Source organism: Pinus tabuliformis, chromosome J (genome assembly GCF_031772625.1).
Source record: "Pinus tabuliformis cultivar Carrire ecotype Pingquan chromosome J, CPIR1, whole genome shotgun sequence".
NCBI classification, from domain to species: Eukaryota; Viridiplantae; Streptophyta; class Pinopsida; order Pinales; family Pinaceae; genus Pinus; species Pinus tabuliformis.
Genome location: NC_142295.1, coordinates 1,090,614,898 through 1,090,759,076, shown reverse-complemented (window position 1 = coordinate 1,090,759,076; position 144,179 = coordinate 1,090,614,898).

Below are 144,179 nucleotides of genomic sequence, written 5' to 3'. Positions count from 1 at the left end.
ACCATCATGCAGGACCATCATCTAGTTGATGTTGCTCCAAAAAATCGCAGATTTACTTGGAATAATCGCAGACTAGGCAAAGGCAATATCATGGAGAGGCTCTACAGGATTTTGGTGAATGTCTTGCTCCTCTCATCTTACTCCACTGCTTATGCTGTTGTACTCCCCTACTCAGCGTCTGACCATTATCCCACAACTCTTGTTTTCGAAGCCCACTATCCCTTAGGGCCCATTCCATTTAAATATAGTCCACTGTGGAGCAGCATCCCTATTGTCGATCAGATTGTCAAACTCACATGGAGTCAGCACATAGAAGGGTCACCGGGATACATATGGGAAAATAAGCTGAAAAGGACCAAAAGCGCCTTGAAGGAATGGGCAAAAAATCACTACAAGGAACCTAAGAAGGATAAAATTGAAATAAAAAGAAAATTGGAGAAAGTACACAGCATGATAGAGGAACGAGGGCTCTCCCAGGAATATAAAGCTCTCGAAGGCGATCTCTACTTCCAGCTATATCGTGCCAATAGAGCGGAGGAGCAAAAATGGAGGATAAAATCAAGACAGCTATGGCTGCAAGGAGGTGACAAAAACTCTGCCTTCTTTCATAAGTAGGCCACTGTCAGGAAAATCAGAAACAATGTTACTTCCATCATCGATGTTGAAGGCAACCTCCAAACCACACAAGATGCTATTAGAAAGGCTGCCTCAGATCATTACAGTGTCCTCTTAACTGAAACAAAAGAAGTTGAAGATTACTCAGATCTTCTGCAACACCTTCCCACTGAGATCAGCGAGGAAATCAATGAAAATCTAATCAAGGAAATCGAAGAAGAAGAAATATGAAGAGTTATCTAGACACTTCAGCCAGACAAGGCTCCTGGCCCAGATGGTTTCCCAATTTGCTTCTACAGAGCTTATTGGGGAATAATAAAAAAAGACCTTGTTAAGATGATAAAATGGGCTCAATGTAAGGGCAAAATCAGAGGTTTCACTAACGCCACCCATCTTGCCCTCCTCCCTAAAGAGAATCGACCTTCTTCTTTCTCCCGATTTCGACCCATTTCTCTCTGCAATTCCTCATACAAAATTTTGACCAAAATCCTCGCTTCTCGTCTTAAACCTCTTCTCCCCTCACTCATCTCTGAGAATCAGGGAGGCTTCCTGGCCAATAGACAAATTTCTGACTCCATTCTCCTTGTCTAAGAGGCTATACACTCCAGCCAATCTAGAAAAGAAAAAGGTTTCATCTTAAAACTGGACTTAGCTTCCTCCTTGTGGTTCTAAAGAAAATGGGATTTGCTACGCCCTTCCTTAACCTTGTCAAAGCTTGCATTTCAGGTCCTTGGATCTCCCCTCTCATCAATGGTAGACCAGGGCCTTCCTTTCAATCTTCTCGAGGTTTAAGACAAGGCTGTCCCCTTTCTCCTTACCTGTTCATTTTGATGGCTGAGTCCTTCAGTAAGGCCTTGGATTATAATCGGCGCATCAGTCTTATTACAGGTATTAAATTTGGGAATGGAGTAAAAAACATAAATCACTCTCAATTTGCTGACGATACACTGTTAATGGGAGGAGCCTCCAATATCATAGCTCATCGTTTCAAAACCCTCTTAGACAAATATATGAGCTACTCAGGAGGTATGGTCAACTATCTCAAGAGCTGCATCTATGGTTGGAACACATCTGCTCAAGCTCTTCATAACATTGCCAGCACATTTGGGGTTCCTTGCAAGGTAGATTGGGGGCATTTCTCTTATCTGGGCATGCCAGTGAGCGCTGGTCCTCTGAAAGCTGAAGTATGGGACACTATCATAGATAAAATGAAAAGGAAAGTGTAGCAATGGGGCTCCTCTTGGCTTAATCTAGCAGGCCACCTAATACTTCTAAAAATAGGTCTTTCTTCTTTGCCCTTATATCAATTTACACTTCTGCAAGCTCCTGCCAGTTTTCATCACAAAATGGAAGCCGGGGGAGAAATGAAAGAAAGAAATACAACCTTATAAATTGGAAACAGGTCATTCAATCCCAAGAACATGGAGGTTTAGGAATCAGATCATCCAAGCTCTTAAATCTGGCATTTGGTGGCAAGATTGTATGGAGACTCATTAGTGGCCAATCCACTTGGTGGAAAAATGTGCTGGAAGCCAAATATCTCAAATCTCCAAGGCAACACCTCTTGGATCATGATATCCCTAACAGAGCTTGCTCTAAAATCTGGAAGCTGTGTAAGAAAGCAATTCCCTTTCTTGCCCAAAATATTTCCAAAATCCCCAAGGGTGGCAACAATATTAGAATTGGGGCAGATAGAATAAAGGGCCAGCAGCCCATTGGTAGCAAAACTGAAACTCATCAGATTCTATCCTTTTTTGACAACATGGGGCTCCATTATTTGAATCAGATATCTCAGTGGGACACTCAATCACAGCTTTGGACAGGATGGAACTTCCTAGAAATACCCACTGATCTTGAAGCAAGTCTTGCTAATCTCCAAACCCATCTCCATAGCATTGCCCCGACAAAAAAAAACAGCGATGATGGCTTCCGTTGGGACCCTTCAGGCTCAAATTACACAGTCAAAGCTGCCTATCAGCATATTTGTAACAATGAATATCCCATGCCCACTTGGGCGCATTGGAAAATTGCTTGGAAATCAGAGACCCTTCCAAAAATAAAATTCTTCATTTGGGTCCTCCTAAAAGGGAAAGTCCTCACTTCAGATAATCTGCAAAAACGTGGTATAATTGGCCCATCCCACTGCCCAAATTGCCAAGCAGCTGAAGAAACCATCCAGCACCTATTCATCATTTGCCCCTTTGCTACTGCCTGTTGGAAAGAACTTTTTCTAAACACTCAACTCCCCTGGGGCTCCCACAACTCCATTGTTTAAATTTTGCATCTTTGGAAGAAGAACTATCCGTGGCAACAAATGAAGAAGAACAATATTGCTAGAAGAGTTTGGAATGCTCTCCCCTGCTCTCTTTTGTGGAATATATGGCTAGCACGAAACCGTATGGTCTTCAAAGACAAAGAAACCAACATTAGGAAATTATGTAGCAAGGCAAGGAGCCTTACATTGGAAGCAATATCTGTCAAAAGTAAAATGAAAATCGACATCATCGATCTCTGTGTCGAAGAAAGGAATTTCATAGGGTACTTGTTGGATAAAAGTAACAGGGGCCAAAGCGGGAGTGACATTAGCAGTCAACACAACAACTCTAATCATAGTTGGAAAATAAGAATGAAAGATGAGGAGTTTTCTATCTGGCTCAGAAACTGTAGCACTCACTATCTTTTCTTTGATGGGGCCTCCAATTCTAATCCAGGAATGGCAGGGGTTAGCAGAATCATTTGCAATGCCAATGGAGATATCAAATCTGCTTATGAATGGGGATTAGGCCCCCTCTCTAATAACAGGGCTGAAGCTCTCGCACTATACCAAGGGCTCATTCAGCTTCAAAAACTCGGCATAAGCACTGCAACGATCATTGGAGACTCGACCATCATCATTAGTTTGATGGTATATAATCGGAACGCCACCAATGTGCTCCTACAACAAACAATAAGTCGCTGTCAAGCACTTACCCAGAAAATGAAAGAAGTCTGTTTTTTCCATGTACTTCGCTCCCTCAACAAGGAGGCCGACACTCGTGCAAACAGAGCTTGCTCCAAACCCATAGGCAATCTCCGATGTAATGCCATCGAATCTCAATGTTACTTGCCATGACCAGATGCGAATCAATCTTCAGATCGCCTGTAGAGGTATCTAGTAATATCGGGTACCTCCCCATTGTCGCTTGCAATATATTTAGGCTGAATTTGATTCTTGCTGCAGCAGAATTATTCATTGAATCTCATAATGATGATAACGCTGCCACAATATCACTGAATTCAATCTGAAAATCTCACTTCAGTCCCTTCCCCCAAGGAACTCTGACTCCTCCATACTTATCACTCAAATTCCCCGTGACTCCCTCTTCGCTCGACCTTATCCCCCTGTCTAATCTTTCCTTCTTATTTGCATTCCCCTTCATCCAGAATCACACCTCTCTCTCCCCCTTGCTGTGTTCGATCTACCCTCTGTTTGCTTCTGGCCGATCTCATGCTGCCTTGAGCGTTCAATCTACCCCCTGCTCTTTGGAACATCACTTTAACAACCACCTGCATTTGCTGTGCACTGGTAATTCAGTTCGGCCAAACTCAATGGTGATAAGTGAGGAATGTTTGCACTGTGCTGATCTCCAGGCAGAACTGGAGCAAATTCGAGCTCACCAGAAGATCTTGGACACCAAAATCGAAACCCATGCTTAGATCACCAAGGAGAAACATGAGGCCGATGTCAACCTCTTTCTTCATAGAGTTACATCCCTTCAGGAGCATTTCAATGACCTCTCAAACAGATCCAGTCACACCCAAGAGTCCATTGACATCCTGAAGTACATCATGGAAAAAAGTAACGCTCCTAGCACCAGCACAACAAATTTAAGGAATGCAGGCGCTAAAGGCGATCCTGAAGAATCCGCAGCCCGCCAAATTAGTCATATAAACATCGATTAAGCATGACTTGCAAATTTTGCCTTCTATTGTTTCAGTTTGTTAGAATCTATATTAGTTCGGGCTTTCAAAAAGTTAAGAATGACAGAAGCAAAGGGGAATTTTGTCCCTCCTGTTATATTTCCTTACTTTGCTTCTCAGGCACACCGCCTTGTAACAATGGAGCTTAGCCTCTCCAATCTTTTTTGAATACAAACAACAACCGATTATGTAAAATAATAATAATAAATTATCATTATAAAAATTTGATTATTATAATAATTATGAATCAATTAATTAATTTATTAGACTTAAGATAAAATAAATAACTAAAAATTTTAAAAATCTATCTCACTAATTAATCTAATAAAACATTACAAAATTGTCACATTATGATAACATAACATTATACATAATCTATTATTAATAATAAAAAACTAATTATTAAAATATCTTTAATAAGAAAAATGAAAATAATAAAATACAATTTATTATAAAATTATAATAAAACTTTAAAGCATGGTTAATAATTATTATAAAATAATAAATAAAAATAAAAATAAAAACATTTAAGCCGACCTCATCTCCTTGAAATCAAATATCTTAATACTGTTTATACTCTCACTAAGCTCTTCTTCTATCATCATTCAGTAATTGTCTTGATGATGGATCCCAGTTGGGATTTGAAATATTGACAAATATAATTATTACTGTGGGTACTCCGAGATTCAACTAAAAGAAAATGAACCACAGATGTTTGAAATCCAAAATGCTATATACCTTGATGGTTCCAACCTCCTTAATGGCCTTAATAATATTCAACTGATCCATCTTCCATGGTCCCTTTACAACCGAGATAACGGGATAATTATGTCAACTTTATGACAGATTTTTCGGCGCCAATGACATGATATTTCATTTGTCGACGCGTTTTGAACTAACCAGTGTGGTTCATCGTCAGAACAAGTTGAAGAATCAGATCTAGCTTTGCATGTTAAATAGTTAGAGCATAACCTCCAACGACTATAATTCTTGACCAGGCAACGGCTATAATTCTTGACTAGGCAACAACTATATTGACTAATGGCTAAATTTGACTGAGAAACGGTTAGTTGGACTGGACCTGGGGCATAAAAATAAGTTAATTTAATTGATTATTAAATTGATAGTTAGTTATATTATTATTAAATTAAAAGTCAAAGGGACATATGAATTTACATAGAGGTTTTAACTATTATATATATATATATATATATATATTAAAATAAATTAATTTAAATGATTATTAAATTAATAGTTAGTTATAAAAGGTATTAGCCATTTAATAAATATATATATAAATATAAATATTAGAATAATTCAAGTGTTAGAAAGAATAAAACTATAATATTTTAAATATTCAGATTTAATTAATTGTTTATCTAATAGTTAAATTAACATATTATCATAGATCGATTTCAATATTAAAGTAATTATTTTTCTTTTATTAGTATATAACTAAAAGCATAAACTAAATGTTATTAAAAAACCTCATACTATATCAACAACTCAACAAAGAACAAAGGCCAAAGGATACGAGATAACAAGAACAAGCTATAAACGAGGGAGGGGAGGAAGGGAAGAAAATGACTAGGAAGAGAGTGCTGGGACCCAACAACTATTGATCTTCCAGCCATCCTCTCTATTGAGATGCTCGGCCCTTTTCAATCTCAAGGGCTCCCCTAAATTTCCGATGATGGAACTACGAAACTCTAGCAATAACACTAGCTTCCTCAATACAAACATGATGTTTGGTTTTCTCCGCATGCTCTGCTAAAGCGGAAGACTTGGTTCTCCTATGTTTAAGGTCAGCTGTGTGCTCACTAATCCTTTGATTAATGGAGTGACTAGTCTCACCAATATAGGGGGTCCCACAGGAACAAGGGATAATATATACCCCTTTCATGTCCTTAGGGTTGATAGGATCCTTCATTGATTTAAGGGACTTACAAATGGTGTTAAGGGGCCTAAAGGTCGCGGTGACATTATGATTCTTAAGAATCCTCACAATCTTATTAGTGGTCCCCTGAAAAAATGGAAGATGGACACCTAGAATCCGCTCCTTCGGTTCTCTTTTAGTTAACGAATTCTTGGCAGCTTTGAGGAAAGCTTTCTGACCCATGTATCTACTATAACCATTCTCAACAAAGACATTAAGGAGATGGGATTTCTCCCTCTCGAAGCTCTTTTCATCAAAGATCCTTAGGCACGAGCAGTAAAGGTGTTGAGAACACCCATCTTCTAGGCCGGAAAATCGTGGGAACTAGCATGAAGATACTGCTCCGTATGTGTTTTCTTTCGAAACACCTGGTGGGAGAGGGAACCATCACTATTCTTAGAAATAAGAATATCAAGGAAAGGGAGGCAACCATCGACTTCTTGTTCCTTTGTGAACTTAATGGCTGAGGATTGATTGTTGAGATGATCGAAGAAGAGATCTAACTCCTCTTGGCTGTGAGACTAGATGACATTGGTGTCATCTACATACCTTTTCCAAAGCTTAGGCAGGAGGCGGGCTGAGTTTAGAGCCTTGGATTCAAAATCTTCCATAAAAATATTTGCAACGACAGGGGATAGGGGTGAGCCCATGGCAACCCCACAGGTTTGCTCAAAGAACTCTCCTTCAAAACTGAAAAAGGTGGAAGTGAGGCAGATCTCAACTAACTGAGCGGTATCAGGATCTGTTAGGCGGTTGATTACCTCCATGGCCTCATTTATAGGGATGCAAGTGTACAAGGAAACTACATCAAAACTAACAAGAATGTCCCCAGAGTCAAGCTTAATGTCCTTGAGCTCCTCAATAAAGGAAGCAGAGTCTTTTACGAAGGACTCTGTACGGCCAACTAAGGGCTTAAGCCTTAACGCAAGGAACTTTGCAAGAAGGTAGGTAGGACCTCCAATGGTGTTGACAATGGGCCTTAGGGGAGCTCCTTCCTTGTGAATTTTAGGGAGCCCATAGATCCTAGGAGTGATGGGGTTGCTCTCAATGAGTTTATGGTGCAGGGAACTCATTGAGCTACTGGATTTAATGGCAAGAGCCACATTCCTAGAAATATTTTTTAACGGGTTTTTGGGAAGCTTTTTATAGCTTCCACTATTATGAAGATGATCCAACATCTTATTGCGGTAATCTACTCTGTTAAGAATGACGACAGCTCCACCTTTGTCAGCTTTTAGAACAACGATATCTTTGTTCTGGTTTAAGGATCTGAGGGCTACAGATTCTTCCCTGCTAAGGTTGCTCTTAGGGGGCTTTGCCTTTCTCAAGACAACGACACAATCCTGCCTAATAGTGTTCTTAATCCTATCAGGTAAACCTCTAATCCCAAACTCTATGTCACAAATAATATCATCTACTGGGATCTTCTTAGGGGCTAAGGCAAAATTTAATCCTTTACCCAAAACCTTAAAAACCGAAGGGGGAAAGGAGAAACTAGATAAATTGATAACCTTGTTATTAATATGAGATGGAGGGGGAAGATTCCTAATATCATTGATACTATGATTCTTCATAAAGTTGTTTAAATTATTATTATTAATATTCTTATTATCATTAATAAATCTATTATTACTACTACTTTTTATGTTATTATTCCTAGAACTATAATTGTTTGTATTATTATTAATAAATAATGCATCCTCCTCATTATTATCTTATTATTATTATTATTAATATCGACCCTAATACTATTACTACTACTTCTATTATTATTCATACCACTATTATTATTAATACTACTCTTATTATTATTATTATTATCAACAACAACAATATTATTATAACTAATAATAATAATAATAATAATAATAATAATAATAATAATAATAATAATAATAATAATAATATTATTATTATTATTATTTACAAACGTTAAATTATTATTATTAAAAACAAAGCGCAGAGGAAGGTTTGTGCCTTCAGTGTCTACGCAGATCAGGCCAGACAAACCAGCGAATGGAACTTTCCTGATTACCTCCACCAAACTTGCCTAAAGCTCTAAAGATCTCTGCAAATAGGCGATCATAAACTAGGTCATGCATCTGGGCATATCCAAAAACAATAAGGCCCTATATGAAAACCTGTTGCAATTTTCTGTTTGAAACACAAGATTCTGGAACACAAGATGGCAAGCACATTTCATTTCTTTTATGATGAAGAATGACAAAAATCTATGATAGAACCCCTACATTGTTGAATCCAAATATAGAACACATAAATGCAGAGTGGAATCCCTCTGTTGGGAGAAAACAAACATGTTAGAATGTTTACTCATAATGAATCACAAAAAATAAAAGCCAAAATATGCATAGCAACAAGGAAAAATGTAGTAAACTATTACGTCCTTCTCAGTTATCACAAACCACTTGGATAGATGACCTATTGGGATACCCACGAGAAAAAAAAAGTAATGAATCAATAGATTAAGCTTAGTGTTCACAATCTAGTGACATGGAAAAATGAAATTGATTTCCCAATGGAAAAAATCAAAACAGATACAAAATGTGTTCATCATCTCTGATGAATATGAAATTAGCAAGCATCCACAAGACAAAACCCAAAGGAGAAAGAACTTATCTTGACCCTAGAGTAAAGATCAACTAAACATAACACTAGAATCTCTCATCAAATTTACAATACTTTGGATGGCTATTTGAATTTGAAATCTGCTATACTTCAGATTGTAGCAGACTCGTAGTGAGGTCTGAATACCCCAAATTTGGAAAAAAATATCCCTAAAAGATAGTTTCTAGAGACGTGTAAGGAATGCCTTCTATCTCAGTGTCTTTGAGAATTTGAGAATTTTCTCTTTGGTAGAAAATATGGTCTTTACAGGCTTCACCACATGGGTTTAATCAACATAATCCCTGAACTCAAATGGCAGAAAACTCTGTAAACTTCATCACTAATGATTATGAAAAAAATTGGAATTCCTATCTACTTCTAATATATATATACAAAATTCTCAAACCTCATCAACAATGCTATATACCTTGATGGTTCCAACCTCCTTAATTTCCTTAATAATATTCAACTGATCCATCTTCCATGGTCCCTTTACAGCTGGGATAACAGGATAACTATGTCAACTTTCTTGATTACCTCCACCAAACTTGCCTAAATCTCTAAGATCCCTGCAAATAGGCGATCATAAACAAGGTCATGCATCTGGGCATATCCAAAAACAATAAGGCCCTATATGAAAACCTACTGCAATTTTCTGTTTGAAATACAAGATTCTCTGGTGTTGGGTTGTGTTATATTCTTTCCACGACAAACCTACATTTGGTATCAGAGCTGTTTTGGTTTCAAGGGGATGCCTTTGTTGCTGAGGGGTTTCTCTCGGGCTTATGGTAGACTCTGTTCAGTGGGAGATCTACGGGATCGATTCTGGTGGTGAAAGAAGATGGTGAGAAGTGCAAAGATAGAGATCGATAAATTTAATGGTGAGAGTTTTGAGTTATGGAAAATCAAGATGGAGGATCTGTTGGTGGATAAAGATTAGTGGATCACGGTAGATCCATGTACTAAACCAATGGGAGTGTCCGATGAAGAATGGAAGAATTTGGATCGGAAGGCAAAGAGCACAATACGATTGTGTGTCTCAGATTCAGTATTGCTAAATGTATTAGGGGAAGCTACGATGAAGGCTTTGTGGGACAAGTTAGTGACTTTGTACAAATCTAAGTCTTTGGTGAATAAACTGTTCCTACAGAAAAAGTTGTACAACCTGAGGATGAAATATGGAGACTCGGTGACAGAGCATCTGAACGCATTTAATACTGTGGTAAGTCAGTTATTATCTATTGATATTAAAATTTCAGATGAAGATAAGTGCATCAGTTTGTTGTGTTCTCTACCAGATTCGTGGGATAGTCTGGTTATTGCAATATGTAGCAATGCAACTACCTTGTAGTTTGATGAAATAGTCTCATCCTTATTGATGGAGGAGACGAGACGAAGAAATATGGAGAGCCAGAATGGTGATGCCTTGTATGTACGAGGACGGTCCCAGAATAGAAAGAAAAATAAATCATCAAATGGGAGATCTAAATCTAGAGAGAAATCTAAATCTCCAGGAAAACCTGTAAAGGTGGTGTGTTGGAAATGTGGAAATGAAGGGCACTACAAAAGGGACTGTAAATTTAAAGCTCCTGACAAAGGAAAGGGATCTGATGATGCTTCTTCTGCAGAGGTAAAAGCCACCTCAGATGAAGGTGGGGATGTGTACTTGGCTTCTTCAAGTACACATGTAGATCATGAGACATGGTTGATTGACTCAGGTGCATCCTTTCACTTCACTCCCCATAGAGAGTTTTTCTGCGAGTATGATAAATACGATGGTGGTGATGTCTTCTTAGGGGATGATAGGAAGGCTAGAATAATTGGTCGCAGAAAATTAAAGTTGAAGTTGCAAGGTGGAAGGGTTGAACACTTCCGGGTGTTCTGTATATTCCTACATTAGCTAGAATTTTGATTTCTGTAAGCAAGCTGGATGATGCAGGTGTAAAAACAGTGTTCGAGAAGGGTACCTGCAAGATGGTTCGAGGAGCACTGGTATTGATGTGGGGAGTTCGGACTAGAACTCTGTACAAGCTGCAAGGTATCACCGTTGTTGATGGGTGCAACAATTTTGTGGTTCCTGAAAATGGAGCAGAAAATCTAGTGGTCTCTGGAGAGAAGACCATGCTGTGGCATTAAAGGCTTGGACATATTGAAGATAAGGGCCTTCGAATACTTCATGGTAAAGGTATGGTATAAGGTATGAGTGATAGATCCCTGGATTTTGATTTCTGTGAAAATTGTGTATATGGGAAGCAGAATCAGGTGAGTTTCCCCTCTGGTGGTAAGAGGGCGAAATAGATATTAGAGCTTGTGCATAGTGATGTTTTTGGACCTGTGAAGGTTCCATCACTGGGTAAGTCTGTGTACTGTGTATCATTTATAGATGAATTCTCAAGGAATACATGGATATATTTCCTTCAGAAGAAATTTGAAGTCTTTGATAGGTTTAAATAATTTAAGGCTCTGGTGGAAAACCAGATAGAGAAGAAGATAAAAGTGCTGAGGATAGAACGGTGGAGACTTTGCAGTAAGGAATTTGAAGAATTATGTAAGAAGTGTGGTATAGCATGATAGAAGACTACTCCATATACACCTCAACAAAATGGAGTTACAGAAAGAATGAACAAGACGTTGATGGAAAGGGCAAGGAGTATGCTCAGTGGTGCTGAGTTAGGATAGGAATTCTGGGCAGAGGCGGTGGAGACAACATATTACCTGGTCAACAGATCACCTTCATCAACGTTGGAGGATAAGACTCCACAAGAGGTATGGACTGGTAAGAAACCCTCTCTTTCACATTTGAGGGTATTTGGATGTGATGCATATGTGCATGTTCCAAAGGAGAAACGAATCAAGTTGGATAATAAATCTGAAAAGTGCATCTTTATTGGGTATAAGGATGGTTTAAAGGGTTATAAGATTTGGAACCCAGCAACAAGGAAGGTTGTGTACAGCCGAGACGTGGTGTTCAGAGAGGTGAAAGATGTTATTAAACATGAAGTCCAACCAAAGGAACCTGAGAAGATAGAGTTTGAGCTAAAGGAGGAAGAATCAAACTCTGCAGCAGAGGAGGAATCAGAGATGAAGAGCCACAAACTCCGAGTGTAAGAAGATCAGTTCGAGAAAGAAGGTAGCCAGAAAGGTATAGTCCATCTGCTTTCTGTTCAAATTTTGCTTTATCTATTACTGATGATGATCCCAAAACTTTGAAGGAAACAGTAGATTCAGAGGATGGAAAACTCTGGAAAGAGGCCATGGTTGATGAAATGGCATCTTTGCACAAAAATGAGGCTTGGGATTCGATGGAGTTGCCGGCTGGAAGGAAACCATTGCAGCAAATGGGTGTTCAAGAAGAAGACAAATGCAGAAGAAAAGGTGGAGAAATACAAATATCGGTTGGTAGCAAAAGGTTATTCCCAGGTGCCGGGAATTGATTTTGGTGATAATTTTTCTCCTGTTGCCAAGGTAACTTCTATTAGATTACTTTTATTTGTTGCTACTGCTTTTGATTTTGAGGTGGAATAGATGGATGTGAAGGAAACATTTCTTCACGAGGATCTGGAAGAGGAGATCTACATGAAGAAACCTGAAGGCTTTGCGGTGAAGGGCAAGAAAGAACTGGTATGCAAGTTAAAGAAGTCTCTGTATGGGTTAAAACAGTCACCAAGGATGTGGTATCAGAAATTTGATACATTTATACGCGGACTTGGATTCACCAGAAGTAAAGCAGATCACTATGTGTATTTTAAATTAATTTGTGACCGTGTTATTTATCTGGTCTTGTATGTGGATGATATGTTGCTGGTTGGAAATGACAAAGAAATTATCCAGGATTTGAAGACCCAATTGTCCTCCAAATTCGACATGAAAGATCTTGGTGCTGCAAACTATATTTTGGGCATGGAAATTAAAAGAGATTGGGAAAAGAGGAAGCTCTGGTTAAACCAGAGGAAGTATGTCGAGACAATACATTAGAGGTTTAATATGCAGGATAGTAAACCGGTGAAGGTTCCTATCCCTATAGGTGTAAATTTATCTACTGAACAGTGTCCCAAGACACAAGAAGAGGAAGAGGATATGTCCCGTGTTCCATATGCAAGTGCAGTCGGTAGCCTGATGTATGCAATGGTCTGTACTAGACCAGGCATTACACATGAAGTGAGAGTATTGAGCAGGTTTATGTCATATCCAGGGAAGGAGCATTGGACAACAGTGAAGCAGGTTTTCAGGTATTTGCATGGCACTAGTGATTATGGTTTGTGCTACCAAGGAAGACCAGGATTGGAAAAAGTTTTGGATATCCATGGATTTGTTGATGTAGATTGGGTTGGAGATTTGGATCAGAGAAAATCTACAAGTGGGTATGTGTTTAACCTATTTGGAGGTGCAGTCAATTGGATGAGTAAGAAACAATCGTAGTGGCACTATCAACTACAGAGGTAGAATACATAGCAGCCACTCATGCAAGTAAGGAAGCAGTTTGGTTGCATAGATTGTGTTCAAGTATGGGGTTAGTATAGGGAGCTATAAGGAAAGATTGTGACAGCCAAAGTGCAATTTTCTTGGCAAAGAACCTTGCTTATCATTCAAAGACAAAGCATATTGATGTTCAGTATCACTTTGTGAGGGATATGATAGAAGACAAAAAGGTGTTGCTGGTAAAGGTGGACATTTTGAAGAATACTGTAGATACCTTGAAAAAATCTATGAGCTCTGAGAAGTTATCCTAGTGTAGAGAAAAAATGGGCGTTTCATGGGTGGAAAAATGACTAAGCTCTCCTGTGGCCCCCTATGGAAAGAAAACAACAAGTGGGAGAATGTTGGGTTGTGTTATATTCTTTCCATGACAACCTACATTTGGAACACAAGATGGCAAGCACGTTTCATTTCTTTTAGGATGAAGAATGAAAAAAATCTAAGATAGAACCCCTATATTGTTGAATCCAAATATAGAACACATAAATGCATAGTGGAATCCCTCTGTTGGGAGAAAACAAACATGTTAGAATGTTTACTCATAATGAATCACAATTTTATGCATAGCAACAGGGAAAAATGTAGTAAACTATTACGTCCTTCTTAGTTATCACAAACCACTTGGACAGATGACCTATTGGGATACCCACGAGAAAAAAGAAATAATGAATCAATAGATTAAGCTTAGCGTTCACAATCTAGTGACATGGAAAAATGAAATTGATTTCCCAAAGGAAAAAATCAAAACAGATACAAAATGTGCTCATCATCTCTGATGAATATGAAATTAGCACACATCCATGGGACAAAACCCAAAGGAGCAAGAATTTATCTCGACTTTAGAGTAAAGATCAACAAAACATAACACTAGAATCTCTCATCAAATTTACAATACTTTGGATGACAATTTGAATTTGAAATCTGCTATACTTCAGATTGTAGCAGAGGCTTCTCATAGAAAAGTATATCGTCCAAGCCCTATTGGATGCATCAACGAAAATCACATTCACTAATGTCCTCATAGATGAAATCACACACAATACAATACAATAGAAACAAAGAACTATATACAATACATAGAAGTAGATTTGCTTTCAATGAACATTGAATATTCAACATGCAGAAGCAAACCAGACAGATTATAAACACTACATTGAAATTTTAGCAAAATAGTAAGAGTGCATGTCATACATTAGAAATAAGAATATCTTTGCCATTAGTTGGGTGGAATAATAATTGGAATTCTGGAAAGGGAAAATGACAGGATTTCTGAGGAATACAATTGAATTTTACCACCGGAAAAATAAAACAAACATGATGACAAAGTGCTGTAAAGAAGATTGCAATTGCATTGCAAAATGAGTTACAAAATAGAGTTCCAGAGACCAAGAGTGTACATTCATTACAAGTCAATGAATACTCTCAAGTACGATATTCAAAATACAGAAAGGAATTGAAAATTTTACAGGTGTAAAGACAACACGAGGGGAGACATGTCACAAGATTGCTATTCATAGTTCTTCAAAAATGGATGAGAAAGTAGCTGATGTGCAGTATGGCAAAGTAACACATCATTTTGAAGGCAAAATCAAATAAAAATCTGAAACTCTGACGATGCATCAGGTGGTGATGATGGAGGGTAGCCCAAATAGATGTCCACCATTAAATTAAAGTAGGCCAAATCAGGCCTCTGCCCCTCCCCTTTCGGCTTGAAACTTTACTAAAAGGAAGATCTCACTATCTCACTTAATTTTTCTTTTTACACCCTGAGTCAGGATTAGGCCTTTGTATGCCGACTTTTATGTAATCTTGAGAAGCGTTACGAAAGTACCTTACTCTGTTTGACCTGAAATTTTCTTGAAAGTTAGATTTTGGTATCTGGATCATTCTCCCTTTTTCCAGTAAGTGGTTGATCCACATCATATGTAAAAAGATATATATATATATATATATATATATATATATATATATATATATATATATATATATATATATATATATATATATATATATATATATATATATATATACACACTTCATTTCCATTACAATTTAATGTACCATTATAATTACTGTTTTGATTCTTTTGGTTAGTTTTATTTTTATATTTACAAAATGATATAAAATAATATTGCCTTTAAAACATAAAATTAATTTTTTTTTTAAATTTTAAATAATATTAATTATAATTTTACTTTTAAATTTTACCTAAAAATATAGATGATCCTTTTTTAATGAGAGTCAGTGATGGGCCTAGGTATTGCAGCAAGAACGCTGCAACTCCTAGGGCTACCAACTTTACTCATCAACCTGGGGTTCATACAAACTTGGAGGTGACAATGCTATATGCACAAGTAGAAGTGAAGGTACTGCCTGTTGTCACTTCTCGTCTGGCAAGGGATCCCAGGGGTTCCAAGCCAGACGTCTATAGGGTCAGAAGAAGCTTTATTTTGATGGAAGAAGAGCAACTATATTCTAAGGGAGAGCTACTCTATTGCAGTAATGAAGAAAACAACTTGTAATTGTTGAAATATGGCAACAAGAATATTCCAATTTAATTTGTCCTTGAATTAAATTGTGAAATAAAATTGAATTTAGTCTTAACAACTACTTGGAAATAATTAATTAATTAATTTTAAATTAATTAGTTGGAGAAATTCAAGTTATAAGTATTTCTGAAGTCATGCAAGAGTTGTCCCTTAAATTAAGGAGATAAGATTGAGTTCTATTTGATTGTAATTAGTTAACTCAGTTGACTGAGTTAAGTCCAGTTAAATTAGTTCCAAACTGTTTGAGGAACTAATAGTGAGTTAACAGTCAGTTGATGCATTAATGCACTCAACTAGTGCTACTCCAGTTAACTGAAGATTCCCTCATCAGAAAATCATGCATGTCTATTATAAGAAAGACCCAGTTGAGATTAAAGTTCAAGGACAATGTACTATCAATTGCATGTGTTTTCTCATGGAGAAAACTCATGCATGCAGTTAAGGATTTATCCTTGAGGATTGTGCAGTTTTGGAGGATGGGTTTTTCCACTTGGTTGAAGGTGAATCATCCACAAGTAACAATGCAAGGAAATAGGAGCTTGGAGGGTAGAGAGGAAGGCTGGAGAGAAGCCAAGATTACCTGTGAGCATCTGTGAGGATTGTACTGAGAGCTGGCTAGCTGTGAGAGCTAAGGCTTTGTATAATTCCTATGTATTTCCACCATGTATGATAATACAATAGTGTGGGGTTTTTCGCTAAGGCTTTCCCCAAAGTATTTTCATGTGTAATGTGCCATTAATTCTTCTTCTTCTGGTTATATTGTTAAGCTCGATCTTTAAGCTTCCACAAATTGATAGTAGAAGTAGGTTATAATATTATGCTTTGATGTATATTGCATTATCAGGTTAACCTACACCATATTTTCTATAGTAATGCTAACTCACACTAGACCCTGACTAACCATCTAAACAACTATGTGAAGAAAAATTACTAAAACAACACTAATCTAATGCTACTATCTAAGTTGTAGAAGTAAAAAGCATCAAAAGTAAACTAAGGGGTACGCAAAGGAAACTAAGCTAAGTCTGTGTTTAAGCGGAAGAGCAGTCAGAGATCAAAATTGGTCAAAAGAGGACGTAAGGGAGCGACAAAACATAAGAACCATTGGATTAGTCGGGTGAAAGGTAAACGAACGGCTGATATCAGATCGTAGGAGGGTACGTAGGTATATGGGCGAACAAGGTTAACTAATAGGATGGAAATATGAGATTATATCTCGGCGGCTAACTCAAGAGATGGATGGACAGGATTAATCGGTAGATGGATAGTGGAGATTAGATCACGGGCAAAAGAAACGTGCAGAAATAATAGCGGGTTTGCGGAGGGGGTAAGTTGTATTTCGCGTGCCCTCAAAGTTGTAAGATGTTTTCTAAAATTTTATGCGATTAGCCTCCCCAGGTGACACATAGCATGGGGAAACCACTCTTATCACGTGCCCTTGGGTGGATAATGATCAAACAGAAATCCACGCAATATCGCGCGATAATCGTTGGATCTGGCGAGGCAGATCAACGGTGGAGATTTGACCGAGCTAGTTGGCGAGCGGGTGCGTGATAGCCGTCGGATCAGACAAGGTAGATCGACGGTGGGGATTTAAAGTACATAAAGTCAGCGTTGAAAATGAATTGGGTAGTGATTGGTCGGGTTTTGCTGTGTAAGGAAATCTATGGGTAAAAACCAATTACAACATGAATTAACAGCTTCTGCTCAGGAATTTCATGTTGAAGGAGAATGGGCGTATGAGTGAGGTCTTAGACAGAGGGTGAAGGAACAGATGACCAGGAAATGAATGAATGACCATGAAATCAAACTCCATGCAAAACTGAAACTCTGTGTTTTTGGGGTTGCTGCAGGGTTTCTTCCTCACGTCATGGTCCTAGAGGGAGGAGGTGAGGCCGAGACACCTGTGGACAACCTTATGAATCTTCTCTTTGCTAACTTGCTAATTGAATGAAAGCATAAATTATCTACTCTGCACTACTGTAATGCAACTGTAACTATTTAAGCAAATGAACAGTTAAATAATAAACCTCTGTAATGGAAATGCAACTACTTAAACAAATAACCAGTTAAACCATGAATCATCTACTCTATACTATGGTGATGCAAATGCAACTACTTAAGCAAATAAACAACTAAACCATGAAGCTATGCTAGTGTTGTAATGGAAATGAACTACTTATGCAAATGAATAGGAAACCATGAATCTGTACTACTGCTGTAATGAAAATGCATCTAATTAAGAAAATGAACACAAAAAAAGAATATATGCTAGCATAACAATATAATAAAGAGGATCTTTGGCTGCTAGGGTCGGGCCCTAACCCAAGAGCTTTAGCCCTTTGAGTTAACTCAGTGCTGGTTCAAAACAAAACTATCTTCATTATAAATAAAAAACTATTACAAGACTTGCAACTTGAAAACAAAGTAGAGTTCTACAGTGAGAAGTCCAAATTCTTTCTAACTCTTCATCACTAAAAAAAATAAGGTCCTAAGCCTCTCTACTTATACATCTGAAGTCTCCAACAAATTCCTTCAAAATTAGGGAGGCACAACTTCCAATTCAATGATAAACTCGTACTTTCCCTTTCACTAGCTGGATTGCCTTCTAGTAGGGAGGCTTGGCTCCCAACTCAAGATAAACTTGTACTTTCACTTGCTTGGATGCCTTCTAGTACACATGATTTGGCTTGTTTTGCACTCTCACTTGCTTGGCTGCCTTCTAGTACTCCTGATTTGGCTGTTTGCATCTTCACTTGCTTGGCTGCCTTCCAGAAGGGGGCTATTTGTACTTTCAGCTGATGGAGGGATATTTGAATGGAGGGGCAGTAAATGAGGAATATTTACCTCCTGTAATTCCTCTCCCTTGTCCCATTCGAGTTTTTACCAAGGTCTTTACCACAGTTCCTTGCTTTTATCTTTTATCCCTACATTTTCCTTGCTTTTATCCTTTATTCCTACATTACATGCACATTAGACCATAAAGCAAAATATCCAACTCTACTCATCTCATAAACAAAATATAATCAAAAGTATGCAATGAGTTGTGAGAATAGTTGGTTTGACTAGGTTAGGAGGTGAATTAAGCTCAATTAAGGCCCATATAATTACTCAATGATGAGGCTCATCATCACCCCGTTACTGAAAGTGTTGCTCATCCTTTGAGCAACTTAGTGGCTTTGGTAGCCTCTCTCACATCTCATGCTTATGCTGTGGTCTCTACTTCTTGTTTATAGAAGCCTGCTTTCCTTTCTACTTTTTCCAATTGATATTCTCTGATCTTCAAGCTATGTGGCAGTGTTTTCCATCTCCTTATGAAGGCATGTATATTATCATTTCTTGGCAGCCTAAACATGTCCTCAAAATGTGAAATTACTTGCCCTTGAGAAACAAGGTATCAATGTGCCAGCTGAGGATTATTTACAATTAGATTATGGGTGCTGATTAGGGCCATGTGATTTGATTGTTCAACTGCTCTTTCTTGTTCTGAAATGTAGAGGAGTTTGCCTCCTTATTTTCCTTTTTTTGCTTGATTGGTGTGCTAAGAGAAATGATGGCAGTTGCTGCCTTCTACTCAAGGACCTATGGAGACACCCTAGGTGACTCCTCCTTTTGTTCTTCCCCTTCTGTTTTAATGCCTTCTTCCTCTTTTTTTTTTCTTTCTCATCTCTATCAGTTTCTTGCTTTGTCTCCTCCTCTGTTTCAATGCCTTCTTTCTCTTCTGTTTCAGCATCATCCTCTGTATTAGTTCCTTCTTCATCCATCTCATCCCCATCTAGCTCTGTATCTTCTTCTTCTTGTTTTGCCTCCTCCTTACTGACAGAAGGACTAACATCATAGATGAGGGTTTTGATGTTATCCTCTGTTGGTAAGTCTCAGAAGACTGACCATGTTATAGGGATCTTGAGGTTTTGGAGGGCATCCTCAATGAGGATTCTGGTCAACCCATGGTGAACTAACTGTTGGGAATTTCCTGTCTTTTCTTTGCTGCTGGAGTCCATGAGTGATTGCATCAGAAAATAGGGTATGCTGAGTCTTTGGTGAACTGGTGTTTCTACCCCAAATCTTAATTCTTCAAGCTCTCTAAAATGGTAGCCATAAACAACACTATATCTACCCTCACATGAGATATACTTGATGAGAATCTTGCTTGTGAGGCTTGAGGAGGAAATAAGCAAATTCTTTGAAAAAAATAGAGTTTCCTGTGTATGTAATCCACTAGATTTCTAGAGGAAACTGGCCACCTTTTTACTTACAAACCAACTACCTCTTAACCTTTACAACTTTTGATCAAATGATGCATATGAGTGAGTGAGTAGGATACTTACCTGTGGCCTTAATGCCATGCTGCAGTTTTCAAAGATTAGAGGTGTTGCTGATGGTCATTCTTCTTCCTCCTCTACTGTTTGCTGATGGTTTCTTGACTGCAGATTTGATGCTGCTGCTGCTGCTGTATGGTCATGTTTCTTCCTCTGCTATTTATTGATGGTGTCTGTGATTGCAGATCTGATGCTACTGAATGGATAGAGGGAGTAGGAGTTTGTGCAGATGCAGGGATGATGGTAATGGATGAGGGGAGGGGTTACATCATGTCTAGAATGAATTTTGGGGATCTAACCAATCTACTAGTCAGAGGATCTTGTAGAAAACACAATTTTCACCTGAATTGGAGAAATGAAGTGAAAAACAATGGAATTTATGGAGGGATGCATGGTAAGGAGTGGAGGAGATGAACATATGTGAGGCAGGGCTCCCTTTGGATCTTCTCTTTTCTCCCTGTTTGTCTTTCTCATCCTCTTGCAAATAACATTTATGTTTTTTTTCTCTTATTATATTAAAAAAAAAAAACACCTAGGCTGCCTCAGAGAGGTTTTCACCCTAGATATTTGCCCTGGGTGCCTCAAGGAAGGTTTTCACCCAGGGATCTTCTTTTTCTTTCCATTTTTCTCATCCTTGGGCCATCTCATGGAGGTTTTCAACCCAAATATGGGACTCAGGCACCTCATGGAGGTTTTCAGCCGAATCCTTATTCTGTTTTCTTTCTTTTTAGTGACCTGAAGAGGGAGGAGATGAAACTTGCTCCACCATCATCACTGTCTTATTGATACTATCAATGAACTCTTGTTTAGATAAAGTCCTCTTGTACATTTTCAATATGTGTCCATTAACTACTAATGGAATGGCTTCTTCATCTATAGTTCTGATATGCATTGAACCATTGTCATGGCATATTTCCACCACATAAGGTCCGAGCCATCTTGTCCTTAGCTTTCCCTTGAAGTCTTTATACCTAGAGTCATATTACAATGCCCGGTCTCCTTCTTGAAATTTCTTCTCCTTAATATGCTTGTCATGCCATATTTTCCTCTAAAGTTGAACTATCTCTGTATGGAGGAGGGCCTGCATTCTAAATTCATCCAAGCCATTCAAATGGAACAACCTTTCTTTCTGTGCATGAATGAGATCCAAATCTAGCTGGGTTACCATGCTCAATGTATTATATTCAAATTCAATGGACAACAAAGCCTTTTTCCCATAGACTAGCTCATAGGGTGTAAATCCAGTGGTGGTCTTCCATGTCGTATGCCTCAACTAATCTTTCTGCCCAATCCTTTCTACTGCCGTTCACTACCTTGGTTAGGATGTTCTCCAGTGCTCTGTTGGTCACCTCCACTTGCCCATTATCTTATGGATGATAAGGAGTGGAGGTCCTATGCTTGATTTTGTGATGCTTGAGTAGCTCTTCAATCATGCTGGAGGTAAATTGGCTGCCTTGGTCTATGACTAGCTCTCTAGCGTACCCAAATTTGTAGAATATATTATTCCTTAGGAACTCATCCACCTTCTATTCTGTTGCTGCCTTAATTGCCTTGGTTTCAGTCCACTTAGTCAAGTAATCAGTGCACACAATAATGTGTCGTTTTTGCTTTGAAGGAGGATTGATAGGCCCAATGAAGTCCATGCCTCACTTGTCAAATGGCTCGAAAGTCACTTGAGGTTGTAGGGGCATTTCATCTCTTGGAGTAGGCTTTCCCATCCTCTGGCACCGATCACAATGACTAATGCACTTTTTCACATCCCAATGAAGAGTAGGCCAATAATAACCTGCTTGCAGCACTTTGAATGTTGTCCTCTTTGCCGCAAAGTGACCTCCACAAGGCCCATCATGACAGGTCAGAAGGATGTCAAAAACTTCTTCTTCCTTGACACACCTTCTCAAGATCTGATCTGGGCCAAGTTTGAACAGATTTTCCCCAATCTAGGTGAAGGGGGCACTTTTCTTGATTATCTTACTCTTTTCTCTGAAGGGCAAGTTTGGTGGGAACTGTGCTGATACCAAATAGTTTGCTATATCAGCAAACCATGGGGAGAGCACTGAAATAGCAAACAAATGCTCATCTGGTAACTGATCATCCACCATTCCTTCTTCATTTGCAGGAAGATTCATCCTAGATAGAAATTCAACAACAACATTCTCCTTACCAGGCTTATCAACAATAGTTAGATCAAATTGCTATAATAAAAGTAACCATATTATGATTCTAGCATTTACATCTGGTTTGTTCATTAAATATTTAATTGTAGCATGATCAATATGCACAAATGTCTGATAGCCTGTAATGTAATGCCTAAACTTGTTCAACGAATGCACAACAGTTAGGAGTTCTTTTTCAGTCACAATATAATATAACTCAGCCTTTGACAGGTTTTTATTGGTAAAATAGATGGCGTAGGACAATTTATCCTCTACTTGACCTAAGGCTACTCCTATGGCTTTGTGTGAGGCATCAACATGAATATGAAAAGGGAGGGCCCAGTTTGGGCCTCTGAGAATTGGTGCAGTGGTTAACTTCCCCTTTAGAATGTCTAAGGCCTCTTGACAACTCTTTGACCATATAAATTCAAAATCTTTGGCCAACAACCCAAACAAAGGAGAGGCCAACTTGCTGAAGTCCTTTATGAACCTTCTGTAGTATCCAACTAACCCTAAGAAACTCCTAACATATCTCTGCTTTTGTGGAGGTGGGACCCTTTGGATGATGGCTATTTTGTTTGGGTCCACCTATAGTCCTTGCTGAGATATGGAATGACCTAGCACAGTCCCTTCAGTCATTAAGAATTCACATTTTTCTGGACTGAGAGACAGGTTCATTTCAATGCATTTGCATAATACTTTGCCTAGGTTAGTTAGGGCTTCTTGAAAATCACAGCCATAAGGTGTAAAATCATCCATATAGATCTCTACAACATCATGTACTAATTCAGCAAAAATACTCAAGACTGCTCTCTGGAAAGTGGTAGGAGCATTGCATAAGCCAAAAGGAAGGACCCTATAGGCAAAAGTACCCCAAGGATAGGTGAATGTGGTTTTATCCTGGTCTTCTGGGCAGATTTGGATTTGGTTGTACCCACTGAATCCATCTACAAAAGAAAATAACTTCTTCCCTGCTAGGCCATCTAACACTTGGTCAATGAAGGGTAAGGGAAAATGATCCCTTTTTGTGGCTTTGTTCAACTCCCTATAATTTACACAAATCCTCCACTTACCATTCTTTTTGGGAACTAACACTAAGGGAGAGACCCACTCACTATCAGAGATAGGGTAAATGAACCCTGCATCTAACAGTTTTTGCAGTTCTTCTTTGACTATGTCTTTAAGGGCTGGATTCATTCTCCTTTGTGGTTGCCTGACTGGCTTGCAACCTTCCTTGATGTATATGTGGTGAGTACACATTAAGGGGTGTACTCCCTTCATTTCCTTGTAGCTCCAAGAGAAGGCTTTTAGGTTTTCTTTCAACATATTGCATATCTTTTCTCTTCAAGAGCAGACAAAGATGGGTTGATTTTCAAAGTTTTCTCTGGGCCAAATTCTATGGTTTTGACTTGGAGTGGGTTGGAATTGGCCAAGCATAAGTCAATTTGATGATTTTTCAGTGTTTCCTTTACTTCTTCTTCTAATGGTAATGAACTAGGAGTTGGAATTTGGAGCAGGTGTTCAATTAAGTCATTCTCCTCTTGTTGTCCTCCTCCTATGATTGCTTCCAAAGCATAAAGTTGGGTAGAATAAAGCTCATCTTCTAGGGAGGGTTGAGCATGAGGGTATAAGGCTAACTGTTTAGACATATGTCCATTCTTGATGGTCATATTCCTAGCTTTGTAACTAATGTAGGCATTAGCTGTGGCCAACTATGGCCTCCCAAGGATGAGAGGGTAACCAGTAAGCTTAGCCTTAGGCTGGAGAACTAGGAAATCTGCAGGGTACTCCCAGGAGTCAATGGAGACCATCACATCCTCCACAATTCCCTCAGGGGTGACTGTGGAATAGTCTGCAAGTTGTAGAACTGTTGTGGTCTTCCTTAATGACCCTTGGAGGTTAAGCTTGAGCATGGTGTCCTTGGTCATCACATTAATGACAACCCCAAGATCAATCAGAGTGTGTGGGACAATGGTGCCATTGATGTGCACATCTACTACAGGGCTTCCAGGGTCTAAGTATTTTGGACATATTACCTGCCCCAGCATTAAGTCAGATAACTGCCCAATGACATTAATGGTAGGGGCATCCCTTTTTCTTCTTCCTGGATGCTTGAAGCACTTCTCCTTAATCAACTTATTGTAGATAGGAACATCTTTGATTGCTTGGAGAAGGGGGATATTTACACATAGATTCTTCAATTCTCCCAGAAGTTCAGTTTCTTCTGGGGTAGGCTGGAGTGGTTGGGCTAATCTTTTAGGAAAGGGTGGATTTGATTTAAGGTTGCTTTCCTCTCTTTCTTCCTCAACCTCCCTATGTGGAGAGGGAGGTTGGTTATCTAGGAGAATTCTCCTAGATATTAGGTTGATCTCCTAGATTTCTACAACATAAGTTGGGTATGATGTCTCTCCACTATATCCTTGTTGAGCCTGCCTATTGTTTGGGTTTGGATTTGGTTGGGTAGGCATTTGGGGTTGCTTAGGTGGAGCAGAGTGCAAGAGTTGTGGTTGGGTAGGTGGTGGAGGCAATAGGGTTGGAACATTGTTGAATTGGGGCCTCCACTCCTGGGGTGGGGTATTCCACTGATCTTGTGGCTAAATGTAAGGTTGAAATGACTGGCTGGCTGGCTAGGAATGATAGTGAGGTACATAATACCAAGGAGGGGGTGTAGACTAGGAAGGATGAGCATGGGGTCCCCAAGAAGGTATAACTGTGGTTTGGTTGGGTTTGTAATATGCATGGGAAGATCCTTGCATACCCTGCTGGTATCATCTAGGCCCAGGAGGTCTCCTTTGGTTGATGTAGCAAAGCTGCTCAATGACCCCTTCAACTCCTTGATATACAACTTTTAGTCCAAGTAAAGAAGGGAACTTGTCTTTGGAGTGGTTTTCTTCACAGACTGAGCAAATCTCAATACAGTTCAATGGGCATTCATTCCTAGGATGCCTCCTGGTGCATCTAGGATAAAATATGGCCAAGGCTCTCTTTACTTCCTATTGCTTCCTTTTGATATTCATGGTATCCAATTGCAAGGAAATGGTTTGCAACATCTCACTTTTGAAGTCCTCCAGCATATTTCCAATTTCACCCTTGATGGATGAGTTGGAAGATGATGTACTGGCCATAGGTTGACTACTCCTACCCTTTTTCCTAGTTTCCCTAGAATGGTTTCTAAAGACATTCTTGATATCCTCATAGGGTAGTTGGTAGATATCTCCTCCTACTAACAAATGCAAGGTATCTAGGATATCCTCCCTTACTCCTCTAAGCAGGACCAACTTCAGTGACTCAGGGTCAAGTGTGCACCTGACCCTTTTGTAACTGAGCTAGAATCTTTCTTCATAGTCTTCTAAGGATTCATCCTGGCCTATGGTCATCCTAAAAATCTCTTCTTTAGTGTCCTTTGACCTACAATAGTCCCTATATTTGTTGTTAAAGGCCTGCTGCATCTGAGCCCAAGTTATGATGCTATCTCTAGGTAAACCCATGAACCAGCGCAATGCTGCATCCTTGAGGGTAGATGGAAACAATTTTAACTTTTTCTCATCCTCTGTATAGTCATAGGTTCAGCATATAACAACAAAATCAAATAGGAAAGTGTCAGGGTCCTCTGTGGTCAAGCCATGGAAATGAGGTAGAGCAGAGGGGCTTATATTCTTCATTTTAGTGTCCCCATTGGTTTCCCTAATGGGGAAGGCACCCTCAATTCTCTCTCTATCTCCTTTGTCATCTTGGTTTTCAGCCATTGGTTCAGTAGGAATGGGTTCTTCCTCTTCTTCTTCCCCTATAGGTTCTTCAAATATGTCAGGTTGCTCACCTAAAGGTTCTTCCAATTCACAGTCACCGAAGAAGAGAGAAGGTTGATTGTTGGATGTAGTGGGGGTATTTGGCAAGAATTTTCCTGAATTATCCCTATTCCTATGAGGCATGAAAGGAAATGTTTTTGGGTTGGTTTTTGTAATATTTTATTTAAAGATGAAAAATACTCTAATTGCTAATTAAATGAAAAACTACTAACAGAATGAAATTGTTGATTGAATGGAAAGACTTCTGACAGAAGGAAAACTACTTGCAAAATGAAATTGCTGATTGAATGGAAAGATTTCTGACAGAAGGAAAACTACTTGCAAAATGAAATTGCTGATTGAATGGAAAGATTTCTGACAGAAAGAAAACTTGTAGAATGAAATTGTTGATTGAATGGAAAGACTTCTGACAGAAAGAAAACTACTTGCAGAATGAAATTTCTCAATTGAATGAAAAAACTACTAACAAAAAGGAAACTACTTGCTGAATTGAAATCACTGATTGTAGAATGGAAAGGAAAGCAGATAAATGACAAATGAAAGTAAGAAACTAGATTAATTTTGTAGAACTAAACTAATGGAAGAAAATTGAAGATTAGAAGTAGAAGAAAAGAAAGTTAGAGACTAGAAATAGAAGAAGGAGCAGTAATTCACATCCTACTCTGACACCTCCCCGACAACGGCACCAAAAAGTGATGGGCTTAGGTATTGTAGCAAGAATGCCGCAACTCCCAGGGCTACCTGCTTTACTTATCAACCCGTGGTTCGTACAAACTTTGAGGTGACAGTGCTATATGCACAAGTAGAAGTGAAGGCACTGCTTGTTGTCACTGTTCATCTGGAAAGGTACCCCAGTGGTTCCAAGCTAGACTTCTATAGGGTCATAAGAAGCTTGATTTTGATGGAAGAAGAGAAAATATATTCTAAGGGAGAGCTACTCTACTATAGTAATGAAGAAAACAACTTGTAATGCTAACTCACGCCAGACCCTAACTAACCATATAAACAGCTATGTGAAGCATAATTGCTAAAACAACACTAATATAATGCTGTTATCTAAGTTGCAGAAGTAAAAAGCATCAAAACTAGACTAAGGGGTAAGCAAAGGAAACTAATCTAAGTCTGTGTTTAAGCGGAAGAGCAGTCAGAGATAAAAATTGGTCAAAAGAGGATGTAAGGGAGCAACAACACATAAGAACCATTGGATCAGTCAGGTGAAAGGCAAACAAACAGCTGAGATCGGATCGCAGGAGGGTACATAGGTAGATGGGCGAATGGGGTTAACTAACAGGACGGACGACTGAGATTATATCGTCAGAGGCTAATTCAAGAGATGGATGGATAGGATTAATCTGTAGATGGACGATGGAGATTAGATCACAGGCAAAAGAAACGTGCGGAAATGGTAGCGAGTTTGCAGAGGTGGTAAGATGTATTTTGCGTGCCCTCAAAGTTGTAATCTATTTTCTAAAATTTTACACGATTAACCTCCCCGGGTGACACGTAGCATGGGGAAACCACTCTTATCGCATGCCCTCGGGTGGATAACAATGGGACAAAAATCCACGTGATATTACATGATAGTTGTCGGATCTGGCGAGGCAGATCAACGGTGGAGATTTGACCAAGCTAGTTGGCGAGCAGGTGTGTGATAACCGTTGGATCAGACAAGGTAGATCGATGGTGGGGATTTAAAGTGCATAAAGTCAGCATTGAAAATGAATTGGGCGGTGATTGGTCGGGTTTTGCTGTGTAAGGCAATCTACGGGTAAAAACTGATTACAATGTGAATTAACAGCTTCCGCTCAGGCGTTTCATGTTGAAGGAGAATGGGCGTATGAGTGATCTCTTAGACAGAGGGTGAAGGAATAGATGAACAAGAAATGAATGAATTGTTGGTCACTTTAATTGTTTATTAATTAAACAGTCGAGTGCCACATAAATTGTCAACCCGGGAAAGTCAGATTATTTCAAAGGTGACTACGTACTGTATGTACTTGATTTTAATAGCATTAAAAGCTGTAGTATAAAAAATTCATTCTCTGTTAAACCCTTACTCTGTGTTACAGTAGTTATAGTCTATTGCAGGAATGGAATACGAACAGATAATTAATTAAAGAGAATAAATCTGCAAAAGAAAGCGATGGCTGTCCTGTAACAAAGGATCAGGACCCTATCCCCAGAGTAGGAACATTCAGCACCTGCCTCCGTTATCCAGTTTGCCAATACACTCTGTAAATCCTAGTCACCGGTGAGGCACTCATATATAGCATCAATCGATTAAAAGAAAAACAGAGTCTTAGCAAAAGTAAAATATCATCAGAAGCAATACTCGTGAATAAGGTATGAACAGAAACCACACACAACACACAACAGAAAGAAGATGGGTGAATCTTGTGATGAAGGTGGGCCCTGTCCTTCTCACAAGATTCCCCAGGACACGGAAACTAAGACGAAATACTCATAACAGAACTTTATTCATCTGTCAATATACCATATTACAAGAAAGATTCAATCTCGTCCTTCCACTACAATTCCTGTGTTACAGCTTGTTCATCCTCTCTCTCCCCTCTAATGTAGATGTCTCCTCTTTATAGAGGAGACATCTATTACAAAAGATTTTCATTGTACATTCTAGTTCGACCCTTTGTAAAAAAATAGGGAAATCAGTTCCCGTTAACAGAATGCTGTTACAGTAATGTGGATCATGAACGTTACGACCAATGTAACCGTTTATTCAATAATCGATCGGATTCCTTTGCTGTTGTAGATCTGATACGCAAATCTCAACTGTCTCCTCGAGGTTCGCATGCTGTCCTTACTGTTTCAGGTTCGAGGTTCATGCTGTTTCCGCTGTTTCAGCAACTGCAAAATATGGTCCTGCCAGCTTTAGGCAGTTTCAAACAATTGTTCAGCAACTTAGTCAACTTCAAGGATCAATTATAAAAATAGCATGATTATGTGTTGAATAATTAAACATATAGCAATGAGGAGAGTTACTGTATAACTTTGGAATGATTAAGTCAAAACACTAGCAAAGGCTTTCAATTATGGGTTGAAGAGGGTAATATTATGACAAAATATAAGGTCAAAAATAGATAATATGGGGTCCTAACATCCTCCCAACTGAAAAGGTTGCATGTCCGCATGCAACGTCTACTCTGAATCTGAGTCGGAATACTGGGATGAACAGTGCAAATTGCTTATGCAGTAACTATAGAAGGTGCTGTCAACCATGTCTCTAAACCCATGGACACTCTGAAATTTCTGCCATGCTGCCAACTCCTCCTGTTTGGTCAATTTAAATTGAGCCTTATATTGCTGTCCAAGTAGCCATAGGAGAGGGAAATGAAAGTGGTAACCAATCCATCATTCAACACACTGTCTAATGCATTTAACATAATCAGGTATGCGTGAGATTGCTGCCTGAAGATTGAGAGGATTATAAGGATGATATTCCCGTCTTTCTTTAGGACAATGTTCCCAGAATAGATTATTTGCTTTTATAGCCAGAGCTCCTTTAGTTTTCACATAATATTGGCAGTCTTCCAAGACTGCTGCTTGCAGTTTCCTGATATGATCAATCATCCCTGGTTCTCGTAGAATTCATTGATGTCCTGCAATGAAGATAGCTGCATTCTGTGGTTCAGCACGAATCCAGAGAAGACAGTTCTCCTCATTGTGTGCTGCCGACATAAAATCATTCTGCCAAGTAAGCTGATTGGCCAAGAAGGAAATAAAGGCTCTTATTTGGATATCGCCAACAAGAGGAAGTAAACTAATCTTTCTATCTTCAGGCATAGCCTCATTGTGAAGATAGAGTTCACACAGCAAGTTCTGGTCACTATTTGGTGCTTCTGCAAAAGTCTCAATAAATTGCTGCAGTGTAGAGACCTGGTGGGGTCTTCCATCATTGATTGCTTTTATTTGGAGGAACGCTAAGCGTTCTCTCAAAAATACATAATAGTTAAAAGAGGGTTTCCTTGTAACGAGTAACCGCTGGACCAAGTCAAAGATGAGGGACAGTCTGGTTTTTAATTTCTTATTCTCCTTATGTTGTGCACGAGACTGTTCAAGCACTTCCCAATTTCTGTATGCATAGTTGAGCCATAATGACTTCTGTTGTTGAAATGTCTTTCCTTGTGAGAGCTCATACTCTGTCTTCCATGTGTCACTTAGTTTTTGAAGACTGGAAGTCTGTGTGCAAGCATTGCTGACACAGGAAGGTTCAGTTTGTGTATACATAGTTGTAAAAGACTTTGGTATTGGTTTCTGTTCTGTAACAACTTGGGTAGGCCGGGGTGGTTTTGTTTCTTCCTCTAAAATTCTTGAAGACCCTGCTGGTTCTTGTGTAACAGCAGGGTGTTCCTTTTTGACTATAACAGGAGAAGGTACTGGACTGGCTCCAGACAACGGAACTTCAACTATCTTATAACCTGCTCGAGTATAGAGATCACCACATTCACTGCACATGTATTCACTGTATTGATCCTTTTCTGCACTCTTTTCAGCTGCAGATGCTACCTGAGCTAACATGTACAGATTGAGTTCCTTTTTATAGGTTTCCCTAGCCATTGTTAACTCTTGCTGATAAGCCTTAATTTCCGATTTCAAAAACTCATTTTCTTCCTGCAGGGAGGCTAAAGTAACCGGGGCTTCTGTAGTTGCAGGTTCCAATGGAGGAGAGAATTGTTGTTCGGCATCAACTTCATCATTTGCGTCCACAACAGGTGGTTCTTGTGTATCACCTGTTGGGTCAGTGGCTGGTTCTTGTGTATCAGCCACATCTAGGTCATCTTCTTTTTGTTCTCCAACAGGTGGTTCTTGTGTGGCACCTGTTGGGTCAGTGGCTGGTTCTTGTGTATCAGCCACATCTAGGTCATCTTCTTTTTGTTCTCCAACAGGTGGTTCTTCAGTGGCTGGTTCTTGTGTAACAGCCACATACCCTATATCATCTTGGGTGTCTACTTTAGATGTATCGGCAGCTGGTTCTTGTGGAGCAGCTGCCTCTTTTGAAAAAAATGATGTCACAAAATCGTGAACGCTCTGCATTTCGGCACCCGAGGGTGAGGAAGGTGAAGGTTCAGGGCTAGGCGGAATACGGGAATTTAGAATGATAGGTGGGGAATTTGGGATAATGGCCTCAGTTGCTGCAGACGACCTTGTTCGTTGCCGTGGTAAGGAATAAGGAAAAACAATAGTTTTTCTCTTACAAGCACTTTTCCTCAGGGTAGGGGGATTATTAGAAATAGTGGCTTCCTTAACTGAGGCCCTCGTTCTTCTATTTAGTGGGGTTACAGCTTTCTGTTGCTTTTTCCTCTTAAGGAAAATGATGGGGGTATTGTCATCCGAATCATCGGTGGGGATATGGACTATGGGAGTGGATGGTTCAACTTTATTAAGGGGTGGGGTCCGCTGCAGATTTTTAGTGCTCAATTGGGGTGTTTCTGCTACTGGTTGCTAATTTTCGGTAGCTTGCTGGGAGTTTTCCTCGGATTGCTGGAAATTTTCTTCGTCTTGCTGAGGATTTTCCTCAGCTTGCTGAGGAGGGTTATTGAGGGGAGGTGGATTGTGCAGGGCAAAGCCTCTATTTATTAAGAGTTGGACCAAACGATGGTGCGTGAGGCAGAGGAGTTGGTGCCTTGCGTTCACGGTATAGTGTGCCATATTTTTTAGACAGCCAAGCAGATAATAGGGCATATTTATTAAACGACCATGCCTCAAATGATTTAATAAAACAAAGTCGTGTTGGTAGACTACTTGATAACGACCCTCGCAGATGAAATACTGCTTAACAAATTCTGCAACCTTTGGCCATGGTGGTGGTAGTGATCAAAGTGCAACACCCCTGCCTTTGGTTTCAACGTGCTCCCCTGGTAACAAAAAATCTTGCTGTGCATTGAGAATGAGGTGTTTCCTGCTGAACCAACGAGTACCATTGGTTGGTAGTCCCGAAGCTTGCGTTATGTCCTCCTCTGAACCATCTTAAATAATTCCTCCTTCCTTTCTCTTGTTCGGCAATAATCTTGGTATTTAGCCAGAAATTTCTCCTTCATCTGGTCCCATGTCGTAATCACATGAGCTCCCAAGCTCATAAACCATCTGAGTGCATTCCCTTTTAATGTAGCTGGAAACAACTTCAATTTCTAAGCAGTATTAACATAGTCATAGCTTCTACACAATATATCAAATTCAAAAAGAAACTCATCAGGATCTTCTGAGGATAAACCATGGAAATTGGGTAATGCTGAAAGTGGGATATTCTTCATAGGAGTTGCTCCTCTAGGGAGTTCCCCAATAGGGAATTCCAGGGTGGAGAGAGAATTCTCTCCCCTTCCTTCTCCTCTGCGACCTCCACCGAAAAGTCCTTCATTGTTATCCTCCATTGGTTGTTTTCCTGATGCACTTGCCCGGTCTTCGGTGTTTTCTGTTGGACTTTCAATGTCCTGCACTGGTTCCTCCACTTTAGTCTCCTCTATTGGCTCCTCAATATTTTCTACTGGTCCTTCGACTTCTTCCACCGGTTCCTCAGTATATTCTGATGGTTCTATAACCCTCTCCGATCCCACTACTTCCTCTGTCTGATAGTCTGTTTGGAAAGAGTGTTGGGTCTGTGGCCTTCGAGAGCTTAACCTCTGGGATGTCTCAGATTTTGAAATAATATCGTCAATGAAAGTTTTTCTTCCTCCTCCTTTGCCCTTGCCGCCTGTAAGGTTAGCCTTCCTGCGTCCTCTCATGCATCTTGTATCTCTAAAAGGAAATCGTTAATACTTTTAAAACCTTCGGTCGCCTTCCCCGGCAACGACGCCAAAATGTTGGTCACTTTAATTGTTTATTAATTAAACAGTCGAGTGCCACATCAATTGTCAACCCGAGAAAGTCTGAATATTTCAAAGGTGACTACGTACTGTATGTACTCGATTTTAATAGCATTAAAAGTTGTAGTATAAACAATTCATTCTCTGTTAAACCCTTACTCTGTGTTACAATAGTTATAGTCTATTGCAGGAATGGAATAAGAACAGATAATTAATTAAAGAGAATAAATCTGCAAAAGGAAGCGATGGCTGTCCTGTAACAAAGGATCAGGACCCTATCCCTAGAGTAGGAACATTCAGCACCTGCCTCTGTTATCCAGTTCGCCAATGCACTCTATAAATCCTAGTCACCGGTGAGGCACTCATATACAACATCAATCGATTAAAAGAAAAACAGAGTCTTAGCAAAAGTAAAATATCATCAGAAGCAATACTCGTGAATAAGGTATGAACAGAAATCACACACAACACACAACAGAAAGAAGATGGGTGAATCTTGTGATGAAGGTGGGCCCTGTCCTTCTCACAAGATTCCCCAGGACACGGAAACTAAGACAAAATACTCAGAACAGAACTTTATTCATCTGTCAATATACCATATTACAAGAAAGATTCAATCTCATCCTTCCACTACAATTCCTGTGTTACAGCTTGTTCATCCTCTCTGTCCCTCTAATGTAGATGTCTCCTCTTTATAGAGGAGACATCTATTACTATAGATTTTCATTGTACATTCTAGTTCGACCCTTTGTACAAAAATAGCGAAATCAGTTCCCGTTAACAGAATGCTGTTACAGTAATGTGGATCATGAACGTTACGACCAATGTAACCATTTATTCAATAATCGATCAGATTCCTTTGCTGTTGCAGATCTGATACACAAATCTCAACTGTCTCCTCGAGGTTCGCATGCTGTCCTTACTATTTCAGCTTCGAGGTTCGTGCTGTTTCCGCTGTTTCAGCAACTGCAAAATATGGTCCTGTCAGCTTTAGGCAGTTTCAAACAATTGTTCAGTAACTTAGTCAACTTCAAGGATCAATTATAAAGATAGCATGATTATGCGTTGAATAATTAAACATATAGCAATGAGGAGAGTTACTGTATACCTTTGGAATGATTAAGTCAAAACACTAGCAAAGGATTTCAATTATGGGTTGAAGAGGGTAATATTATGACAAAATATAAGGTCAAAAATAGACAATATGGGGTCCTAACATGAATGACCATGAAATGAACCATGTAACTGCATCAAACAACAAACTCCATGCAAAACTGAAACTCTGTGTTTTTGGGGTTGTTGCAGGATTTCTTCCTCATGTCATGGTCCCTGAGGGAGGAGGTGAGACCGGGACACCTGTGGACAACCTTATGAATATTCTCTTTGCTAACCTGCTAATTGAATGAAAGAATAAATGATCTACTCTACACTACTGTAATGCGACTGCAACTATTTAAGCAAATGAACAATTAAACAATAAACCTCTGTAATGGAAATGCAACTACTTAAACAAATAACTAGTTAAACCATGAATCATCTACTCTATACTATGGTGATGCAAATGCAACTACTTAAGAAAATAAACAACTAAACCATGAAGCTATGCTAGTGCTGTAATGGAAATGAACTACTTAAGCAAATGAACAAGAAACCATGAATCTGTACTACTGCTGTAATGAAAATGCATCTAATTAAGCAAATGAATAGAAAATAGGAATCTATGCTAGCATAACAATACAATAAAGAGGAGCTTTAGCTGCTAGGGTCGGGCCCTAACCTAAGAGCTTCAGCCCTTTGAGTTAACTCAGTGCTGGCTCAAAACAAAACTCATCTTCATTATAAATAAAAAACTGTTACAAGATTTGTAGCTTGAAAACAAAGTAGAGTTCTACAGTGAGAAGTCCGAATTCTTGCTAACTCTTTGTCACTAAAAAAATTTTAGGTCCTAAGCCACTCTACTTATACATCTGAAGTCTCCAACAACTTCCTTCAAAATTAGGGAGGCACAACTCCCAATGCAATGATAAACTCGTGCTTTCCCTTTCACTAGCTCGGCTGCCTTCTAGTAGGGAGGCTTGGATCCCAACTCAAGATAAACTTGTACTTTCACTTGCTTGGATGCCTTCTATTACACATGATTTGGCTTGTTTTTCACTCTCACTTGCTTGGTTTCCTTCTAGTACTCTTGATTTGGCTGTTTGCACCTTCACTTGCTTGGCTGCCTTCTAGAAGGGGGCTATTTGTCCTTTCGGTTGATGGAGGGATATTCGAATGGAGGGGCAGTAAATGAGGAGGATTTACCTCCTGTAATTCCTCTCCCTTGTCCCATTCGAGTTTTTACCAAGGTCTTTACCATAGTTCCTTGCTTTTATCTTTTATCCTTGCATTTTCCTTGCTTTTATCCTTTATACCTGCATTACATGCACATTAGACCACAAAGAAAAATATCCAACTCTACTCATCTCAAAAAAAAAATATAATCAAAAGTATGCAATAACTTGTAAGAATAGTTGGTTTGACTAAGCTAGGAGGTGAATTAAGGTCAATTAAGGCCCATATAATTACTCAATTATGAGGCTCATTAGTCACTCAAAACATTTGTTAACATTTATTTATTAATAACACAAATTCTTACTAACATGACAAATATTCTATGTTAGCCTACAATTTTTTTTAGCACCTCTTCCTCTGGAATAAAGGTATTCTGCAGAGTTTGCAAAATTTCTTCTTCCACAGAGATACAATTTCGTTAATGGAGTATGATTTGGCAGAAAGCCTCAAATACAGGATATCATAAGTCTAAAAATGCAAAGGGAAGCAGGAAAAATATTACAAATCCTTACTTGCAATTTTTTTCAACACCTCTTTCTCTGGTATATAGTTCTTCTCCAAAGTCTTGCTAATTTTCTTCTCCCATAGAGTTATATGCTTATTAGTGGAGTAGGTGTTGGCAAGAAGCCTCAAATTCAGGATGTTGTTTAGAGTTATAGGGTCATCCACTACCTTGATGATATATGTCCCATATCATCCTTCTTTACAAGAACAACTGCATATCTAATGTAGGATAGTACATTAACAAGTGATCAAAGAGTACACGTTCAAATGCTAGTCATAGAACACAAACATTTCTTGTTGGCAATTGACAACTAATTAATGTAAATTTGAGTAAAATTGTATTAGTTATTGAGAAGTTAGTTTTATACCGAAACAATAGTTATGTAACTGAGGAGGCTCATATAAAATTGATGAATGCTGGAACTATTGTAATGGAGAATCATTTATTGATTCAATAGAAATTCCAATCCCTTGCCCCGTGGATGTTTCCTTGACACCCTGTCAGGGTTTTACCACGTAAATCTTGAGTTTTTTACTTGTGTGATTGTTGTTGGTTTCATTCTCTTTCTTGTTTAGATAACCTGGTGTAACTACAAATGGTATCAGAGCAGTTGAGTTGATCTGGAGGCGAACGCTGGTTTGCATCGAGGAGAGTAGGAAGGCAACACTCCGTCGAGGAAGCCAGAGTGCCTCTGTGTACTAGTTGAGGAAGCCAGAGCCCGTGCCCTTTGTGTGCTGGTCGAGGAAGCCAGAGCCCGTCTGCGTGGACTGGCGAGGAGGCCCGTTTTCTACGTGGACTGGCGAGGAGGCCCATTTGCTGCCTGTTGCCATCCGTCGAGGAAGCCAAAGCTGCTCTCTGCGTTGACCACGTTGCTGGCCCTATCCAGAACCGGAGCGGAGCGAGGAGCTGTTGCTGGCCCAGGGCCGTCGAGCAGAACCGGAGCGAGTAGGCCATTACGTGCTGCTGCGTAGCCTGTGTGTGTTTGCTGGCTTGTCCAGAGGCAATATTTCATCGAGGAGGCCTGCGTGTTACCATTGCTGGCCCTGTCCAGAACTGGAGTCTGCGTGTAAACCAGTTTGCAAGAAGGAAGACGCTGGTGAAAGCTGCGTGAAAACTACCCGTCGAAGAGGACCCTCTGCCTGATCATCTTGGAAGGTCGGGTTTTTTTTTTTGCAAAATTTGTTGAATAAATTCAGGGTTTGTTAAAGGGTTTCTTTAAATCGAAGAACAAAGATTTTTCTTTCAGGAAACTAAAATTAAACAAAAGGAATTTTCAGAAAGATGTTGTAGGTTTTCTAAGTCAATTTGAAAAAAAAATGGGAAAGAAAAATTCTGTTTTTTTTTTTTGAGGAATTTGTGAAATTTTTCCAAAAAATTGAAGTAGGAAAAATTAAAAAAAAAAAAAAAAACTTTGGAAAACCCTTTGTTGGAAGAAGACAATCAAAATAATTTTTTGAAAGAAACCCTAGTTGAAAGACTGAAACCCTAAGAGGAAAGAAATGGCCAAGATGACGAATGCAAAGTTTGAGGTGGAGAAATTCACTAGCAAGAGAAACTTTTCTCTTTGGAAACTGAAAGTTAGGGATTTGTTGGTGCAACAAGGGTTGCACAAAGCTTTGGACGGGGCAAATAAGAAACCTGCTAGCATGAAAGATTCGGACTGGGAGGACTTGGATGCCCGAGCTCTCAGTACCATCAGGTTATGCCTGGTGGATGAAGTACAGCTTCAGGATTATGGGAAAAACTGGAAAAACTATATATGACAAAGTCGTTAACTAATAGAATTTATTTGAAAATACAATTGTACAGTCTTCAAATGAAGGAGGGTTCAAAAGTTGCATAGCATTTAAATGTTTTTAATACACTTATATGCCAATTATCAGATATGAAAGTTAAAATTCAGGAAGAAGACAAAGCTATAACCTTGCTGTGTTCTCTGCTCGGGTCATGGGACCACTTCGTAACTTTAATCAGTTTGAGCACTGCTGATTCTTTGAAATTTGAATAAGTTGTGGGAGCTCCCTTCTCTGAAGAAGTACGAAGGAAATCCAATACTAAAACAGCTGCACCAGAAGCCATGATAGCTAGAGGATGGTCAAAGGAAAGAGGAGAAAAAACAAGGGGGTCTTCCAGATCTAAATCAAAGGGAAAGAAGTGTGAGGCAAAATGTTGGCACTGCAAAAAAATTGGACACCTTAAGAAACACTGTTGGAAACGAAAAGAGTCTAACAACCCGAAGAAGGAAGCAAATAAGGTTAATTCAGGTATGACAGACAAAGTTTTATCTGCAGAATAATTATGTATGATAGATGAAACTTTACATGTATGTAATGTCTCTCAGGGTTTTGAAAGTTGGCTGTTAGACTCTGGTGCTTCTCATCACATGTGTCCACACAGAAATTGGTTTACATCATATGAAGATGTAAATGGTAGTTCTGTGTTTATGGGTAATAATGTAACATGTTAGATTGTTGGGTTGGGAAATATTAGGATTAAAATGTATGATAACACAGTTAGAACATTAACTAGTGTTAGACATGTACCTGAATTGAAGAAAAATTTGATTTCTTTGGGAGTGTTGGATTCAGATGTTATAAGTTTACAGGTCAGAATGGAGTGCTGAAAGTATCTAAAGGTGCCCTAGTTGTTATGAAAGTAGAAAAGGTCAGAAATATTTACAGACTCAAAGGAAGTACTTAGGTCAGTGAAGCAGCGATTGTGTCAGAAAAAGAATAAGAAGGTACTCACCTATGGCATCAGCGATTGGTCACAAGAGCGAGAAAGGTCTTCAGGTACTGATGAAACGTAAATCACTTCCTGATCTGAAATCTTTGAAGTTGGATTTCTGTAAACATTGTGTGTATGGAAAATAATATAAACAGAGATTTAAAACTGAAAATCATAATAGTAAAGATATTTTAGATTATATTCATTCTGATCTGTGGGGACCATCTCCTGTTGTATCATATGGAGGTGCTATATATTTTTTAATGTTTATTGATGACTTCTCCCATAAAATTTGGGTCTTCATGCTGAAAAAGAAAGTTGATGTATTCAATATCTTTAAACAATTTAAAGCAATGGTAGAGAAAAGATCAGGAAAATCAATTATATGTTTAAGAACTGATAATGGTGGTGAATTTACTTCAATAGAATTTGAACAATACTGTAAGGATGAAGGAATTGTTAGACACAAAACTGTTGTTTATACTCCTTAGCAAAATGGTGTTGCTGAACGTATGAATCAGACTCTTATGGAAAGAGCCAGAAGCATGATCAACAATGCTAACCTGCAAAAGGAGTTGTGGGCAGAAGCAGTATCCACTGCTTGCTATTTAGTTAACAGATAACCTTTAGTAGCAATTACATGTAAAATTCCTGAAGAAGTTTGGTCAGGTTAGTCTTGTGATTATTCAAATTTAAGGATATTTGGTTGTGATGCTTATGCTCTTATTCCTAAAAATTAGTGTTCAAAATTAGATCCAAAATCGAAATGTTATGTCTTTGTTGGGTATGACTATGCGGTGAAAGGATATAGGTTGTGGGATCCTACATCGCAGAAGATAGTCATTAGTAGAAACGTAACATTTGATGAATCTTCTCTTTTAAAACAAATGTTGAAAGAATTGAACAGGAATAGGTATTGCCAAATTAACAAATTCAGTTGGAGGCTAGACCTTTCAGTGATAGTCAAAAGGAAGAAGAGACTTCTGAAGAAAAAGGTGTTGAAGATACAAAGGAAGCTATTGGAGTTTTTGAACTAGTTCAACAACCAGAAGCTGTTGAAGTTTCTGAACCAGTTCAACAACCAATCACTCTAAGAGGTCTACAAGGGAAAGAAAAAACTCCCGAAAGGTATGAAAATTCTGCTTCATCTTTTGCTTTGATTACTGAAGATGAGGAACCTTCTAGTTATTAGGAAGTAGTAGATGATACATATAGCAAAAAATGGAAAATGACTATGGAAGAAGAAATGGATTCCTTAGCCAAGAACAATACCTGGGATCTTGTAGAACTTCCTGAAGGGAGAAGTGTTGTTGGATGCAAATGGGTCTTCAAACTGAAACAAAAAGTTGATGGAAGTATCGAAAGGTATAAAGTGAGACAAGTAGTAAAAGGGTATTCTCAGGTTGAAGGTATCGACTTTCATGAGATTTCAGTTGTAAAACTTGTTTCTATTCATATTGTGTTGGCACTAACTGCATTGCTTAACCTTGAGTTAGAACAATTAGATGTTAAAAAAACTTTTCTACATGGTGATTTGAATGAAGAATTATATATGGAACAACCAGAAGGTTTTGTACAAGGTCACAACAGAAGATTAGTTTGCAAGCTCAGGAAATCATTGTATGGTCTGAGGCAGTCTCCCAGACAATGGTAGATGAAGTTTGTCTCCTTCATGGTGAGCCAGAAATTTAATAGAAGTGAGTATGATCATTGTGTATACTTCAAGAGTTTCAATGGAATATTCATATCTTAGCTTTGTATGTTGACGATATGCTTATTGTAAGAAAAAGCATGGAAGAAATCAATAGGTTAAAGGCTTAGCTCTCTAGGACATTTGATATGAAGGATCTTGGAGCAACAAAACATATCTTGGGCATGGAGATAAACAGAGATAGGAAAAATGGTAAGCTTTGGTTATCACAACAGAAGTATGTGGAGAAAGTACTTGAAAAGTTCTGTATGAACAATGTGAAACCTATTAATGTTCCGTTAGCTTCCTATTTTAAGCTTTCTTCAGTTTTGAGTCCTAGCACTGATGAAGAAAAGCAGTATATGTCTCATGTACCATATGAAAATGTTGTAGGAAACTTAATGTATGCGATGGTATCTACAATACTTGACATTTCATATGTAGTTGGAGTTGTCAGCAGGTTCATGGAAAATCTAGGTGAAGAACATTGGCGAGCAGTGAAATGGGTGCTTCGATATCTAAGAGGCACAAGTAACCATTGCATCCTATTTAATGGTAGTGAAGGATTAGTCTGCAGATATGTAGATGCTGATTATGCAGGTGATTTGGACAAAAGGAGATCTACTACAGGTTATGTCTTTACTCTTGCAGGTGGAACAATTAGTTGGATGTCAGAGCTTTAAGAAATAGTTGCATTGTCCATTACCGAAGTAGAATATATAGCTGCTTCAGATGCTAGTAAAGAAGCAATTTGGTTAAAGGGTCTACTTGACGAGATTGGAAGGACACAGGAGAAAGTGAATGTACTCTGCAACAGTCAGAGTGCTATTCACTTGGCTACAAATCCAGCTTATCACAACAAGACCAAGCACATTGATGTAAGGTATCATTTCTTGAGACATGTTATCGATGGCGGAAAAGTAGCTCTCAAGAAGGTCCATACACGGGAGAATTGTGCAGACATATTCACAAAGCTAGTTACAATAGAGAAGCTACGTTGGTGTTTAGCTTCTCTTGGCTTGCAGAAGAGATGATTAGGAAAATTGTTGTCAAGGTGGAGTTTGTTGAAAATTGACAACTAATTAATGTAAATTTGGGTAAAATTGTATTAGTTATTGACAAGTTAGTTTTATACCGAAACAATAGTTATGTAACTGAGGAGGCTCATATACACTGATGAATGCCAGAACTATTGTAATGGAGAATCATTTATTGATTGAATAGAAATTCCAATCCCTTGCCCCGGGATGTTTCCTTGACACCCTGTCAGGGTTTTACCATGTAAATCTTGAGTTTTTTACTTGTGTGATTGTTGCCAGTTTCATTCTCTTTCTTGTTTAGATAACCTCCTGTAACTACATTTCTTACCAGAGAGAAGATTTTAAATGCCTTTAGCATTTCCATCTCCAGATATGGAAACTTTATCCCTTGCACTCGCAGTGAGGTCTGAATACCCCAAATTTGGAAAAAATAGCCCCAAAAGATAGTTGTTTGAGATGTGTAAGGGATGCCTTCTATCTCAGTGTCTTTGAGAATTTGAGAATTTTCGCTTTGGTAGAAAACATGGTCTTTACAGGCTCCACCACATGGGTTTAATCAACATAATCCCTGAACTCAAATGGCAAAAACCTCTGTAAACTTCATCACTAATGATTATGAAAAAATTTGGAATTCCCATCTACTTCTAATATATATACAAAATTCTCAAACCTCATCAACAATGCTATATACCTTGATGGTTCCAACCTCCTTAATGGCCTTAATAATATTCAACTGATCCATCTTCCATGGTCCCTTTACAACCGGGATAACGGGATAACTATGTCAACTTTCCTGATTACCTCCACCAAACTTGCCTAAATCTCTAAAGATCCCTGCAAATAGGCGATCATAAACTAGGTCATGCATCTGGGCATATCCAAAAACAATAAGGCCCTATATGAAAACCTACTGCAATTTTCTGTTTGAAATACAAGATTATCTGGAACACAAGATGGCAAGCACATTTTATTTCTTTTAGGATGAATAATGAAAAAAATCTATGATAGAACCCCTACATTGTTGAATCCAAATATAGAACACATAAATGCAGAGTGGAATACCTCTGTTGGGAGAAAACAAACATGTTAGAATGTTTACTCATAATGAATCACAAATAATAAAATCCAAAATATGCATAGCAACAGGGAAAAATGTAGTAAACTTTTACGTCCTTCTCAGTTATCTCAAACCACTTGGAGAGATGACCTATTGGGATACCCACGAGAAAAAAGAAGTAATGAATCAATAGATTAAGCTTAGTGTTCACAATCTAGTGACATGGAAAAATGAAATTTATTTCCCAATGGAAAAAATCAAAATAGATACAAAATGTGCTCATCATCTCTGATGAATACGAAGTTAGCAAGCATACATGGGACAAAACCCAAAGGAGAAATAATTTATCTCGACTGTAGAGTAAAGATAAACTAAACATAACACTAGAATCTCTCATCAAATTTACAATACTTTGGATGGCTATTTGAATTTGAAATCTGCTATACTTCAGATTGTAGCAGACTCGTAGTGAGGTCTGAACACCCTAAATTTGGAAAAAATAGCGCCATTGAGAATTTTTGCTTTGGTAGAAAACATGGTATTTATAGGCTCCACCACATGGGTTTAATCAACGTAATCCCTAAACACAAATGGAAAAATCCTCTGTAAACTTCATCACTAATGATTATGAAAAATTTTGGAATTCCCATCTACTTCTAATATATATACAAAATTCTCAAACCTCATCAACAATGATATATACCTTGATGGTTCCAGTCTCCTTATTGGACTTAATAATATTCAACTGATCCATCTTCCATGGTGCCTTTACAACTGGGATAATGGGATAACTATGTCAACTTTCCTGATTACCTCCACCAAACTTGCCTAAATCTCTAAAGATCCTTGCAAATAGGTGATCATAAACTAGGTCATGCATCTGGGCATATCCAAAAACAATAAGGCCCTATATGAAAACCTACTGCAATTTTCTTTCTGAAATACAAGATCCTCTGGAACACATGATGGCAAGCACATCTCATTTCTTTTCAGATGAAGAATGACAAAAATATATGATAGAAACCCTACATTGTTGAATCCAAATATAGAACACATAAATGTAGAGTGGAATTCCTCTGTTGGGAGAAAACAAACATATTAAAATGTTTACTCATAATGAATCACAAAAAATAAAACCTAAAATATGCATAGCAAGAGGGAAAAATGTAGTAAACTATTATGTCCTTCTCAGTTATCACAAACCACTTGGACATATGACCTATTGGGATACCCACGAGAACAAAAAAGGTAACTAATCAATAGATTAAGCTTAGTGTTCACGATCTAGTGACATGGAAAAATGAAATTGATTTCCCAATGGAAAAAATCAAAACAGATACAAAATGTGCTCATCATCTTTGATGAATATGAAATTAGCAAGCATCCATGGGACAAAACACAAAGGAGCAAGAATTTATCTCGACTATAGAGTAAAGATCAACTAAACATAACACTAGAATCTCTCATCAAATTTACAATACTTTGGATGACTATTTGAATTTGAAATCTTCTATACTTCAGATTGTAGCAGAGGCATCTCATAGAAAACTATATCATCCACGCCCAATTGGATGCTTCAAAAAAAACTACATTCACTAATGTCCTCATAGATGAAATCACACACAATACAATACAATAGAAGCAATTAACTAAATACAATGTAGAAACAAATTTGCTTTCAGTGAACATTGAAAGTCCAAGATGCAGAAGCAGACCAGATAGATTATAAACACTGCACTGAAATTTTAGCAAAATAGTAAGAGTGCATGCCATACATTAGAAATAAGAATAGGTTTGCCATCAGTTGGGTGGAATAATAATTGGAATACTGGAAAGGGAAAATGACTGGATTTCCAAGGAATACATTTGAATTTTACCACCGGAAAAATAAAACGAACATGATGACAAAGTGCATATATGACTGAAGTTTAACCAAGTCAGATTTTTTTTTTTTTTTTTTTTTTTTTAAATTCGTTTTTGACTTGCAAGGACTCACTATAGACATCCAAGCCTTTTTAAGTCCCACTCCAAACCTCCTCCAAGCCCCCTATGTCACAGTAACTAGCTAAAATCAAAGTCAAAGCATATAAAAATCAATCTCTCTGTTTATTGTCTGTACATTGGAAAGACAAAATCGTCTCAAATTCCAAATTTCCATAGCTTTGTCTAGAAAGTCAAAATGATCTAGAAGTGAAAATCTCTATTTTTATCAGGAGAGACTTTGTACAAAACACCATGAAATTGTTTGAATTGTATAGCTTCTCTAATGTGATCAAGGGTAATAATCAAAATCAAAATTCTCCATTTTTTTCCTAAAGAGATGCTCGAACACCAAACAACGAATTTTGTTAATGTGATTAGACATCTCCAGAATTATGCTCATCTATGGCGATGGTTTCTTTACCAAATTGTTTGGAGGTTTCATCAGATCAGGTCTCAAAATCTCAATTTTTATCAGGAGAGACTTTGTACAGAACACACTGAATTTGTTTGAATTGTATAGCTCCTCTAATGTGATCAAGGTTAATAATCAAAATCAAAATTCTCCATCTTTTTCCTGAAGAGATGCTCGAACACCAAACACCGAATTTTCTTAATGTGATTAGACATCTCTAGAATTATGCTCATCTGTGGCAATGGTTGCTTTACCAAATTGTTTGGAGGTTTCATCAGATCAGGACACCTTAAATTTAAGGTCTCGTCTAAGGAAGGAGTTTGCTATAGAGGTTCCAATTTATCACAGGGCACCAAAGACATATTTGCATTCAAATGGAGGACTAAGTTTCAAAGATTATGCAAGAATCTCTCATCAAATTTACAATACTTTGGATGACTATTTAAATTTGAAATATGCTGTACTTCAGATTGTAGCAAAGGCTTCTCATAGCAAACTATATCGTCCATGCCCAATTGGATGCCTGAAGAGATGATCAAACACCAAACACCAAATTTTCTTAATGTGATTAGACATCTCCAGAATTATGCTCATCTATGGCGATGGTTGCTTTACCAAATTGTTTGGAGGTTTCACCAGATCAGGGCGCCTTAAATTTAAGGTCTTGTCTAAGGAAGCAGTTTGCTATAGAGGTTCCAATTTATTATAGGTCACCAAAGACATATTTGCATTCAAATAGAAGACTGAGTTTCAAAGCTTATGCAAGAATCTCTCATCAAATTTACAATACTTTGGATGACTATTTGAATTTGAAATCTGTTGTACTTCAAATTGTAGCAATGGCTTCTCATAGCAAACTATATCATCCACACCCAATTGGATGCACCAACGAAAACAACATTCACTAATGTTATCATAGATGAAATCACACACAATACAATACAATAGAAGCAAATAACTAAATACAATACATAGAAGCAAATTTGCTTTCAATGAATATTGAATATCCAAGATGTAGAAGCAGACCAGATAAATTATAAACACTGCACTGAAATTTTAGCAAAATAGTAAGAGTGCATCCCATACATTAGAAATAAGAATAGCTTTGCCATTAGTTGGGTGGAATAATAATTGGAATACTGGAAAGGGAAAATGACATGATTTCTGAGGAATACATTTGAATTTTATGTTGGAAATAATACTGAGAGGGGGGGTGAATCAGTATTATCAAATTCTTTTCAATATACCTTCCAGATTTATACTTTAATTTATTCTTCAGATATTGATCATTAATTTGTATTTCAGTGCCATATAATAATGAACAAGAACAAGAAAAATAGATAGGCACACCAAAGAACACCAGATATAAGGTGGAAACCCAATGTGGGTGAAAACCACCTGCTGCAATATGTCTCTATCTTCTTTCAATTAGAAACTTCCTTTACAAGGATTTTGTACTGGTGCAGTCCTTTACCAGTACGCAGGATGCAACCTGTAGAGAGCTACAATTCTCTCTTGTTTTCCAGTCTCTCCTGGAAGGGAGCGACAACCCCCTTTGCTCTTTTACTTCTTTAAGGACCACGTTTCATTAATTTTCAAACTGGATCCAAGAAGATCGAATAATCATCAAGTAAATGCAAATCACCCAATCTCCTTATACAATCAACCAAAGAATCACCCAACTTCTCAGAATGTTGTAAACAGAAAAGTAATACCAGAAATCTAAACCCAGAAATCTGCAGCAATAGATAAAAGACAGCCAACAAATGTTTCAAGATAGGTCCGCAACTTCACCAATAGTGGCCTGCGAATACCCACAGCTCTTGTGTGTCTAAACTGTGCAGATCCGCACTTGGTTGGTCTACTGCTCTGCGTATCTCTGCACCACTTGTTCTGCTGCCCTGCGTACCTCTGCTCAGATCCGCACCTGCACTATCCGTCTGACAGCGTACCTCCGCAACTTGTTCTTCTGTTTCCCTGCGTACCTCCGCACTGTGCCTTCTTCTGCACTGCATACCTCGCATTGCGCCTTCTACAGCGCTGCGTACCCCCGCACTATGACTTCTCCTGCTCTGCGTACCCCCGTACTCACGTCGTGGATTGCCTGCGAACCTCTGATTAGGGCCAAATTAACAGTCTTCCAATGTGCCACATACAGTTAGATCCACAGATCTGATCATGCGCCCAAGAGATCACGACTTATCAATAGATTCACCTTAAGTTTTCTCCTTGATTTAGATCTAGCTTTTAAAACCTATCACCCAAAATTTCAGATCTTAAGATATTCAAATTTCACAAGTGTCTAGCCAAGTGATCTATTTTCCTTTTTATAGGCAAGCCCTTATTCAAACCATGGGACAAAACCATCAAAAACCAATACAAGGGATCCAAACAGGGGTTCAAATAATTTAGATCCTATACCATGGGCCAAAACCATAGGATCATGAACGACGGGCTAAATACCAAGGGCCAAACATAAGAAACCCCATGTGAGCGCGCTTCTCTGCATTGGAGTGAGTGAACTGGGGGACCGCACCTTATGAACGGATAACCTGTGGGTATGTCCACACTTCCTGGTCAGCGAACCTGCGGGTCCGCACCTTTTGAACGATGCACCTGCGAACCTCTTATTTTCCATCATTTTGAGAGCCTGAAACAGAGTTTTGCCACTTGAGTGAGTTGCCATCAAGTACAACACCTGTACCAGAGAGCCAAACCAGAATCATAATGCCAACAATCTCCCCCTTTGGACTTGATGGCAACCTCAAGATCCTCAACGTCATTCTCCCCCTTTGACATCAAGGGCAAAGGGTTATGCTCCCCCTGAGAACATGCTTAGGCCTTTGCTTTGCTGATCATGCTCCCCCTGACTAAAGATCAGATCTGCAAAAGAAAAATTTCTTCAAGAAGAACCATAATCCACCATACACCATAAATGACCGTGAAAGAGATAGAGACATATTGCAGCAATATTCAGATCAGCATCCATGTTCTCCTTCTGTACTTCCTCCAAGATCTTCTACCATAATGCCAACAATGCATTATTAGAAGAATATATGCTCCCCCTGAACCTGTGCCATTCGATCTTCGACCAATCCGCAACCCAGCAAATGTACGCGTATACCCCATATGAAACTTGCGTACAACCAACAATCTCTGAAACAGATGAGATTCAACAACAGGATGATGCATCAACAACCCCCAGCTTTTGCCTGAGGTATTCAAAGGTCTCCCTGGGCAATGGTTTGGTGAGTATATCAGCAACTTGTTCCTTAGAAGGAACATACTCCAACTTGACCTTTTGTTCAAGCACTTGTTCCCTGAGAAAGTGATACTTGATCGGTATGTGCTTGGTCTTTGAATGCATGACTGGGTTCTTTGAAATGCTGATTGCACTTGTATTATCACATAAGATGGAGATAGGTGGAGTACAAGTGATCTGAAAATCCTGCAAGGTCTGCATCATCCAAAGGAGTTGAGTGCAGCAAGATGCAGCAGCCACATATTCCGCTTCAGCTGTAGATAAAGCAATCGAACTCTGTTTCTTGCTGAACCAAGATACTAATCTAGAACCCATAAAGAATGCACCACCACTTGTGCTCTTCCTGTCATCCACGCTTCCGGCCCAATCTGCATCTGTATAAGCATGAAGTGTGAGATCTGTATCTCTAGGATACCATAAGCCATAGTTTTGAGTTCCTTGAAGGTACTTGAAAATTCTCTTCACTGCCTGAAGATGAGTTTCCTTTGGATTTGCCTGAAATCTTCCAACTATTCCCACTGCATGCATGATGTCTGGTCCAGTACCTGTCAAATAAAGTAGACTTCCAATCATAGATCTGTAGGTTGGTTGATGCACTGCTGCTGATTCATCATTTGCACTGAGGCTACATCCTGTGACCATGGGGGTACATACTGGTTTTGCATCTTCCATGCCATATTTCTTCAAAATCTGCTTGAGATACTTGGTTTGAGACAAGAAGATCCCGCCTTCATTTTGTTGGATTTGCAATCCAAGAAAATATGTTAGTTATCCAAGCAAAGACATTTCGAATTCTTTCTGCATCACCAAGGCAAAGCTTTGACTCATAGCTTCTTCATTGCTACCAAAGATAATATCATCTACATACACAAGTATTAGCAATTTGTCATTTTCAATTTTTATATAAAGATTGCTATCTAGTGATCCCTTTGAAAAACCTTGTTGATGAAGATATTTGTCCAAACGGTAGTACCAAGCCCTTGGAGCTTGTTTAAGGCCATAGAGAGCCTTTTTTAGTCTGCATACAAGATTTGGATCATTCCCAAGGATGAACCCATTTGGTTGCTCAATGTACACTTCTTCTTCTAAGTCTCCATTCAGAAAGGTTGATTTTACGTCCATTTGAAATACTTTGAACTTCTGAAAGCTTGAGAGAGCAAGGAACATTCGGATGGCCTCAAGTCTAGCAACGAGAACAAAAGTTTCTTCAAAGTCTATTCCTTCTTGTTGAGCATACCCTTTACAAACAAGTCTGGCTTTGTTTCTAATTACTTCCCCATTTTCATTCAACTTATTTTTGAAGATCCATTTTGTCCCTATGACATTCTTATCTTTTGGTCTAGGAACCAACTCCCAAGTGTTGTTCTTTTCGATCTGCTCAAGTTCTTCATCCATCGCCTTGATCGAGCATTCATCTTTGCATGCCTCTCTTACATATTGTGGTTCAGTGGAGGAGAGTAATGCCAAATAGCTTGAGGCTCCTGCAATTGTTCTTCTTGTTTGTACACCTGCCTCTTTCTGCCCCAAAATCTGAGATTCTGGATGATTCTTCTGAACGTACCTGGATGGAGTCTTCTCTTCTATCCTTATCTGTTCCTCTGGTGCCTCTTGAGGTTCTTCTTCATCATCAATCTGATTTGGAGAGTAGTCTTCATCCTCTTTGATATTTTTATAATTTACTTGCCTAGGGATGTATCCTTTTTCATCAACCACTACATCAATGCTGTCAACAATTCTTCCAAGTCTTTTATTGTAACACTTATATGCTTTGCTGTGGGGAGAATAACCAAGGAGAATGCCTTCATCTGCTCTAGGTTCAAGTTTGCCAAGCTGTTCATCATTATTCTTAATATAGCATTTTCTTCCAAAAATTTTGAAATGCTTTACCGAAGGAGTCTCACCATACCAGAGCTCATGAGGAGTTTGAGTGCTATTCACTCGGACATTTTTTTTGTTGAGAATAACAACCGCAGCAAAAACAGCTTCACCCCAGAAGGTTGCGGGAGTCCCATACTCATCAAGCATATCACGAGCCATTTGTTTGACCGTTCTGTTCATCCTTTCCACCACTCCATTTTGCTGAGGAGTCCTAGCTGTAGAGAATTCCCTTCTTATTCCATGTTCTTCACAGAAATCGAAAAATTCATTTGAGGTAAACTCCCCACCTCTGTCGGACCTGAGGCACTTAATTTTGTGATCTGATTCGTTTTCAGCCAAGGCTTTGAAAGATTTGAATTTTTCGAATGCTTCGTCCTTGTGTTTCATAAGTCCCAACCAAACCATCCTGGAGAAGTCGTCAATGAATAATATAAAGTATTCTTCTCCTCGAGGTGACCTTGTCCTAAATGGACCACATTCATCTATATGGACTAGTTCAAGAGGCTTGCTAGCTGATCCTTCCTTCTCAGGAAAGTTAGTTCTGGTTTGCTTACCAAATTGACATGATTTGCATATGGTGTTGTCTGGAATTTTGATATCTGGAAGACCACGAACTGCCTGGTATTTGCATGCTTTCCTTATTTGTGAAAAGCTTAGATGCCCCAACCTCCGGTGCCATAACCAATGTTCATCATCTTTGCTCAAATAGCATTGTTGTTGTCCTTCTTCAAATATGTATAGATTATTTGGAGTTCTTTTGCCTTTGATCACTGTTTTTCCTGTATCAAGATCACGAACACTACATCCATTTGATCGAAATATTACCTCTGTTCCTTGATCGCACATCTGACTGACACTTAGTAGATTATGCTTCAAGCCATCAACATACAAAACATTTCCAGCTTTGACCTTTTCTTTCAACTGAGCAGTGCCTTTTCCTTTTATGGCTGCAGGGGTATCATTTCCAAAAGAAACTTTCTTTCCCTTTTCTAAAGCAGTATATGATTCAAGTTTTTCTTTATCACTTGTCATATGCTTCGAACATTTGCTGTCGATGTACCATAGATTTTCTTGTCCTTCTGCATAAAATGCTATCCCACATCTTTCTGTTTGTGGTTCCTTTATTCTCCATGTTCTGGTGCTTGAGGCTTGTTCCTTTGTCTGCCGAAACCTGCTCCTGCATTCAGAATCTTCATGACCGAAGTTATTACAAATAGAACATTCAATTTCATTTTCAAGGGCAGAAAAGTTGTTATAGGTCCTTTTCGTAATCCCAGTCATACTTCTTTGTTTTTGAGCTTCTCTAGTCATGATTGTCTTATAAGCAACACATTGAGCTGCTTTGTGACCAAAGTTATGGCAAGAGAAACATTGGCCATTGAAGAAACTTCTGCGATTATCAAATCTCCTAGCCAAATGATTATAATTTCTATTGTCATCCATTCTTGAAGCAAATTGAGAAGTTTTTACCTGTGGCTGGTTGTAGCTTTTGTTCACCCTTAAGATGGATTGCCCTTGGTTTACCTGGTTGTCTTTGCTTGTTCTTGATGTAATTCGTCCCTGCCTTACCTGGTGATCTCCATTGGGCTTTTGCTCATTCCTCCTTGCTGCATCAAGATAACTCTTTGAGGTGGATGCTTGAGATGTTTCTCCATTATAACCTAGACCTGTCTTGATTAGTGGAGAACGTTGTACATTGATAATCTCATCCAGAGTTTCAGATCCTTTAACAAATTTAAGATTAAAAGCCTTTGTTTTCTCAATTTCTTTTCTAAGGCCAACAATTTCACATTCTAACTTCTCAAGAGATTTTTCTTTTTCATCAAGTTGGAATTGCAGAGTATCAATGATCATATCTTTTTCTTCTAAACATATTTTGAGTCAAGAAATCTCTTCATAAAAACCATCTACATCTATAGCATCCATGTAATCATCATCTTCAAAGGCCATTAAAAGTTTATAATCATTACCTCGTTCATATTCGTCACTATTTGATAGGCCATCACTGTCTTCATGAGTGTAGTAACTTTTCTTAGTTGCATTCTGTTTCTTGTTCCATCTAACAGGTTCCTTCCCTTTGTCAATCTTATCCTTGTGAGGACATTTGGCAGCATAGTGACCAACTCTTCCACAAGCAAAGCATTTGAAAGGTAACTTACCTCGAAAATGACCAGTACCCCGTTGAAGATTTCTGACAAAATTTGATTCTTCTTCTTCTTCTGACACGTGTCCTGACTCATAGTACTCTCCTTTGCCTGAAGCCTTGAAGGCAACTTCTCTCCTGTCTGATGGACCTCCTTTCCTCATTTCATAAGCAGTTAGAATTCCATGCAGCTGTGACATTTTAAGGCTTTGTAGATTCTCTTTTTCTTCTATTGCAGAAACTTTAGATTCAAACCTAGGGGACAAAGATCTTAGAACTTTTTCAACCACAACAGCCTCTTTTATTTCTTCACCCAAATTTTTCATACAATTAACAATCTCATCTACATGAAGAAAATAGTTAGCCACACTTTCATCATTATACATCCTGAGATTTTCATACTGAATCCTGAGGGTTTGAAGTTTTGCTCGTTTTACCTGATCATCTCCTTCATAGCTCAAAACAATCTTGTCCCATATCTCTTTTGCGGATTTAAACTGCATTACCTTGAAAAATTCTGATTGAGATAGGCATCCTAATAGAGTATTGACCGCCTTTGCATTTGTTTCATATTTCTTCTTCTCAGCTGGATCTATAGGAGTTGCTGATGGAAAAGTATACCCTGTATCTATGATATCCCAGACTTCTGTACCAAGAGATTGAAGATAGGAAGTAACTCTTACCTTCCAATAAACGAAGTTTGTCCCATAAAAAATCGGTGGCCTGATTGATGCTTCCCTCTCGTAGTTGCTCATGATGAAAGATCTTTCTTCAAGCGATCAAGCTTCTTCTGAAGAACCTGCTCTGATACCAATTGTTGGAAATAATACTGAGAGGGGGGGTGAATCAGTATTATCAAATTCTTTTCAATATACCTTCCAGATTTATACTTTAATTTATTCTTCAGATATTGATCATTAATTTGTATGTCAGTGCCATATAATAATGAACAAGAACAAGAAAAATAGATAGGCACACCAAAGAACACCAGATATAAGGTGGAAACCCAATGTGGGTGAAAACCACCTGCTGCAATATGTCTCTATCTTCTTTCAATTAGAAACTTCTTTTACAAGGATTTTGTACTGGTGCAGTCCTTTACTAGTACGCAGGATGAAACTTGCAGAGAGCTACAACTCTCTCTCGTTTTCCAGTCTCTCCTGGAAGGGAGCTACAACCCCCTTTGCTCTTTTACTTCTTTAAGGACCACGTTTCATTAATTTTCAAACTGGATCCAAGAAGATCAAATAATCATCAAGTACATGCAAATCACCCAATCTCCTTATACAATCAACCAATGAATCACCCAACTTCTTAGAATGCTGTAAACAGAAAAGTAATACCAGAAATCTAAACCCAGAACTCTGCAGCAATAGATAAAAGACAGCCAACAAATGTTTCAAGATAGGTCCGCAACTTCACCAATAGTGGCCTGCGAATACCCGCAGCTCTTCTGTGTCTAAACTGCGCAGATCCGCACCTGGTCGGTCTACTGCTCTGCGTATCTCCACACCACTCGTTCTGCTGCCCTGCGTACCTCTGCTCAGATCCGCACCTGCACTGTCCGTCTGACAGCGTACCTCCGCAACTTGTTCTTCTGTTTCCCTGTGTACCTCCGCACTGTGCCTTCTTCTGCACTGCGTACCTCGCACTGCGCCTTCTGTTGTGCTACGTACCCCCGCACTGTGCCTTCTCCTGCTCTGCGTACCCCTGCACTCACGCCGTGGATTGCCTACGAACCTCTGATTAGGGCCAAATTAACAATCTTCCAATGTGCCACAGACAGTCAGATCCACAGATCTGATCATGCGCCCGAGAGATCACGACTTATCAATAGATTCGCCTTAAGTTTTCTCCTTGATTTAGATCTAGCTTTTAAAACCAATCACCCAAAATTTCAGATCTTAAGATATTCAAATTTCACAAGTGTCTAGCCAAGTGATCTATTTTCCTTTTTATAGGCAAGCCCTTATTCAAACCATGGGACAAAACCATCGAAAACCAATACAAGGGATCCAAACAAGGGTTCAAATAATTTAGATCCTATACCACGGGCCAAAACCATAGGATCATGAACGACGGGCTAAATACCAAGGGCCAAACATAAGAAACCCCACGTGAGCGCGCTTCTCTGCATTGGAGTGAGTGAACTGGGGGACCGCACCTTATGAATGGATAACCTGCGGGTATGTCCGCACTTCCTGGTCGGCGAACCTGCGGGTCCGCACCTTTTGAACGATGCACCTGCGAACCTCTTATTTTCCATCATTTTGAGAGCCTGAAACAGAGTTTTTCCACTTGAGTCAGTTGCCATCAAGTACAACACCTGTACCAGAGAGCCAAACCAGAATCATAATGCCAACATTTTACCACCGGTAAAATAAAATGAACATGATGACAAAGGGCTGTAAAGAAGATTGCAGTTGCATTGCAAAATGATTTACAAAATAGAGCTCCAGAGACCAAGAGTGTACATTCATTACAAGTCAATGAATACTCTCAAGTGAAATATTCAAAATAAAGAAAGGGTTTCAAAATTCTACAGGTGTAAAGACTGCACGAGGGGAAGTAGGCCACAAGATTGCTATTCATACTTCTTCAAAAATGGATGAGAAACTAGCTGATGTGCATTATGGCAAAGTATCACATCATTTTGAAGGAAACATCAAATAAAACTTTGAAACTTTGGCGATGCATCAGGTGGCGACAATGGAGGGTAGCCCAAACAGATGGCCACCATTAAAGTAAAGTAGGCCAAATCAGTCCTCTGCCTCTCCCGTTTCAGCTTGAAACTTTACTAAAAGGAAGATCTCACTATCTCACCTAATTTTTCATTTTGCACCCTGAGTCAAGATTATGCCTTTGTATGCTGACTTTTATGTAATCTTGAGAAGCGTTACGAAAGTCCCTTACTCTGTTTGACCTGAATTTTTCTTGAGAGTTAGATTTTGGTATCTGGATCATTCTCCCTTTTTCTAGTAAGTCATTGATCCACATCATCCTTGAACAGGACCAAGATAGATTGAACCCCAGCGAGAGGGAAAGTATGTCGAAGGTGTTTAGGCAGGTCGGCATTCTGGCAGATCGGCTTGGGGGAGGGGAAGGCCGAGCCAACATCTTCGAGCTGTCTAACATCGACATCGTTGTCGGCCTATGGGCGCTTGAAGCCCCGACAAAACCTAGAAACCTCCATGACTTGTGGAATGGTGATCCTCGTCAGAGGGTTAGGGTCAAGCAGCCGGATAACCAGACGCCAGACCTTAGAGGAAAACTAGGGAAAGCATTTGAAATCCCCTTTAGATCTTATTATACATCACTATCAGATTCACATCGTGGAAAGGCAGGTAGCTTGCTAGGAGCAAGAGCACAAACAATATGACTCTGTAGGACCAGATGTCCGTGTATCCCTTCCTGGTAATAACCTCTAGTGAAAATAATGCTTCCTTCAGTTTCCCATTTTTGACAACCACATTGAAGAGCTCACTGTTGGATTTCGCAGATGGGTCTTTAACTATGCGATTCGAATACCTGCAATGAATTCGTAACTATTTTTTGTGATCAAACGATTCAACCTTTCTCAATCGTCTAACATATAATCTTAGGGTGCATAAGGATGACAGGTGGGAAAGAAGGGGAGTTGATTTCAAAGGGGAATTCCTTACGACGTAATTATAATTATGTCTAATTTTTACAATTTGGTTACTCTTTAAAATGTTGTAGCATAAATGATTTTTATAAATGGGTTGAAGGATGTGCGAACCGTAAATAGGTCTAACTAGAATGCGAGTTCAGATTTTTATATATCATTGATTATGGTATAAAATACATGCACTTTCAATATAAAAACATAGCTTATATAACATAGCTACATTATTTTAGATTTTCAAATTTTTAATTATTTTTTTTAGAAGAAAAAAATTACTTGCATATATTAATGATAAAACCAGTACATATATATTGATCATATAAGATTATCATGGTGTCTATTTATCAACATAAAAAACATAGATACAACATCTAGAATTCAAGTGTACATTTGATAATTGTATCCATGCATTTTAAAACATCATAAATATTTCTAATACCAGAAAATACTTCATGAGAAAATTCTATCAAAAAAATAAAAAAGAAAATAAAGTCTGTAGGGTCCTGTCATACATCTAAAAATAGCACACCTCCTATGTCCAATATATCATTTTTATGGAGAATTTATGGTCCCCATTTCACTTAAAGTCCCATCCAATTAGTGGCAGCAATTTATGGCACCTTCTTCATCATTAAGTCTGGCTTTGGATAGAGAATCTACAGTAGTATTAACTTCCCTATAGATATGTTGTATACTGAAAACCTGGAAAGTTCCAATGAGTAATTTAATGCGAGCCATCCAGCCACGAAGATTTGGAGGATCATATAATGTGAAGTCTAGGACTCCTTCAATACGAGTCTTGGAATCCCCATAGACATGCAAGGTCTCCAAGATTTTCTCTTTGGAAAACCAGAGAAGACCCCATGATGTGCATGTATCTGCTTTGGAATTTGTGCCTTTGCCTGCAAACCTATGTAATTTGTAGTGTTCCCTTTAAATGACCCTGAGCCATGCCCCGTGTTGTCACACAAAGTGTCTAGGAACTGTGACAACGCTCAGAGTAAGGGCTATCACTCTAATCCTTACTCACTCCGTTTAGAATCTCTCTTAGACTAGTCAAGGGGGGTAGTCCCTAAGGTGAATGGATGAGGATAGCCTGTGGAACACAAGCTCTAGGAGATTTTAAGGATGAACAACTTTATGAATTTAGAATAAGTCTTGGTCAATTGAGATAGATAGACACAATCACAAGATAAAAAATGACTACAGACCAGTGCCTTTAATTTAAATTTACCAAAGACTAAATAAATAACAAGTCACCTAGAGCAATTTATAGCATGGAAAAGCGACGATCATGAACAATTAATTGTAAAATGCCCAAAACTTTAGCATAGAAGATACTCTAGAAAAATAATCTTTCTCCAACAGTCAATATGATTTTTAAACATTTTTCACATCTTGACAATAGAAAAATCACGAAAAATTAAGAGTTTGCACTTAACACCAAAAACACCAAGGAACTTTAAATTAGTAATTTAATTATTCCTTAGGAAATTTCTTTAATGTGAAAAATGAAGAAGTAAAACAAATCAAAGGGTTAATAAAATAAAATTTTAATGGGCCATATGCCACATTAATTTTTTTTTAGTGCAAATACTTTAATTTATTTCGTTCTTAGCTTTTAGAATATATATATAGATGAAAAATAAAATAAAATGATAAAATGTAAATCTTAAATAAAAAAATAAAAATAAAATAAAAATCGAAAAAAAATAACGAAAAGAATTTTAAACTAAAATGAATTTAACTAAACTAAAGTGAAATAATAAAAATCAAACCTAAATCATAACAATACAAATGAAAATAAAATAAAAATCGAAATGTTAAAAAATTTAAAGTCTAAACCTAATGCACATAATAAAACACACAAAAGAAAAAATGTAATTCGTTTTGCAGGTTAGACTGACGGCAGCAGTGAGCAGCTCGACGACGACAAGGATGGAGGATACTACATGGATCGTTTGTAGGTTGATGGAGTATTCGCGGGTATGCATGGATGGGTTTGCAGGTATACATGGAAAGAGCTCGAGGAAGGAGATCTGAAGACAACAGAAGGAGAGGAGGGTTGCAGACAGGGTTTGCAGCTCGATGGAGGAATGATAGTCAGTGTGGATGTAAGGAGAACCCAAGCAAGGGACGGAGAGGGCTCCATGGGTAGAAGAAGAGAGGGAGTTGTAGGAGAGCAGATAGCAACAAGGAGCACGTGGGCTTTTTTTGTTGCAAGTAAGGTTTTGGACGGTAGGGAAAATGGAGTCGTTTGAAAGTATCAAGGGGTTGGGCGCATAGGAAAAGACTGCGAGAGCTATAGCTCAAGGTTTGAGGAGCAATGAAGGTAGATTTCGAAGGCCACAATTAAAGAATTAACTTGTAGATCAATGGGGCAGTGAGGAAGGCAAGAAAGTGATGGAAAAAGAAATATGAAATTTTCCCGAAAACCCCAAAATGCACAGTAAAAGGATTTTTTCAAAATTTTCGAAGGGGAAAAACACAAGACAAAATGGAGGCTCAATACGACAGCAGATAGAAAAAATATTTCAAAATTTTTTAGAGAAAAAGAAATTTCGAATGTAGCAGACAGAGAGGAAAATGGCAGCATAATGAACCCTTAAAAAAATTTCCGAGAAACTTTTGATTAAGTTGATACATTCTGCTTCAGATTTATCATTAAAACCCTTACAAATTTTTTTCCAGAATTAAAAAAATTTCAAACCCTTGGACTGTAAAATAATTCCCCTATAAAAAATGGTTTTGAGGCCAGATCTTACACTCCAGGGCCTAGAACTAGCTTCAAATCAAACTTCACTTTCAGATCTATAATATGTACCTGAAAACAAGAACACCTAGAACCAGATATACAAGAAAAATAAATAAAACCCCAGAAACCCAAGTCAGAAAACCAATTTTGTTTTTACAGATCTATGCACAATAATGGTAGATCTATCAGATCTGAGGAGTATGAGTCCAACTCCGCTCCCAAATATGATAATCTAAGGCTCTCAACAGCTAGATCTATCAATTTTCCACACAAAAATTAAATTTTTAAATTTTAAAGGAGGTGCTTAGCTCAAAACCCTTTGTATATCACACATAAAATCTTATGATAAGCCTGGAGCTAATTTAATTGGGATCTTCAGAAAACATAGATAGAGAGTTGGCTGGTCCAACTAAAAAATTCCCCTAACGCCCGAGGATCTAAAAATCAAGATTTTCCTGCAAAAATCAATCCAGCCATTAAAATAGAGCGAGAAAATGATAATAAAATTCAGACAAATAGAGATACATGCTATTACATTCAAAATTTAAATTATCATTTAAACCCCAACGACTAAGAAAGATACCTGTACTCAAATCACTCTTTAGAAGCTATCATCAATGGCTTAAAATTTTTTATGCATGAAAACAACACACCTTACAGTATTTCCATGAAGAATAACGCCAACGAAATTTAACCCCAAATTCTTTCTTTATTATCCAGAAAAAGATTACATAAGAGATTTTCACTTAGCACATGACTCAGAGATTAGATGGATCAACTAGCAAAAGACCTCCTATTTAAAGATAAATCCTCCAACAGCTAGTTCAAGTGATCCTCATCAAAGCAATCTCGACCGTTGATGAAGATTAAAATTTCTTTTAATCTCATCCGTCAAAATATTTAAAATATTTGGGGAAATTTGAAATTTTCAATTAAATGCATTTTAATTAGCTCAAAAATTAAATTTTTGAGTTAATTTCCCCAAAATTTTGACTTTGAATTAACCCTAGGGATCAAAGGTTTAAAATTTATCAAAATAATTAATTTACCTTAGTCCCTTGGCCTCTTAAAATTTATTTTTTAAGGACCAACGAATTTTGCCTTTGGAGAATTTAAATTTACCTAAGACCTAGAATTAATTAAAGTTTTGGCTTAGGTTTTTAATTAATTTTTGGCTAGAAAATTTAATTCATTAATGTATTAGGGGATAAATTATTTTTCCAACCCTCAAGACACTTTACATCATGATTTTCATATTTTTTACATCAAAAATATAACCCAATAGACCAAGCAATTTGTAACAAAATAACCTAACCAAATAATTAGGATTATTCCCAAATCACTTTTACAATTGGCTTGATCTAGAACACTAGGACTCACCTAAGATCCCAGTGACAAAATCCATTCCGGTTTTGGGGTTAGACTGAAGGAAAACTCTGCCGACCATCCGATAATGGATCGATGAGACAAAAAACCTTTCAAAATGTAGATCGTCACCAGAAAAGTAGGTTTACCTAGGCAATTACATACATGACACGGATTTACTGAGATTATTTACATCATATACGTGTAGAATGGGTTTACATTCTAACATGATGATCAGGTTGATGATGATAGTTGGATGGTATAGACACATCGTTCAAGCACTATCCCTTTTGCGAAAAAAGGGGGTGTACTGCTATGTGTTGTTGACACATAGTGGTCAACATCTGGCTCTACCTAGGGACATGTTGCTGCAGGTGAGGAATGTGGGAATCTAGAATCCGCATCCATGCAACACACAAGATAACATAATTAGCGTCTATCCAAAAATCATCATATAATATTAAGCACATGAAAGATATAAGCTCTTCATTTATTAACTAGTCTAACAACATGAAAAACATGAATCTACCTACAAAATAAAATACTGAAATAAAAGGGGTAGGGTTAGGAATACAATACAAAGGATGCCCCATGGCATCAGATACGTTCAATGTAGTGCATGCTGAGCATTTTCCTGCTTTCAGGAAAATCTATAGGTTGCTTTTTAGATGTGCCATTTTCAATCGTGCATATGGTAGGACTCTTCCTTCTCTGAAAATTAAGCCATTTGGATTCGTCTTCCATAGAATTTACCTGAAAACCCTGAAACTTATCCAAATTTAGAAATTGAATAACACATGTTTCATGCCCATGTTCAGACTTATCTGGGATAGAAGGTTTAAAAATGATATCCGTCCTAGTTTTATCTTCAATTAATTTATCAGACAATTGCATGGTATAAGAAACAACAACTAACTCATCAGTTAAGTATTTTTTCTCTCTTGGGACAGCTTCAAGGTTAATGGCATCAAAATACTCCATGGTATCCCACACAGCATTCCTATAATTTTTTAATCTCTGATTTTTACATGTAAATTTATTTTTTATTTGCATGATAACTAAGTCTGAATCACCCTTGATACTTAGCAATTTAACTTTCAAAGCTTTTGCCAATTCAATACCCAACAACAAGGCTTCATATTCAGCCACATTGTTGGTCGCTTCAAATTCTAATCGATAGGCAAATTTGAAAATATGACCAAGGGAAGATTTTAGGACAATTCCTGCACCTTTACCATGCCTAGATGCTGCACCATCAAAGTATAAATGCCAAACCTTATCTTTTAAATCACCCTTTTTTTTATCAACCTTGACCTCTACGGGAATGATCGAATTAGATAAAATAACATGATTCCTAGGGTTATGTTGCTCACATATTATCTCATTATGGGGACTTTTAGGATCTTCAACATGGAATCTCCTTTCAGGCTCTCTGTTTAATTTAAGAAATCCTTGACCATTAGGGGAAGGAATCGTAGCATATGACCAATTCATTTGAATGCTTCCTCCTAAATCAGAGGCTCATTTCCTAGACAAAAGCATACCCCAAGCATTAGGCACGTCGACCACAACTATGTCCATGATAATCATGATATCAGGGTAGACAGACAGATGGACTTGTAAGTCCTTAATCAACCCATGAACTTCAATTTTCTTCGAAGCCATGGAACATATGTTGTAGTAAGGCCTATATCTCCTTAAGTTATGGATCTCCATGACTCTCTTAGTCATCACACAAGCGGAAGCACCAGAGTCAAGAATGCAGTTATATAACCAATAATTATTAACAAGAAAAGTAATGAAAAAAGGAGAATTCCCTTTGTTATCAGATTCCATACTTTGCAAATACATGGGAGCATCCTAGTAGAAAGCCTCATGAGTTTCCTCTTGAGTTGCATTCACTTGGGTACTTCCAATAGCACTTAGTAACTTGGCCTTCTGGGAGGGGATCTTCACTATTTCGGTGATAGGAACCAAAACTTTAGAATTATTAAACCAACCTCCTAAATCAATATTCATACCAGAAGCTGATCTGGGGTTAAGACTTCAAGAATTAACTTGATTATAATTTTGACTTCTTCTCTGATAGGTTAGCCCCTTGTCCTTAGCAATTTCAAGAACTCGCTTAGGAGGAGGCTCCTCACTAAAAAGTTTAACCAAGACATCAGTTTCTTGACCAAAATTATTAATGCTATATGAAGATGTGAAAGGTCTGACGGGTTGACTATTTCCCTTGACCTCTTCCCAATTCTCTTGTGATAAATGATATTCTTTACCAACCATGTTTATCTGATTATTTGTCCCAAGCATCTGATGATGCATGATTCTCTTGATAGTAGGACAAGTGGCTTCTTCATGAAGCTCATCACAGGCTCTACAATAAGGTGGGGTCTCCTCCACAAGATTATTCATTTCAAGAGGGTGAGGAGGCCTCTACTCACTAGACTGACCTTTCTTCTACCAATTATTTCGATTATTATTATTATTATTATTATTATTCTGACCCCTAGGTTGAGCTCGTTCCATTTGAATCAGCCTAGACTGTAATGCAGTTATCTCCTTAGCATGATCAACAATCATCCTAGCTTGATTTAACTCCATATTTTATAACTTCTTGAGCAATTTTTGCATATATTCTTCTTTAGATTCCTTCTCTTTTTCTTTAGATTTAACAACAGATCTATCAAACCCAGGGATTTTAGATTTTCCAGAATCCTTCTTATCTTTTTCCATCTCTTTAGCTGTGATTTGACAAGCTTTGTAATCACCAGGATTAGACCTTCTCAGTTCATAAGAAGTGTCAAGATTGAAAGCATCAAGATAATATTCTAGAAGCATTTTTTCAATTGGTTTGTAGTCAGTAGATATCTCTTTAAGAATACCATTAAAACTTCTATTAAATTCTTCAGACATCTCATTTTCTTTCTTTTTAATGATGCTAATGGCTTTTACTAAAAATTGATCTTCTTTCTTATCACCAAATTTCTCTCTAAAAGAATTAAGGAGGGAATCATATGAATCAATGCTATGATCAGGCATATCCCTAAATCAATCCATTGCATCCTGCTCAAGGGTTAAGGTGAAGCATTTCATTTGCACATCCTCATAATTTTGAGTCTGAGAGAATTTAGCACCAAGTCTAAAAAGCATATAAATGATTTTTAACAATGATGGCATTATTTCCTTGGAAAGAGGGTAGTTTGTCTAGACTAGTATTAGGAAGGTTATGGGGATAACCCTGGATGTTAGAAAATTTAAGAGGATGATAGATATTAGTGATGTCTGGAACGGGAGGATTCAAGAAAAGTGAATGGATGTCATGGAGAGCTTCCTAGTCGAGATTGTCAAGGAGTGTACAAGAAGAGAGGTTGTGTAATCTAGCTCTGAGAGCCCTTTCAGGATCCAGAGTAGGATTAGCCAAGTTGCTTGAGTTCCTCCTAGTACATGCCCCTATAAAAGATGATGGAAGTGGATTCGCCACCCGAACAGAAATCTAACTTAGACACAGAAGATGATATGATGAAAATGAGATGAAGATGAAAGGATCAAATGATAAGAAGAGATTGAGAGGACCAAGGACAAAAAAACTCTATCCCCACAACGACACCAAAAAATGTTGTCACGTAAAGTGTCTAGGCACCACAACAATGCTCAGAGTAAGGGCTATCACTCTAATCCTTACTCACTCTGTTTAGACTCTCTCCTAGACAAGTCAAGGGGGGTAGTCCCTAAGGTGAATGGATGAGGATAGCCTGTGGAACACAGGCTCTAGGAGATTTTAAGGATGAACAACTTGATGAATTTAGAATAAGTCTCGGTCAATTGAGATAGATAGACACAATCACAAGATAAAAATGACTATAGACCAGTGCCTTTAATTTGAATTAACCAAAGACTAAATAAATAACAAGTCACCCAGAGAAATTTATAATGTGGCAAAGCGACGATCATGAACAATTAATTGTAAAATGCCCAAAACTTTAGCATACAGGATAATCTAGCAAAATAATCTTTCTCCAACAGTCAATATGATTTTTTAAACATTTATCGCACCTTGACAATAGAGAAATCACGAAAAATTAAGATTTTGCACTTAACACCAAAAACACCAAGGAACTTTAAATTAGTATTTTAATTATTCCTTAGGCAATTGCTTTAATGTGAAAAATGAAGAAGTAAAACAAATCAAAGGGTTAATAAAATAAATTTTAATGGGCCATAGGCCACATTAAATTTTTTTAGCGCAAAAGCTTTAAGTTATTTCGTTCTTAGTTTTTAGAATATATATATATATATATATATATATATATATATATATATATATATATATATATATATATATATAACTTTTATGTTTTTGAAATTAAAATAAAAATTAAAAAATAAAAAATAAAAATGGTAAAATATAAATCCTAAATAAAATCAAATCAAAAAAAAAAAAAAAATCGAAAAAAAATAATAACCAAAAGAATTTTAAACTAAAATGAATTTAACTAAACTAAAGTGAAATAATAAAAATCAAACCTATATCATAACAATACAAATGAAAAAAAAAAAATTCATAATGTTAAAAAATTTAAAGTCTAAAACTAACGCACATAATGAAAGACACAAAAGGAAAAATGTAATTCGTTTTGCAAGCTAGACTGACGGCAGCAGTGAGTAGCTTGACAACGGGAAGGATGGAGGATACTACGCAGATTATTTGTAGGTTGATGGAATATCTGCAGGTATGCATGGAAGGGTTTCCAGGTATGCGTGGAAGGAGCTCGAGGAAGGAGATCTGAATACAATGGAATGAGAGGAGGGTTGTGGACAGGGTTTGCAGCTCGATGGAGGAATGACAGGTAGTGTGGATGCAGGGAGAACTTGAGCAAGGGAAGGAGAGGGCTCCGTGGGTAGAAGAAGAGAGGGAGCCACAGGAGAGCAGAGAGTGAGAAACAACGAGAACATGGGGTTTTTCTGTTGCAGGTAAGGTTTTGGACAGTACGACAAATGGATTCATTTGAAAGTAGCGAGGGGTTGAGGCATAGGGAAGGACTACGAGAGTTGTAGCTGTAGGTTTCAGGAGCAGTGAAGGAAGATTTCAAAGGCCACAATTAAAGAATTAACTTGCAAATCGATGGGGTAGCGAGGAAGGCGAGAAAGTGATGGAAAAAGAAATCTAAAATTTTCCAGAAAACCTCAAAACACACAGTAAAAGAAATTTTTCGAAATTTTCGAAGGGGAAAAACGTAGGACAAAATGGAGGCTCACTATGGTAGCAGACAAAAAAACGATTTCTAATTTTTTTAGAGAAAAAATAAATTTCAAATGTAGTAGACAGAGAGGAAAATGGTAGCTGAATGAACCCTTAAAAAACTTTCCGAGAAACTTCTGATTAAGTTGATATATTTTTCTTCAAATTTATGAGTAAAACCCTTATAATTTTTTTTCCAGAATTAAAAAAATTTCAAACCTTTGGACTGCAAAAATAATTTCCCTGCAAAAAATGGTTTTGAGGCCAGATATTATGCTCTAGGGCATAGATATGGCTTCAAATCAAACTTCACTTTCAGATTTGTATCCTGTACGTGAAAACAAGAACACCCAGAACCTAGATAGATAAGAAAAATAAATAAAACCCCAGAAACCCAAGTCAGAAAACCAAATTTGTTTTACAGATCTATGCACAAGAATGGTAGATCTATCAGATATGAGGAGTATGAGTCCAACTCCACTCCAAAACATGATAATCTAAGGCTCTCAACAACCAGATCTATCAATTTCAATAATTAAATTTTTAAATTTTAAAGGAGGTGCTTAGCTCAAAACCCTTCATATATCACACATAAAATCTTATGATAAGTCTGGAGCTAATTTAGTTGGGCTCTTCAGAAAACACAGATTGGGAGTTGACTGGTCCAACTGAAAACTTCCCCTAATGCCCGAGGATCTAAAAATCAAGATTTTCCTGCTAAACTTAATCCAGCCATTAAAATAGAGCGATAAAATGATTATAAAATCCAGACAAATAGAGATACATGCTATTACATTCAAAATTTAATTATCATTTAAACCCCATCGACTGAGCAAGATACCTGTACTCAAATCACTCTTCAGAAGCTATCATCGATGGCTTAAATTTTTTTATGCATGAAAACAACACATCTTACAATATTTCCATGAAGAATAACACCAATCAAATTTAACCCAAAAGTCTTTCTTTGTTATCCAGAAAAAGATTACACAAGAGATTTTCGCTTAGCCCATGACTCAGAGATCAGACGGATCAACTAACAAATGACCTCCTATTTAAAAATAAATCCTCCAACGACTGGTTCGAGTGATCCTCGTCAAAATAATCTTGACCATTGATGAAGATTAAAATTTCTATTATTCTCATCCAACGAAATATTTAAAATATTTGGGGAAATTCGAAATTTCAATTAAATGCATTTTAATTAACTCAAAAATTAAAATTTTGAGTTAATTTCCCCAAAATTTTGACTTTGATTTAACCCCAGGGATCAAAGGTTTAAAATTTATCAAAATAATTAATTTACCTTAGTCCCCGGGCCTCTTAAAATTTATTTTTTAAGGACCGACGAATTTTTCCTTTGGAGAATTTAAATTTACCTAAGACCTAGAATTAATTAAACTTATGGCTTAGGATTTCAATTAATTTTTGGTGAGAAAAATTAATTAATTAACCTATGAGGGGATAAATCATTTTTCCAACCTTCAAGACACTTTACATCATGATTTTCATATTTTTTACATCACAAGGGGGAAAACCCATTTGTAATAGACCCTCACAGACTACCCATTTCTGTGACAAAAATATAATCCAACAGACGAAGCAATTTGTAATACAATAACCTAACAAAATAGTTAGCATTAATCCCAAATCACTTTTACATAGATTCGATCTAGAACACTAGGACTCGCCTAAGATCCTAGTGACAAAATCCATTCCCGCTTTGGGGTAAGACTGAAGGAAAACTCTACCGACCACCTGAGAATGGATCAGTGAGACAAAAAGATCTCCTAGAATGTAGATCGTCACTAGAAAAGTAGGTTTACCTAGGCAGTTACATACATGACACAGATCTGTGGAGATTATTTACATCATATACATGCAGAATCGGTTTACATTATAACATGATGATCAAGCTGATGATGATAGCTGGACGACACAGACACATCTATCAGGCGCTATCCCTTTTGCAAAAAAAGTGGGTGTACTACTGTGGGTTGTTGACACATAGTGGTCAATACCCCGCATCCATAACATTTTCACTGCCCAACCCCCTCGAAGAATCCAACCGACATGTCGAAATGCGGGTGAACAAGTCTGACAGTGAGATATTTTGTGATCTTGAGTATTGTAACTTGTGTCTCCAGCCAAGTGATAATTTTGGAGCATATGCGAAAGATGTTGATCTGGATCCCGTTAAATATGCATTTGTTACGGGCTCACCAAATTTCCCAAAAGACAAACAAGAGAAGGAAACTATGATCACCATGAGTGATAATCCACCATTGGATAATCAAATTGATGAAAAGTATACCTGCAATAAGAGAGAGTCTACATCCAAATCTGTATGGAAATATTACAGTGAAAAAATAGATTTGTAACTGACTCACCCGCAATACCATAAAGGGGACACCATCCCGGGCCATGAAAACCCCATCTAATGAGGTTATCCCATGTAAGGATCTTGTTGTGGCAAGTTAACCAAGTGAATAATATTATCTTCAAAGGGATGTTCCACTTCCAAATGCTAAGTAGCCAAGGGGTAGTGAAAAAGTTGTGTAAATTGTCCATAATATACTTGTAGGTTTCAACTACCTCAACGTAGCCCTTCTGTAGTGTCCCACTACATATTAGTGTGTCACCCCTCTAATTCTTCCAAAGTTCAGCCTGCCTAAGATCTTGGATAAATTTATCCCATTCCAGTGCACTATCTCTATGAAAATTTATATCCCTCACCTATTTCCATATAGGATGGATCCTATTCCAACTACTAATAACTTGTGCCAAATAGAACACGGCACTGTGGTGAAGTGCTTCAATAGGTGTAGCAGATAGGTTCGAGTCCCTGAGAACACCCAAAATATGATCTCATCCAATAATGATATTATTGCCCAAACCGAAAGACTAATGTAACCTTTTTAGAAACCATGATTTGATCTTTCAAAAAACTTAACCAAATGACTGATCCATTCTTCTTACTAATCTCGTCAAACTTGATCCAATTCGAGAAGGTCTAGTACTTTAAATATTTTTTTCTTTGGTGATCTCCACCCAAATACTGGCACCAAATAATGCTCTCCAAAGAGATTTGGTGAGCAGGTACCAACCAAAATATTTGGTATTTAGTATACCCCTACCATCAAGAATCTTAAACCTAGAGATATGTTTCCATTTGATCATATCGATTTTATGACCCATATCCGCACTAGACCAAAGAAAGCGTGATAGAATAGAATGAATATGAGAGATGATATGAGTTGGGAGAGCCACTAAGTGTGCCCAGTAAGTGACCAAATGCTGAAGTATAACTTGTATCAAAGTATATCTTCCCTCAAGTCTGAGTCAGTGATGAGTCCAACAATTTATATTGCTATGGAATTTGGCGAGTAACCACGCCCAATATCTAGTCCTATAGTTGCACGGATTTAGTGTGAAAACCTCCACGAGTGGTCTGGAGCCCATGCCAAAGTGATCTGCAATATGGTCAATCTCTACTTTCTCTCCAGAAGAGAAGAGTAAGATTGATTTATGTCCATTCGCTAGTAAACCCAAAGCTTCATTGTATTGATGAAATATATTGTGCAGTGCAATCCACTGTGATCTGGATACGATCCCAAAAGTAAGTATGTCATCATCAAATAATAGGTGTGTAATATTGATCTCCCAAGATATTTTCGAACTAGTGAAAATCCCCAGCTGTTTGGCAGAGTTTATCTTCCTAATTAGGCCATCCATGAGAAGAATTAAAAGTAAAGGGGATATGGATCATCCCTGTCTAAGATCGCTCCCGACCTAAAAAAAATCAGATGGGAGACCATTAATGAACACTGTGAACCATGCTTCCGTCACACAAGCCATGATCCACTCTACATTGTGTATATCAAGATCAATATCCTAAATCACTATCTTGAGGAAAGACTAGTCCATGCAATCATATGCTTTTGAAGGTCTATTTTCATAACCATCACCTCTTTATTTCTAAAATTTATGGTGTGAATACATTCTTATGAAATGGCAATGGAATCTTGAATGTACCTATCATGTAGAAAACTGAATTGCTCCTTGGAAATGTGTACTGACAGAATCTCCTTGAGACACTCTACAATTGTTTTGGATATGATTTTATATATGATATTTCATAACGAAATCATCATGAAATCAACAAATGTAGTCAACTTTGATTGTTTCAGAATGAGAGTGATTGAGGTTGAATTAATAGAGCTAGCAATGCGCCACCTGATCCGGGATTCCTAAAAAATATTTTGCAGATTAGGACCCATGAGGTCAAAGAAATGTAAAAGTAATTCCATTGTCCAGCCACGTGGGCCTGGATACTTATCCTTGGCAAAGTATTTTAGTACTAAAAGTAATTCATCCATAGTCACTAGTTGGAAGAGGGAATCGTTAGTATCCTCCCAAAACATAATTGGGTATTCCTCCACCCCGTAGAGTCAGTCTTCAATATCAACCTCTACACGAGCCTTGAATAAGTTCTGGAAATAATGTACAACCTCTATCTGGATCTCCAGTGTGGAGTGTACCACATTCCCATTGGCCCCTTGGATGTTCCAGATAGCATTTCGGTCCTTTCGGTGGCATGCATATTGGTGGAAGAACTTAGTATTCCTGTCCCCATCTCTGATCCATAAAGCTCGACACTTTAATCTTCACGTTGACTCTTGGATTTGTAGAATGTGCATTTCCCTCCCTTCTAGTTCCTTCAACTGATTCAAAATATCCTCAGTGGGGATAGTATGTGTTATTTAGTCCCCAATCCTCCTTATTTCCTTGATTAGGTCCTTCAGTTCTCTGTACATTTTGTCTATTTTATGTCGCTCCCAGGTGTACACCTGGATCTTTAAAGAGGTCATATTAGAGGAGATCTTATCCATAACATATGTACCCAGGGGTATCACATATGATTTCCAGACAGTCATAACCAATCTATTAAAATCCTCATCCTCAAGCCATACTCTGTTAAATTTAAATGGTATACCCCTACGGATCGGTTCCATGTGCCATTGCAGAATAATCAGACAATGATAAAAAATGAAGACCTGTTCCACCTAGGATCTCAAGTTCCCCAAAGACTCAATCAGATTCTCATGAATCAAGAATGTATCGACTCTCTTGCCAATGTACTCCTCCCTAATTCTATTGTTGTACCAAGTAGGCACAATCATGGGAGTCGACTTAATGTCAATTAGATTATAAGCACCGAAAAGGCATGACAATCAATTTTCCAGAGGGTCATTTCCACACCGGGGACCCCAACATTCCTCTCGAGAGAAAGTAACATTATAATCTCCAGCTATAATCAAAGATCCAATATTCAGTATATCACACAATTCAACACAATCCCAGAAGGAATGCCTCTCCTTATAAGGGGAATATAAATTCCATATGTGAATCCTATCACTTGAACAATGAAAATGGCTTGTAAGAAAAATGGTAGCAAAAAATTTGTGGGCAATTAAATTGGCCCAAGGAGGGTCTCATAAAGTAGTGAGACCACCAAACACCTCATAAGAATAAAAAATAATCATATGCGAGTGAGAAAAAAAGGACCAAAAGTATGAAAGAGACTTTCCAAAGTTAGCCGAGTTTTTCTTGGTAGAAATTGAGGAATTGGTTTGGACGAGACGGGAGAAGGAGAAGCTAGGGTTGGAGTTGAAGACAAGGTTTTGGATCCAAGTACCATGGTAGGGAGCGCAGGGGGGAGTGTTGCTCCCTCCTGCAGTCGAGCATTCTCAGGAGGGAGTCAGGACGCGGGAAAGAAACATTTCAAAAAACCACTGGATAAGATCTCAGAAACACGAAGTCAGGGGACATCTTGAAGAAGCAAAGATCAGGATTAGGAAGGTAATCAACAGGAAACGAGAAAAGAAAAGGGGAATGGAGGCAATAGTGAAAGACCAGCTTCCAGTAAGACCACTGGAGTCTACAAGCCCAAGTCATGCATTATTCCACGGGTCGTATTGAGCAACCCAGCGATACAAGCTCATAGAGATCATATGACAGAGCATGCAATCATATGCAAGTTCATGAGGTTATGGCCGACAGAGAGGGCGTTATATGTCTAGATAAGGAGCCATTGGAAGCCAAAGGGAGAAGTACATTTACATCTGGTTTCTAAGGGCTTTTTCATAGTAGTGTTCACAAGCCTAGAGGACAAAGATAGAGTGTTTGAACGGGGGCCCTATTTCTATGCTGCAGCAAGGCTCTACATGCGTCCATGGATGATGAAATTTGTCCCAGAACGTGAAAAATTCACATCAGTACCGTTTTGGATCAGATTATATTCCCTTCCTTTGGATTATTGGCTGCCATAATCTTTGAAAACCATAGGCAACAAGATGGGACATTTTATAAATATCTCAGAGGCAACTCTGAAAGGAAGACATACCTCCTTTGCCCGAATATGTGTGGAAATGGATCTATCTAGAGCCCTTCCAGAAGTGATAATTTTAAAGTATACGACGAAGAATGGGTGCAGACAGTGGACTATGAGCACATACCATTTAGATGCCACAAATGCCATGAACATGGGCATCTATATAGAGACTTCCCCACAATCAATAGGGAAGATAACCAGAAAACCACTGTGGAGAGAGATCACGAAGGTTTCACCAAAGTCAGAAGTAAAGGAAAAGGGGGTAAGCGTCCATACAAGAAGGCAAATGAGGATAGACATACAAGACAAAACAACTTCAAGATCCTGAAGGAAGAAGAGGGGAATAAGGAGATAGTCTAGGACATGGAGAATGCAACAAAGGAACAGGATAAGGTCGCTGACATGGAGGATATCACAGTAGAAAACTAGCAAAAGGATGATCTACCAAGCCTGATGGAGATCAATAGGGACCAAAAATGACTCCAAGTGAAGCAGGAACAGAGGACCATGAGTTACAGGAGATCCTGGATAGGGAAAATCTAGATCTAGAGAAATTTCTGGAACAAGGAAAAAACATAGGGGTGGACTCCCTGCCAAAAGAGGACTATGATAGAGTACAACAACTCTTTCTCTGGAGGTCACAAGCGAAGGGAGATGGAGTCAAAAGAAATCATGAAATCCAGGAGCCAAGCAGGGTCAAGATGATGGAGAATTCTCAGGAACAATCTCCAAAGAACTCGGGTAGGAAAAGAGGAAGAAAGAGACAGAATGAACTGCTGAAAAAATGTGGAAAATTGTTGATCAACTCAGGTAAGATGAAAGATATTACCAGTTATTCCTTTACTAACCTTTCTTAATGAAGTTCACAACCTAGAACATTAGAGGAATAGGGAATAGGAGGAAACAAAGAAATCTTAGTAATAGAATGAAAGAAGAAAAACTAGACATGGTTTTCATTCAGGAGACAAAATGTTCGATGGAAAAGATAAGAGATATTCATAATAAGTGGTTATTTAAATATGAGTATTTAGAGGTTAAGGCAAATCACTCGGTGGGGGGGATTCTCACCTTGTGGGACCCACAAAAATTTGGAATTCTGGATGCTGAAGCATCCAGGAACTATCTCTCCCTGATATGTCAACCTGTAGGGGACAAGGAGATATACATGATTACAAATGTTTATGGACCTCAAAAGCAAGCAGACAAACTCAAGCTTCTCACTTCCCTGGAGGAACTAAGAGCGAGACATCCCATCTTGCCTTGGATCATTGTAGGAGATTTCAATATGATAAGATCTCTTTCGGAAAAAAAAGGAGGTACTAGATAGCTAGGCAGTGACTCCATGGCCTTCCATAACTTCATTATGAACATGAGGCTAGTGGACACTGAAACAATTAATGGAACCTTCACTTGGAACAACAAAAGGGGAGGGGCTCATCAAGTTGCTTCCAAACTCGATAGGTTCATGATTTCAGAGGACCTCTTTCTCTTAGGACCTGCCATGATAGTCTCCATTCTTCCCTTTGGAGGATCAAATCATTGGCCTGTATAGTTGGAAGCTACCTTTATGGGAACTCTGAGAAACAGACCTTTCAGGTTTGAAAATGCCTAGCTCTCACACCCTAATTTCACTAATTACGTTGATAAATGGTGGAGAGAGGAGTTGAATATTCAGGGCACAAAAATGTATATGCTCCAGCAGAAACTTAAGCATATCAAATCTCGTCTTAAAGTTTGGAACAAAAATGAATTTGGAGACATCTTCAAAGCCAAAAGAGAAACTGAACTGAAGCTCCAGGAGATCAATCAGATCAACATCACAGATGGCTTCACCAAAGAGCGGAAAAAATTAACTAACTCTCTGTAGGAAGAATGGGAGGATCAATGCTTACAAGAAGAAATTTTCTGGAGGCAGAAATCAAGGATACAATGGATCAAAGAGGGAGAAAGAAACACAAAATTCTTCCACAAAACCACTATGGCTCACAGGGCACACAACAGAATCACAAAAATCAAATATTCTCAAGGCATTGAGCTTGTTTCTCACAATGATATGGAATCGGTCCTTGTGCAACACTTCTGTAAAATTGCAAAGGAGCCACTGGAGGACAGATCTAGGTTCATTGACCATTTCACTCGGTACATCCCTCAGCTGGTTACCAGAGAGGACAACCACAATCTCAACAGGCCAGTATCGGAAGAGGAGGTCAGTGAAGTGATAAATGAAATGCAGAGTGGAAAAGCACCAGGCCCGGATGGATTCAATGTAGACTTCTTCAAAGCCTGTTGGGAAACTGTCAAACATGACATCCTCGAGGTTGTGGAAGACTCAAGAAGATCCAAAAAAGTTTTGAAGGCTCTGAATGCATCATTCATAGATCTGATTCCAAATAAGGAAAATGCCATGACTTCGGATGGGTTTCGGCCCATAGCCTTATGTAATGTGGTGTATAAAATTATCTCCAAAGTTATAGCCAATCGACTCAAACCACTTCTACCCTCTCTCATATCGGAGGAGAAAACAAGCTATGTGGAGGGAAGACAAATCCTCAACAATATCATCCAAGCTCATGAGGTAGTACACTCTCTCAAAAACAACAAACAAGCTGGTATGATCATTCAGTTGGACCTCGCGAAAGCCTATGACAAATTGAGCTAGGCTTACATAAGAGCAATTCTAAAAGCCTATGGCTTTGAACAGAATTGGATAAGATGAGTCATGGATTTAGTTACCTCAACCAGTTTTTCCATACTGCTTAATGGAGCTCCATCAAGGACCTTCACTCCCTCCAGAGGGCTCAGACAAGGAGACCCGCTTTCACCGTTCCTCTTCATCCTCATGATGGAAGGGCTAGGTAGAGCGATTAAAATGGAAAATGCTGAAGGAAGAATTCAGGGTATCAAACTCACCGCGGATGGAGAGGCAAACACTCATAAAAAATTTGTCGATGACACAATGTTGCAAGGCATACCTACAGTTAGGGAGGCCAGAGCAATCAAAAGCATCTTAAATGACTTTGCTATGGCAGCAGGCACTGAGGTAAGCCTTCAAAAGTCCAAAGGTTTTTTCTTTAAGACTAATATTGCTATTCAGAGAAATATTACCAGAATTCTTGGATTTCAAAGAGACCAAATGCCTTCCAAATATCTTGGCATTCCCCTTACTGACAAACCGCTAAGCAAGAAAGTGTGGGAACCAATTTTAAATAAACTTAAGGACAAGACCAGAAAATGGACATGTAGATCACTAAATTTGGCAGGGTGCCTTATGCTCACACAGACGGTCTTGCATGCCATTCCCATTTTTATGTTTTTAGCTCTTCTGGCTCCTCAAGGTATTAAGCAGCAAATAAGAAGCATAAAAAGGGACTTTATGTGGGGCAGAGGGGAAGAAAAAAAGAAGTGGGCTTTAGTAGCTAGGGACAAGCTTTGCAAGCCCAAGAGCCATGGTGGATTGGGGCTTCATGATCTTGAGACCCCCAGCAGAGTCTCGGGAGCCAAGCTTTGGTGGAGATGGATTAAGGAAACGAATGCCCCTTGGGCTAAGATTTGGAAACAAAAATATGCCAAGCACTGGCAGGAGAAGGATCACATTAGAATGTCAGGGCAAATCAGGGGCTCCCATATTTGGAACCTTTCCTGGGATAATAAAAACATTGTTCAGTACCATTGTTTTTGGGAAATTCGAGCAGGGGATCTTGCTCGATTTTGGGAGGACAATTGGCAACAAGAACCCAACCTTTATAGGGATGAATTTGCAGATCTCAAAAGTGACACAGACAGCAAAGGTATGGTTCTGGTAAAAGACTTCTGGGATCAGGGAAGGAATAATGGAAAATGGAGGGAGTGGAAGGATCTTGGATATAGTGATGAAAACCAGCTGAAGATCAAGGAAGAAGCCCTCACCTAGGAGCTAGAGCATAGAAGGATTCTTGTCTCTTCCTCAATGGATCAATTAAGATGGGGTAAGAACACTGAAGGAAACTTTAACCTCAAAGAGGCCAAACAGGAAGTCACAGGATTTAACTTTGTGAATCCTGATCAGATCTAGAAGAAACTTTAGAAAATTCTGCATTGGATGAAGATAAAGCTTTTCATCTAGCTAGTGCATCAAAGGAAGATCTTAACTTGGGAGAATCTCCTCAAGAAAGGCTTCATTGGTCCTTCCAGGTGTTACCTTTGTGGCACTCATGAGGAGATGATTGAACACCTTCTCAACCTCTGTCCTTTCACTTCAAAGGTGTGGGACTGGGTGGCTGCTATTTTTAGACAAACTGATAGGGATAGTCTTAGCATATCCAACACTCTAAAGAACTGGAGGAAGAACTTCTCAGGGAATGAGATAGTTAATAAAGCCTAGATTCTAGTTCTAGGTTTTATCATCTGGAATGTGTGGAAAGAATGCAACAGTCGAATCTTCAAAAACAAATCAAACAGGCCCCAACATATAATTGAGCAAATTTTGAGGCAGCTCAAAGACACAGTAAGAAGCTTGCTGAGGACCCTTCCTAAAGATCCTCCCCTACCCCATGAGGAGAGAATTTTACTTCACTTGGGTCTCTAGTCTATCAATCCTCTGGGAATAATGAAGGTAGCGAGCCTTATAAACAAGTGTGCTACCATTTGGAAGCCTCCTCCTTATGGTTTCTTAAAGGTTAACATTGATGGAGTAGCTAAGGGCAACCCAGGTTTAGCGGGCTTTGGGGGTGCCATAAGAGATGATCAGGGACAAACACAGATAATATTCCATGGCCACTTGGGGAAGGCCACAAACAAGATGGCTGAGCTCATGGCATTAGAGCAATGCTTGGAAATCCTGGTGAATTCAAGTTTACACACTGTTATAATTGAAGCAGATTCAAAATTAATTATTAAAGCTACTAAGAAAATTAGCAATGGAACCTCTCCAAATAAAGTGTCGAAGCACTGGAAGCTCTTGCAGGTTTTTTACCGTATCTATTCTCACCTGCAAACCCTTAAAACTATAAGATTTTCTCATGTGAAAAGGAAGGCTAACATGTTAGCGGATTGTTTGGCGAATGAAGGAGTCACAAATAGGGATAGGGATTCTAGGTATGCCTGGGATTCGCTTCCCCCAGGTAAATTGCGGGAGGACTATCTCTGTCAAGCTACCCAGGATATGGAACAATGGACTAACAAGTTGGATCAAAGGGACCCTGAAGAACAGCGGGAGGTTGGAGAACTCCACACAATCTAACCCGCCTTGGTTCAGTTTTTTTCCAAAGTCTGGATTCCCTTTGTTTGAATGATGAAAGGTTTGACTCAGACAGCTCCACAGGATGGGGTAGCCCTCGTCATTTGGCTTAGGTGGTGGTTGACAGAGAATCTAGGTGAACGGGATTGGCTCAAGTACTGCCCGCTGGATGAAATTAAGGGACAACACGTGGCGAAAGGACGTGTTTGGTTTTTCCGCGAGTCAACCGGTCCAATACTGCAAGCGGTATATCAGGCGGGGTTTGAATGGTTTCCAGTTTTTCTGTGTTTGGCTCCGATTCCACTCTTTGAGTGATGCATGGCAGAGCGAGGTGAGAGAAAACTGCCCCCATCGGGCGGTTAACTCACGCATTTCTCGTCCTTCCGATATCCATGATGATTGTTGGATCTTCGTCTGTGGATCAATGGTGGTGATTGTTTGTGCATTTTGGTTGGACCCGAAATATGTTTAGAGTGTTATGCTTTTAACTTCCGTTAGGTCTGTTTGTTAGTTTTCAGGTTGGCCTGTGGTGGGACCTCTTGTGAACCCACAACAAGTAATGGGCTTGCCCTCCGTGGTTTTCTTGGCTCATTTGATGCATGGTAGCACTGCCAGATGACCTTGTGCTTTGTTTAGTGGTTCTCCCTGGATTTCCGGTTTAGGTTTCTCTTAGTTTTGGGTGATTGGTTTGGCTTGGCCTGCCCGGTTGACTGTTGAACGCTCGTAGAGTGGGTGTGTGGTTCCTTGTAAATTATGTATATTTGGCTAAGTTTAATAGAAGGTCCTACTCTTACCTGATAAAAAAAAATACTTTCCAGGGTTAGCCATAGTTTCTTGAATGAGAATAATGAAAGGGTGAATAGAGAGATAGAGGTGCCGGAGCGAAACCCTCTTAGCGACATCCCCCAGTCCATAAAAGTTGAGATAGGATATTCATGGGGGTTTAGGAACAGAGGGATGAACTGATCTAAGGGCCTGAGGTGTAGAGGAATCAAAGATTGGGACATCATATAGATTTGAAGTATTGTCGAGGTATAAGAGAGGTCCATTGATGGGTTTAACATCAAGAAATATAAGTCGATGTTGACTGAATTGTAGGGAGAAGTGGGACGAGTAGGGTCCAAAGAAGTGGAAGGGGTATGCCCAAGGGGAGACGCGAGAGGTGGATCGTGGGGGTCCATCGTGACAGAGAGGACTTGCCTACCAGGGATATCAATGGGGGGGGGTGGTGAAGTTGAGTGGTAAGAAATTTTCAATATTTTAGTTATGATGATATACATGTTTTGGAGTCGAGTTTCTAGAACATTAATTTAATTATCAATAATAATTATTAGTGTAGTTATATAAATTAAATGATTGGTAAATATAGATAGGCGTCAATTTATAATAATCATAAAAAAAAAACTTCATCATACATCTAAAATTAAAATAATCATAAAAATTAATTGAATTATAACTTTATTATTGTCATTATTATTATTAATGATGAAAATAATTAATATAACATATATAAATTTAAAAAAAATGTCACAAAATTCTTAATCATGGAGATTTTTAATTTGTAAATAAACTTCGCTACAATACCATGGGCCAATATCATGGTTTATCAATACCGCATGCTCAAAAAACTGTAATTCATTTTAAATTCAATTAAAAGGAAAAAAATGCATAACTACTTTGGAAATAAATCTAACATTCTATGGAAACTAAATCCCTACCACCTCATAATTATTGATAATTAAATTAAAATTATGGAAGCCCAATTCCAACATAGACATGCCTATTGACATAAAAGTAGATGTAGGGATTTAACTTCCACATAATTTTCTAAGAATATTCTTACTAGTAGTTAGAGATCAAAGATTGAGACTTATCTCAAAGCAATTATCCCCATTTTACCCTTTTAATTAAACTGATTAATGAAAAATGCCATATAAAACGTATTTGTGTTTTTTGGGGATACTATTTTAGTAAGCCATGGTATTGGCCCATGCAATTATAACAACCTCTATTTACAAGTTAAGAATCTCTATAGTAAAGTGATGGTGAATCTCCATGGTTAAGAATCTTGTTATAATAATAATAATAATAATAATAATAATAATACTATTATTATTATTATTATTATATATCTAAAAAAACATGTTTACTAGGTAGATGGTAGGAATTTAATCTCCACATAATATTCTAGAATATTCTTAGTAGTAGTCACAAATCAAAGGTTGAGATTTATCTCAAAAATACTTATTCTCATTCTGTCCTTTTAATTAAAATGATTAATAAAAAAATGGCAAATGAACATGAGTTATGGTTTTTTGGGCATGTGATTTTAATGAGCCATGGTATTGGTGCATGTTATTGTAACAAAGCCCAACCCATTTACAGGTTAAGAATACATATGGTAAAGTGGGGTGAATTTCAATAGTTAAAAATCGGGTTACATGTTTTTTAGATGTATATATGTTTAACTAATATATTAAATATTTATATAATTAATAATATTTTAAAATAAAGTTATAATTAAGTTTATGTGTGTCTATCTTGAAATCTATTTTCCACAATTTTAATTTAATTATCAACAATTAATAGGTCGATGATAGGGATTTAATCGCCATAGAATATTTTAGAATATTATTATTAGTAATCACAAATCAAATGTAACACCCCTTAGTGAAAAGTAAATATTTAGTTTACTTTTATTGTGCAGACTTGGTAAATCATGGGCTAAGTGAAAATCCTAGTGGAAAACTTTAATGCTTAAAAGTTTTATTTTAATTTATTTTAAAAGGTTATGCCAAGTCTTGGAATTCACGTGGAAAAGACACTAAATGAAAAAGTTTTCATCACCTAACAGTTAAAAGACAATTATTCCTCCCCCTAGAGATAAATAATCTCAGTTGGGACAAGAGAGCCAAGAGGGTGAGAGGGGAGAAAACCTGAAGCAACCTTGAAGACTTGGTACCTAGTTGGAGGAGGCCCAAGTGAGGAGAATGAAGTTGTAAGCTTATGAACCTGCAACAAGACGTTGTTGAAGGAATGAAGGATGTTTCTAGTTAGGGTATTATTGAGCTGGTTGGAGCCAGTGGAATCCCTAAGACAAACTTGTGAGTTTGTGAGTTCATTGGCTAGACTTGTACAATCTTGATGTATTTGAAAATTCTTTGTTAGGTCATTGTTAAGTAACTATTTTGGGAGTGGAAAACTAGCTTGGGGGGAGAATTGGACGTGATTACCATTCTCATTGGTTGGGAGGAGTCGTATTTCTCCTAAGTGAATTCCCTGACAATCTAACTTAGCAGATAAGTACTCTACAATGTTTATGTTTTCTCTTAGAACATAATTCTTGTTATAAATGATAAAAATATATGCAATCTTTGGTTGTAAGTAGTGATATGATATAAGTAGTTTTTGAAGTTCTTTGTATGACAATGATAGAGAAATATGTGTGAAGGAATATGAAAAATGATTTCTTGATATTACAGTTCAAGTCTGTTAAATGTTATTACTATTAATACAGATGCTATAGAAACAAGTTAGGTCTTTACCATTAGACCAAAAGTCTAAATTGAAATCAATCCTTATTTTTGTACCCAATTATACCTAAATATTATTGAAGGGTGAATGGCAGGTCCCAATATGAAGCAAGTCTCGTCTATCCTCCATAGTACTAGTAGTAAACTTTAAAGGAAAATAAATTACAAGAAATAAAGAACTGTATTAAATGATCCGTCATAGATAGAGTTATATGACAACTGAACAAAATACATGGACAAATTTTATAAAAGTAGACAAGAATTAATTTCCACAATGAGTAATATTTATAAAATAAATGAAGCCTATTGATGTTCCACATTAAACAACTACCATATAAAGAAGTTCCAAGATCAATGAAATATGCTACTTCTAGTACAATTGAAAATCAATAAATCAAGAATATCAAACCCTCTATCCAATATATATATATATATATATATATATATATATATATATATATATATATATAGAAATGAACATATGTATTAGAACAATTCTCACTGGAAGAGAATATGTATACACCTAAAGTGAACTGAAAATAAGATAATATAATGTGTAGAATGGGAATAAAACCAAATTACAATAGTCTTTTGAAAAATAAAATTTCAAGCCTGCAGGGGTTTGGTCTTGTGGTCAGTGAACGGTCTGCTAAGTCGTTTGTGCCGTTGTGCAAGTCACGGGTTCAAGTCTCGTCTTACCCTGAGGGTCGTTCCTTGTGGGTTGGGTGGTTCCTCCTAGCTGTTATAGTGGAAACCAGTGGGATTCGACCTCGTGTAACGTGAGTACGATACCACCGTCATTTCCGATTCAGCTAGATATCAACAAAAAAAGAAGAAGAAGAAGAAAATTTCACCTCAATGCCATATATATATATATATATATATGCTAAATGATCAATAATATATTAAGAGAAATATTGATATGTTTGAAAATTAAATACAAATATAAAGCTCGGTGGATCCAAAGTATGGTATAAAAGGAAAATTAAGTTAAGAGAAAATAATATCCTAACACTGAGATCTCTATATCAAAAGGTGGTATGAAATTGAATAGTAACAATAAGATTTAATAAACCTTAGGTTTAGGATTACCAAGGCTAAGATTCACGTACTGTTCTAAGCAAAATTCTAGACAAAGTTATGGAAACAAAGCAGACTCCATTGGAATTAATTACATGTTCAATTGCCAATAGTAAGTCCTGACCAAACCCTCCTTGGGAGGAACCCAGTTCTTCTCTTGAGCAAAATATTTCCTCCATTGCATCTGGGTACACTGATTTGGCACCTCTGTCCAACTAGTTTGACAAAATTTGCCTCATAGTCTTGAGTGTAGTCGGACCAACAACATACTGATCCATAGTGTCTGCCATGATCTCCAAGTCTATGCTGGTGGATATGCACATCAAATCATCAAAGTACATGTCAAGCTCCAGTCGGACTTGGTTCTTTGTCTTCACCTCAGTGAGTGTGCAAATGGATGGGATCGCGTGCGTGCACACAATGATATCCATGCTTCTAAACGCCCGTGCATGTGAAGCCTACAAACTGGTGATGAGTTGCGGGAGTTCCTCATAGTTCTAGATCTGACTCCAGATGCATGCCTTCAACTCTACTGCTTTTGGCTTCAACATCTTTGGCAAATTAAATGGCGCTCCTTTATACCTCATTATCCATATTTGCATGCAATTGACAATAGTGTGCAAATTTGACAGGATGTGTGATCTCCTAACACAACGCTATTGCCAACCGTTGAGATGGACAACTGACTTATGCATAGTGACGAAACTAGAATACAACGTCTTCATGACTGTCTCGAGAGATGATACTTCATTCAGTATCTCTCTCCTTAACTCTGCTCTAGCGAATGATGTAACCTATTCTCCTCCCTGCTTGGCTACATGTAATTCCTTAGCCATGCACTCGTTCTCCACTATCAAGAATCGAACACTCAAGATGGTGGCTTTGGCATATGCTCTGGTAGCATTGGCTAATGCTACTGGATTCTTGCGCACAACGAACACGATCACTCGTTCTTCAAACTGCGCAAGAGTTATGTGAACATCCAGAGTGGGCACTCTGCACGACTACAAAACTATGTGTTGTGACTCATCGAAAGATATGTTGTGCATCTCCGCTTCTGGATTGTATTAAAGGATCTCTATGTCTCCCTAATTGCTTCAGACTTGCTATGCTTCTGGATCTGGTGAAGTCATTGGGTGACCTCTTGGTTCTGAGGCATGATGTCAATATCCTAATCTGACTCTGGACGAACCATATCCATGTCCATTTGTTCTAGCATCTATTCAATCTCTTGATCTAAGTCGTTCTCATACGACTTCTCACCCTATCTGCTCTGTGCCAGCTTCTCAGATGATTCTATAACATGTATGGGCGTAGTTTCATCAATCTATGCATGCTGCACCTCTTGCTATACCTATCCTTGTTGTGCTTCCTTCTCTCTTTAGTGCAACTCCTGTTCTTCCCGGAGTTTCCTCTTCAACTCCTGCAACCCATTTTATGTTTCCTCCATATTCTGTTTCTCTCTTTCCCTTTGTGCGACCCTTCTGTCACACTGTTGCCTCTTAGCCTCAATGTCAAAGGTTTATTTCAACACAAGTGGACCTTCTTTGAACTTGCAGCTTTGCTCTGCCTCTACGCTGTCAACAACCTTCCTCTTGCCTTTGTCACACACAGGTCTGCTACCCTCTGCTACTACTGATGATGCTACTCTCTGAGATGCTGCTTCCCTCTGCTTTGCTAACCACTCTACAACTATGCAGGCTGGTTCATTAAGCCTGAAGAAGTGATAGTAGTATCTCCATGGGTCTTCCTCAGGCCGATGGCATGCCCCATGGATTTAAGGATGTTTCACTCTCATACAATGGTCCTTCACTAAGCAATGTGGGTCATACAGATTGAAACTTTTGGTGTTGAAGGTGAATCTTTTGAATTCCTCTGTCTCAGCCTCAACATGCTTGAGATTTCGTATCTCATACAACCCGATCCACAAAGGAAGAGTGGGCCAAGGTGCCTTCTTCTTCCTGTGTAGTCTAGCTGACAACCCTGTCGAGATGTGATACGACACTTCTTGCATGACGAGATTGTCCATGGAAAACTTCAGTAAAACATGTGGAGCCTTCTCTATGTTGTACATCCGTATGAAGGTGCCAAGGGGTGAGGCATACCAATGTGCTATGTGGATAACTTCCTCCATCCCTGTCGACAAAATGCAAGGTGGATCCTGCTCAAATATCATTTTGTACACAAGGGTGACAAAGTGGTCTGAAAACTATATGATAACTCTAATATCCTAATCTGGCTCTGGCTAAACCATATCCTTGTTTATCTGTTCTAGCATTTGTTCAATCTCTTGAGCTAAGTCTTGCTCGTGCGACTGCTCACCCTGTCTGCTCTGTGCCAACTACTCGGATGAGTCTATAACCTGTATGGGCGCAGTTTCATCAGTCTATGCATGTTGCGCCTCCTACTATACCTATCCCTGTTGCATTTCCTTATCTCTTCTGCGCAATTCCTTTTCTTCCCAGAGTTGCTGCTTCAACTCTTGCAACTCCTTTTTTGTTTCCTCCATCTTTTGTTTCTCTCTTTTCCTTTGCGCGATCCCTCTGTCGCGATGTCGCCTCTTAGCCTCAATCTCCAAAGCTAATTTCAACACAAGTGGATCTGATTTTAACTTGTAGCTTTTCTCTACTGCTGCACTGTCAACAACCTTTCTCTTGCCTTTGTCAGGCATAGGTTTGGTACCCTCTGCTACTGCTGATGATGCTGCTCTCTGAGATGCTGCTTCCCTATACTTTTCTAACAACTCTATAGCTATTCCGATCGGTTCATTGAGCCTGGAGAAGCAATAGCAGTGTCTCCATGGGTCCTCCTCAGGCCAATGTCACGCCCCGTTGATCCAAGGATGTTTCACCCTTGTATAGTGGTCCTTCACTAAGTAATGTCGATCATACGGATTTAAACTTCTCATGCTAAAGGTAAATCTTTTGAATTCCTTCGTCTCAGCCTCAACATGCTTGAGATTTCATATCTCATATAACCCAATCCACAAAGGAAGAGCGGGGCAAGGTGCCTTCTTCTTACTGTGCAGCCTAGCTGACAACCCTGTCGAGATGTGATACGAAGCTTCTTGCATGACGAGCCTGTCCATGGAAAACTTTGCTAAAATATGCGGCGCCTTCTCTGCATTGTACATCCGTATAAAGGTGGCAAGGGGTGAGGCATACCTATCTGCTATGTCAATAAATGCCTCCATCGCTGTCTGCGACATGCAAGGTGGATCCTGCTCAAATAACATTTTGTGCATTCAGAGAACAATCTGCAATAATTGTGCACGGAGGTTTTCGAAGGTGTCGATGCCCAACCCAAGCCTGGGAACTGCTAACGGGCACAAAATGCATCCAGTATGTAAGAATACATGTATATCTTCACTTGCTGACCTTTGGGCTGATCCCGGGCTTCTGTCATCTGTTCCTTCAACCTGAGAGCCAACATGTCAGACTAGTTGCAAGGTGTTCCTTCACTGGCCAGTTGGTCCAACACAATCACCCAACTCTGCGGGAAGGTCTCTATGTTCTCTTGGCTGTATAAGTGGCATGCAAAGATGACCACGTACTAATATGCCTTCCACAGTATCTTCGTCTTGTAAACCTAGCTGGGTGTTGCCCTGAACTTTGTTGGATATTTCACCCAACTCTTCAAGATATCTCTTGAGTTTGCATTTCTGCTGGGTCTACTGAAGGGTTTCTCCATTGTGATCACTGGCTATGGCAAGTGATACATCTCCTGAAAGTCCTTCGCTCTGAAGGTAGCAAGCTATGTTCCACTAGAACTGCTCAACACCATTGTCTTGGGATCAGTATGTGAGACAATCCAGTGGATCATGTCCGTGCATGGAAACACGGGATACCTGCATGCAATTTGGTACAAGCCAGAATTGTGAATGTTGACATAGACCCTGCTATCTTTTCCATATTTTCCTCAAATGTTCCTGAGTATGTATCATTGATGTACTCCCATTTCATCTTGATTTCCTTGTCTATGAACAACTTGGTGTCTTTGTAGATATGCAAGCTCATAGACACTTGCTCATCTGTATCTCTAGTTGCGCTCTCAACAGTGTCCTTTGACCCTGCTCTCTTGGAGGCCATTGTACCTGAACTGCTGAGAGACAAACGAACACCTATGATACTTGGAGACATAGCAACACTCATGGCAAGAAATATGTCATTTGAAAATGAAAAGAGACTTGAGGACTGGAATGAAACATACCCAGGTGACTAACAATGAAGATTGCACAATTTTCACGGGGAGGATGGGAAACTGATTGCCAAAACTACGCAAGGCACAGTCTGGGTTGTCAGGAGGCTGATTGACTGCTAGAATTGCACAATGCACAGTCTAGCTTGGCCTGCTGAGGACTGAAATTGTGCAATGTGCAATTTTAGTCGGCAAGGACATGTAAACCCAACAAACTGCATTGGCACTGCCTCCCATAATTATGCAAAGAAAGCCTGGAGGTGAGTGTTGGGCCAGATTTGTGCATTTTATGGGAGTAAGGCAGAGCCTTCATTCTTAGAAATGTGGATTGCTAGCCGAGCAAGGCAAGTTCTGGGCCAAGGTAGCCCAGAACCGCCTACAAGCGACTGAAAACATGAAAAGTTATGAATGCATGGTGAAGATGAGTGCAAACAAGAGTGAATGATCATGCATGCAAATAGTGAGTGCAGGATTCAGAAAACGAGAAAATAAGCATGTGTGTGAAGCAGTTCGCCGCAACAGTGACTGTTAGTGCAGAAACAATTTCATGCATGTGACATCAGTGAGATGCAATGAAAAAATTGAAATAGTGCTTCTACAAGATAACATGCATTAAAACGACAACAGGTGTTAAAAAAAAGCGAAATACAAAAAGTGACAAAAAAGTAGTAAAAGACATGAAAAGTAGGCTTACCTTGAAAAAGCTGAGCTAAATGTGCCGAATGCTCCTAGATGCGATGTGAGATGTCAGAGCTCCAAATCAATGTGAGGAATGAGCTCTGCAACATTGAATCAATAAGTTTGATAAGGTTGAGGCTTATGATGCGCATGCAACAAGGAAAAAGCAACACTTAGAAAGAGGTTTCTAAAACAACTTTTGTATGTAACCTCCAGCTTCTAAAAATGGATCCCTAACATATAGGGATGGTTTTGTTTTTTTTTCTTTTTTCTTTTTCCAGAAAAATCAACCAATCCATGCAAATCAATATATCTTAGTCTTGGAGGGGACCGGTCAACCTGGGAGCACATGCAATAGTTTGCAAGCCTAGGAATGAAATTTGCGCAGTTTCTGGGTTGAGCAAGATTGGCTGTCCCTCATGCATTATGCAATTTCTACACTGAATCCCTGGCTTTCAATCAGAATTGCACATTTTTTGAGCTGAAGTCTAGTGTTGGGCTGAATTACGCATTTTTCAGAGGGAAGGTTGCCTGACTAGATTGTGCATTTCTGAAGCCTAGCAGGAAACCCAGATGGATTGTGCAATTTCTAGAGGGAAGGTTGGTTCCCCTCCAGAATTGCGCAATTTTCTAGGTGAACACCACAACCAAAAAATGGCTAATTCCGGAATGTCAGCCTATGGGTGGGTGGAAAACAAGTTGACCAACATAGGTTGGTAAGCCATTGAAACTCAACTGAAGCCTATGTATTTGGACAATGCAAGACATGCTGCTAAGGATGGTTGGAAGGGAGGGTCCAAAACAAAGCTAAGGTAAAATTTTGGAGGGTGGTTGTAGCCACTCCAATAGGTTTATTTAACCAGAGACCCATACACCTATTTAAGTGAAACACAAAAGGTTTTTGAGCTTATGAATGGAGCAATATTGTTATCGTCAGTTCTATGTATATCAATCAGTGTATCCACATAATATGAGGTAGGAAAAAAATTGGTTATAGGAGTACAGAGTAACCCTACGGAGAGTCAATCTCATGAAAGGAATATGGAAAATTGGTAATACACTTATTGAAATAAAAAGTTAATTTAAAAAAAATCTCTAATAGAAATTTCCGATGTGAAATATGTAGATAAATAACCAATGAATCTAATAAATAACAAGTAGTGCAAGTAAGAAAGTTTAACAAGTTGTGAGAAAACGTCAAGGTGTGGATAGAACCGTGGACAAGTATGAAGAAAAGATGCCATCTGTGAACTACAATGATAGACTTATATCAAAATTTAATTTGGGTATAAAACTTAACATAGAAAGGTTAGATATTAAAATTATCTTATGAAAATTATATATACGTAATAAATAGTGGTTTCATTCTTATGGTTTCAGAAGAACCAAAAAGACATTGTAACGTTGGTTATGGAAGAACTAGAAGCCCTGAGATAAACAATGATAGATGCATGGTATGTAAGTTAATTATGAATCATAAGAATTCCTATTTGTATGTTCAGGAGTCCAGTGAAAAGTACTAGTTCATCATTATGCACAAATTTATTAATTACAAAAAATCCCCCATGAAATCTCCGAACACCTTAACCAATAATGTGCCAAATAGAAGGGGATGTAAAACCCAAGAAGAGAGTTGAGAGAAACTCATGTGTGAGAAGTGTCAGGAAGTACTACTATAAAATTGGTGATGTAAATCTCTTATGATATTTTGTTGATGGTAAGTATGGTCACATTACACCAGGATATGCCTTGAATAGCCACAGTGTTAGATAATTATATATTACGGAGCAATGGAACACATAAAATATTGTAGAAATATAAACACAGAAAACACATAAAACAAGAGAGACACAGATATACGTGGTTCACCTAATTTGGGCTACGTCCACCTCGAACAACCAGTCCTTCCTTTCTATTATCCAGAAAAACGAAGAGACACAACCTACAGCAGATCCGCTGTAATATCCTCTGTTTTCTCTCACAGCCTCACCTCTCTGTTTCTTGCTCACCAAATACACATCGATTTCACAGCCTCAAATACAATGCCCTCATACAAAGAGAGGGGTTACCTTCTAGGGCAAAAAAACCCTAAACTAAACATAAGTTCTACCATCAGATCATCTGCCTAATGAACGGCCCAGATTGACTAGAAATTACTATACTTTTACAAGGCAATTTTACATTTATTTTTGGCTTCGGGGGTGCTGCCCCCGAGCCCCCGCCGGGGGACCACTGGCCCCTAGACCCCCCATTCGTGGGGGATCGGCCCCCCCGGACCCCCACAGGGGGGACAAGTCCCCCCCGCACCCCCCCGCGTGGAGGGGTGTACAAAACTTCCTGGGGTATACATCTGGCTGAAACAAAGACCTCTGAAAAATCATGCTCCACACACAACAATCTCCCACTTGGAGAATGATTGTAGCAACTCCACCGCTGCTTCATTTGCTGGACAATGACTCCTCTTTGGACTTGGTTGTTTCTCATCTTCATCGTCATCCTTGAAGACCAATTGAAACTGAGCATGTTCTCAGTTTCTCCCTGGTTACAACTTTTGTTAGCATGTCTGCAGGATTCTGGCTAGTGTGTATCTTTTCCAGCTTCCACTCTCCATCTTCCAACACTGATCGTATGAAATGGTACTTGAGATGTATGTGTTTAGTCCTGGAATGAAATGCTGAGTTCTTTGCAAGATGAATGGCACTCTGGCTATCACTGTATAACGTGCCCATATCATGGTCCTTACCCAATTCACCCGTAAATATTTGTAACCAAATCATTTCTTTACTAGCCTCTATAGCAGCAACATACTCTGCTTTTGTTGTTGAAAGTGCAACAACACTTTGGATTTTTGAAACCCAACTGATAGCTGTTCCACCAACAGTAAATACATATCCTATAGTGCTTCTCCTGTTATCTCTGTCACCTGCCATATCTGCATCAACATATCCCTGTAGAGAAATGTTTGAACCACCAAAGCATAATGCTTGATTTGTGGTACCTTTCAAATATCTGAGAATCCATTTCATTGCCATCCAATGTTCCTTTCTTGGATTATTCATGTACCTGCTTACAACTCCCATTGCATGTGCAATATCAGGCCTTGTGCAGACCATTGCATACATTAAACTTCCAATTGCTGATGCATATGGAACTTTAGACATATAATCCATGTCTTCTTGGGTCTTTGGGCACATTTCCTTACTAAGTTTGAAATGGCTAGCAAAAGGTGTACTAACTGGTTTTTCATTATGCATATTAAATCTTTTCAACACCTTTTGTATGTACTCATTCTGAGACAATGTTAATTTGCGATTTTTCTTGTCTCTAGTGATTCTCATACCAAGGATTTGTTTTGCAGCTCCCAAATCCTTCATTGCAAATGAATTTGCCAATTTTCTTTTGAGCACATTTATTTCCTGCATGTTAGACCCTGCAACAAGCTTGTCATCTACATACAATAACAATATAATATCGCTGCCATCATTTTGCTTTTTCAGATAAACATAATGATCAGAGTGACATCTAGTATAACCTTGTTCAGACATAAACTTGTCAAATTTTAGATACCACTACCTTGGAGCCTGTTTTAAGCCATACAAGCTCTTCTTCAACCTGCACACTAGTTTCTCCTTCCCTTTCACCTCATATCCTTGTGGCTGTTGCATACATATCTCTTCCTCCAAATCCCCATGGAGAAAGGTTGTCTTTACATCTAACTGCTTAAGATGCAAATCTTCAGTTGCTACTAGACTTAAAATAGTTCTGATTGAAGTCATTTTAACAACAGGAGAAAATATTTCATCAAAATCAATACCTTTCTTCTGTGCAAACCCCTTTACCACAAGTCTAGCTTTGTACCTCTGTTTTCCTCCATCTTCTTCCTTCAACCTATAAACCCATTTATTCTGCAATGCCGTTTTACCTGCAGGCAACCTGACTAAGTCCCAAGTCTGGTTATGTGCTAAGGAGTCCATCTCTTCTTTCATGGCTTTCTCCCACTTCTTCCTAGTTTCTACCTGCACTGCTTCTTCATAACATTTGGGTTCACTAGAATCAGTCAACAATAAATAATATAATGAAGGAGAGTATCATTCAAGGGGTCTACTTATCCTGGTAGATCTTCTAACACCACTTTCAGGTGTTTGGGGTGCCTGTTGCTATTGTGGTGGTCGCTGTTGTTGTGGTTGTTGATTATTATTATTTTTAGGCACCTTTACTTTTTCAGTGATTTCGTCAAGAACTGCATATTCCTTGTTTTCTTTTTCTTGATTATTTTCCCACAATTGATTTTTATACAAGACCTTTTCATTGAATATTACATCTCTGCTCCTAATGATTTTGTGATTTTCATAATCATATAAGCAATAACCAAAATCATTAACACCATATCCAATAAAGGTACATTTCTTTGACTTTGCCTCAAGCTTTGTTCTATTTTCTTTATCAATATGGACAAAGGCCTCACAACCAAAAGGCTTTAAAAAATAGTAGTTTACCTTTTTACCTGTCCATGCTTCCTCTGGAACACCACCATCCAAGGAACTTGAAGGCCCTCTGTTTATTAGAGAAACAACAGTATCTAAAACATCTGCCCAAAACTGTAAAGGCAATCCTACATGCAATCTCATGCACCTTGCACGCTCCATGATTGTTCTGTTCATCCTTTTTGACACACCATTTTCTTGTGGTGTTCTTGGAATTGTCTTCTCTCTACGAATTCCATGCTCTGAACAATACCTATCTAACTCTTTGCTGTAATATTCACCTCCATTGTCTGATCTAAGACACTTCAATTTATTTTCTGTCTCAATCTCAACCAAAACTTTCCATTTCTTGAAAGTATCAAATACATCAGATTTATTCTTAATACAATAAATCCAAGTTTTTCTAGTTGCATCATCAATAAACGTAACATAATAATGAGAGCCACCGAGAGATGATACCTGAGCAGGTCCCCATACATCTGTATGCAAAAGCTCTAATTTTTCGCTCTTCTTTTCTTTCCCAACTCTGAGAAATCTGACTCTCTTCTGTTTTCCATAAATGCAATTCTCACAGAAGTCCAAATCAACATTCTTCAAACCCGGCAACAAATTCCTTGAGTGAAGAATCTTCATCCCCTTTTCACTCATGTGTCTGAGCCTATGATGCCATAATGCTGCATTTGCTCCTTTGGAAGTTAAAGCATTAACAGAGTTAGAAATACCATTGCATAAATACAATGTACCAACCTTTTCGCCTTTTGCTATTACCAGGGCTCCTTTGGTGACCTTCCAAGCTTTATCTGTGAAAGTTGTCACACAACCTTCACCGCCTAACTGCCCTGTTGAAATCATATTTTTCTTTAGATCTGGAACATGCCTTACATCCTTTAGTAGCCATTGGTTTCCATTCTGTTGTTTTACAAGAACCTTACCCATGCCAACAATTTTACAGGGTTTATCATCACCCAAACGAACTTGTCCAAAATCTCCTTGAACATAGTCATGAAAGTATTTCTTATCAGGTGTGGCATGGAATGAGGCCCCTGAATCTACCACCCAGGAATCATTAATATTTTCGAAAGAAAGAATCAAAGCATCTTGTAACACCTCACCTGTCACATTTGCTTCATGATTGTTTTCTTGCTGTGCATCTCCTTGTTTTCCCTTACGAGATCTATAGTCTTTCTTTAGGTGTCCTTTCTTTCCACATTTCCAGCACACTATCCCCGATCTGGACTTGGATCTGCCTTTCCTTGATTTACTGCGATATCCTGAGCTCTTTCCTCTTTCCATTTTTCTTCCCCTAGACTCTGCACTCAAAGCATTACCCGATGTTTCACCGGAGCTTTTCCGTCGCATTTCCTCGCTAAGGATAGCACCGACAACATCATCAAACTTTAAAGTACTAGATCCAGACACAGAGTTACTAATGGTCATTACTAAACCATTCCAACTTTCTGGTAATGAGCATAAGAATAACAGAGCTCTAACTTCATCTTCAAAGTTTACCCCTACAGAACTTAATTGACTTGTAACTGTATTAAAATCATTTAAATGATTTGCAACAAATCCACCTTCCTACATCTTCATATTAAATAACCGTTTCATAAGAAATACCTTGTTTGAGGCCGAGGGTTTTTCATATAGTTTCAACAATGCCTGAATCAAACCCTTTGTCATTGTTTCCTTCGAAATGTTGAAGGCGACTGACGTATCAAGGCACAACCGTATTGTTCCGAGTGCCTTTCTATCGAGAAGGCTCCATTCTTCAACTGTCATAGCCATCGGCTTCTTTGTTTTTCCGCTCAATGGTAGGTACAGATATTTCTGATATAGATAATCTTCCATCCGCATCTTCCATAGCGAGAAGTTTTGGTCGTTAAATTTCTCGACCCTAAACTTACCATCTTCTGCCATTGCTCCCACTCGAACGAGGAACCCTTCTTTCTTGCGAGTTTATCAGCCAAATAGACCTTCGGCTCTGATACTAGTTGTTAGATAATTATATATTACGGAGCAATGGAACACATAAAATATTGCAGAAATATAAACACAGAAAATGCATAAAACAAGAGAGACACAGATATATGTGGTTCACCCAGTTTGGGCTACGTCCACCTCGAACAGCCAATCCTTCCTTTCTATTATCCAGCAAAATGAAGAGACACAACCTACAACAGATCCACTATAATATCCTTTGTTTTCTCTCACAGTCTCACCTCTCTGTTTCTCGCTCACCGAATACACATCAATTTCACAGCCTCAAATACAATGCCCTCATACAAAGAGAGGGGTTGCCTTCTAGGGAAAAAAACCCTAAACTAAACATAAGTTCTACCGTCAGATCATTCGCCTAATGAACGACCCAGATTGACTAGAAATTACTATACTTTTACAAGGCAATTTTACATTTATTTTTGGCTTCGAGGGTGCTGCCCCCGAGCCCCCGCCGGGGGACCGCTGGCCCCTAGACCCCCCATCCGGGGGGCATTGCCCCCCCCGGACCCCTGCGGGGGGGACAAGTCCCCCCCACACCCCCCCGAATGGAGGGGTGTACAAAACTTCCTGGGGTATAGATCCGGCTGAAACAAAGACCTCTGAACAATCATGCTCCACACACAACAATCGGGGAAAAACCCAACCTAATAAGATCTCATTAGCATTGGCCAAAACCCTGGCCAATCCAACCAAGTGAGCCTTCACCGCTCACCTCCAGGTCTTGCATTACAATGAAGTCATTCCAGTCTTTTATAAGCTCCATTACATATAATACCATGGGCAGAATACTATGGGTGCACAATACCATGTGCCCCAAAACCATCATTGTTTAACCTGGTCAACTTTGACTCTATCCTGAGTCAAGTTTACCTAACACACAGTTATTTCTTTAAGTATTACTTTGTGATTCTAGCCTCAATGGCCTACTTGGAAAAGAAACGACGGAAAAGAATAAGATAAAGAATACCAACTGAATTAAACAACTGACGGATAATTAATGTGGACAAGAATTGGGTCCACATGAGCAAACGAAAAGGATCACATATGTCATGAATGTGGTGAGTTAAAGTAATTGGTAATGTTTGGTTGTGGATTATTAATATCATGAAATTATGACGATACCTAAAGGGTAGATCACTAGTTGTGAGGCATCATGGGAATAAGGTAAGGAAATATTTCTTGAGAAAAAAGTAAATAAATGAGATGGTTAGCAAGTATGATTACCATGTGAATGGTATAATAAGTACATTAGTTATTCTCAAACCGGAATAAAATTGTCATCCGCATAACGTTACAAGTCAAAGGTAGTAAAATAACATGTTGTGAATGAAGTAAGTAATATGTTGTGAATTTATATGGAAGAAAATAATTATATTAGAGTAGAATAATGAGTGTGCCACATTCAATACACTTATGAGCGTAAAAGGGAAAAACCTTAAGCTATGAATACTTTTGTTCATAATATAAATATGTAATAAATTGATGCAAACTGCCCATAAGGGATGAGGGTGGAAAAATATATATCACGTAGAATAAAGTATAGCACAATGCAGAAGGTACCAAAGGACATCATGTGTTACAACTGAATTTGAAATATATAAATATAAATATCTATAAAGATATATATATATATATATATATATATATATATATATATATATATATATATATATATATATATATATATATATATATATATATATATATATATATATATATATATATATATATACATATATATATATACATATATATACATATATATACATATATATACATAAGTATTCTAAGTGTTGTAACTTATGACAATGACTAAACTCCCATGGCTCTCAGGTGAAAGTTTGGCCTCCAGGACAAATAAAAGTGGAAAAATTAATCTTATATTTCCCTAAGAAAAGACAGAACAAAAAAATAAAAATCCAAAAGGAATCTTCTGTGATCTCCTTGAATGTGGATTGTTAGCAATTGACTTATTCATAGTCTAAAACTTCATTTCCGCATATTAGAATAACTTAAAGAATGATGGCATAGACATAGCCAGTGACATTCTTAAGGAAAACAAGTGTGTGGAAACAGGTAATTGTGTGTTATAGAAGAAGTTCCAGTTTAAAAGAAATATCTATCGAAAACCCATAGAGTGTTGGTAAGCCATGATAGATATCATAATAATTATTGAAATCACAAAATATATGAAACATGTTGAGACTATAAAATTAGAATTGATAGAGATAATGACATTCTAAAGCAGAAAAATAGAAGACATATAGAAATAGTATTGAAAATATTTGTAAAATGGTAGTTTGTGCAAATGTAGGTGAGATGGGATTGATTAAGGCTAAGACTGAGAGTGGAAATAGTAATGTGACAGCTAGGTAGGCTAGTCGAGTCCATGGAAATGATGGACAATAAATGGAAAAAGGTTATTCTCTTAACTCTGACTTAGAATTTCATATATACTTAGGTATTTTAGACATGAAAGGCTAAATACATATAAATACCTATATATGTTTGACATGGTTTCCAGGGGTCATTGGAGTAGAAGGATGACTACTTATGGATAGTATGAAAATGAAAGCTATATGTTAAACATGATTCTTATATTGTGATCATCAAGCAGAAGAGGCAGTATGACTCGATTCACATAAATATATATGGTTTGGTCTCTAGAAGTATATGTGGTAATACATTTATATGCATGTGTTTTACATGTATACATGTGTATTGTGTATGGTATTATGTGTACATGGCATTGAGAGCAAGTAAATTTAAAAAAGAGAGGCAATGGTCATTGGTATGAATGAGGTACATATTGATGTGATAGATAACTAAAGATTAACTAAGTTGATGTTACAAATATAAGTAGGTGAACATTGATGGGGTTCCCTAGACCAATTCAGTAGGAATTGCAAGATATTATGATGTGGAACAACCTAGTGGAAAATCAAAAGATTATGGCCAGGTGGTGCATCTATAACTACAAAGAAAAACCTTTAAACATAGTATTTACGAGTTGAGTCAATGTGAAAATGAGTGCAAGGGGAAGAAACCCCATGGATGTACACAGAAATGAACCATGTATAACCTTCATCAATGACCTACAATACAAGATGATAAAGGGCTAAACTGAAGAAATGTTACAATATGGACTCTTGATTTTGCGCAAAGAAAATTAGCCCAATATGGGCATAACTAAGTTTACTTGAACAAAGTAGATAGACATGTAGCCACCTTGAACATGGAAGGAAAATGAAGATATCCTAAACCTTACTCCATGCATAACTAATGCATATGTAACATTTGAAATCAAGATAAAAGCATAGTGATACTACCTAATACGATAATACACTAATTGCAATCTATCATAAAAGATAAGAACAATAAATGGGTTATGAAATTTAACACCACTAAGTACATAATGCCAATGGAATTGATACTTCCATGATCTAAAATTTATAGTGTAACGAGAAGGTGGGGTTCTTGTTTATTGACTTAGCCATTGGGTAAGTAAGAAGGATTTATTGTTATTATTGATAAGTTTATAATGATGTTGCTAACGCTTACTGAGTTTAGGGTGATAACCCTAGTTGGGTTGTGATGCATGCTGATGAACCTTGTTGAATACATAAATAGAAAATAATGGTGCCTTTAATAAAGTTGAAATGGTTATATATATGCTTCTTAAATAATGATAGATGGAAACTAATGACAACGATTGTGAATGTAGGATGAACCAAACGAAATATTCCAGGTGGAATCTCTGCATACTCATAATGAAAGAGAAATTATGCTATGGAAGCAAGATATTACCCAAAATAAAGTGTAGTGGAAGCAATTCATCCAGGAGAGGCTACTTAGGAAGATGATGATAAATATTTTATGCATGAGGCATATCCCAAACTGTTTTGATGGGCTAGAATCAAACATCGAGGAAAATGTTTCACTCGAGGGGGATGGGGGAGATGGTGGAGAGATGTAACACCCCTTAGTGAAAAGTAAATATATAATTTACTTTTACTACATAGACTTGGTAAATCATGGGCTAAGTGAAAATCCTAGTGGAAACCTTTAATGTTTAAATTTTTTTATTTTAATTTATTTTAAAAGGTTATGACAAGTCTTGGAATTCATGGGGAAAATACACTAAATGATTTTTTATTTTTTTTTCACTCACTAGAAGTAGGAAGACAAATATTCCTCTCCCTAGAGATAAATAATCTCATTTGGGACAAGCGAGCCAAGAGGGTGAGAGGGGAGGAAACCTGAGGCAACCTTGAATACTTTGTACTTGGTTGGAGGAGGTCCAAGAGAGGAGAATGAAGCTATAAGCTTGTGAATTGGCAAAAATATGTTGTTGAAGGAAGGCATGATGCTTCCATTTAGGGTATTATTGAGCTAGTTGGATCCAATGGAATCCCTAAGACAAACTTGTGAGTCTGTGAGTTCTTTGGTTGGACTTGTACAATCTTGATGCCTTTGAACAAACCTTGTTAGGTCATTGTCAAGAAACTGTTTTGGGAGTGACGAACTGGATAAGGAGGAGAATTGGATGTGATTTCCATTCTCATTGGTTGGGAGGAGTGTTATTTGTCCTTAATGAATTCCCTAACAATCTAACTTAACAGATAAATACTCTACAATGTTTACGTTTTCTCTCAGAACATAATTGTTGTTGTAAATGATAAAAATATATGGAATCTTTGGATGTAAGTAGTGATCTGATATAAGTAGTTTATGAAGTTCTTTGTATGACAACGATAGAGGAATATGTGTGAAGGAATATGAAAAATGATTTATTGATATTACAGTTCAAGTCTATTAAATATTATTACTATTAATAAAGATGTTGTAGAAATAGGTTAGATCTCTACCATTAGACAAAAAGTCTAAATCGAAATTAGTCCTTCTTTTTGTATGCAATTATACCTAAATAATATTGAAGGGTGAAAGACAGGTCCCAATAGGAAGCCAGGCCTCGCCTACCCTCCGCATTATTGGTAGTAAATTTTAAAGGAAAACAAATTACAAGAAATAAAGAATTGTATTAAATGATTTATCATAGACAAAGTTATATGATAACTTAACAAAATACATGGACAAATTTTATAAAAGCAGACGAGAAGTAATTTCCACAATGAGTAATCTTTATAAAATAAAATGAAGCTTATTGATGTTCCACATTAAACAACTACCATATAAATACGTTCCAAGATCAATGAAATATGCTACTTCTAGTATAGTTAAAAATCAATAAATCAAGGCTTATCAAACCCTTTGTCCAATTAGATATTATATATATATATATATATATATATATATATATATATATATATATATATATATATATATATATATATATATATATATATATATATATATAGATATAGATATATATATATGAAAGGAATAGATGTATTGGAACCATGCTCAATGGGAGAGAATATGTATACACCTAAAGTGAACATATTAAAGAAAATAATACAATGTGTATGATGGGAATAAAACCAAAGGACAACCATCTTTTAAAAAAGAAAATTTCACCACAATGCCAAGACATAGTCAGCTTGTGCGTGTGTGCGTGCGTGCGTGTGTGTGTGTGTGTATTGTAACATCCTTGGTGAAAATTCCATGTAATAAATTTATTAAAGCCAAAAATAATAACCACGGTTGATGGGGCACTTATTCCAAGCTAAATGTTGGGCAAAATCCTAGTGATGGGGATCACTTGTGATTGGTTAATGGCTAAGGAAATTATCAAAGGTAATGGCTAAGGCTTTGGAAAGGAAAAATGGCATTTTTGGCACATTTATTTATGAAAATAATGGAAATTAGGAGAAAAGGGAGGTGAAAGATCATAGATTGCACGTGAGGAGGAAATTGAAGGAAAATCATGGAAAATTAAGAAAATAGAGGCCTCATTCATAAAAAGGCTTCTGAGGATCAGTTGGTAACCTTTTGTTAGTTCAGTTTTGGAGCTCTCTCATTATTCTCTCTCTTTCATACTCTTGGATACTTGGAGTTTTCTTGGAGCACTCTTGGAGAGTGTGGCATATTTGGATTTTGGAGAAAGAAGGCAAAGGAAGAGCAGGAAAGCGCAAGAGGGCAATGGGATCAGTAGGTACAATAATTTTTCTTACAGGTACCGAGTTGCATGTATGTTTTCCTCACTATTTTTGGAATGCATGGCATATGCATGTGGATTTTTGGTCATGATCTATCATTGGCATGGAGGATTTCCTGGATTGACAATGGATTGCCTAGCCTTGACATTTCCTGGATAACCATGGTTATTGTAACACCCCCTCGTAGGTCTACCCAAAGTAGCCATGCCAACCCAGGTAAACATGAGAAGAGAGGCTACTATGATCAGCTTTGACCTCCTATGTCACCTTAAGGAAATGGAATCAATAGAACATCACATACAATCATCCAACATCATCAAAATGCCCCTCAGGAGACAAGTTGGCCACTCAGACAACCTGTCCTTTGGTCCCACTGCTATTCTGCAACTTTTATGCCTTAGTCACTCTCATGCTATATGGAAGGGAGTGACCAAAAACCTAAAGTCGCTCTCACAGGCTTGCTTGCCAGCGACTGTGGTCTAGAATTGCCAGTTTTGTGCCAGCGACCCCAAAATTTGAGCCACTTTTCTAGCCTAGAATCCTGGCCTCTGCCAAGAACTTGTTGTAACTTTCATAAATCATTAATAACATAATAAACATTCTAATAAATCAAAAATCACCCTTGGGACTAGGCCTGAGCATCCCCAACTAGGACTGACATTTTTTCAAACACTTGGCATTAATGCAACCTACAGGTCTAGGATACAAGACAGAGCATAAATGACTGAAACAACTTATGAAACATAACCAAAAGGATCACCTCCTTCTCCATTGAACAACTACATCATTAATTAGGTCTTGCATCGATCCATTCAACAATTACAAGTAAACATATGAAATAACCATGACATGAACCGGTCATTCAACCATGCTTATAACCAACATAAAACCATATATATATCAGAGATATAGCAACCATTAAATCCACATAGAAATCAATGCCAAAGTAAGATAACTTAGCTTTTATTAATCATAGGAAAATCCAACCAGGTTCGAGACTTCCACGTACCACCCAACCATAGGCATGGCTGAACCGAATCTCTCTTTCATCCAATCACCCCCGTGCCATATTCCAAGCATGAGTGTGGGATCTCATAGAACAACAAATCCAAGAAAAATCAAGGGAATCCAGTGGTTAAACCACCTCTATCCTCATTCAACCATGATCACACCAAAATCGGTGCCCGGATTACAACCGAATAGAACTTGGAATGCCATCCAAAATCCATCACTATCCGTGAGGAATTTTCCATCTCCTTGTCTCTCAAGGTTTACCACAATCCAAACCCAGATCACTAGGCCCTAAACCGAGACTGCTCCCTCAGGCTTTACTATGTAACCCACCAAAACCGGTCAAGAGATTCCTAGGCCTTTGGGAATGAACCTTGAGACCACCTCTGCCCCGGATTCCGAAATCCAACCTAAAATTCCAAAATTCCAAAGCCGAAATAAACATCCCAACATACCATGGCATCTAGAAAAAGGCTAGGCTAGGCTGAAAACCACTGTCATAACCTGACAAGACCATGCCACTAACAACAAGAGAACCATACATGAACATGCAAAGGCATGCATGTCCAAACTAGCTAGGAAATAACACATGCAAAAGGTTACCTGCAAGTATTCTTGCTAAAGCTACTTGATCCTGCTTTCGTTTCATTGTTCCATGCTTTCTTTTCCTTCCCTTTCCTTTCCTTCCCTTTCCTATTCTCCAAACTAGAGTGCTCCAAGAAAACTCTAAGTGACCAAGAGATCATGAGAGAGAGATAATAATGGGAGAGCTCCAAACTTGAACTGAAAAAAGCCATGAACTGATCCACATAAGCCTTTTTATGCATGAGGCCTATAATTTATTCATTTTCCATTATTTTCCTTCAATTTCCTCCTCACATGCAACCTGTGACATTTTACCTTCCTTTTCTCCTAATTTCCTTTATTTTCATAAATAAATGTGCCAAAAATTCCTTTTTTTTTCCTTTTAATTCCTTTGCCTTAGCCTTTACTAATTTCCTTAGCCAAAAAAAACATCTAGCAATGCCCACTAGGATATCTTTGCCAAACATTCAGCTTGGAATAAGTACCCCTTAACCATGGTCTTGTTTTTCCTTTATTCACTTTTATTACATTAACTTTTCACTAGGGATGTTACAGAACCCTCCCTCTTGGGGAACCCCGTCCTCGGTGTTAAACCACACCAAGACCTCGACAAAACCGTTGAAAATCAAACATATTGCCTTTGGAGATTTATAACTTAGCTTGTTGCAGTATTTACAATGAAGAGCCTGCTAAAAAAAAAAACATCATGACAACATGACAAGATAATAACCATAATAACATGAAACCCATACCACTTATTGGAGCTTTATAACTTGTCTCATGGCGGTATTTACATCCATATACATATACATATACAAATATCAAAACATGCACAAAAAATATGCCAAACATAAGCCAACATAAAACCAAAACTAATTTGCCTCAACCGAAAAACAATGAAGGGTATAGGGCCCGCATCTGATCCGCCATCTCCCATGTAGCTTCTTTATGCCCAAAGTGCTTCCATTGCTCTTTAACTTGCTCTATGGATTTTTTCCCGAGCATGAGATGTTTCACTGCAATATGCATTGAGGCTTCGGCTAGAACTCTCCTTCTTGGCCCACCTGCAATACAAACCAATCAATAACATGATCACCATCCTTTATATACTTCTTAAGCAATGAAATATGGAAAACATCATGGAATTTCACTATTGGAGGCAGTGCAAGTCGATATTCCACTAGTCCAATCCTCTCAAGGATCTCTAAAGGCCCCCAATACCGTGGTGCTAGCTTGGCACATGAACTAATCCTCAAAGAGATTTTCTTAGGCTTGATGCGTAAATACACCTTCTCCCCAACCAAAATTTTTTTGAACACCCTGTGTTGATATGCATAACTCTTTTGTCTATACTATGTTGCCTTTAGATTCTTATTTATAACCTGAATTTCCTGCTCCTTGTCCGGTCCAATAAGTACCCTGTTCACTGGATCACTCCAGTTGATGGGAGTGTTACAACTCTGCCCATACAATGCCTCGAAAGGACTCATCCTCAATGACTCCTGATAACCATTGTTGTATGTGAACTCAACCAATGGTAGATACTCTTCCCATTTCCTTTGTTGGTGCATCACGTACATCCTCAACATATCCTCTAAGATCCTATTGACCCTCTCTATTTGACCATCTGTTTGTGGATGATAAGCTGTGTTGAAGGCCAACTCTGTACCCAAGCCTCCAAATATCTCCTTCCAAAACTTGGAAGCAAACTTTGCATCCCTTCCCAACACAATCTTCTTTGGAATACCATGTAGTCTCACTATCTCTCTAATGATCACCTGTGCTACCTCATTAGCTGAATATGTAGTCTTTACCAGAATGAAGTGAGCTACCTTGCTCAACCTTTTGACCACAACCATAATAGAATCATGCTGCTTCACTGTCCTCGGAAGACCTGTGATGAAATCCATGGAAATAATCTCCCATTTCCATTCCGAAATCGCAATAGGTTGTAGTAGAACGTCTGGATGTTTGCACTATGCCTTTACCTGCTGACAATTCAAGCATCTAGCCATGAATTCAGCCACTTCTCTCTTTAGATTCGGCCAATAGTAGAAATTATTTACCATCATCAATCTATTCTAATATCCCAGATGACCTGAATATGGTTTCACATGAAACTCCCTCAAGATAATCTTCTTGAGCTCACTGCAATTCGGCACATAGATCCTGTCTTGAAACTTTATCAAGCCATTTTCCATGAGATGATAGGCTACATCCTGATCACCTATACCTGTACCTGCACTTGTAGCTGTACTCTACTATAACCTGTGCATAATATCCATGTATTTTTCATCCCACTTACTTGGCGGTAAAATCCTATCCTGTAACTCTATCCCATAAGAGCTTATAGCTATGATATGATTTACATGTACCTTCCTACTAAGAGCATCTGCAACCTGATTCTCCTTCCCTTTGATGTATCTGATCTCGAAGTCAAACTCACTAAGGGTAGCTAAACATATAGCTTTCCTGACATTTAGATTCGACTAGTCAAACAAATACCTCAACCCACTGTGATCGCTCATCAATGTAAACCACTTGCCCAGAAGATAATGTCTCTACATATTCAATGCATGTATAATCACTGCTAGCTCAAGATCATGCGCTGGATATTTCTTCTCATGCTCATTCATTTTCTATGACTCATAACAAACTACCTGTCCTTCTTGTATGAGAACTCCACCAAGTCCCCTTTTGCAAGGATCTATACACACTACAAGGTCCTGGTCCAGATCCACAATCTTTAGCACTAGTGCATGAGTCAACAACTGCTTAAGCTTCTCAAAAATATCTTCACATTCCACCATCCATTCAAACTTCTTAGCTTTCCACTGCAATGATGTGATAAGATATGCAATGCGTGAGAATTTCCTAATGAACCTCCTGTAGTAACCTGCTAATCCCATAAATGATCTCACCTCATCTACATTCTTAGTAGCTTCCCATTCCATCATGGCCCTTATCTTTTCCGAATCTACTGCTGTGCGTTCCTTGGAGACAACATGTCCCAAGTAATATACCTCAGTTTGAAATAAGCTGCACTTGCTAAGTTTAACATACAATTGATGCTCTCTTAGCAATCTTAACACTGGTGCTAAATGTTCGACATGTTCCTCCTCATTCTTATACTATACTAATATGTCATCAATGAATACAATACCATACTTGTCCAAATAAGGGCGCAACATGTTATTCATCAAACACATGAATGTAGCTGAAGAATTAGTCAAACTCTACGGAATAACAACAAACTCATAATGCCCATTCCTGGTTCTGAATGCAGTCTTGAAGATATCCTCTTCCTTGATGCATACATGATGGTATACCGATATCAAGTCGATCTTAGAGAACACTTCTGCTCCCTTTAGCTGATCAAACAAATCATCAATCCTCAAAAAAGGGTACCTGTTCTTGATCATTACCTTATTGAGCTGCCTGTAATCAGTGCACAATCTGAGAGTACCATCTTTCTTCTTTACAAACAACACTGGTGCACCCAAAGGTGATACACTAGGTTTGATGTATCCATTTTCCAACATTTTCTTTAGCTGCAACTTCAACTCTACCAACTCAGTTGTGCTCATCCTGTAAGGTGCTTTCGATGTTGGAGCTTCCCTTGGAACTAACTCAATAGAAAAGTCTACCTCCCTATGAGGTGGAAACTCTGTAATGTCCTCTATAAATACATCTTGAAACTACTACAATATTAGGTACCTGCCCAACACATCAACATCCTTAACCTCCTTACCCTTGTCACTGGAAATGTGTACTACAAGCATCACACAAACTTTTCGACAACTACGCTTAGCCTGCATAGTGGTAACCATCCTCACTGATGTAGGATTATTCTTTCCTTGCAAGGTCCTCTTTTCCCCACTATCATCCACACATTCAATGGCCTTGTCGAAGCAATCCACTTTGGTTCTGTGAAGGTATAGCCAATCCATACCCAAAAGCATATTATACAATCCCAATGACAATACATTCAAATGTGATGCTATAGGCATATTATTTAGTTAAAATGCACAAGCTCTTACCCAATGGTGAACTCGCTTCTTTGTACCAGTAGCCAACTATACCAACCAAGATTCTGCATGCACTTCTTTTCTCAAACCACACTTATCCGCTAGGTCAAGATTAATATAACTATAGTTAGATCCAGGATCAATCAAAAAAGAAACAACTTGATCACAAAGCTTACTATCCATCTCAATTATTGATGCCTGCTGATCCGCCTGCCTACTGTCCACAGCTGCATAAATATGAGGAATGCTATGACCAACATCATCAACTGTATGCGCCTCCTGAGAACTATAGATCTGGGGTCTACCTCCACTCTGATACTAAGGAAAATCCCTCTTACAATGATCCTTACCACATATCCAACACTGTAATGGTTCCTTGCCATCGCCTCTAGCCTGCTGCTCTCCATGTCCCTTCTCAGCTATATTGAATTTATTGTAAGGAACTACATTATCTTTCTCACTTGAATCTTTAGGTCTTCCTCCTTTGGTGGCCATTTTCCTTTAGCTTTGTCATTTCTCTTCAAGTCATGTTTAGGCTCAACTTTGCACTTTGACTGCTCATAACAATGCTTCAACTTTCGGATGGCCTCCTCTAACAATCTAGGCTCATCGAACTCAATTTAGTCTTTGTATGCAACTATAAATTGAATGATGAATCTATGAACCTTGGCCTTCTCCTCTCTGAGGTAAGGCACATATCTCAACAACTCCAAAAATATGCTAGTATACTCCTCATCTGTCATAGAACCCATCCAAAACTCATAAAAATCCTTAGCTCTATCATCATAATACCTCTCAGACAAGTACTTCTTCTTGAAGAGCCTTTCAAACACATGCTAAGTGAAATCATCCTTATGTATGTCCTTGAAATTATTCACGTCTTCCCACAAAATATCCACTTTACCTTTGAGACTAAAAAAGGATATCCTTGCTTTCATGTTTTCTGAGTAATCATGCAATCTAAAGAATTTCCACATGCCAAGAAAACAGGCCTCCACATCCTTTTATTTCTTCATCTCTCCATCAAAGGTAGGTGTCTTTGCCTTCTTTAACTCATGCGGAAAATATCCCCTATCATTCCTCCTGTATGGATGATAATGATGACGATCATGATGTCTATTAGAACCAAAACTAGAGTAATACCTGTGTCCAGTACCTCTCCAATCTGGAGTGTCTGACAACCTGCCATTTATGATAGTATCAGATCTATGTCTAATATGAGACCTCATTCCATATGCCCCATTAGTTCTATCCTCATGTCCATGGCTGATCCAAAGAGGTCCCTGTCGCTGCAAATCTGACAAACTCTGAAGTAATATTGCATTCACCTCTGCTTGTTTCTCTTGTGCTTGCATGATTTTGTCATTGTCTTCTTTGCAACTCCTTATTTCTTCCTTTAGGCTTCTCAAGGTGTCTGCTAAGTCAGAAGAGTGCCCCACACCACACTGCCCATCTGATTCATAGGGAGATTCTATGTAGTCTACCACCTTGCTAGCCATCTGATCTCTTTCCTGCAAGGCATACTATGTCAGCTAAACCAAATCACCATAAATCAACGTACCTTAGCATACTCGGGGAGGATACCTTGTTTGCAAGATCATCAAATTAGTGTGATGCATGTACAACATAACCATAATAACATATAGACATATATCAATAAGTACATCAACACATGACCATCATACTAACTAGGGTCTAGTCATCAACGAAAGGCCATATCAACAATGCATGCTATGACCTCATGCATGACAACAACCAATTCTCCAGTAGACACATTGCCTCATGCAACTATCCACCTGCATAAGCAATGCCTAATCAACTACACATATGTATAACCGGATGTAGTCGAGCATACATGATAAATTCTTATAATCAACCTACAAGACTAATTCATGTAATCAAATAACCAAGAATGAAACCCAACGTACAAAGATGTAATCAAGCTGCATGTAATTGTATAAATAGTCATATACTCATGACGATGCATTCCATAAAGTTGACATCAAGTTCCTCATGATAACCTTACTACTACCATGATCAATATGATGCAATGCAACAAGCACGTGGAACGCAAGTGTAAAAACCACACACGCAATTGACATGCATGCATGACCAACACATTCACCCATATTTGTAGCACTAGATATGACCCAAACAGAGCATAACCATGCTCTGATACAAATCTGTAATGCCCCCTCCAAGGTCTACCCAAAGTAACAATGCTAACCAGGGTAAACATGAGAAGAAAGGCTACTATGATCCAATTAGACCTCCTATGTCACCTTAAGGAAGTGGAATCGACGGAAAATCACATACAATCATCCAACCTCATCATCAGACCCCTCAGGAGACAAGTCATCCACTCAGACAACCTATCCCTGGGTCCCGCTTCTATTTTGTAGCTCTTAGGCCTTAGTCGCTCTCATGCTATGGGCAAGGGAGAGACCAACAACCTAAAGTCGCTCTCATAGGCCTATCTGTCAGTGGCTATGGTCCATAATTGCTAGTTTTGTGCCAACAACCCTAGGATTTTAGCTACTTTTCTAACCCAGAATCCCAGCCTCTACCCAAAACTTGTCGTAACTTTTAGAAATCGTTAAAAGCATGATAACCATGTCGATCAATAAAAAATCACCCTCAGAACTAGGCCTGAGCATCCCCAACTAGGACTAACATTTTGTCAAACACTTGGCATCAATGCAACCTATAGGTCTAGGATACAAGACAAAGAATAAATGACTGAAATAAATCATGAAACATAACCAGAAGGATCACCTCCTTCTCCATTGAACTACTACATCATTAATTAGGTCTGACATCCATCCATTTAACAATTAAAAGTAAACATATGAAATAACCATGACATGAACCAGTCATTTAGCCATGCTTATAACCATCATAAAGCCATATAAATATCAGAGATATGATAGACATTAAATCCACATATAAATCAGTGCCAAAGTAAGAGAACTTAGCTTTTATTAATCATAGTAAAATCCAACCAAGTTCGAGACTTCCACGTACCGCCCAACCATAGACATGGCTGAACCAAATCTCTCTTTCAGCCAGTCACCCCCGTTCCATATTCCAAGCATGAATGTGGGATTTCATAGAACAACCAATCCAAGAACAATTAAGGGAATCCAGAGGTTAAACCACCTCCACCCTCATCAATCGTGATCACACCAAAGGCGGTGCTCTGATCACAACTGAACAGAACTTGGAATGCCATTCGAAATCCATCACTATCCTTGAGGAATTTTCCGTCTCCTTGTCTCTCAGGCTTTACCGCAATCCAAACCCAGATCACTAGGCCCTAAACTGAGACTTCTCCCTCAGGCTTTACCATGTATCCCACCAAAACCGGTCAAGGGATTCCTAGGCCTTTGGGAATGAATATTGAGACCACCTCTGCCCTGGATTCTAAAATCCATCCGACAATTCCAAAGTTCCAAAACTGAAATAAACATCCCAACATACCATGGCATCTAGAAAAAGGCTAGGCTAGGTTGAAAACCACTGTCATAACCCGGCAAGACCATGCCACTGACAACAAGAGAACCATACACCAACATGAAAAGCCATGCATGTCCAAACTAGCTAGGAAATAACACATGAAAAAGGTTACCTGCAAGTATTCCTGTTGAAGCTGCTTGATCCTACTTTCCTTTCCTTGTTCCTTGCTTGCTTTTCCTTTCCTTTCCTTGCCTTCCCTTTCCTTTGCTCCAAACTAGAGTGCTCCAAGAAAACTCTAAGTGACCAAGAGAGAGAGAGAGAGAGAGAGAGAGAGAGAGAGAGAGAGAATAATGAGAGAGCTCCAAACTTGAATTGACAAAAGCCATGAACTGATCCTCATAAACCTTTTTATGCATGAGGCCTATAATTTCTTCATTTTCCATTATTTTCCTTCAATTTCCTCCTCACATGCAACCTGTGACCTTTTACCTTCCTTTTCTCCTAATTTCCTTTATTTTCATAAATAAATGTGCCAAAAATTACTTTTTTCCTTTTAATTCCTTTGCCTTAGCCTTTGCCAATTTCCTTAGCCAAAACACACATCCAGTGATGCCCACTAGGATATATTTTCCCAACATTCAACTTGGAATACGTGTCCCTTAACCGTGGTATTATTTTTCCTTTATTCACTTTTATTACATGAACTTTTCACTAGGGTTGTTACAGATATTGTGGGTTTATTTTCCTTTTTTTGTTTTGGTTGGTTCTTATGTTTCCTTATCTTGGGTTGAATTGTTAGTTCTTGGAAGCCTTGGTTGGACAAATGCTTTGGAGGCCCTGTAACAACTTGGGTTGAGTTACTAGTCCTAGAATCCTTGGTTGGAAAAACGTTATGGAGCCCTTAGTGGGTTGAGATACTAGTCATGGAGCCTGAGTTGGATAAACACTCTGGAGCCCGACGAAAACTGTGGGTTGAGTTACTAGTCCTGGATCCTTGCTTAGAAAAAATGCTCTCAAGCCTAGATGTTGGGATAGAGACCAATTTGATGATGGTTTTGGTGATGTCTGGTCATGAGGTTGAATCACTATTTGATGGGTTGAGGTGGATGGCCTCTGAAAGCCTTGGATGGTTTTGGATTGATGTGTTTTATGATATCCCACATTCATGCTTGGAATATGGCATGGGGGCAAATGGTTGAAGAGACATTTGGCTGAGTCTTTCTATGGTTGGGTGGAACATAGAAGTTCCATCTCGGGTTTGGATTTTTCATCATCAATATGAGGTTATTTCTCCTTGTAATTATATGAGTATTATACTGGTTATATGTGGTTTATATGGCTGTGATTTCATTGGTATTTCTGCTACTATTATGCTAGTTATATATATGTTTTATGACAATAGCTATGTATGGCTCTCATCATGTTTTTACTTGTAAATGAATGAACAATGTATCTATGACCTAATGGATGAAATGGAAATTGATGTGTTGAGGCATCAATGTTTCTTAGCGATTCTCAACTAAGTATGAGACCCCTATGCTCAGATTTGTTATTTACACCTGTAGATTACATATTCATGATATGTTTGACGAAATGCCTGTCATGGCTAGTAGGGGTCCATTCAAGGTCTCATTCAAGTGATTGCATTTACACTGTCATTTCCTTGCTATTTTATGGTTCCGAAGATGTCATTCAATTCTGAGCAGTGACCTGGGTTCTGGGCCTAGAAAAGTGGCTCAAATCTCGAGGACTCTGGCACAACACTGTGCAAAATAATCCCTGGACACTGGCTTGCAGACCTAGGAGAGTGTCTAGAGGTCCCTGGACACTAGCATGCCCATAGCATGAGAGCGTATAGAGGTCAAGTGGTCCAAAAGCTTACTGGGACCCAAGGGCTGGTTGACATAAAGTTTGGATTGGTTCCTAAGGGTCCTAATGCTGATATCGAATGTCTATATGGTGTGTTTCCATCGGTTCCACTTCCTTAACATGTCTTAGGAGGTCAAATCATATCATAGTGCCTCTCATCACATGTTTACCCCGAATGACCGGTTGCTTGGGTACATGTGGGAGGAGGGTGTTACAGAGTGGTATGAGAGCATGGTTCACCCCTCGGACTAGATGGGCTCTGTGTTGGTCATGCATGCATGTCAGTTGCATGTGTGTCTCCTATGCTTGCATTCCATGTGCTTGTTGCATTTGCATGATGTTGATCATGGTTGTAGCGATGTCGTCATGTGGTAGTTGATGTTGTTATTGTGGAGTGCATCATCTTGAGTGTATGACTGGTTACATTCTCGTATGTCTGGTTACATTCTTGTATGCTTAGTTACATGTATCATTCTTGTAGGTTTGGTTTCAAGTATTGTTCGTAAATGCTTGATCATATGTGTTATGCATGTGTGTAGTTGGTTACACGTTGCTTATGCATGTTAATGTTTGCATCTAGTTGAGTGTACATTGATGTAGTGGTTGTTGTCATGCATGAGGTCATGGTGTGCATTATTAATAAGGTCATGCATGGATGACTGGACCCTAGCTAGAATGATGGTTGCATGGTTATATGATTATGTGTTATGTTTCTATATGCTATCATGATTATGTTATACATGTATCACATTGATTGGTTGATCTAGGTGGATGTTGGTGGCCACCTACCTATTCCACTTGGACCCCCACAACTGTCTCTTTCAGTTTTTCAGTTTCCTTAATTGTAGTACAATTTACTATTTTTGGCAGTTTTCTAGGTCCTAAACTTCCAGAGCCATTTTGAGGCCCTAAATGATGTTTTTTTGGGAAAAATGGGAGCAACATGGGTCCATGGACCAGTGTTTCTCATCCCAAAGTTGTAGTCCTCGAATAGATCTTTCTAACGAGGTATTTTGTGCGTCAAATGAAGATCGTATGCCAAAGTTACAACCCCAGGAAGTTGATGTACCAATTTACCCAAAACAGGGCCCATAGTTTGGCGCTTCATCTCCTAGGGTTAGGTTTTTGGATGTTTAGGGTTTTCCATTGTTTCTCAACAATAATAGGCCTTCGAGCTTCATTGTAAGACAATTCAGAGGCATGTAGCCACCACATCTCTTCTTAGAGATAAGCTACCATCACCCTAAATTGTTTATTTCCATTCTGTTTGTAAGCATATTTCAGTATTTGATATCAATGAAATGAAGTGTTATTTCTACTACATATTTGTATTTATGGTTATATCTATAATTTTTTGCGTTCCTATTTAAATCCGGATCAATGGTATCAGAGGGTCTGCTCCTTCTCTGCTTTCTTTGCATGTCCCCAACGAGGTCGGGATATAAAGAGTTAGGGCTTGAACTGGTTAAACCTTTGCAAGACCAGCCTCACAAATCCCGACGGCCTCCCATGGCGGATGAAAAGAAAGATGAGGGGGCAAAAGATCCTAGCAAAATCTTGCTCGAAGAAGCCCTTGAGCGACAAAGGAACACGATGAAGGAGAATTTTGTACAGATCCTTCAACGGCTACCCAAGGGTGACAAATCTACTTCCGGCAACTACTCTAGAAGCGCCACACCCTTTAAGGTACAAGTTAATGTTGACATTCCCATATTTGAGGGTTAGATGGATGCAGATGCTGTAGATAAATGGTTAAATCTGCTAGAAGGATATTTTTTCATTCGTGATTTTTCCAACCCGGAAAAGATCACTTTTGCACTTCTCAAAGCAGCTCCCCACATCAAGGACTAGTGGGAAACCTACTGTGATCAGAAGGATGAAAGTACGAACTCACTGTTTTCAACCACACCCACTTGGAACTCATTCTGGGATGCCATCAAGGAGTAGTACTACCCTATCGGGAGCTATGAGGATAAATACATAAAGTGGACAATGCTGCGACAAGGAAGGGACCAAGATGTACCAGAGTTTACCAATGTTTTTCATACCCTTCGCACAAAGTTGGGATCAAGGATTCTGAGCACCATTTGGTTCTTAGGTACCGTGACTGCCTACACAGGTACATCTAGGATGAGATGGAGTTCCTGAACATCTCCTCGCTCGGCATGACATACCGATATGCCATCAAGATCGAGCAAAAGTTTAAATAGAAGAAGCGAGACTTTGGATCTGCAAATCCGAAGCAAGGGAAAGGTACCCCCAAACTGTAGAAAAAAGGACAAAGGCAAGGTGGGGTGGCCCAAGACAACCCACCAAAGGCACAAGAAAAGAAAAATACCATGAAGTCAAAGAAGGACACAGGGAAGTGGTGTGAGTTCCATAAGAGCCCCACTCATAACACAAATGAGTGTCATACCAAGCAGTCACTGGTGGCCGAGTTGAAGGCTTCAGAATTAGATGCATGTTCCGATCCTGAGTTAGAACCCGACAAGGGGAATGACAAAGGGAAGAAAATCATTGATGCAGAGCCCATTTCCACTGTTTCCACCGCCAAGGTCCATAAGAATGAGCCTGAAGATCTAGAGGAGGGGAAGTGTCTTTTCCACTCATAGATGTGGGTGAAGGGTTTGCTGCTGCAATTCATTGTTGATACTGGGAGCCAAAAGAACCTCATTTCAATAGAGGTTGTGAAGCAGCTAGGACTACCAACTATACCACACCTGCAACTGTACAACATCGGGTGGCTTCACCAAGGACAAGATCTTCGAGTCCGCTAGTAGTGCTACCTTCCCTACAACATCAAGCCCTTCACAGATGAGGTATTGTGTGATGTTGCACCTCTTGATGTTTGTGACGTATTATTAGGCCAACCATACTGGTGGAAGCGACATGTTGTGTATGAGTCAAGGCCTCATGCTGTTATTATTTCTTTGCGTAATACATTGTATAGGATACGGGAGGTAGCCCCACCTACCGCCACTTCTTTGATCTCTGCTAAGAAAGGCAATAAGATCATCTCCTAGACTAGGAAATTTATTTTCTGTCTGGTTTGCTCTCAAAGTAAGGGGAAGATCATAGCCACATCCATGGCCCATGGGAAGGGTTCCTCCATGCAACAAAAGCAGGTGGATATGGTCATGAAAGAAGACAGGGACATCTTCTCCTCACCCACAGGGGTACCGTTGCACTGCCAGTTCAAGCATTCGTCCGATCTGATTTCCGAAGCACCTCTACCCAATGGGCCGATCTATCGCCACTCCATTCTGGAAATGAAAAGTACAAGCAATGACATGATCAACATCAGGTACCACACAAGTTTCAAGTGGGCGACAAAGTATGGTTGCATCTGCAGAAAGAACGCTTTACAAGAGCCCATCAGAAGCTCAGACCACTTTGATATGGTCCTTACACCATTACCAAGGCTGTGGGAAACAATGCTTTGGAGCACAAAATTCCCCCATTCCTTCACTTTCACTGAGTGTTCAATGTGGACCACCCTCGACCATGCTTCCCACCATTACTGGACACATCAGAGGTTGTAGAACAGCTCACCAGGGACCAAGTTTAGCAGAAGTTTCCTCATCTCATGGAGGAACTCAACGCAATGGGGACCATTGCTTCCTAAGGGGGGAGGAATGATCTAGGTGGATGTTGGTGGCCACCCATCTATCCCACTTGGACCCCCACAACTTTCTCTTTCAGTTTTTCAATTTCCTTAATTGTATTACAATTTACTATTTTTGGCAGTTTTTCGGGTCCTGAACTTATAGAGCCATTTTGAGGCCCTAAACAACGTTTTATGGGAACACTAGGAGAAACATGGGTCCATGGACCGATGTTTCTCAAACAAAATTTGTATTCCTCGGATAGATCTTTCTAACGAGGTATTGTGCGTGTCGAACGGAGATCATATGCCAAAGTTACGACCCTGGGAAGTTGATATACCAATTTACCCAAAACGGGGCCCATAGTTTGGCGCTTCATCTCCTAGGGTTAAGTTTTTGGATGTTTATGGTTTTCGACTGTTTCTCAACAATAAATAGGCCTTCGAGCCTCATTGTAAGATAGTTCAGAGGCATGTAGCCATCACATCTCTTCTCAGAGATAAGCTACCATTGCCCTAGTTTGTTTATTGACATTCTGTTTGTAAGCATATTTCTGTATTTGATATCAATGAAATGAAGTCTTATTTCTACTGCATCTTTGTATTTATGGTTATATCTGTAATTTTTTGCATTCCTATTTAAATCCAGATCATTGGTTGATTTTTCAAACAAGGTATCTTCCCCGAGCTATACTAAAGTACGTTGGTTTATTGTGTTTTGGTTTAGTTGACATAATATACCTTGCATGAAGAAATATCAAATGGCTAGCAAGATGGTAGACTACAAAGACTCTCACTATGAATTAGAAGATAAGTATGGTGTTGGGAACTCTTTTGATTTGGAAAATACATTAAGAAGCTTAAAGGAAGAAATAAGGAGTTGTAAGGCAGATAATGTTAGAATCATGTAGGCATAGGAGAAATAGGTAGAGGTAAATGCAATGATACTTCATAGTTTGTTAGATTTGTAGCGACAGGGACCATGTCAGATTAGATATGAGTAGGAGGACCGAACTAATGGGTCATATGGTAGTAGGTCACATGGTTGTCACAGGTAAAATAGAGATGACACAGTTACAAATGGAAGATTGTTGGAAACTCCTGAGAGGAGAAGGGATAGACAAAGGTATTATTCTAGTTCTGATTCAGATAGGTATTATGATCATTATCGTTATCATCCTTATAGGAGGAGTGATAGGGGATACTTTCTGGATAATTTTAAGAAAGCAAAGCCACCTACTTTTGATGGAGATATGAATAAACTGCAGGACGCAAAGGCATGCTTCCTTGGAATGAGGAAGTTCTTCAGGTTACATGATTATTTAAAGAACATTAAAGCCAAAGTAGCTACATTCAGTGTCAAAGGTAAAGCATACATTTGGAGGGAAGATGTGAATAATTTCAGATGTATTCATGAGGAAGACTTGACTTGGAGTGAGTTTGAGCGATTATTAAAGAAGAAGAATTTTTCAGAGAGATACTTTGATGACACGGAAAAATAATTCTATGTGCTAAAGATCGGATCCATGACAGATGAGGAGCACACTAGCAGGTTCTTAGAGTTAGTGAGGTATGTGCCTTACCTCATAGAGGAAAAGGCCAAAATTCAGAGTTTCATTGGTGGATTACTGGTTGCATTCAAAGATAGGATTGAGTTCAATGAGTCTGGATCATTGGAGGAGGCCATTTGAAAGTTAAGGCATTGTTATGAACAATCGAAGCGCATATATGAGATTATGAAAAATTGGAAAGGTAATGCAAAGAACAAAGGAAAATGGGATAGAAAGTGAGCAAGACCTCAGGGTACAAGTAATAAAGAGAATGTAGTGCCATCTAAGAAGTTCAATGCATTAGACAAAGGACAAGGATTTCAATTTGAGGAGCAGAATAAGGATGCAGGCTGGAAGCCTATAGAGTGTTGGACTTTTGGTAAGGATTATCGCAGGAGATATTGTTTGCAGAACCAAGGTGGTAGGCCTCAAATATATAGTTCACAGGACGCAAAAACTGTTGGGGATGTTGGTCAGATCATTCCTCGTATATATGCAACATTGGGTAACAAACAGGAAGACCATAAGGAATCTATCATTGAGATGGACAATAAGATTTTTGATCAAGTTATTTCTATTTGATTGACCCTGGATCTAATTATAGCTATGTTAGTCTTTACTTGGTGGATAAGTGTGGTTTGAGTAAGGAATTGCATACAAAATCTTGGTTACTGCAGTTGGCTACAGGTACAAAGAAGTGAGTTCACCATTGGGTGAGAGCTTGTGCATTTTATTTGAATGGTATGCCTACCATAGAACATTTGAATGTATTACCGTTGGGATCACATAATATGTTGTTGGGCATGGATTGGTTATACCTTCATAGAACCAAGGTATATTGTTATGACAAAGAAATTGAGTGTGTGGATGACAATCGGGAACCAAGAGTCTTACAGGGTAAGAAGAAAATGCATAAGTTAGGATGGTGATAACTATGCAAGCAAAGCATAGTCGCAAAAAAATGCGCGTGTTATTTGCCATACACATTTCTAGTGACAAGGGTAAGGAAGTTGAGGATGTAGATGTCTTGAGAAGGTACCTAGTTTTACATCAGTTCAAGGATGTATTTCCTGAGGACATTACATAGTTTCCACCTCACAGGGAAGTAAAATTTTCTATTGAGTTGGTACCAGGGGTAGCTCTAGCATCAAAAGCACCTTACAGGATGAGCACACCTAAGTTGGTAGAGTTGAATCTATAGTTAAAGGAAATGTTGGACAAGGGATACATTAGGCCAAGTGTATCACCATGGGGCGCACCAATATTGTTTGTGAAGAAGAAACATGGTACTCTCAGATCATGCATTGACTATAGGCAATTGAAAAAAGTGACTATTAAGAAAAGGTATTAGTTTCCGAGGATTGATGACTTGTTCGATCAGTTGAAGGGAGCAACCATGTTCTCAAAGATTGATGTGAGATCAATATATCACTAGGTATGCACCAAAGAGGAGGACATTTACAAGACAAATCTCTAGACCAGGTATGGGCATTATGATTTTTTTTTAGTTCCATTTAGTTTGACTAATTCTCCAACTACATTTATGTGATTGATTAATAGTGTGTTGCATCTGTATTTGGATAATTTTTTTATTGTGTTCATTGATGACATATTGGTATATTCTAAAAATGAGGAAGAGAAAGTCAAGAACTTTGCAAAAGTGTTGAGGTTTTTGAGTGAGCATCATTTGTATGCTAAGCACAACAAGTGTAGTTTCTTTAAGAATGAGGTACATTACTTGGGGCATGTTGTCTCCAAGGAGGAAATTGCAATAGATATAGAAACGATAAGGGCCATCATGGAGTGGGTAGCTCCCAAGAATGTAGACGAGGTGAGATCTTTCATGGGGTTGGCAGGTTATTATAGGAGGTTCGTCAGGAACTTCTCACAGATTGATTATCCTATCACGTCGTCGTAGAGGAAAGGTAAGAAGTTTGAATGGACAAAGGAGTATGAGGCTAGTTTTGAGCAACTTGAGCAGTTGTTGATACATGCACCAGTGCTAAAGATTTCATATCCAGACAAAGAGTTTGTAGTATGCATAGATGTTGGCAAGAAAGGACTTGGTGGAGTCCTTATGCAGGATGGATAGGTGGTATATTATGATTCACGAAAACTGAATGAGCACTAGAAGAACTACCCCTTACATGATCTTGAGTTGGCAGTGATTATACATGCATTGAAGATGTGCAGACACTATCTTCTGGGCAGGAGGTTTATATTGATGAGTGATCACAATGGTTAGTGGTATTTGTTTGACCAACCAAATATGAATTTTAGGCATGCTCGATGGTTAGCTATGATGAGTGAGTTCAATTTTGAGATCAGGTACATCAAAGGCAAAGAGAACAAAGTGGCAGATGCTCTTAGTAGGCGGATATAGGTAAATCACTTAGAAGCCATGAGCTCCTATGGGACAGACTTACATGATAGGATCTTGCAGGCATGTCAGCAGGATGTCAGATATATGGAGATTATGCACAGGTTGCATCAGAGTACAAGTACAGGTAGTAGTACAAGTACATGTGGTGGTACAAGTATAGGCATGTAGTAGTATATGTATAGATACAAGTATAGGTATAGGTACATGTATAAGTACAGGTGCAGGTGCCCAAGATGTGGACTATTGCCTTACAGTAGATGTATTGGTTAGGTTCAGAGACAGGATATATGTGCCAAATGGTAGTGAACTCAAGAAGGTGATCTTGAGGTAGTTTCATGCAAAACCATATACGGGTCACCCAGGTTATCATAAGACACTGAAAATAGTGAAGAGATTTTATTATTGACTGAACCTGAAGAGGGATGTAGTAGAGTTTGTGGCTAGGTGTTTTGATTGTCAGCATGTGAAATCAGAGTGTATGCATCCAGGTGGATTGCTACATCCAATTGCATTTCTAGAGTGGAAATGGTAAGTCATTTCCATAGACTTAATCACGGGTTTTCCAAGGACAGTGAGACAACATGATTCCATCATGGTTATTGTGGACGAACTGACAAAGGTTGCACATTTCATTCTAGTGAAGTCTACATTCTTAGCTAGCGATGTAGCACATGTATTGATTAGAGAAGTGGTTAGATTGCATGGAGTTCCGAAGAACATCGTGTCAGATAGGGATGCAAAGTTCACTTCCAAGTTTTGGAAGGAGTTGTGTGTAGGTTTGGGCACAAAGTTGTCCTTCAGTACAGTTTATCATTAGTAGACAGATGGACATACATAGAGGGTCAACATGATATTGGAGGACATGTTGAGGATGTATGTGATGCATTAGCAACGAAAGTGGGAAGGGTACCATCTACTTATAGAGTTCTCTTACAAAAATGGGTATCAGGAATATTTGAAGATGAGTTTGTTTGAGGCATTGTATGGGCGAAGTTGCAATACTCCCATCAGTTGGAGCGATCTAGTTAATAGGGTGTTGATTGGACCGGACATGTTGGCGGAGATGGAACTGGAGATGTAGGTTTAAAAGAAGACTCTAAAGGCAACACAAGATAGGCAGAAGAGGTATGCAGATTGGAACATGTTGTTCAAGGAGTTCTAGGTTGGGGAACATGTGTACTTGCATATCAAAATGAAGAAGAGCTCCTTAGGTATTGGATCATGTGCCAATTTGGCACCATGATTTTGTGGACCATTCAATATTGTTGAGAGGATTGGGTCAGTAGCCTATCGACTTGCACTGCCTTCGACAGTGAAAGTCCATGATGTTTTCCATGTTTCATTGCTTAAGAAGTATGTTAAAGATGTTGATCATGTGATTGACTGGTTTGTATTGTAGGTGGAACTAGATGGAGAATTCCAGTTGGAGCCTCAATGTATATTGCAGAAAAATATGGTCATGCTCCAGAACCGTGTAATCAAGCAAGTTAAGGTGCAATGGAAGCACTTTGGGCCCAATGAATCTACATGGGAGATGGAAGATTAGATGTGGGCTATGCATCCTTCCATGTTTTCTAGTTGAGGGAAAGTTGTTTTGGTATGTTTTGGTGATGTTTCTATATGTACATATGTATATGTATGTAAATACCGCCGTGAGCTATGTTATAAAGCTCCAATAAGCGGTATGGATGTCATGTCATTATGATGTTATGTTTGTTATCTTTTCATGTTGGTTTTCTTCTCAGCAGGGTGATCATTGTAAATATTCCAACGAACTAACTTATAAAGCTCCATCGGTCGTATATTTTGCTTACAAAAGTTTGGTGGTTATAGGTGTTGTTGAACATCAAGGATGGTGTTCCCCCAAGGGGGAGGGTTCTGTAACAACCCTGGTGAAAATTCCATGTAATAAAGTTAATAAATCCAAAAATACTAACCACGGTTGATTGGACACTTATTCCATGTTGAATGTTGGAAAAAATCCTAGTGATGAGGATCACTTGTGATTGATTAATGGCTAAGGAAATTGGAAAAGGAAATGGATAAGGCTTTGGAAAGGAAAAATGACATTTTTGGCACATTTATTTATGAAAATAATGGAAATTAGGAGAAAATGGAGGTGAAAGGTCACAAGTTGCATGTGAGGAGAAAATTGAAGGAAAATAATGGAAAATGAAGAAAATAGAGGCCTCATTCATAAAAAGGCTTATGAGGATCAGTTGATAACCTTTTGTCAGTTCAGTTTTGGAGCTCTCTCATTATTCTCTCTCTCTCATACTCTTGGATACTTAGAGTTTTCTTGGAGCACTCTTGGAGGGTGTGTCATACTTGGATTTTGGAGCAAGAAGGCAAAGGAAGAGCAGGAAAGCGCAAGAGGGCATTGGGATCAGCAGCTACAACAAATTTGCTTGTAGGTACTGAGTTGCATGTATGTTTTCCTCACTAGTTTTGGCATGCATGGCATATGCATGTGGATTTTTGGTCATGATCTATCACTAGCATGGAGGATTTCCTGGATTGGCAGTGGAATGCCTGGTATGGCATTTCCTAGATATCTATGGAGATTATAGGTTTATTTTCCTTTTTTTTTTTTGGCTCGTTCTGATGTTTCCTTAGCTTGGGTTGTGTAGAAATTTTGAATAATTTAACACATATTCAACAGAGATTATCCTGATCATGTACTATTGCGGAATACATACACAATACATAAGCTCCTCTATGTTGATCATCAATATAGCAGCATCAATAACAATAAAACATCAAGAGCATTCACACATTAACACAGTATGTAACCCGGGGAAAGCATCTCGCTAAAAACCCCACACTATCTTTATATTAATGATTGAGACCATGTAACATTACAAAGTACAATGCTTATCACAAGCAATCCAGTACCAGCTCCACCTGTTACACACAATACAGCTAAGATCTGATCTCCAAATCTATTCCACTGCTTGCCTGCCTCCACTGCTCAATACCTGCTCAAGAATGAATGAGAATGGTCTACCAAACTCGTTTTTCACCTCCAAAGAATCACTCACAATGTGTAAGACGTGAGCAGAAGCTACAAACTGGGCAAATACATGAGCAAACTCATTGGCATACTCAATCCCTTGATTGTGCAAGATCTGATGCACAACTATAGTCACAACTGATAGCAATCTGATTCTCTAACACTTGTCCCTGCTGAACTGAACATGCACTGACATGCAACTGAGTTAACTGATGTATTCTATAGTTGTATTATGAGTTAATAATTAGTTTAACAACTCATCAAGTCTATTTGCAGTTAGACTAACTACAACTAGTTTAACCAAGTCAAACTGAACACAACTCCATCAACTCCACAATCAACTCCACCAAACTCAACTGATTGAATTCTAACTGAAGTCATGCATGCAACAACTCAACTGACTCGTAAGAAAAGCATACTTCCTTCTGACAGCTGCATGGCCCACATCTGTAGCTCAAACTGAAGTGCTCCAAGAGAATAAGATCAAGTTTATAGTCCAAATATTATTATGAGACAATAATATTTGACTTTTCTATTTTTGACAGCCAGTCTAAAAATAGACTTTGATCACCCACACTGTGGTCACCCACACTTTGGTCACCCACATTGTGATCACTCACACTGTGATCACTCACACTGTGGTCACCTGCACTGTGATCATCCACACTATGATCAAAAGTAGAACTTGCGCCATAATTTGCCTGCGGACCCACTTAGTGAAGGCGACTCTTTTCACTAAGCTCCATCATCTTGTTGCAATCTCAACACTCCCTCTCGACAAGATATGGATTATCAACAACCCCTATCCTGCCTCGGTGGTACTCGAATTTGCTCCTGGTGAGAGCCTTCGTCAGAATATCAGCATCCTGATCCTCCATTGGAATGTATGAAAGCAACATGATCCTCCGCTGCACACAATCTCTGATATGATGGTACCTGATGTCAATATGCTTAGATCTATCATGAAATACAGGATTAGCCGAGAGTTTAATGCAACTCTGGTTATCACAGTAAATCACAGTAGGATCCAAATGAGAACCGAACAAACCAACCAGGATCTTCCTCATCCATATAGCCTCGCATGCGGCCAAACTTGCTGCCATATACTCGGCCTCCGCTGAACTAAGTGCCACGGATCTCTGCTTCCTGCTGTACCAAGAAACTGCTGTCGATCCAATACTGAAGACCCCTCCTGATGTGCTCTTTCTGTCCGTTGGGCTCCCTACCCAATCTGCATCCGTGAAGCCACATAGCTTCACCTCATCCTCCTGTGTGTACCACAAACCATATCCCAATGTGCCTCTCAAGTAGCAATACATGCTTGCCCGCCTTCCAGAAGAGCTTGGTAGGCTTAACCATAGCTTGTGAAAGCTGGTTAACTGCATAGCATATATCAGGTCGTGTATTGACCAAATACATCAGCGACCCCACCAACTGCCGATAAACAGTGGCATCCACTTCTTCTCCCGAAGTGGCATCCTCCTTCCTCCAACCTCCAGGAAGAGGAGTATCAACAGGCTTGCAGCCATGCATGTTGAACTTCTCCAGTATCTCCCGAGCATACTTGCCCTGAGAAACAAACAGTCCACCACTGCGCTGCCATATTTCCAATCCTAGGAAATAGTGAAGGCGGCCCAAGTCCTTCATCTCAAACTCTGTAGCAAGATCCTTCTTGCATGACAGTATCAACAGCTCATCACCTGTTAGAATCAAATCATCAACATACAGTACAATGATAAGCAACTTACCCTCCACCACATTCTGGTATAGGTTAGGATCCGCCTCGCTCTTGGAGAATCCAAGTCCTGTGAAATAGCTGTCTATCCGTGTGTACCAAGCACGTGGTGCTTGCTTCAACCCATACAGCGCTCTCTTGAACCTGCACACATGTGACTCGCTGCTAAAGACCTCAACGCCTTCGGGCTGCTCAATGTACACCTCCTCCTCAATGACTCCATTGAGGAACGCGGTCTTCACATCCATCTGATGAATGTGCCATCCCATCTGCGCTGAGAGAGAAAGAATCGTCCGTATGGAAGATACCTTGCGACAGGTGCAAAGGTCTCCTCATAATCGATCCCCTCTATCTGTGAAAAACCTCGGGCAACAAATCTTGCCTTGTACTTCTCCACACTCCCGTCAGCTGCCTGCTTGACCTTGTAGATCCATCTCGAACCCACCACGGATTTCCCTTCCGGTCTAGGAACAGTCTCCCATGCACTGTTTCTGACAATAGAATCATACTCTTCCACCATGGCATCTACCCATGCGGGATCCTCCACAGCTTCCTCGAAAGAGGATGGCTCAGTCACAACACACTTGCTCATCAGAGCCATGTATCCAGTGTACCGATCAGGTGACTGTCTCTGCCTGCGTTGGGCTGTAGGTGGTCCTACAACTTTCTCTGCATCTTGAGCCAGTCGCTCAGCTTCTGTCAAGCGCTTTCGCCCTCTGATGGTTGGCGCTGCATGAGTGGTCTCTTCCACTCCATGAACCTCGTCCTGTGGCTGATCCACGTCCTGAAGCTCATCCTTAGGAACTAATAGCTCCTCATCTGCATGCAAGTGTATCTCCCTCTCAAGCGAACACTTCATGGCTTTCTCCTCCTGAAATTTTATATCCCGTCGCACAACAGTTTTACCACTGTCTGGCAAATACACACGATAGTTGTGGGGCGTATCAGTGTACCCCACAAATATCCCAACCTCTGCGGTCGGCTCCAACTTCTTCCTGGCATCCTTCGTCACATGCATGTAAATGTTAGCACCAAAAATCCTCAAATGAGAAAGATCAGGCTTCTTACCAAAATAAGTCTCCTCAGGTGTACTCATGCCAAGTATCCTATGAGGACAACGGTTCTGCACATAAACTGCTGTATTGCATGCTTCCACCCACAAGTGAAGGGGTAGGCCCTGATCATGCAACATTGCCCGTGCAGCACCCACAATCGTTCTGTTCTTTCGCTCAGCTACCCCGTTCTGATGTGGGTTATGGGGAGCTATGAGCTCTCTACGAATCCCTTCTGCCTTGCAGAAATCCTTGAACTCGTCCGAGATGTATTCACCACCATTATCGCTCCTAAGAGCCATCACCTTCTTCCCCGACTCCTTCTCGACCAGTGCTTTGAATTCACAGAACTTTGAATATGTCTCGCTCTTCTTCTGCATGAAGAAGATCCAGCACTTACGAGAGAAATCATCAACAAAAATCACATAATACCCGTGTTTTGCTGTCGAAGCAACTGAGAAAGGTCCACACACGTCTGTGTGAATTCTCTCAAGGATTGTCGTGGCGTGACTATCCTTCTCGTGAAAGGTGGCTTTCACAAACTTCCCTAAAGTACACCCCTTGCACTGATTTGACTGCGCAAGTGTGCCTTTAGGAAGCCCTGTAGTGATCTGCTGCAGTATCTTCAAGGCTCCATGGTGAAGGTGACCCAATCTCCTGTGCCACAACTCGCCATCATCCCGGCTCACCAATCCTTTTGCGTTGCCCGCCATTGCTGCGCATCCATCTACATGCAACTGATAAAGGTTCCTCACTCGAACCCCTATCTTCCGGGTCTCACCAGTTGTCTTGCTGCGCAGGAAAGCCTTTCCCTCGCTGAAAACAACATCATACCCCTTGTCTTCTAACATCGCCACTGAGATGAGATTCTTCGTCAATCCATCATCTTGTTGCAATCTCAACAGGTTGAGTTACTAGTTCCTGGAAGCCGTAGTTGGAAAAATTCTCTAGAAGCCCTGTAACAACTTGGGTTGAGTTATTACTCCTGGAAGCCTTGGTTGGAAAAACACTTTGGAGCCCTTGATGTTGATTTACTAGTCCTGGATCCTTGGTTGGACAAACACTTTGGAGCCCGTTGACAACTATGGGTTGAGTGACTAGTTTTGGAGCCTTGGTTGGAACAAACTCTCTGGATCCTTGGATGGATGGGATAGAGACCGATCTGATGATGGTTTTGGTGATGTCTGAACGTGGGGTGGAATCACTATTGGATGGGTTGAGGTAGATGGCCTCTAGAAGCCCTGAATGGTTTTGGATTGATGTGTTTTATGAGATCCCACATTCATGCTTGGAATATGGCAGGAGGGTGAATGGATGAAGAGATATTTGGCTCAATCATTCTAAAGATAGGTGAAATGTGGAAGTCCCATCCTAGGTTTGGATTTTACATCATTAATATGAGGTTATTTCTCCTTGTAATTATGTGAGTATTATACTGGTTATATGTGGTTTATATGGCTATGATTTCATTAGTATTTCTGCTGCCATTATGTTGGTGATATATATATATATATATATATATATATTATGACAATAGCTATGTATGGATCTCATCATATTTTTACTTTTAAATGAATGAAAAATGTATCTATGACCTAATGAATGAAATGGCAGTTGATGTGTTGAGGCATCGATGTTTCTTAGTGATTCTTAGCTAAGTATGAGACCCTTATGCTTAGATCTGTTATTTACACTTGTAGATTACATATTCGTGATATTTTTGACGAAATGCCTGTCATGGCTAGTAGGGGTCCAGTTAAGTTCTCATTCAAGTGATTGCATTTACACTATCATTTCCTTATTATTTTATGGTTATGAAGATGTCATTAAATTCTGGGTAGTGATCTGGGCTAAAGAGAGAGAAAATGGCTCAAATCTCAGGGACACTGGCACAACACTATGAAAAATAGTCCCTAGACGCTGGCTTGTAGGCCTATGAGAGCATCTAGAGGTCCCTAGATGCTGACATGCCCATAGCGTCCAGAGGTCAAGTGGTCCAAAATCTTAGTGGGACCCAGGGGCTAGTTGGCAGAAAGGTTGGATTGGTTCCTGAGGGTCCTAATGCTGATGTTGAATGTCTGTATGTAATGTGACTTAGGAGGTTGAATCATATCATAGTGGCCTCTCGTCGCATGTTTACCCTGACTGCCTAGTTTCTTGGGTAGATGTGGGAGGAGGGTGTTACATATAGATATGATAATTGTCAATAATCTATTAAGAGAAAAATTGATATGTTTGAAAATTAAATACAATTATAAAGTTCATTAGACCGAAATTCTGGTACAAAATGAAAAATTGTCAAGAGAAAACAATACTCTAGCACCAAGATCTATGTATCAAACGTTGGCATGAAATTGAATAGTAACAATAATCTTTAATAAACCCGAGGGTTAGGGTTGCCAGGACTAAGAGTCACATAGTATTCTAAGAAAAATTATAGACATATTTCTTGAAACAAATCAAACTCCATTGGAATTAACTACATATTCAATTGTCAACATTAAGTCTTGATCAAACCTTCCCTCAGAGGAACCCAATTCTTTAAAAAATATAATATATAAATTTTCCTTCAATCTATATCAAAATGGTAAAAATCACAAGCTAGCCGCTACTTCTAGATCAAGAAAAATTTCATCCCCAACCCTAAGAATCTTGCAACCCATTACTCTTCAAATGTTTAAGAAGCGGTGTAGGAAAATTTCAAGTAAACAAGGTGTTGATGGTCTAAATTGACCTCATCAACATTGGGGGAAAACCACCCGGCCGGGACCCCAATTAGGCACTTTTTCGTTTGGGATAGTGGCTCTGGCTAGAATTATGGGACCAGTTTCCCTTTAACAAGATTGTGAAAATTGAGATGGATGTTGGTGATCATAGCTCTTTAGAAATATTAATATATTCTTAACAACTAAACTAAAAATTACTACAATCTATTATACTACTTGGGTAAACTGAAGACATATGTGCTAGAAAGATGTCATAACAAGCATAATAATATAGATTATTACGAAATTACAAAATTAATTTAAACAAGGAAAACGATTTAATTAAATAGTTAATTAAATTAATTTAGTTAAAGCATCACATATGACAAGAAATTTCATTATTCACAATATACATAATTTTCAATCAAACATGTCAAAAGTGATCACGAAAGACAGACTAGAAAACATATATGTGGAAAATATCAATAAAAAATTCCTTTCAAAGCAAAGTGATGGAAACAATGGATAGAAGTACCCAAGAAATTGTAAAACTTTTTCATTCCAGAAGTACAGGTGGTTCAAATTTATATTAAGAAAAACTCAAATACAATAGTGCAGTTTAAGTTCTTTCTTCTCAAAATTCAAAACCCTTATCTCCATCTCGGAGAGGTACATTTATAGTCTCATTACAAAAATAATAAAAATAAACTCTTCCACTAATCCCTCAACAAAAGAAAACAGTAAAAGAATAATCGGGAAATTGTTGTAACAATATTTGAACTTAGGATGAGGAATGCTCAATAGTGAGTTTTCATAAACCATATATGTCCAAAAGACTGGTGAGCTCCAGAGGCTACTTAGGCTTGATCCTGATATGGCTAGTAAAAATAATAGTCTTTAATGGTGGTAACATAGTAATATTAGATAAGTAACGAAGTACCAACTATTTGCTATGAGGCTTGACCAGAAAATGCCAATAATTCTCAAGGTCAATTTTAGATAACTGCTCAGCTCTCTCAGCCATTGTTGTGCTATGTTTTAACCAAATTTGCAATAATGTCTTGGAATCTGGAAGTGAATCTTATGAGCAGTTAGAAATCATATTTTATTGTAACAAAGTATCATTGAATTATTCAATTATAGAATTAGAAAGATCTCAGACCTGGTTTACTGTAGCCTCGGCTTGTTTCATTCTAATTTCCCATTCTTGAAAAATTATTAACTTTTTTGCCTCATTAATTTTAGGCAGATTTTCTTTTCTACCTCCTGTACTTTCCTGCTAACTTAAAAAATTATTTAATTTCTCGTTCACTTCATCAAAATAACTCATCATCTCGACCAATTGATCAACAAGAGAATTTCCTACCTTACTTTGATTCTGAATCAACATGAGTTTATTGCAAAAGGTGTTCTGTTGATGCGTGAGCAGGGTATCTAATCTTTAGATTCTTTCTTAAACTTTGTCAGCTAAGGACTGACACTCAACTACTCTATTTTTCTCTACATTTCTTCAAGTTTATTATATTTCATCTATGTATCCTTGTCATGTTGTAGTTTCAATGTATCAAATATATTTTGTAACTCTGCAAATTGATTATGCCATTTTTCAATAATTTTTTGTTTCTTTGTATTGAATTCATTTTCCAAAGAGGTAATATTTTCTTATTTTTCCTTTAGAATTTCTTTGAATTCTACCGCTTTGTCAATTGTGGCCGAAGCATAGGCTCCTATAAATTGGGTCAACTTTCCTAATTCTTCAGTTGGTGTAGCAAAGGAACCTTTCCATAAAACTTCAAAGGAAGAGAGCTTGCTGGGCATCAATGACTGAGATTGATCAAGTTTTATTTTCTTTCTTCCCATTTTGAATACAAATTTATGCTGGGGACTATAGAAGATATCCAAAGGAGGAATTTCTTCAACATTGAGAGTAATTTCTGAAGTAGGGAAAGCAGGAATAATTTCAATATCCTTCTGATCATGAATAGAAGACTTATCAGTTATTTCTCCTAACCTTGTATCTTGTTCATAATTCTTAAGAGTATTCTGAATATCAACTTGTTGTGAAGAAGTTGCAATTTGAGACACAATAGTTTGACCTTCAGTCTTCGGATTAAGAGTCATATTAAACTCATTCCATGCCTCATTTAATTTAGGATTAAAAATAAATTCTTCCACCTAAGGTGAAGAAGCTATAACAACTTCTGGCTGACCCTGAGGAGGAATCATTAACTATGAAGAAATTCCAGGCTAAATAGTAGACACCCATGACTTTTCCAAGGATATAGTGTAACAAATCTAGTGGAAGATTAGCTATTCTAGAAGTTTTATATTGAATAAACTAAGTTTTCTCCTCTATAGTCAATTGTTCATCCACTTGTTGTAGTATTGTTGCATAGGAGGAAGACTGTGCAAACATATCATCTAACTTGTCTTCTTCATGGATGAACTGTCTAATCCCTTGAGATGCAATGCATTTTTTCACAATTAAATTTGGATCATATTGTCTATTAGGAACAATGGGAAATTTGAGATCTTGAATAGCCACGATTTCTTTCTCAGCATGATGGTAATTGGCCAATGAAAATATACCAAATATTACAGGAAAAATAGGCCATGCTTTATTTGACTCTTGCAAAAATTTAGTGATACCATTACCCACTGTCTTGTAAGACACTTCCCTACTAAGTAACTTATCTAGGATAAACAAAGGCAGAACATGAGGATGGGAAAGGCTGCCCCAAAATCTTATGTAAGTGAATAACTCTTCACCAAACCAATTTCTGACCTTTCAAAGATCATCCATAGCTTCCTATGACATCCTAGGTGGCCAAGACTAAAAAATGGCTTCATATATCGGAAAAATTACCCTGTGAAAAATATGGTATAAATGTTCAAAGTATTTGGATTCCCATAAGATGTCATGATAAATGTGAATAGGCTTTGGATCTTGGATAGTCCATTTCCAACCCATAGCAGGAAAATCCATAGAAAAACACAATGCATCCATAACATAAGCAGACATGTAGATATGTGTCGCTAGATTATCAAAAAGAAGGGTGGCCCAATCGAATATAAAACCTTTGGAAGCTCCATCGATTAGAGGCACCCAGGTGTCCAAGAATTTTGACACATTAGGTAGTGCATGCAATTGACACATCATGGTTGCTACTTGGGAAAAAGGGGAGGTGAGGGAATCGAGTGAATACTTACTGGATTCCTCTGCTTTATGCTTGTTTGGGTCTTTTCTCCATTATCTGATTTGTTCTAACATGTTCCCATGCTCCTTTATAAAAGCCTTGACATACTCCTTATTTATATATACTGAGGATTTGGTAGATGATACATGCTTTGTAAATCCTTACTAGTAAAATACCCAATCATTGTTCCCATTTTGGTCTAAATGTGTCTCCTAGAAATATCCAAATTCTCAACTACCCAACGAACCATGTATGTGTAAGGCAATAATCATGGTCTTGCTCCAATCCTGTGAAGAAAAGAATTGGCCTTATCCCTTGTTGTGGCTTCCAAAACAAGAGTTCTATCATCAACTCTGAACGTTATAGTGGTGACCTTAGGTTCCTCATCAACATATTTGGTACATACAGTATCATAAAATAGTCCTACTCTCGGAATTCTATCATCAACATCTTCAACAAATGGGCCTGTGGATTACTGTTGTGGAAATTTTTTCTTAGCTTTACTCCCTTTCTTCATCTCCTCTAAATATTGGGAATCAGAATTCACTGTAAAGGGTAGACACATAACTTTAGCAGAAAGACTATTTACAACAACTCACAATGGCATAAATGGAAATTTGGTGTAAAAAACCTTTTATTAAAAATCAATTGAGAAAACCAAAGCTTAATTAATGTGAGACTGTAACCCATTCGAGAACCATTATTAATACGTTAAATCATTTTAATGAAAGGATGATGGACCACGTGAAAGTACCACGTCAGATATCAGAATGGAGATATCAAAGGGGAATTTTAAATATACTTACAATATAATACTATCACGATATTCAAAGGTCCAAGACAGGAAGCTCTGAGATACGAGATCTCGAGATATGAAGTTTTGATATATGAAAATCCCGATATAAGAGTTTTCTCAGAAAATATCCTTCTCGTAAGTTATTTTAAATAATAGTTACGATGTATAAAGCCTCAATAAGGGAAGAATTGATATATAAAAGTCACAAATATAAATAAATCATCTTGGAACTTCGAGAAGTCAGATCTCAGAAAGGTAAGATCTCGTAATGTTTTATTAAAAGGTTCGTACAACCGAAGACCCCATATATGAAGATTTGAAATAACACAATCTCGGGGGTGAACCATCTCAGAACACCAGGAAATCATCTTGGCAAGTGAACATCTTGTAAATTTTTATCAAAAGGTCCTGATAGATCCACGTCAAGACCATTAACTCTGATAATTCAATACTTTATTTTCCTTTGAAAATATTTACGGACTTATTAAAATTTCATTTCCTTTTGTCTTAAGATTAGGAAAAGTTAAAGTGATTTAGAAAAAAATAGGCTAAAGGGTCGTCATTGTTTATTATGTCTTAAGAAAATTGCGGGGGAGGGTGGGGGTTATTATTTGCTACAACAATTGGCGATATTCTTGGCGAAACAATTATCTCTGAATAAATTAATGAAATTAAAAAGAAAAGGAATAAATATGAAAATATCATAATGCTAAAGTTCAAATTTTCTATAAAAGTTTCTCTGAAAACCGAAAAGAAAAGTTATTATTTGCAAACCTCACAACCTATTTATATAAAGGACATAATTCATCTCTAGTAGCCAATTGTTAATGTCTGCTATATTGATGAGATAAAAATTACTTATAATTTTAGCATTAAGATATAGTTTGATGTCACAGGGTAGTTCCATTGTTACCAATAGGAGTCCATAGCCTTGACAAGGTTACCTTTTAACCAAGGAAATACCAGTATCCCATCCACTAGTAAAGATTTTAGAGAACTTTGGTTCAAACTTTTATTATTTTCTTTCCTTGAAAGTCATTGTCCTGGCTTGGTGACCAGATATTGATAATTCCATTCACAAGTATTAACGATAGTGAACAAGCCGACTCATGATGAGACCTCTTATCTTACAACTTTTGACTATAAGCCATTACCCTGGCTTGGTGACCATATTTGGTAATGTCAATACCATTAATACCCATGATCATGGTAAGATGGCTCTTAATGAGACCCCTTATCTTTCAAGTTTAATATTTTTGAATTACACTCTAAAAATATTTAATTAGTGGATGGGGAGGTAAATATTCTCCTTAAGAGTCGAGGATGACAGATAGAGTCATAGGAAGCTAAACCCTTTTTCATAGTCTTTACCTATTTCAGTAACTGCTTAAGTTATGGCTTGTTGTGAGACAAAATAACCCTTTTATGGATTTTAGGTTATGAGTAGTTCGCAGAATAATAAAAGAATAATCATTAATATCAAAGATTCTAATATTTATGAAATTATGAAAAATAGCATAATAATCATTTTATTGATAATTTTCCTTTAAAATGAATTTCATAAAAATGATTAGAGAATATTAATACATACTACCCAAGTACAAACCAAAAGAGTAGCATCCAACAAAAATAGCTAAAAGACAAACCAATTTATACATATGATTATTTACATATTTACAAAAGGTAACATGAATTTCAAGAAAAATATTTCTTAAGGATGAGCCCATTTACAGGAAGGGACTCTTTCCTTCCTTGTAAATCTTGGAGAATGAAAGTAGATGGGCCAATTTTTTCAACAATCTGAATGTTCGGTGTGGAGCTTGATTATCCTCTGTATTCAAAGGTTTCAGCTGGATGTATACCCCAGGAATACTGTACACCCCTCCACGCGAGGGGGACTTGTCCCCCCCGCAGGGGTCCAGGGGCCAGCGATCCCCTGGCGGGGGTTTGGGGGCAGCGCCCCCAAAGCTAAAAATAGATGTAAAATTGCATTGTAAAAGTCTAGTAATTTCTAGTCAATATGGGCCGTTCATTAAGCGGATGATCTGACGGTAGGAGTTATGTTTAATTTAGGGTTTTTTGCCCTAGAAGGCAACCCCTCACTATATATGAGGGAATTGTATTGCGTCTATGCATATTTGTATTCTGAGTGAGGAAGAGAGAGGAGATTGAGAGCAAAGAGGGTGTTACAGCGGATCTGCTGTAGGTTGTATCTCTTTAGTTTGCTAGATAATATAAAAGGAAGGACTGGTTGTTTCTCTATGGACGTAGCCCAAACTGGGTGAACCATGTATATTTGTGTCTCTCTTGTTTTATGCGTTTCCTGTGTTTATATTTCTGCAATATTTTATGTGTTCCATTGCTCCGTAATATATAATTTTCTAACAACTGGTATCAGAGCCGAAGGTCTATTTAGCTGATAAACGCGTAGGAGAGAAGGGTTCCTGGTTCGAGTGGGAGCAATGGCGGAAGATGGTAGGTTTAGGGTCGAAAAATTCAACGGCCAAAACTACTAGCTGTGGAAGATGCAGATGGAAGATTATCTATATAAGAGAGATCTGTACCTACCATTGAGCGGAAAGATAAAGAAGCCGACGAGTATGACAGACACAGAATGGGATATTCCAGACAGAAAGGCACTTGGAACAATATAGTCGTGCCTAGCGGCGTTGGTAGCGATTAATATTTCAAAGGAAACGACAACACAGGGTTTAACATCGGCATTGGCCAAACTGTATGAAAAACCCTCGGCCTCAAATAATGTATTTCTTATGAAGCATTTATTTAATATGAAGATGTCAGAAGGTGGATCTGTTGCAGATCATTTAAATGATTTTAATACAGTTACAAGTCAGTTAAGTTTTGTAGGGGTAAATTTTGATGATGAAGTTAGGGCTCTGTTATTTCTATGCTCATTGCCAGAAAGTTGGAATGGTTTAGTTATCGCCATTAGTAATTCCGTCTCTAGATCTAGTGCTTTAAAGTTTGATGATGTTGTTGGTGCAATCCTTAGCGAGGAAATGCGACGGAAAAGCTCCAGTGAGACATTAGGTAATGCTTTGACTGCAGAGACTAGGGGAAGAAAAATGGAAAGAGGAAAGAGCCCAGGATATCGCAGTAAGTCAAGAAAAGGCAGATCCAAGTCCAGATCGGGGATAGTGTGCTAGAAATGTGGGAAGAAAGGACACTTGAAGAAAGACTGCAAGTCTCGGAAGGGAAAAGAAGGAGATGCGCAACAAGAAACTAATCATGAAGCGAATGTAACAGGTGATGTGTTGCAAGATGCTTTGATTCTTTCATTAGAAAATATTATTGATGCCTGGGTGATAGATTCAGGGGCCTCATTCCATGCCACACCTAATAAGAAACATTTTCATGATTATGTTCAAGGAGATTTTGGACAAGTTCGATTGGGTGATGATAAACCCTGTAAGTACAGTTTTCATAAAACAACAAAATTGAAATCAGTGGCTATTGAAGAAGGTAAGGCATGTTCCAGATCTGAAGAAAAATATGATTTCAACAGGGTAGTTGGGAGGTGAAGGTTGCGTAACTACTTTCACAGATAAAACCTAGAAGGTCACTAAAGGATCCCTGGTAATAGCGAAAGGAGAAAAGGTTGGTACATTGTATTTATGCAATGGTATTTCTAATTCTGTTAATGCTTTAACCTCTACAGGAGAAGATACGGCATTGTGGCATCATACGCTCGGGCACATGAGTGAGAAGGGGATGCAGATTCTTCACTCAAGAAATTTGTTACCAGGTTTGAAGCATGTTGATTTAAAATTCTGTGAGAATTGTGTTTGTGGAAAACAAAAGAGAGTCAGATTCCTTAGAGTTGGGAAAGAAAAGAAGAGCGAAAAATGAGAGCTTGTGCATACAGATGTATGGGGACCTGCTCAGGTATCATCTCTTGGTGGCTCTCGTTATTATGTTACTTTTATTGATGATGCAACCAGAAAAACGTAGATTTACTGTATTCGAAATAAATCTTATGTATTTGATACTTTCAAGAAATGGAAAGCTTTGGTTGAAAATGAGACAAGGAAAAGGTTGAAGTGTCTCAGATCAGATAATGGAGGTGAATATTGCAGCAAAGAGTTTGATAGGTACTGTTCAGAGAATGGAATTCGCAGAGAGAAGACAGTTCTAGGAACACCACAAGAAAATGGTGTGTCAGAAAGGATGAACAGGACAATCATGGAGTGTGCAAGGCGCATGAGATTGCATGCAAGATTTCCTTTACAATTTTGGGCAGATGCTGTAGATACTGTTGTTTATCTAATAAACAGAGAGCCTTCAAGTTCCTTGGATGGTGGTTTTCTAGAGGAGGCATGGACAGGTAAAAAGGTAAACTTCTCATTTTTAAAGACTTTTGGTTGTGAAGCTTTTGTCCACATTAACAAAGAAAATAGAACAAAGCTTGAGGCAAAATCAAAGAAATGTATCTTTATTGGATATGGTGTTAATGAGTTTGGTTATCGCCTATATGATTATGAAAATCACAAAATCATTAGGAGCAGAGATGTAATATTCAATGAAAAGGTCTTGTATAAGAATCAGTTGCAGGAAAAGAAATAAGAAAAAGAAAATAGAGAATACACAGTGCTTGACGATATCACAGGAAAAGTGATGGTGCCTAAAAATCATAATGATCAACAGCCAGAACAACAACAACAACAACAACAACAAAAAGCACTTCAAACACCTGAAAGTGGTGTTAGAAGATCTACCATGATAAGTAGACCCCCTGAACGATACTCTACTTCGTTATATTATGTATTGTTGACTGATTCTGGTGAACCAGAATGTTATGAAGAAGCAGTGCAAGTAGAAACCAGGAAGAAGTGGGAGCAAGCCATGAAAGAAGAGATGGACTCCTTAGCACATAACGAGACTTGGGACTTATTTAGGCTGCCTGCAGGTAAAATAGCATTGCAGAATAAATGGTTTTACAGGTTGAAGGAAGAAGATGGAGGAAAGCAGAGGTACAAAGCTAGACTTGTGGTGAAGGGGTTTGCACAGAAGAAAGGTATTGATTTTGATGAAATATTTTCTCCTGTTGTTAAAATGACTTCAATCAGAACTATTTTAAGTCTAGTAGCAGTTGAAGATTTGCATCTTGAGCAGCTAGATGTAAAGACATCCTTTCTCCATGGGGATTTTGTTGTGTGTGTGGAGCATGATTGTTCAAAGGTCTTTGTTTCAGCCAGATGTATACCCCAGGAAGTTTGTACACCCCTCCACGCAAGGGGGTGCGGGGGGGACTTGTCCCCCCGTGGGGGTTCTGGGGGGGCCGATCCCCCCCAGTTGGGGGGTCCGGGGGCCAGCGATCCCCCGGCGGGGGTTAAGGGGCAGCGCCCTCGAAGCTAAAAATAGATGTAAAATTGCCTTGTAAAAGTATAGTAATTTCTAGTCAATTTGGGCCGTTCATTAGGCGGATGATCTGACGGTAGAACTTATGTTTAGTTTAGGGTTTTTTTCCCTAGAAGGCAACCCCTCTCTTTGTATGAGGGCATTGTATTTGAGGCTGTGTAATAGATGTGTATTCTTTGAGCCAGAAGCAAAGAGGTGAGACTGTGAGAGAAAACATAGGATATTACAGCGGATCTGCTGTAGGTTGTGTCTCTTCATTTTGCTGGATAATAGAAAGGAAGGACTGGCTGTTTGGGGTGGACGTAGCCCAAACTGGGTGAACCACGTATATCTGTGTCTCTCTTGTTTTATGCGTTTTCTGTGTTTATATTTCTACAATATTTTATGTGTTCCATTGCTCCGTAATATATAATTTTCTAACAACTGGTATCAGAGCCGAAGGTCTATTTGGCTGATAAACTCACAAGAAAGAAGGGTTCCTCGTTCGAGTGGGAGCAATGGCGGAAGATGGTAAGTTTAGGGTCGAGAAATTTAACAGCCAAAATTTCTCGCTGTGGAAGATGCAGATGGAAGATTATTTGTATCAAAAATATCTATACCTACCATTGGGTGGAAAAACAAAGATGCCGATGGGTATGACGGATGAAGAATGGAACCTTCTCGATAGAAAGGCACTTGAAACAATATGGTTGTGCCTCGCAGCGCCGGTCGCCTTCAACATTTCGAAGGAAACAGCGACAGAGGGTTTGATTAAGGTGTTGGAGAAACTATATGAAAAACCCTCGGCCTCAAACAATGTATTTCTTATGAAATGGTTATTTAATATGAAGATGTTGGAAGGTGGATCTGTTGCAGACCATTTAAATGATTTTAATACTATTACAAGTCAGTTATGTTCTGTAGGGGTAAACTTTGATGATGAAGTTAGAGCTTTGTTATTCTTGTGCTCATTGCTAGAAAGTTGGAATGGTTTAGTAATGGCCATTAGTAACTCTGTTTCTGGATCTAGTACTTTAAAGTTTGATGATGTTGTCGGTGCTATCCTTAGCAAGGAAATGCGACAGAAAAGCTTCGGTGAGACATCGGGTAATGCTTTGAGTGCAGAGTCTAGGGGAAGAAAAATGGAAAGAGGAAAGAGCTCAGGATATCGTAGTAAATCAAGGAAAGGCGGATCCAAGTCCAGATCGGGGATAATGTGTTGGAAATGTGGAAAGAAAGGACACCTAAAGAAAGACTGTAGATCTCGGAAGGGAAAAGAAGGAGATGCATAGCAAGAAAACAATCATGAAGCAAATGTGACAGGTGAGGTGTTACAAGATGCTTTGATTCTTTCTTTCAAAAATATTACTGATTCCTGGGTGGTAGATTCAGGGGCCTCATTCCATGCCACACTTGATAAGAAATAATTTCATGATTATGTTCAAGGAGATTTTGGACAAGTCCGTTTGGGTGATGATAAACCCTATAAAATTGTTGGAATGGGTAAGGTTCTTGTAAAACAGCAGAATGGAAACCAATGGCTACTAAAGGAGGTAAGGCATGTTCCAGATCTAAAGAAAAATCTAATTTCAACAGGGCAGTTAGGCGGTGAAGGTTGTGTGACAACTTTCACAGATAAAGCTTGGAAGGTCACCAAAGGAGCCCTGGTAATAGCAAAAGGCGAAAAGGTTGGTATATTGTATTTATGCAATGGTATTTCTAACTATGTTAATGCTTTAACTTCCAAAGGAGCAGATGCAGCATTATGGCATCATAGGCTCGGACACATGAGTGAAAAGGGGATGAAGATTCTTCACTCAAGGAATTCGTTGCCGGGTTTTAAGAATGTTGATTTGGACTTCTGTGAAAATTGCATTTATGGAAAACAGAAGAGAGTCAGATTTCTCTGAGTTGGGAAAGAAAAGAAGAGCAAAAAATTAGAGCTTGTGCATACAGATGTATGGGGACCTGCTCAGGTATCATCTCTCGGTGGCTCTCGTTATTACGTTACTTTTATTGATGATGCAACTAGAAAAAATTGGATTTATTGTATTAAGAATAAATATGATGTATTTGATACTTTCAAGAAATGGAAGGCTTTGGTTGAGATTGAGACAGGAAAGAAATTGAAGTGTCTTAGATCAGACAATGGAGGTGAATATTGCAGCAAAGAGTTTGATAGGTACTGTTCAGAGCATGGAATTTGCAGAGAGAAGGCAGTTCCAAGAACACCACAAGAAAATGGTGTGTCAGAAAGGATGATCAGAACAATCATGGAGCGTGCAAGGTGCATGAGATTGCACGCAGGATTGCCTTTACAGATTTGGGCAGATGCTGTAGATATTACTGTTTATCTAATAAACAGAGGGCCTTCGAGTTCCTTAGATGGTGGTGTTCCAGAGGAAGCATGGACAGGGAAAAAGGTAAACTACTCTTTTTTAAAGCCTTTTGGTTGTGAGGCCTTTGTCCATATTGATAAAGAAAATAGAGCAAAGCTTGAGGCAAATTCAAAGAAATGTACCTTTATTGGATATGGTGTTAATGATTTTGGTTATTTCTTATATGATTACAAAAATCACAAAATCATTAGGAGTAGAGATGTAATATTCAATGAAAAGGTCTTGTATAAGAATCAGTTGCAAGAAAAGAAACAGGAAAAAGAAAACAAGGAATACGTAGTTCTTGATGAAATCACTGCAAAAAGTAAAGGTGTCTGAAAATAATAATAATCAACAACCACCACAACAGCAACAGGCACCCCAAACACCTGAAAGTGGTGTTATAAGATCTACCAGGATAAGTAGACCCCCTGAACGATACTCTCCTTCATTATATTATTTATTGTTGATTGATTCTAGTGAACTCGAATGTTATGAAGAAGCAATGTAGGTTGAAAGCAGGGAGAAGTGGGAGGTAGCCATGGAAGAAGAGATGGACTCCTTAATGCACAACCAGACTCAGGACTTGGTCAGGTTGCCTGCAGGAAAAACTACATTGAAGAATAAATGGGTTTACAGGCTGAAGGAAGAAGATGGAGGAAAACAGATGTACAAAGCTAGACTTGTGGTGAAGGGGTTTGCACAGAAGAAAGGTATTGATTTTGATGAAATATTTTCTCCTGTTGTTAAAATGACTTCAATCAGAACTATTTTAAGTCTAGTAGCAGTTGAAGATTTGTATCTTGAGCAGTTAGATGTAAAGACAACCTTTCTCCATGGGGATTTGGAGGAAGAGATATATATGCAGTAGCCACAAGGATATGAGGTGAAAGGGAAGGAGAAACTAGTGTGTAGGTTGAAGAAGAGCTTGTATGGCTTAAAACAGGCTCCAAGGCAGTGGTATGTAAAATTTGACAAGTTTATGTCTGAACAAGGTTATACTAGATGTCACTCTGATCATTGTGTTTATCTGTAAAAGCAAAATGATGGCAATTATATTATATTGTTATTGTATGTAGATGACATGCTTGTTGCAAGGTCTAACATGCAGGAAATAAATGTGCTCAAAAGAAAATTGGCAAATTCATTTGCAATGAAGGATTTGGGAGCTGCAAAACAAATCCTTGGTATGAGAATCACTAGAGATAGGAAAAATCGCAAATTGACATTGTCTCAGAATGAGTACATACAAAAGGTGTTGAAAAGATTTAATATGCACAATGCAAAACCAGTTAGTACACCTTTTGCTAGCCATTTCAAACTTAGTAAGGAAATGTGCCCAAAGAGCCAAGAAGAATGGATTATATGTCTAAATTTCCACATGCATCAGCAGTTGGAAGCTTAATGTATGAAATGGTCTGCATAAGGCCTGATATTGCACATGCAGTGGGAGTTGTAAGCAGGTACATTAAAAATCCAGGAAAGGAACATTGGATGGCAGTGAAATGGATTCTCAGATATTTGAAAGGTACCACAAATCAATCATTATTCTTTGGTGGTTCAAACATTTCTCTACAGGGATATGTTGATGCAGATATGGCAGGTGACAGAGATAACAGAAGGAGCACTATAGGATATGTATTTATTGTAGGTGGAACAACTGTCAATTGGGTTTCAAAAATCCAAATTGTTGTTGCACTTTCAACAACAGAAGCAAAGAATGTTGCTGCTATAGAGGCTAGTAAAGAAATGATTTGGTTATAAAGGTTTATGGGTGAATTGGGTAAGGAGCATGATATGGGCACGTTATACAGTGATAGCCAAAGTGCCATTCATTTTGCAAAGAACTCAGCATTTCATTCTAGGACTAAACACATATAGCTCAAGTACCATTTCATACGATCAATGTTGGAAGATGGAGAGTTGAAGCTGGAAAAGATACACACTAGCCAGAATCCTGCAGATATGCTAACAAAAGTTGTAACCAGGGAGAAACTGAGAATATGCTCAGTTTCAATTGGTCTTCAAGGATGACGATGAAGATGAGAAACAACCAGGTCCAAAGAGGAGTCATTGTCCAGCAAATGAAGCAGTGGTGGAGTTGCTACAATCATTCTCCAAGTGGGAGATTGTTGTGTGTGGAGCATGATTGTTCAGAGGTCTTTGTTTCAGCCAGATGTATACCCCAGGAAGTTTGTACACCCCTCCATGTGGGGGGGTGAGAGGGGGACTTGTCCCCCCCCGCGAGGGTCCGAGGGGGCCGATCCCCCCGGCTGGGGGGTCCAGGGCCAGCGGTCCCCCGGCAGGGGCTCAGGGGCAGCGCCCTTGAAGCTAAAAACATATGTAAAATTTCCTTGTAAAAGTATAGTAATTTCTAATCAATCTGGGCCGTTCATTAGGCAGATGATCTGACGGTAGAACTTATGTTTAGTTTAGGGTTTTTTTCCCTAGAAGGCAACCCCTCTCTTTGTATGAGGGCATTGTATTTGAGGCTGTGTAATAGATGTGTATTCTCTAAGCGAGAAGCAGAGAGGTGAGACTGTGAGAGAAAACAGAGGATATTACAGCGGATCCGCTGTAGGTTGTGTCTCTTCATTTTGCTAGATAATAGAAAGGAAGGACTGGCTGTTCGGGGTGGACGTAGCCCAAACTGGGTGAACCACGTATATCTGTGTCTCTCTTGTTTTATGTGTTTTCTGTGTTTATATTTCTGCAATATTTTATGCGTTCCATTGCTCCGTAATATATAATTTTCTATAACAAATTTGGAGGAAGAGATATATATGCAGCAGCCACAAGGATATGAGGTAAAAGGGAAGGAGAAACTAGTGTGCAGGTTGAAGAAGAGCTTGTATGGCTTAAAACAGGCTCCAAGGCAGTGGTATCTAAAATTTGACAGGTTTATGTCTGAACAAGGTTATACTAGATGTCACTCTGATCATTGTGTTTATCTCAAAAGGCAAAATGTGGCAGCTATATTATATTGTTATTGTATGTAGATGACATGCTTGTTGCAGGTTCTAACATGCAGAAAATAAATGTGCTCAAAAGGAAATTGGCAAACTCATTTGCAATGAAAGATTTTGGTGCTGCAAAACAAATCCTTGGTATGAGAATAACTAGAGACGGGAAGAATCACAAATTAACATTGTCTCAAAGTGAGTACATAGAAAAGGTGTTGAAAAGGTTTAATATGCATAATGCAAAACTAGTTAGTATACCTTTGGCTAGCCATTTCAAATTAAGTAAGGAGGCATGTCCTAAGACTCAGGAAGAAATGGCTCATATGTCTAAAGTTCCATATGCATCGGTAGTTGGAAGCTTAATGTATGCAATGGTCTGCACAAGGCTTGATATTGCACATGCAGTGGGAGTTGTAAGCAGGTACATGAACAATCTAGGAAAAGAACATTGGATAGCAGTGAAGTGGATTCTAAGGTATTTGAGAGGTACCACAAATCAAGAATTATGCTTTGGTGGTTCAAACATTGCTCTACAGGGATATGTTGATGCAGATATGGCAGGTGATAGAGATAACAGGAGGAGCACAACAGGGTATGTGTTTACTATAGGTGGAATAGCTGTCAGTTGGGTTTCAAAAATCCAAAGTGTTGTTGCACTTTCAACAACAGAAGCAGAGTATGTTGCTGCTTCAGAGGCTAGCAAAGAAATGATTTGGTTACAAAGGTTTCTGGATGAATTGGGAAAGAAGCAGGAGCTGGGCAGGTTATACAGTGACAGCCAGAGTGCCATACATCTTGCAAAGAACTCTGCATTTCATTCCAGGACTAAACATATATAGCTCAAGTACCATTTCATATGGTCAGCATTGGAAGACGGACAATTGAAGCTGGAAAAGATACACACTAGCCAGAATCCTGCAGATATGTTAACAAAAGTTGTAAGCAGGGAGAAACTGAGAATTTGCTCAGTTTCAATTGGTCTTCAAGTATGATGAAGAAGATGAGAAACAACCAGGTCCAAAGTGGAGTTATTGTCTAGCAAATGAAGTAGCCGTGGAGTTGCTATAATTAGTCTCCAAGTGGGAAATTGTTGGGTGTGGAGCTTGATTATCTTCTATATTCAAAGGTTTCAGCCGGATGTATGCCCCAGGAAGACTGTACACCCCTCCACGTGGGGGGGTGTGGGGGGGCTAATCCCCCCAGCTGGGGGGTCCGGGGGTAGTGCCCCCGAAGCTAAAAATAGATGTAAAATTTCCTTGTAAAAGTTTAGTAATTTCTAATCAATCTGGGCCGTTCATTAGGCAGATGATCTGACAGTAGAAGTTATGTTTAATTTAGGTTTTTTTGCCCTAGAAGGCAACCCCTCACTATATATGAGGGAATTGTATTGCGTCTATGCATATCTGTATTCTGAGTGAGGAAGAGAGAGGAGATTGAGAGCAAAGAGGGTATTACAGTGGACCTGTTGTAGGTTGTATCTCTTCAGTTTGCTGGATAATATAAAAGGAAGGACTGGTTGTTTCTCCGTCGATGTAGCCCAAACTTGGTGAACCACATATATCTGTGTCTCTCTTGTTTTATGCGTTTTCTGTGTTTATATTTCTGCAATATTTTATGTGTTCCATTGCTCCGTAATATATAATTTTCTAACACTGAAATGGTCCGAGCAAAAAGTTTCTAAAATTTCTTGTGTTTACCCTTTTCCTCATGATCTTTATCCCATTTCAGTACAAGATCACTGACTTCAAAAACTTTATTTCCAGCTGAACTTGCATCAAACCATGATTTAATAGTATTATGATGTTTAGCATAAGTGTGTTTTTCTTTATCCCTCCCTTCTTCTAATTTCAATAATTGAGATAATATTAATTGAAGGGAGGAACAAGGTTTCTCTTCAATAGATTGAACCAGGGCTAGTGAAGGAAAAACAACATTAGGGGGCAGAACAACTTCTCTTTCGTAAACTAAATAGTAAGGGGAAGTCCCTAAGGAAGCTTTATGAGTTATTCTATCTGCCCACAGAGCAAAAATTAAAGCTTTATGCCAATTCTTCTGGTTTTCATCTATGGTTCGTTTTATAATTCTCAAGAGATTTTTATTCGTAGATTCTGCTAATCCATTCCCTTGGGGATAATAATTTGCAGAATATTTAATCTTAAAACCTATTTTTAATGCAAATTCAATTATTAGGTTGCCATAAAAATAGGATGCATTGTCAAACATAAGAGCACTTGGAAGGCCAAACCTGGTAATAATATGTTGATCAATGAATTCAATTACAACCTCAGAATTGACCACTTTTAGAGGGATTTCCTCCACCCACTTAGTAAAGTAATCAGTAGTAGTGAGAATGTATTTATGTTGCTTGGATGAGTGAGGAAAAATCTCACCTATAATGTCTAAACCCCATTGCTCAAATGGTTGTTCAATATTCACTAGTTTCAATGGTAAGGCTGATTTATTCTCTTTTCCTGAAGCAGTTTGACAAATTTTGCATTTCCTGACATATGCATGTGCATCCTTGAATAAGGTTGGCCAATAATATCTGGCATGGAGGATTTTATGAGCAGTAGTATCTCCACCATAATGTCCACCAGCTAGTCCATCATGCATTTCCTGCAAAACTTTTTTAGCTTTAGATTTTTCGAGACATCTAAGCAGGAAAAAATCATAATTTTTTCTAAATAAAATATCATTCAAAAGTTGATATTGGTTTGCTTTCAGTCTTAATGTTCTTTTCTTTTTAGAATCGAGTTCAACTGGTGCATAACCATTCTTTAAATAGAAAATGAGATCTGCATATTGGGATTCAGTGTTAACAAGACATACCTTTGAAACTTCAATATTTTCACCTATATCAGCTTCATATGTACTCTCGAATGCACTAACTACCAATTTGCAAAAGCCTTGTCCTTTAACAATTTTAGCAGGTTTAATTTCAAGGTCATATTCTTGTAAGGTCATGACCCAGTTAGCTCTCTTTTCACCTAATTCTCTTTGAATTAGTAATTGTCTAACAACTGGGAATGATACAATTACTTTTATATGTGACTTTAAGAGAAAATGTCTAAAATGTTTGATTAATTTGAAGACCGTAAAAGCTTGATTTTAAAATTCTGAGTAATTTAACTTTGCTCCATGTAGTGTTTAACTATAGAAAGTGACAAGAGCTTCAACCTGTTCTTGATTCTTTTGAGTCAACACTGTTGCATATGAGTGATTAGAGGAAAAAGTGTATAAAATAAATTCTATAGAATAATCAAGAGAAGATAACGAAGGAGCATTAATAATAGCTTGTTTGATGGATTCAAAAGATGTTTTCTTAGTTTGCCCCCATTTATAAATTGCCTTCTTTTTAATCATATTTTGAAGAGGCATAACAATTTGTGAGAAGTCTGGGACAAAACGTTTAACAAAAATTATTTGCTCGAGAAATGATTGCATTGAATTTTTATTATGGGGCAAAGGAATATCATAAATGGCTTTGACCCTTTCAGGATCTATG